Below are 144,179 nucleotides of genomic sequence, written 5' to 3'. Positions count from 1 at the left end.
GAAGAATGAATGATTTCAGATGAAATATGGAAAATCAGAAAGGAATGTGAAAAAAGAGTGAATGTGTGTGTGGTAGTTAGATTCAGCTGTCAACTTGGTCAGGTGAAAGTACCTAATTCTGTTGCTGTGGACAAGAGCCAACGGCATGTGAACCTCATCTGTTGCTGATTACACCTGCCGTCAGCCGGGAGGCGTGCCTGCTGTAATGAATGGTGCTTGATTTAATTGGCTGGTACTTGAATGAGAGAGCTCAACGTAGCACAGCCCAAGAAGCTCAGCATACCTCATTTCAGCACTCGCAGCTCAAAGCCCAGGCCTTAGGAGATGCAGAAAGAATTCACCCCAGGGAAAATTGTTGGAACCCAGAGGCCTGGAAAGGAGGCCAGCAAAGATCACCCCATGTCTTCCCACATAAGGAAGAACCTCAGTTGAAAGTTAACTGCCTTTCCTCTAAAGAACTAACGAAAAAAAATCCCCTTTTATTAAAAGCCAATCCATCTCTGGTGTGTTGCATTCTGGCAGCTAGCAAACTAGAACAGTGTGGATTAATGTGAGGGATATTACTTTAGAAAAACAATATTTGCAATATCGTGTAGGTTTAAAAACATATTTTAATTTTTTTTTTATTTTTTATTTTTGACGTGAGCAGGCTCCGAGAATCAAACCTGGGTCTCTGGCATGGCAGGTGAGAATTCTGCCACTGAGCCACTGTTGCCCACCCTAAAACACATTTTATAATTAAAATGTGTGACAAAAATAACATGGAAGGGGCGGTGCAACAGTGGCTCAGTGGCAGAATTCTCATCTGCCATGCCAGAGACCCAGGTTCAATTCCTGGAGTCTGCCCATGTAAATAAAATAAATAAATAAATAAATGAAATAAAATAACATGAAAGTATGAGAGGTAAATGAAATTAAAGTGCTCTAAGTGGTAGCATTATTGGTGAAGTAGTGAAAGTAATATATATCTATACTATACTAATTGAAGAATGCATGTCGTAATATATACTGTACCACCCATAGAAGAGTAAAATAGAAAACACTAAAAAGTTAATGGGGGGGAATAAAATAATAAATTTAATATAATATGTAAATAATAGGGAAAAAATAAATCAGATTGGTCAAATTGAAAACCAATATTAATGTGGCAATTACAAGCACAGATAAATAATATTATATATAAATGAAATAAATACTTATATTTAAATACATTATGTATAAATGGACTAAACTGATTAAAATAAGCAATCATAATTCATGCAAAAATGAAATAAAGTTGGAGTAGCTATATTCATATCAGACAAAATAGACTTTAAGATACTAAACAAACATTGTTAGAGATAAAGAGGTACACGTCACAATAAAAATCTCACAGAATGGTATCACAACCCTAAATCTGTGTGCACTCAACAATGCATCTTCCTGATGTATAAGCAAAAAAAACGTAATTAAGATTATAAATGAACAAATAAAAAATGATAGAGGTGAACTTTATTATACTTCTTTATAACTTATAGTAGACAAAAATCTTTAAGGATATAGAAAATCTGGGCAACATTTATGTTTGTTCTGATCGATTGATATGTAGAGAACACTGCACCCAATCACAGCATAATTCACATTATTTTCAAATGCATGTAAAGCATTTACCAAAGCCAGCATAAACTGGACCATGAAGAAGTATTAGCGAAACTCTTGATTTTACTTGTGATTAGACACAATACTCTGATATTAATATCTCTGCATTATGTATAATACTCACACAATTAGACGCAATACTCTGAATAACTCTGTATTGTGTGTAATACTCACAATACACCTGCCGTCAGCTAGTATTGTTTCTAATCACAACTAAAATCACGCTAGAAATAGATTATCAAAAATAGAAATAGATTATCAAAAACTAACTTTTCTAACCGATTAGATATTAAACAATGTACTTCTAAGTAACTCATGGTCAAAGAAGGAATTATAACTGAAATCTGAGAATAATTTGACTTGAATTCTAGCAAAGAGCCTACATTAAAAAAAAAAAAACTTGAGGGATGATATTAATCAATGAAATTCTCCTGATTAGTAGCAGAGTGGAGAAAAATCCATATGATCATTTTTCTAGGTGCAGAAAAATATTTGAAAATTTCAGCCCCTGTGTAGGATTGAATCATGTTTCTCACAAAAGGCATGATCAGGTCCCAATCCCTGGTCCTGGGGGTGTGAACTCATTTGTATATAGGACCTTGAAGATGTTATTAGTTAAGGTGTACCCAAATGGAATGAGAGTGGGTTTTAATCTTAAATGGCTTAAATTCTTATAAGCAAAGGAAATTTGGACATTGAAGTAGAAGCCACAAGGAGCAACCAAAACCTGAAAGTCAATGGGGATACCGGAAAAGAAAGTATAAGATGCCGTGATGTGCATTTCCATGTGATGGAAAAGCCAGGGAGCCCCAAAGACTGCTCGCCAACCAGAAGATACCGACCCTGGAAAGGAACCAGCTTTCTAGCCTCTGAAACCAGGAGCCAACAAATTCCTATTGCTAAGCCAACCCATTGTAGGATATTTGCTTTAACAGCTGGAAAACTGAGACAGCCCCCATTTGTGATTAAAAAATATAAACTTTCAGCAAACTGAAAATAGAAAAAGCACTTCCTTATTCGGATAAATATGAATGACTCTCTCATTATAGCAACCAAAACAAGCCAGAGAAAAGAATGCATAGAGTATAATTCTATTTGTATAAAATTCTAAAACAAGGGAAAAATAATCTTTGCTGTTAGAAGTCAAATTGGTGGTTAAAATTGTTTGGGAGAAAGTAGTGATGAACTGGGTGAAAGAGGGCTTCTGGAAAGCTGGTCAAGTTCTGTTTCTTGAACTGGTCCCTGATTGACAGGGATGTGATCACTTTGTAACATACATTAATTGTACGCTTAAAATTTGTATATTACCTAAAAACCAAAAAGAAATATTGCTAAAAAATTTTAAAAACCTCTATACAGTGTCCTTCTTATATATATTATGCCTTGATGGCCACTTGCTTCTTTCTAAGACTTAGGAAATGTGCTGGATAATCTATCTCAACTTTGATCATTTTTCCTGTTTCGAAAAGGAATTTCTCAAAAAAGTTATCCAACTGTCCAGATATGAAGCCCTATTTTTAACATGATTTATGAAAATTCAATATGTGATAAATCTACTACCAGGTTACATTTTTCAAAGATAGGAGTTTAGCAGGAACATAACTTCTAGGTGGACTTTGTGCAAAACATGCTGAATCATTTTGTCTCATGGTCTGAATCCCTACATGTTGCTCATGGTTATAGTGGAGAAAATGTCTCTGAGAGCCAGGCAAACTGGACTCTAGTTTTACCCTTCTCTAGTCCTGCATTCCCCTCTGGAAAATTGTAACTATTGCTTTTATTATCCTTTCAGGAGGAAAGCCATGGCCATAGTAAATTGTCCTTGATGAGTTTTCATGGACATATGAAAAGGAAATTGAGAAAAAACTCATTCTGGAGCTACTAACCAAGTGATATTTTAAACTGAATTCCCCATAGAAATCAAGGAACAAAGATACAAACTGGACCTATAATTCCTAGAGGCTCTGGCTATTTGCTGGTGGTATAGAAATTCGTCCTATTTTGCAGAGTCTAACTTATCTGGAAAAATGTTTTTGCAATCCCATTTTTTCAGCCTGTGTTTATAAGCTTTGCAACAAAGGCTGCTAAATATGTCTTCCTGCTTGGAATTAAAATATAATGCAACAAGAGAGGCAATTTTCTTTTTTCTTAGTGACTGTGCCCCATTAGTTTAAAATAACTCAGTCTATTAAACACTAATCAAATTTTCCAGATTGCCAAGTAAATATTTACTACAATATAAATCCTGCATAATTGTTCAGATTCCCATCATCTTTTGAGGAATGTAGGATAAAAGAAATCTTTAGTATCTGCAGTTGTTCATTACTTTAACTCTTGGATTGCCTATAAGGGTGCACTTTAGTTCATTCATATCTCTCAAACCATTTCCTTTCTCACCAGATGTACAGCTGCTGCCTCATCATTTCTCCCAGGTATAGGCAAAAACTTTCTGATTGGCCCTAATTTGCTTTCATTTGCCGTCCGCTTCCTCTGGTGCCCCCACCATCCAATCATTCATGTCTCCCCTCAATCTCTAGGTGGGTCTTTATAAAATGCAGATCTGATCATGCCACTCTTTCAGTTAAAGTTCTATATTTTCTCATTGCTTTCAAGGGAAAATTCAAACTTTGCTTTGGAACATAAGGTCCTTCATCACTTGGCCTTTACCAGTGCCCCTTAATTCAAAAACCTTGGCCAATCCACTTGTAGCCTTTGCACTTCAATTCCCTCCTTTGCAAAAATGGGATAATGAAGTTCCTACTTAGGGAACCCTCCTGTGGTTTACACGAGACAAGGCATTTAGCAGACTGAACTCAGTGCCTGGCTGGATGATTATTATTATTATTATTACTACTATTATCATCAGCATCTTCTCCTACCACTTTGCCCACACACTCTCTCGCCAGTGTTACTGAACTTTAAAGTTGCTCCCATCAAAAGGGCCTCTTTCTTTTTCCACACACATCTCCCGGTAGCTGATTTGCCTGTCTAACTCCTTTGAGGGGTAATCTGCTCCAGGAAATCTGCAAACTGTAGGTCTCCATGTTGTATCTATCATGTTGCTTCCTTTGTCTTTCTCTGCACCTTTCCTAAGGTGCCCGCCAAAGCATGTTAGTGAAATTGGGGGATAGAACCTTAGTTTAAATGTCTGTGGATCTCCTAAGTGGAACTCTGGCAATAATTGCATTATTTTTGTGTGTGTTTGATAAGTTGTATATTTTGCATTCCTTAGGAAAGTAGAAAATTAGTAAATGGTTTCTTCCCTTTACCTCCTGCAGCTTGTTACTGCCCTGGGGAGCAGACATTGACAAGTAAGCCCAAAGAGCATGAAGTCATCATTCTGTCTGTATACAAATAGTTCCATTAAGAGAAAGAGAGTGTTACTGGCTTTAGTTCTAATGGTTAGCATGGCTGTGAGCTGCACCTCAGTGCTGCAACTGAAGGGCACTTTCCTAGGGTTTGTAGAGGAAATTTTTAAATGGCCACAGTAGAGTTGAGACGCATCTGAAGTTGTCCCTGTATAACCCAACAGTGACAACAAGCATCTTCAATGAGGCCCAGCGTGCCTGGCATTTTTAAGTAATTGCTGCAAAGAAAGGTAAATTTAATTACTGCAGATGAAATAAATCACGAGGATCTCATCGAAAATGCAGGGACTCCAGACAGCCTTAACTGCAGTAGTCTCTGCCATCTGCCAATAAGGGCAATTCATTTTAGTTCTGAAGGAACAGACTGCACAGTCTAAAGGGAAATGACGGCTTAAAGATAGAGGCTCCAAATGCCTGCACTTTCTCTGTCTTCAAGAAAGCAATTCAGGAGATGCTGATGAGATTGTGAAGAAACTTGGTCAGTCCCAGTACCCAGGTGCCTATTCTGGCTGCCCTTATCTCCATCCACAGCCTATTTTCTAGTTCCGGAGAGCTTTTATCTACCCCGTCTCCCAAATATGCTCAATCCACCTTTGTACAAGCTATGTCCGACTCTATCCTCTACTGGAATGCCCTTCCCCAGTTTGTATGGCACCTCACCTCCGGAGACTCCTCTGAGCAGGATTAGCTGCTTCTACCTCTGCTATCTCTACATACATCTATATCCCTGCTAAACCGTAACCTCTTTCACACATTTATTTTCATTCTTGTATCTCTGCACTCAGCCTTATATTAATCTTTTTAAACTCTTCGCATCCCCACACTGAGTGAAGTGTCTGACACAAATGTACATGATGCATATTTAGAACTAATATTAACAAAAAGCAGCTCATATTTTTTGAATACTTCTTACCATCTTACATACATTTTCTCACTTAATCCTCCCAAAATCCAAATGAAGTAGCTATTTCCATCATTTGGAATTCTCTAAAAGAGGTAACTAATAATTCAAGAACTTAAGTGACTAGTGTAAGTCACAGTGCTCATAGGTAGCAGTGGCAATTGGGAAGCCGAAATATAAGGATTCCAGGGCCCTAGAGCCTAGCAGATGCACATTCTGCTTAATTGGCACTGACCTATGGTCATAAAAACATTAATATTTTTCATAGCAGTTATCCCACCCTGGAGATATGGCCTATAGGGATAGCTGTATGGAAGACAGAAGCCACAAAATGTGGGCTTATTTTTTTTGAATATTTTGAGAATATTCAAAAGGAAAACAGTTATGTAAGACTTGTGGGATCAAGATTTATATCTTTTAAAATGTGTCTTAATGTTGATGTTTGCACTGTAAACTTTTCTATATGCTTTGCCATATTTCTTTAAAAATGATGTTTTAATATATTTGAAGTATGTTACAAAACCAGATTATCTCTATTAGTCACTGTGCTGGTTTGGAACTGTATATACCCCAGAAAATCATGTTCTTAAAACTAATCCATTTCTGTGGATGCAAATCTATCACAAGTAGGATTTTTTGAATAAGTTACTTCAGTTAAGGCATGGCTCGGGGTGGGTCTTAATCATCTTACTGTAGTCCTTTATAAATCGGATGAACAAGAGAGAGAAAGACACAGAGGCAAGAAGCTGAAAGCAACAAAACCTGGAAGAGATGGGAGAGATCAGCAGATGTAGCCATGTGCCTTGCCAAGTGACAGAAGAGTGCAGGATCTCTGGCAGTTGGTCTTCGGAAAGAAAGCACGGTCTTGGTGATGCCTGATTTGGACATTTTCATGGCCTCAAAACTTTAAACTTGTAAGCTAATAAATACCCATTGTTAAAGCCAACACATTTCATGATATCTGCTTTGATCAGCTCAGCAAACTGAAAGAGTTACTTAGGAAATTTTCTTTCCTGAATGAAGCTAAATAATATCATAAACAATTTGAGATAGATTCCTTAGATTTTCAGCCAGAAAGCAATCATAATCCTGATAATAATAAAAATACCAAACATTTGGTAGGCTCTTATTACATACCATTTTAAGCTCTTTATGTGTGTTAAAACAATATCCAAGCAATCTACTATTATTTCCATCTTATAAGTAAGGGAACTGAGGCTCAGAAAGATTACTCAACTTGCTCAATTCTACACAGCTAGGAAATGGTAAGTTCAAACCCAAACTTCTGGCTCAGAGCTGCACCTTAACTTCTAGTTATCCCTATCCCTGGATTTTCCAAGGGTTACTGCACAGCTGGGCCAGGAGTTTTTGCTTATAGAAACATTGAGCATTCAGGTCCCTTTCTGAAAATAGAGTGGTAGACATGATATCCAGAATTAAAGCTTCTGCTCCAGATGTATCCCACACTTCCTTGGTAGCCTTCTTCAAACATAAGTCCATGTAATCCTCAACATTTACCAAACATCTATTGAAGATTTCCAATGTTCTCACCAACTGACTCGGCCTTAAACAAATAAAAATCTAATTGACCTCATATCTTCTCAGTGTGTTCCATACAAGCACATTTTGAAATAAGGAAGCATAATGTTTTAATACTCATATACATTTTGTCAGGTTGTAGAAATTGTTAGGAGATGAGTTATTTCATTTCCTGCCACTTTAACCTAAATATCATGGATATGAAACTTCTTGCTTACTTAAGGCTTATTAATGACATAAGAATCAATTTTTATAATGTTTTTGAAATGAGTAGAATTATCTACCCCTATATAAAATGGCCTTACATTACTGTACTCTTATATTTCTCATGTCTGTATTTTGCTTTACATTTCTGTCTCCCATTATTGTCAGGGTTTAGTCATCATTTCTCACTCCCATTATTGTCAGGGTTTAGTCATCATTTCTCACTGCTGTCCATAAGCTTTCTCTATCTAAATCCCATCACACTTTTCTAATTGAATGAATCAGGAGCTCTATCATTAAGATAGCTTGGTTAGGATATAAAATGAGAGCATGTAGGTTCTAAGTAAGATGCTATGATCCAGTACACACTTTGTGGCTGTTCAGAGGCCTCTTCCTACAGCAAGTTTTTACAACTATGTTGTAAAGAAATGAGATCATTGTATAAATGCCACTCAGTAAGTTAAGTTATTGAAGGAATCAATAGGCAAAAAACAGATTAATCAATAATTATTGCCTGGGCAGAATACTAGGAATTTGGACAAAATCAAGTTAGTTCCGCTTTTCCTCAATTTATACCAAAATAAGTCTAAGATTGATTAAAATGTGTTATAAAATTAATACTAAAATAGCAGCAAAAATTAAGTGAATATTGTAGTTTCTAAAGGACAGGAAAGATTTTCTGAGTGGCCCTATGACAAAATCTCCATAGAAAAATGATGATAGTCTTGACCACAAGGCAAAAAAGTTCTAATTTTAGCAGAGAATAATAATGACAATAAAACTGAAAATAAAACTGTCAACTCATAAACTGTACAAGTCATTTCCAAAGTAATTTTAGGGAAAGATTCAATATGCTTTGTATATGAAATCTCTTATAATAAATAAAAATGTGTACCCCAATAGTAGGATGAATGTGTTAATGTTTTATAAGCTTTTAGGGTAGTGTCTGCTACATATTATGCACTCCATTTTATTTTTTACAGGAATGAATACTGTTTGGAAGCTTTGAGTGGATAATTTAAGAAATTCAAATAGATAATTATTATATGAAAATGTTTAATCATTCAATTTACAGGAAAAAATATATTAAAACAGAAAGAACTCTCAGACCATTAATGATTAAAAGGATTAACAACATTTAATATAGTAATCTGACCATTGTTGTTAGGAGTACAAATTGGGAGCATGTTTTCACAGGGAAATTGCCAATATTTATCAATCATGTTAGGGCATTTGTACAAACATCATCATAGCACTGTTTATGAAAGCAAAACATTGAAAATAAAACTAAATGCCTATAACAAGGTATCAGTCAAATTATAGTACACAGTATGATTTCTAAATGTTGGGTTAATTTCTTTTTTTCCGTTAATTAATAAAAAAAAATTATAGTACACACATACAAATAAATATTATATTATGCAGTTATTTAAAATGGCATTGTGAAAATATATTTATGGCATGAAAAGTGACAAGGATTTATTGTTTGCTATAAAAATACTTTATTGAACAACATATATAATTTTTTTAGATAAAATGTGTGTGTAGCATATGCACAGAAAGTGATTCTAGATCCCTATATACCAAACTTTAATTGGTGGATATTTCTTTGTTTTCAGATCAACAATGATTTTCTCTTTATCATTATACATTATGCTTTTGCCTGAGAAAATTACAATAAACATATATTACTTTATAATCATACAAGTAACAGGGCTATTTTCATGTTAAAATAAACAAACCAAAAAGTGAGTTTGTGAGAGTTTTGGAAAACATTGAAAAAAGAGAGCATAAAGCTTTATGTATTTCTCTAATGGTCTTCTCCCTATTTTTACCACCTCCCTTCAAAATACCCTAATGACATTATCAAACAAAACATAATGAAGAAAAGTCTTACCAGTCCTTTAATCAGGGGTAGGTGTCATCCATAATCCAGAACAGCGATGATATATGCATTACGGAGTACAAAAAGGGACTGGGTTTAAAGGAAGACAGGGCTAACTTGCTTTTACAAGGAAGTGTGCGTAGAGGAGATCATGGCAGAATTTGCTAAGGCAGGCCCTAGACTTGAAAGTGAATACACTGCTAGGCTCTGTGTAACTAACACAAATCATCTTTGTCTTAAAGCAGGGCACTATGAAGCCATTGTGCTCATACTGTGTCTGCAAATGGAAAGACACAGAATGATAGAAGCTTTATCGTCATCCATCAAAAACATGTCTCCAATTTGGAGAATCAAGAGCTAGAGTTATCGGAAGGTTTGCAGAAGAATTGAACCATATCACTCCGATTCCATTTCACATCTACAAATCCAGAGCACGTGTTTTCTAGTACTTTGCTGCTCAAAGTGCAGGCCTTAGGCCAGCAGCAACAGCTTATTAGAAAACATGTTAGAAATGCAGAATTCAGGCTCCAGCCCACTCCCCCCAAATCAGAATCTACTTTTTAACAAGTTCACCTGTGATTCACAGACATATTACATTTCAAGAAGTACTTCATTGTGAGGTTCTGAATTAAAGAAAAAAGGAGCTAAGTAACATACAAGTAATCTGGAAGAACCAAGATCTCACCTTCTTTCTTATAAACAAACACATTGGACAGATATTTACTCATTTAATAAGCAGACAAGAACAAAACAAAACAAACGAAATCCCAAAATTGAATGATTTTTCAAGGCTTCTGTATCCTTTAAGAAAGAGTTATTTTTTAAAATGCTTAACCATAGAAAAGCAAATAGTATAAAATAAAACAAAACCATGTGTAATAAAAAAATTCTGAGTAAAATTGATGTAAATTTCTAAAAAAAAGAATAAAAAAAGAACAAAGGGAGCTAATTAAAAATTCAAATTTGCCTTATATTAAGCAAAACAAAAAATAATGACAAAAACCAAATCATTATGGAGAACATGGTGGACAAAAAATCTCACAATTAAAAGAAAAAACTTCAAATGATTGAAAAGTTTTCATGTAAAGACTGGAGATGCAATTTATGAATATGAAATAACTAATGGATATATATAGCCATTATATGGATATATATATATATACACACAACATAGAAAATACTGTTAAATTGAACAAAGTTCCAATTTTAAGATCAGAAAGTTATCTTGAATAAAAAAAACAAAAGTAAGCCTACATACTCAAAAAATTATCTCAAGAGTATATCTCAAGTACCTACCAAAAACACTAGTTCCTAGGCTCTGCCCCTGTAAAGTCTGATTCAGTAGTTTGGGAATGCAACCGAGGAATCTGGATTTGCAGGCAAAGTCCCGTATGAGTTCTATGATCAAAGTAGGTTTGGGAAACTCTATTTTAGTGACCAAAAGAACAAAAACAGACAAGCAAGAAACAGCTTCAAAAATGCAGTCAGTCATTTTTCCTGTGGTTCCACAGCGCAACCACTGTGGAAGTCAGTTTGGCGGTTCCTTAAAAAGCTGAATATAGAATTGCCATACGACCCAGCAATATCATTGTTAGGTATCTACTCAGAGTACTTAAGGGCAAAGACACAAACAGACATTTGCACACCAATGTTTATAGCAGCATTATTTACAATTGCAAAGAGATGGAAACAGCCAAAATGTTCATCAACAGACGAGTGGCTAAACAAACTGTGGTATATACATACGATGGAATATTATGCAGCTTTAAGACAGAATAAACTTATGAAGCATGTAATAACATGGATGGACCTAGAGAACATTATACTGAGTGAGACTAGCCAAAAACTAAAGGACAAATACTGAATGGTCCCACTGATGTGAACCGACATTAGAGAATAAACTTGGAATATGTCATTGGTAACAGAGACCATCAGGAGATAGAAATAGGGTAAGATAATGGGTAATTGGAGCTGAAGGGATACAGACTATGCAACAAGACTGGATACAAAAACTCAGAAATGGACAGCACAATACTACCTAATTGTAATGTAATTAGGTTAAAACACTGAATGAAGCTGCATCTGAGGTATAGTTATTTTTTCTTTTTTCTTTTTTATATTTTTTTCTCTCTATTATCGTTTTATTTTTTTTTCTGTTGTCTTACTATTTCTTTTTCTAAATCGATGCAAATGTACTAAGAAACAATGAATATGCATCTATGTGATGATATTAAGAATTACTGATTGTATATGTAGAATGGAATGATTTCTAAATGTTGTGTTAGTTAATTTTTTTAATTAATAAAAAAAGGATTCGAAAAAAAAAAAGACTTAAAGGTAGATGAATCCATGTTGCCATTAGAAAATTAAGCAATGTCTTCCATACAACAGTGTCAATAATTAACAAATAAAAGATCTGGGGACACAAATTCTATGACATCTATTGACTATTAATAAAATACAATGCTTTTAATAAAAAAATCAATTGTATTTAAACACAATAGTAACAATGTGAAAATAAAATGAAGAAAATAATGCTATTCACAAGAGCATCAAAAAGAATAAAACGTTTTGTAATAAATTTAACTTAATAAGCACAAGTCTTATACAATGAAAACTAAATGGCATTGTCAAGACAAATTAAAGAAAATCTAAATAAATGGAGACATGTATTGGAAAATTAATATTTTTATACAGCAACTTTCCCCAAACTCATTTATACAAAAAAAAAAATGCAGTCAGTCTAAAATCCAAGAAAATAGCACCAGAAGTAGAAAAGTAGGAGAAATAAAAAATAATTTACTCTCCTTTTACCTAGAAAGTAGTTAATATTTTTCTATTTCTGACATTGTCACAGAAATAAAATTCTTGTACAGTTTTAAAAGTTTTGACTAAACATAGGAGAAATGTAAATTAAATATAAATTATTCTCTGGAGAAAAGCAAATTAAATAAGAAACCTTAGCTCAAAGAGCAAAAGAGAGAAAAATGATAAAAAAAATGGAAAGAAGACAAATATGAGTTATGGTGAAATAGTCACTCGAGATGAATACCCCAATCATCCTTATAGACTCGATAACAAAAACAAAGAGGAACTGTATCGTCTAATACAGACTCTTCTAAAATAAGGTGAGATATAATTACTATTATCAGTAAAATGATGGGGAAAATAATTTAGATTGAGTAATTTAAAAAATACTAAAGCAAAGTACATAAAATAGTAAGTAAAGATCTACAATTGTAGTACAGAAATTTTAAATGGGAAAAGAAGGTGATTTGTGAAATTTTAAAAATAACAAACCCTCAGAAAATGAAGTCTGAAAATTGGTGCTTTGAACAGACTAATGAATCAAAGTAAAGCTTTATGATCTATTTTCAAAAGAGAAAGAGAGGAAAAACCCCACAATATTATGAAAGAAAAAAGAGTATATAACTAATGAAACAAAAGAAATTTTCAATAAATAAAATCATATGTAGGCCAGTGCAACAGTGGCTTAGTGGCAGAATTCTTGCCTGCCATGCCAGAGACTCGGGTTCAATTCCCAAATCCTGCCCATGCCAAAGAAATAAAAAAAATAAAAATAAAAATAATATGTAGGATTCTCTGCACATAATTTTATTAAATTCTTAAAGGAAGAATCCAGTTGGTTTAAGAACCCAATTGAATATAGGAATTGACCATAGAAATTGGCAGAAATATTTTTGCGTTTTTTTTGGCAAATAATTACATCTGAAATAGACGATTGGCCCAACTAGTAATTCCAGCTCTATTCTTATTTCTGGAATTCTAAGAATATTTAATGTTAATATAATTAACCATGTCTACTTAAAAGAAAAAAAGTATGAGAAGTATTCCAATTGATTTGACAAAAAGTCACATATTACTGAAAATAATACCTGGTAATGCTAGAAACTAAGAAGGGAAGGAGGAAAAGACAGAGAAAGGGAGGGAGCGAGAGATCTCATTTAAGAAAACGGGTACACAAAAAATCTAAACACAACACTATAAAACCTGGCTTTGCACTATTAAAATACCTTGACCAATAATTAAAAATGGCCATTACCAAGTTTAAAAATAATAATAAAAGAAAAAAAATAAAGAGAGAAAGAAAGAAGGGACAGAGACAGTGAGGGAAGATGGAGAGAGCAAGGGAAGAAAGGAAGGAGGGAAAGAAGGAAAAGACAGAAATAGGGAGGGAAATAACCACAAAATGATGTATGGCTTCCTAAGTAACCAAAGAATGCAGATTATAATTTTCTGCTATTATCACCATCATCATCACATGGTATGTGGTGAAGTAAGGAATATCATTCACTTAAAATATGAGCAAACTTCTCCATAAATTTTTCCAAATCTTGTAAAAAATATGTTGACAAATTCTAATTAAGAACTTTCTTTATAGGAAATCATCAGAGATACCCACGAAGACTTATTTACAAGAATATTTATTATCCTTATTTATGATAGCAAAATTGGATATTACTAAATATTCAACTGTTAAATGATGTTGAAATATATGACATTATATCCATGAGGGAATTTTGAGAGCATTTATAAGAGTTTGGTCAAATGATCTCGATACAAAATGAAAAGAAAAATATATAAACAGTATACAGTAACATACTAATATTTTAAAATACATAAATGTATATATAAGTATTGTGTACATGTGTATATAGATAGACATATAAGATACAGACAGACATGATTTGCATAGATGAATTTATCTATGTAATAGATAGATACTGATATATTATGCTAAGAATGTTTTTTTGGATCAGAGATTAAATATATTTTGACTTGCTTATACAGCTTTGCATTTTCCTCAGTACAAAGGTCAGCTCATGACTGGAAAGAAAAATGATACTTTAAGTGCACAATTTTGTCAAAATAAAAATTTGTAATATAAATTTGAGGCTGCCTGAATTTTGTAATTCTTTGGGGATCCAGAAATATCTAACTATAGGCTCGGTCTTAAAGAAGAATATGTTTCTATTGCTCTGTAACTGCCTGTGAATTGTGTTTCTTTTCTCTGACTAAAGCATTTCAAGTAACCTGCCCCCTAATTCAGAGGAGACTGATAGAGCGGCCCACTCTGTGATGAAGGCGCTGGGAGTGGAACGCTGGATACGTTCATTTTCAAAGAATTCAGCCTCCTTCCTCACCTAACTGTGTCTGGTTAGCTCAAAATTTACTGTCGCTTTTTTAACTGCTCCCGAAAAACCATTCGGTGTTAGCTAGTGTGTGTCTATGAATATTCATAGTCAGTCCGTTTCTGTGTTAGAAACCACACCCACATCTCTGCAGCGTCTGCCTGAATAAGAACGTCCTCTGGGTCTCATAGGGCAACGTGAAAACCTGACAGCAGGCTGCCTGTCTAATTCACACAAGGTCGGCTTCATTGTGTTGACTCTTATAGAAAAGCCTTTTTGATTTACTTCCTTGTATCATAGAAATATTTTTAATCTTCTTTGGTCTGTTTTGCTGATTTGCCTACCACCAACAAAACCCTCATAAAATTAAAACGATCACTTTCTTAAATCAGAGATTGACATGTATCAATAAAAAAGGTGCATCTACTGTTCCTGTATTGTTTTGAGGATGTACAGTGAAGCATCATTTTGCATATATACATTTTAATGAACGCAGAAAGCTAATTAAATATATAGAAAAATACCATAGTTCAGACTAAGTATCTTGATGAGGCTATCATTTAAATTGGAATTTGATATGAATAAAAGGCCAAATATTATTGAGTTGATATATGGGTAAATACTAGCGACTTCTAAGATCACACAAGTAGTGAGCTAAATTCACAATACATATTTTATTCATATATATCATTTATATACGTCTATATGTGCAGCATAAAAGTCGACTGCAAACTTTATACCTCTCTGGGAAGTAAGGGGTCCTCTGCACAGTTTTTTTTTTTTTCCGAGTCTTACAGGCTAGTTTCCATGGTCCCCTCTGTCTTATACCGTCCCTCCTAATTGCACTAAGTAGACAAAAGTAGAAATCAATAGTTCTTTGAGAACTAAGCCCTGGCCCATGCCAACAAATTCACAGTTCTCTGAAGACTTAACTGAAATTTTCATGGGGAGATGAATTTAAATCACAACCTAGAACTTGAAATCTCTTCTTGGCATGTTTCTTCTCTGAAGTTCCTGCCAGGGTCAATCTTTCTGATCTCCTGAAACATCTAGCCTTCTTCTATTCCCTTGTTTTTCTTGAGAGATCCTTAATTCTTCACCTTCTGGTTTGCAGAGTATTTCAGAAAATTTAAATATCCCCAAGTTCCTTACTGAATCGTATCAACATTCTCTTAAAACTACGTTTTTCTCCTCTGTCTGGTTTAGGAACAATTGAAGTTATATAATATAAAACATGCCCTTCTGTTAGACCTATAATGCTTTTCTTAAGCATCAGTACACCTCAAGTTTCCATGCTTTTATTGTCTTCTCACATGGTATTTGCCTTGCCTAATCTTTCCTTGCCTAGTGGCTCAAACAGCCATTTTCTTACAGTGATTTGCAAATTCCTTTTTCAACTCCTACCTCTTCCCATGCCACAAACCCACACAGACCTGCATACGGGACCTCTAGACTTGGATGTCCCTTAATATTTTAAATTCAATATATTTAAAGTAAATCTCTTTATATCCCACAAGCAACCTGTTTGCTGTTCATTTTTTTCTATATTCCTTCTATTTTTAATATCACCAACATCTTCACAAACACTCAACCCCGAAATTCAGAAGCTATTACTAAGTTTAGCCTCTTCTTTATATTTAATGGTGGACTGCTAATGAAGAGCTGTCTTTTCTAAAATCTGTCTTTTCTTTTCCAGTTCCATTAGTCCCCCATGAGAACCTCATTATTTTTTTCACCTGGACTCCAGAAACAACCAAATAAGGTTTTTTTTTTCGTTTGTTATTGAACCCTGCTCCAATCAACCCTCCCTTACTTGTGCCAACCAAATCTCTCTAAATTATAAATTTGACTTTCACTCCTTTACTCCCCTTGTAGAGTCATACCCAAAGACCTTAATTTAAGAGTACAGTGTGCCGTGCACCTGGTTGAGGGTGATTTCACCCACCTTATCATTCCCACTCCCCTCCAGGCACCAATGCTGGGTCTCGCCTCTTCACATATTTCTCAGTGATCTATTACATGTGCTATTTTGTGTTTCAATGCTTGTGTAAATGTTGTTTCTGCCTGGAAAGTCCACCCCCAAACTTTTTTTCTAACTGTTAACTAATATCTTCTGTCAAGACCTAAACCAAAAGAATCTTCCTCTGTGAAGCCTTTCCCTGACCCCTGTTCTTTTACCTTCTGGTTGACGTTAAGTCTCTCCACAAGCCCTATATTTCCAGCACGCTTTCTTCATTACTCTATTAAAGTTTGTACTGTACTGTGTTATAATTATTCATTTATACCTTGGTCTCCCTACTAGAGCAAGGGCTCTCAAAAGTCTAGATTGCTTCATATTCAAAATATATACTCTCCATATTTAGTACAGTGCCTAGGGCAAGGTTGGTGGATGCATATTGTTCAATTAAATAATGCTTGGTTCATATTCAATGAGCGATGTTTGGAGACAAGGACTTCAGATGCACTCTTGAGATGACCTTTTATGCACATCGTTCCCCATGAGGATGCTCCTTTCTGCATATAATGAGGTTCTCTGAGAGATGTGCCAATTTTTCCAGGTAATTTCTTTTCATTCTATGTATCCAAGATTAATTAAACATGTTCTTCCTAACCTATATGAGTAAATGTTTAACTTATGCCCAGAGATTAATTTACTAAATGTCAAATTTGTATATATTCAGGATAATAAATGATGTTTTCAGTATCTCATTAGCACATTTGCATTCACACAAACATATGAAAGACTTCTTTTATAAGAATATGTACATCTAATGATAACTGACCAAGATTCTCTAAATGAGATAGAAATGCTAAAGAAAGAAAATCATCCAGTGTCAGTAATTTAAAGCATTCCATCCATGCTAGTTATCTGTATTTCCTCATTCAACATAATGTCCTTAAGGACCTGCACACTTATTCCAATGATAAGTGGCATTGACTGAATGCCAAACATTTTTTCTGGGAACATATAAATTCTGGTATTTTTAGCATTAGTATTAATACCTTATAATCATACTTTGGCTTCCCTTAAATATTAAATATTTCATGTCTACGTCTAATCAAATATTGGTACTGTGCTAAATATTTTTTTAACACCTACTACTAGGTGCTGAGACTATATGGGAAATAATCAGACCAAGTCCTTGCCTTCACAGAGCTTATGTTGCTGTACAAGACAATGACAATGAACAAAGAAATATATAGTCTGGTGATAAGAGCTTTGGAGTAAAATACTGCAGTGGAGGGGAGAAAGGGCTTGTGGAGAGAGTATTTCATAGGGAGTGGTCTGAGAATATCTCTACAAAGGTGATAATTGTGGAGAAATCTGAAGAGAGAGTACGTAAGTTAGTGGAAGGTGGGGGGAATAGAAGGGGCAGCAGGAGGAGGGCAGGTACAGTCGTGGGGTTTCTAAATCATTGGGAGGCCTCTGGCTTTTGCTCTGAGATGGAAGTCACTGGAGAGTTTGGAACAGAGAAGCTGCATAGCTGACTTACTTTTTAAAAAATGTTTACTTTGGCTTCTATCTGCAGAATAAACTGCCTGGAGACAAAGGCATGAGCAGCAGGAATGGTTAGGAGGATTTTGTAATGATCCAGAGCAAATATGACTGCAGTTTGGACTGGAGTAGTGGCCGAAGAAGCAGGGGAAAGGGGCTGGGTTGTGAATATATTTTGAAGTTAGGCTTGCAGGATGTATTGATGGGTTCAAGGTCAGGTGGATAAAAAGAGAAGAAACAAGGATGACTCCAAAGTGATTTACCTGAACAACCTGAAAAGTGGGATTGTCATTGACTAAGTTAGGAGGGGTGGTGATTTTGGAGATGCAAGTGGGTAGTGAAGATATCAAGAGTTTTGCTATTAAATATGTTAAGATCTATAACTAGCACTCTTTCTTAGAAAAGGAATCTTTTGCATATCTTTTCTTGCCAAGACAGCAGCAGACTTAGAGCTGCAGATGTACCTATGCAGTGGGTAGCACACCTAGATGCTTAGATACAGCAATGTGAAGTGGACTACGTGTCGCAAAACCTAGTGGGCTTGAAGAGGGAAATTAAATATTCCAATGCTCCAGGAAGCCTATCTATATTTCATAAAGGTAATAGCATTATTGCAACTAGATAATTAAACCTCAAAGCCATTTGGATTGGGTAGAACACTGCTCAAAAAAGTCTGCTTCTTTTTCCCTAGCATTAAAGCACAGACTGCCTTTTCAGCTCCTAAGATTTTTTTTGACATATGGAAGTACCATCCCTAGCTAAGAGCTTTAGCTGCTTGCCTATAAAGGATGCCAGCATTGCTTCAAAAATAATAAGTCATCAATGTTGTTTTTCCTTAAGACTATAGGCAACCCTGGAATTTAGGCTAGATACTTACAGCTTTCCAGTTTGTTGCACATTCACTATTTAATTAGATATCTTTGCAAGCAAAAACTCTATGAAGTAGGGAGGACTGGAACAATTATAATCATCTTTAGCTAAGAAATTAAAATTCTCAATAAAAGAGACCAACCTAAATTCGAGATGTGCCATCATACAAGAAAGGGTGATTGCACCAGAGCTGGGATGAAGAATGAGGTGCCTTGACTTTTACTTCAGGATTCTTCCAACCTTACACAAATGTGATTAATGAACATTTAACTCTGTTTTTTTTTTTTTTAAATCTCTTATGCAAGTTTACTTTTGAAACCTGAAAAATCTAGTTTATATATGAGTGTTGAGAAATAATTTAGAGTGACTAGTGGCAAGTTGAGGAGGGACTTGCTTTTATTGAGTGATCATAAAATATTTTATATAAGCAATTGGAGGCTATCCAGTTCTTTCTGGTTCCAGAGAAAATTGTCCTCCAACTCCTGGAAACAGGAATTTTAGACTCAACCAATGAAACTCAAGCAAAAAAAGCATTACCTCATCAAAAGAGTTTTTCATTGGCTGTTCACTGTTAAGTAGCTTCTAGATAGTTTCTAATATTTTAACCCCTGTGTGTATAAATCCTACATAATAGGCAATGGTGGGTGCTAGCTCTTGATACAAAGACTATTCTATGTGCTATACATACAACATGTAGTTAGATTAAAGAAGCAAATATCACTTCTTTCCATCAACATATAGCAATTTAGTGGCCAATTTGATGAAAAAAGAAATCTTAATTTTTTTTTTTTTGCTAAACTGTAATACCTCTGTTTGCATGTTAGAAAAATACCAGGCCTTGGAAAAACAGAACAAAGGGAACCATATACTGATATATTGTTAAGTGTACGAAACCCTGTGGCTTCTGAAATATGCAATATTTTCCATGGATTATACCTCCTTACCTGTTTTTCTTTGGCAGGTTGGGGATAGTGTTGAATGTAGGTGCTGGAAAGGGTAGAAATCTATTTATGTGGAGAAAGATGTTGAATCCAGCTAAGGCACTGAAGTAGAGTTAGAGGGATCCAGGGATTAGAAGATTCCTATAGTTCCTTGCAAGCCAATAATTGCTCTGCTTTTTTATAAGAATGCCACCCCCCCCCACTTCCTCTCTTCTCAAACTGCCCTTCAGCTGAAATTGAAGGCTCATCTCTTATATGTAAAGCAGTTTATACTAGTCTAAATTATGCCTAGTAAATAAAGAATTCTCATTTTGACTCTTCACATTTTTTCTTTGTCCTATTTAATTGCTATTCTCTATTAGTATTTTGGCGTAATTATATTATTATATAACAATTTTTATCTGGTGATGCCAATTGAACTTAATCTCCATGAGGTCAAGATTTAGGAATTAAAATTGTTCATGTCTCTCTCAGAACCTAGTACAATAAATGTCTAATTATTAGTTAATATGGCTGATGATTGAGGCAGAACTTGGGAGTTAGTGCCTCAAAATAACCATGCTTCTCTATAGCTAGTAGGATGAGTACAATCCAATTTAGGAAAGAAATGCTGGGACTTCTGTCTTCTTTGGACTTCTGTCTCCTTTGAAGTTGGCAGACTTACTTTCTCAGATTCTTAAGGTTTCTGAAAGTATTATGAGCTTGGAAAACATCTAGGTTTGACTTCTAACTCTGTCAATTTCCATCTTGTAATTCTGCACAAGTTACTAATTTATTTAATTTCCATGAGCTTTCCTTGCTTGTAAAACTGGGGGAAATGAATGCTGGCTCACAGAGAGGTTGTCTTAGTTTTCAGGCTGCTAAGACAAATACCACACAATGGATTTACTTCACAACAGGAATTTACTGGTTTGTGGTTTCAGAGGCTTGAAGTCTTGCTTCCTCCCAGGTTTAATAGCAGGCCGGCTGACCAGGAATCCTTGAATTCTTTGGCTTTCCCATCACATGGCAATATCCTCTCATTTCTCTTCTGGATTCCTGCTGAATTCCTGCATCTGGCTCCTCCCCATGGTTTTATCTTTATAAGTCCTCCAGTAATAGGATTATAACCCATCTGATTCAGTTGGCCACACCTTAACTAAAGGTAGCATTTTTAAAAGGTCCTATTTGCAATGGGTTCATACCCACAGGAATGGGAATAAAATTGAGAACTTTTTTTTCCTGTTAAACAGAAAAATTATGCTTCTGTTGAACTTAATTCATCTTACCACAGCCCACTCTCTGGACCACAATATAAACTGTTCTTCCCATAATCAAAATACATTTATTCCATCACAAAATCCCAAAAGTCTTAAGCCATTTCAGAACAAATGTAAATGTAGTCTCATCAAAGTCAGTTATGGGACTTGGGTAGGGTTATGGTCTATTCTGGGTAAAAATTCCTTTCTTTGTGGACCTGTGAAAAATCTAGAAAACAATTATCAGATTCTAAAGTAAAATGGTGGGACAGATAAAAGATAGGCATTCCCATTACTGAAGGGAGAAATTGGAAAGAAAACAAGGCTAACAGATCTCAAACAAGTTCAAACCCCCAAAGGGCAAATTCCATTGGATTTAAAGGGTTGAGAGTCATCTCTAGATTAATATTTTAATTAGATCTGCTGTAGCAACAGTCTTAACCTTTCCAGGCACTTGTACAGCAGCTAGTCATTCCCTGAGGCCTTGACTCCACCCTCTCTGAGCATCAGAATGGCAGACTCACTCTGTCCATAAACTGGGGTGTAAGCCCCACCTACTCCAAACATTGGATTGTAGCTGAACTTTCTGAATCTTAGGGTGGAAGAGCCGCCCATTCCAAACACAAGGGTGTACCATCCTTTTCCACAAGTACGGGTGGGCCTTCTCTTTTTGTGAGAGCATATGAATACCCACAGGGCTACAGTCTTCAGCTTTACCTCTGAGGTATGGGCCTCTGTTTCAGCTGATTATGTTTTGTCTTCTTGCTCAACTCCTCAATTCCATAAGACATCAGCTGTATTTTACTTAAATAGGACATTGTTTCTGGCATCTACCATTCCTTAAGACAGAGCTATATAATCCTTTCAAATTATGAGGGACTTATGTTATGAACTATAGACTTGCTTCATTCTATGTTATCATCCACCAGGAGTAAATCTTTTTTTTTTTTTTTTTTTTTTTTACATGGGCAGGCACTGGGAATTGAACCCGGGTCCTCTGGCATCGCAGGCAAGCATTCCTGCCTGCTGAGCCACCAGTAAATCTTTTTTTGTTGAGCACTTTAGGCATTGCTTTGGATTGCTGGAAAGTCAATTAGCTCGCCCATCTCTCTAAATAAGTTTACTCATTCATTCCTTCTGCCATCCACATTTTCATTCACTTTCTGAGCATATACTTGACTTTAAAACTCAGCGAAAGCCCTGATATGAAGTTAAACATATTAGAGTTAGTTCCACTGGTCTTGGTCTGAACATATCTAAGCTTCAACTCTTACTGTACTGATTCCAGGATTATTCAAAGATGAGACTGCATCCTTAAACTCTACATTATACTATTTATATGAAAAGATATTCATATCAGAAATGAAGAAAACTTCATTAACAGATCTAAATGTATTGTGAATAATTTGGGTAGTTTCTAATGTCTTTAATTAAATTCTAAGCAAATAAACAAGTGATCTAAGAATTAATGACATTAAGAACAAAGAGATTAACAAGAAAAGAGAAACAGAAAAACATTTAGAAATATTGTTAAATTACATATACTTATCTAGTGAGAGGTAGAAAATGGGATAAAACAATTTTAATGCATGAGTCTGTCTTTGCTACACAAATGCTCTAGTTTTGAAGGACGACTGACTTGTTATAGTTCTAATAAACTTAATGGGAATCACCAAAGCCTTTCCAAATATTTCTTTCTTTGACTTTAAAAATCAATACTCCTCTTTCTACCAAATTACAATAAAAAGTAAAACCAATATGTAGACTTTACAGAATCTGCCAAAAGTGTCTATTTAAAATGTCCTGATGCAAGGACAAATGTCTTAGTGCAATTAGCCTTTGTGTCTTCCCAGTGTTTGAACCATTTATATTCGGACTTCTGTTCTCTGAAACAACCCTAATGAGATCAGGGGATATCAAAGGCATTATCTCCTCTCATGTTAGATTTAGATATCAAAGACATTACCTTCTCTCGTGTTAGATCTGAGATTAAGTTATATGCACCAGTCTGAAATTCAGCAGCCCCATGGAGACTCTTTTTCTGCCAGGTTAACCTTGACTCTTTGGTGTAAAAATGAGTCCATACCAAAGTCAGGATTTCAGATTGATCCATTGGATTCCGACCTGATTTAACTATCTCCCGAAGTGGGAACTTTCTTTTTTTTCATTTGTCCCATGTACCCATATGATTAAGGGCCCTGATGTTCCCCATAGCTTGTTAATTCATTAATTTCTGCAACAAATTTTATTAAACAACTACAATGTGCTGAATAGGTTCTGCATTAGCACAGGAATAAGCCTGAGATACCCTTATTTTCACATAATGTACAGTCTAGTGGAGTGATAGATATTAAACAAGAAGTTACTCTAAAGGGTGATAAGTGTAAATAGGGGATTTATGATTCCTATATCTTCCGGGGGTTAGTCCTTGAGTTCTGTTCAAGAAAAAATTTCCCAGAATCAAAACAATAGTTTATCTGATTGCCAAGAAAATTTCCCCATTTCCCATTCTTGGGTTTCCCAAAACATTTCTCCATATGATTCTATTCTCCAACACTGACCACTTGCAAACTCGTAGTTGAGGCTTATTTCACTGTGCCTTGAGCTGCTTGGTTATCCCTGTAACTCATCTTTTTTTTTTTTTTTTTTTTATCTATATAGAAAGATCAGTTACTTACTTCAGAATTATGGTATTTATGCCTCAAGCCAGCCACTGTTTCTTTATTTCCCCTCTCAGCTCCATGTAGCAGAGGTCTCAAGAAACTGTGCGAATCTATCTATAGAGCTGTCCTTACAAATAAACATTTATGCAAACTTTGACTTGGAATTGACTTTATAGCTAAATCACATTAGTGCCTTCTTAAGATACAAATCTGTGTTACTTTGAGTAATTTGCAACCTCTAAAGACAGTCAGATTCACTTTTTAAAGCCACTGCTATACTCTTTAACTTCCTTAATGAGGTATGATCTATTTCCTCATGTGCAAAATAGAGATAATGAGTGTTGATGTACAGATCAAAAAGTGATACTGCATGGGGAAAGATACCTAACAAAAGCACATACACATGTGAAGTATTTTTACATTTGGTTGCTGAACAATACCCTAGTAGAATGAAAGAACAGTGTAACTATCAAGATGAGCTTGTTTATGCTTGAGAGAATAAGATGTGTTTTCCTTTGGATTGCAGTTTACTCTTCTATTAAATGAAGGGGTTAGGCTGGATGATTTTTGAGTGTTAACTTTGACTTCATGATGCTATTGTAGTTTATTGATATTTAAATATTTTAATAAAACCGATAGACAAATCCACTAACAACACACATTTATTGCACACACACACACACAAAGACAAGTCAAAGAAGTATACTGAGTGCTGAGAACATACAACAGCTGAACATTATCAGCCAATCACTACTGCTGAGGGAATAAACTACTTTGGAAGAGAAGCTCCATGAGACAGCATATAGTTGTTAAATGAATGAGTCTAGGGGTAAAGAAGGGGAGGAAATTGTTACTGTGAGCCAATGCTTTTACATCATTTAATTTAATCCTCTTAAAAATGTGCACAATTTATATTGCTACCCTGATTTTACAAATGAAAGACATAAGACCAGATGACAAATAGTCAAGGTGAAACAGCTAGCAACTAGAATCAATCTATACTTAAGGCAATTTTAAAACAAATGCGTTTCCCCACTGTGCCAGTTTGAATCTCTTATGTACCCCAGAAAAGCCATGTTTTAATCCTGACCCAATCGTGTGGGGACAGCTGTTTCTTTTAATCCTGATTCAATACTGTAGGTTGGAAACTTTTTATTAGATTATCTCCATGGAGATGTGACACACCCAATTGTGGGTGTGAACTTTTGATTAGATGGAGATGTGACCCCACCCATTCTAGGTGGGTCTTGATTAGTTTATAGTGTCCTTTAAAAGAGGAAACATTTTGGAGAAAACAAGTCTGATATAGATGCTGTTACTTGGAAAACAGAGACACAAATGTTTGGAGATGCTTGGAGCCTAGCAGATGTCGCCATGAGATGGTAAGAAATCTAGAATCTGGAGAGAGCCAAGGGAAGCCAAGAGATGAAAGCCAGCCCTAGAGAATCAAAGTCAGGAACCCCCACACGGACAGAGGCTGAAAGCAACAGAGCCCAGGAGCAAGGGACCAGCAGATGCCAGCCATGTAAGTTACCAGCTGACAGAGGTGTTTCAGACCCATCGCCTTATCTTGAATGAAGGTAACCTCTTATCGGTGTCTTAATTTAGACATTGTCACTTTCTTTGAACTGTAAACTTGCAACTTATTAAATTCAGTTTTTAAAAGCCATTCCATTTCTCGTATATCACATTCTGGTAGCGCACTAACGAAAACACCCACTAAAACAAAGGCTTTGGTAGTTCAGAAAACTGAAGTTGTGTTTTTTTAAACCACACAATTTTCTATCCAAACTGGGACACTTTTGAGAGTGAGAAAGGATATTGTTAATAATTACTCTGGGACAATAAGGCATAAAACAGAAATGACCCAGGCAGAATGGGAGGTACGATCATTCAGCCTATCATTTGTTATCTAAACTATGTTACTGGAAAAATAAAAGAAGATGTTGGAAAGATTTAGAACAGTATATAAAATAAAGTTGAGAGTCCCAGACAACAATTTGTTGGAAAGAACTATCTTGCTGCTCTATCACGGTCTTCAGCCTTATTCCCAGAGCTTCTGTACTTGAATCTAATATCTTTAGCTGCCTAGTCTTAACATCTTACAATGCTTCTTCCTTTATAACTCAAGTACTGTATTAATGAGCTTGGGATTACTGGTTGGGTCCCCAAATGAACCTGTGAGCACTGATGGTCACAACTGTACCTTACTTCCAGCTGACTGCCTTATGTGGTTACATCGGTCCCAAGGGGTTTAGGAGTCACCAGATGGCCTAGGTTTGAATCTTCACTCTAACTCTTAAGTGTGTGATATTGAGCAAGTTGCTTAACTCATCTTTGTCTGAGTTTCCTCATTTGTAAAATGGGTAGAATAAGTCCTACATAATGGATCATTGCTTCCAAAAGAATTAGCTACTTTTAGTATTAGTATTTGATAATTAGAATTATTATTTAATTCTATCAAGCAGGAGAGTGGATAAGTAACTCTACTGACATTTGGCAAAAAGCATCTTTAGTAGTTGAAGAGAGTTGTGGATTTGGCGTTAAAAGTCTTAGGTTAAGGTCCCAGCTCTTCTACTGAATGCTCTTGGGCAAGGCATGTTTGAGACTCAGTTCTTCATCTGTATAAATTAGAGCAATACCTGTTCTGTCTACCTCATAGGGCCATTGTGAGCATTAAAATAAAATATTTCATATTCTGATAAGTGCTGCTTAAAAGTAAATGTCTCTAAGTTATAATACTAACATATTTTATTACAAATAATTTAAAAATTTGTTCGTATTAAAATTTGTATGGTGTTGACAACTTTCAAGGTGTACTTAAATAGTAATACACAGCTGTTGTATCACATGTAAAATAAGTTAATCATCATTGGCAGGGTTGGATTAAGATTGAAACAAATTACAACTGATGAAGTTAAACTGTTCAGGGTTTGCATGTGGGGCAAAAGAGTGCTCAGTATTGTAACTGGTTACAATTTTCTCTTCACTTCCAAGACTTTTAAATGACAAAATGAACCTTCCTAAATATTTGGTCCAAGTTCCAAAATGGAAATATATTATAAATTATGATATAATATATGTTATAATTATCCAGGAATGAAAATGTTACCAGGATTAAGGCTAGTTCTTCCTGGAAGAGACTTCTTTGGTGCATTGCAGAGAAAAACGAGCAGCTTCATTTACAGAAGTCAGCTTCATTTCCCACTTGCTGCCTGGGTCAAGCAACCAAAGAAACCATTAGCATTAAGTCATAGGCCAGAAGGGGCCCCAGGGGCAATTTTCCAGGGAAAGGTGATAAATCAGGAGAGAGAGAAAAAAAATCTCTGTACAGCTTTGAGTTGCTATAAAAAACAGATTAAATGTGGAGGTTTTCCAAGTGAAAATTCTTCTAAGGTAAACACGATCAATAAATCCAATTTTTATGGAAAAATCTGTTTTTTGAAAGGACATCCTGAGATTAATATCAACTCACTGCAGCTGAGTCATCTGCCCTTGACAAAGATAAGTGTTTCAATCAGCATTCACAGGGCATGTATGAATTCTGTGTACTTGATCCTATCATACCATTATCCTGCTCGTTATTCCCATCAGGCAGGACAGTCCCATTTTCCAGTTGGAGAAACTGATTGCGCTAACTGCCCTAAACTCACAAAATGGCCATTTCCAGGCTTGGTTCTTTATTACCAGTAAATCCCACCATCATTCAAGTATGTCAAGCAGAGAAATTTTATAAAAATGCACTTAAAACTTAAGTGGCAAAAAGAGCTCATGGTTGCTTAGCAACAGAGCTTCCAGAGGTAAGCAATATAACAGGCTTAGAGAAGTAAGGAAACCTCGATTCTAGCCGTGCTACATAAAGTGGGAATAGAATTTTTAGCATCAAATGACATGTTTGAGGTAAATATCACCACAGTTCCTTTAATGATGTTACCTGTGATGTGATGCACTACCAGGCCATTAGAGTCTTGACCTTAGAGACATGGCACCTAGATTTAAATCCCAATCTTAACACTGATTATAGAATCTTTGGTCATTTCCAAATTCCTCACTTACCTAATTCTCTTTGTAAGATAAAAACCTGTCAGTATATGGTTCTTTTGCATGATTTACGTAAAGAACAAAAATTTCTTGAGTAACCACAGTGTGCAAGTCAACTTGCTAAGGGAGCAAACAGAAGTAACTCACAAGCCTGCCTTCTAGGAGCTTGCAGCCATGCACAGAGCAGGAAAATGTAGGCAACTATCGTTAAAACATAGTGACTTTTTGAAAATGAAAGTGGCCTTACAGGTCACTTAGCAGAGTTTTTTATGTGGTTCCCAAGTCTCCCCAGCAATCTGGAAGCCTTTTATTTTTTGTTAAAGATCATATTGTGGTGAGGCCAGAAAAGTTTTATTCATGATAGGGCAGGTACTTTGAAACCTGCTATGAAGGACAGGTTTTGGAGTTTTGATTTAATTCAGCAGGTAACTGAGAGATATTAACATTTTTGAGCAAAAGAATGGCATCCTCACATTTCTGGATTTGAAGGAGTTATATTTACAATATAATCTATTTATACAATATATTTACATTGGTTTAGGAAGGCCAAGTAAGTGGTACTTCAACTGCCCAGTAAAAGGCATAAAAGTATGTAAAGCAGAATGAGAGTTGTCAGTGTGGAGAGGAGAGAATGGGCTCAGTGCTTTGCAAAGCAGAAAGAATGGCATTGTAGGATGAGACTCAGAGGAGAGGAAGGTCTCAAATTCATTATGTTGTATCAAGTCTTATATCAAGAGGGCAATAATGTCACAGCTATAAATGTAGATTTTGGTGTCATCTGTCCACAGGAGTATATTATTAGCAGTTGGATAACTCTAATAAAATGGCAAGGGAAAGATAATGTACTTTTTATAAATCCCAAACTAAGTTCTCAGGTCCTTAATGGCAGGGAAAGTATTTTTATGTTGTAAATAACTTTTTATTTAAAGTATGAAATACCTACAGAAAAGTACACAACAATGCAATTTTACAAAATGAATGAAATATAACATTATCTGCACCTTGACAACACTCACATATAACATCTCAGACTCTTGCTCCAATTCCCCTCGATGTAACCACTGTTCTAGCTTCATTTTGCTTGTTTTTGCAGTTTATATAAACACAATCATCAAGTATATCCTCATTTGTGAATGACTTCTTCCACTCGACATTATGCCTACAAGATTCATCTATAGTGTTGCAAGTATAAATCAATCACAATTTTCATTTACTGTTCTATTGTATGATTAAATCACAATTTATTTATCCATTCTGTTGTTAAGTGATTTACTATTAAAAATAGCTCTGTTATGACAGTCTTGCATGTGCCTTTAGATGCATGTATGCATGTATTTCTATCAGCTATAAACCTGGGAGTGTTATTTCAGGGTCATATATATATATATATCTCTTTAGCATACTGCCAAACAGTTTTCCCAAAGTGAATGCACCAGCTTACATTCCTACCAGCAGTGTATGAGAGTTCCAGTTACTTTATGTCCTTGTCAACATTTTGTTTCATCAGTCTTTTCATATTAGTCATTCTGGAGAGTGGGGTTTCAATTTGCATTTATCTCATAACTTACGAGGTTGAGCAACTTTACATATTAATCTTGTCATTTTGGTTATCCTTCTTTGTGAAAGCCCGTTTAAGACTCTTGCTTGTTTTAATGTGGGATGATCTTCCTTTTATTTATTGGATAGTAGGAGTTCTTTATAAAGTTACGATACAAACACTACTCGGATTTATGTTTTACAGGTATTTTCTTCCATTCTTGTATTTAGACTCATTTAATGGTGTTGTTTTAATGACCAGAAGTTGCTGATTTTTTCCCACATTTTCCTTATTTTAATGTTTCATTGTGTTCTCTGAAGTCATCTTTTCCTACCTCAATATCATGAAGAGATTCTTCTATAAATCTTCTAGGAACTTTATCATTTTAATTTTCAAAATTGGGTCTAAGATTCATCTGCCCTTGATTTTTATTTATGGAGAGAGACAGTGGTATAACATTCACCTTTTCCTAAATGGATATCCAAAGGACCTGGCCACATTTAATGAAAAGATTACAATTTTCCCACTGCTGTACATGTGCCAACATACGTGGCTCTTTTTCTGGGCTTTCCACTACCTTGTATTATTCTTCTTTCCTATTTTTGCATATTTTCATACTGTCTTAATTATTGTAACTTTATTAAAAGTCTCGATGTCTGGAGTACAAATCAGGAAACACAGTTAGAATCCCAGGTGGATTATCAGGGAACACACGGTAGAGATTAAGGCAAGACCACAGCTCAATAAACAAGCAGAGGCCTCCGGGTCACCCCAGATAGAACAGACATTGGACCTGGTGAAGCAAGACCTATTCTTGATCCCATCAAGGGTAGTGTCCAATCTTCTTACGACTCTTTTGGTTTAGTCCAAATTGGTTCACAACTGGTTCTTCCCATGATTGGCCTGGGTGTATAGTCAGAGACAGTTAAGGCAGGAATGGGCTCATACTCATGACATAAAGTGCTTCAACCACACGTATTCAAGGGGGGCTAGTTCTAAGTTTATTTCCTAAGTGTCTTAAAGCCGAAATTAGGAGTTTTATTGCTGTATTTCCTTGGAAACAACTTCCTTTTCTCAGCGAAATGTGAAGTTAAGATAAGTAAATAGCACCTACCCAGGTGTTGCAATAGGTGAATGTGGGGAAGAAGCCGTGGCAATTTAGTGGTCTCAAGAAAGAAATCTTAGAATGAAAGTCTTCTGTCCAAAGTATTCTGGTAAAATGATGCAAACTTCAAGAATGAATCAAACAAAGGACATAGACAGCACATCTGCCCTTTAATTCTCTAGCTCGGTTATGAGAAGATGACTATCATTTTCAAATTCTTGAGTTATTGAATGTGGCATTGTGCTTTATGAAAGAGCCTGCTTAAAATGCTTTGATTTAATTGTACTCCAGGACATGAAAGCAATTTGGGGGATCTAGAGATGTGTAAGGTGTTTATTCTTGCTCTTTGATTATTATTCTTTGCTTTCACATTTTTCCTTTCTTCAGTATTCATAAATATATTTAATAAAATATTGCCAGGAAAAGAATAAAAAATAGAGGATCACAGAGCTGATGAAGCTGTTTTTAACATAGTAATAATGGTACACTATGGACCAGGTTCTATACTAATTGCTTTACATTTATTAACTCATTTAATCATAACAACCTTATGAGGTAGGTACTATTATTACATTTTACATTTTACATTCGAGGAAAGAGAAGCATAGAGAAGTTAAAGAACTTGGCCAGGTTTGCATTCACATGAGTAAGTTGGGATCCAAGATTCAAATCCTTCTCGGCCAGCTTTATACACTTAACCACCATGCCTTTCAATGGTGTGTCAGAACTATACACAATAAAAAGACCAAATCCTAATTTCTTCGATAAATATTTTGTATCTTCTATAGTTAGGTACTGCTATGTTCTTGGTGTGATAAATATGAATAAGACACGATTACAGTAGGATAGAAAAATATATACCTCAAACTACAGATCTAGAAACAGGTACCTAGTTTCAAAATAAGTATCTAAGATTACTCAAAGAATCAGAAGAATCAGTGCAGACCTCTGATCTCATTCAGATTCTTCTGGCACCTGCCTTACACTTTAGTGATAGCCCAGTAGACTTCAGACACAATGTTTTATATAAGTGTTCTAGTTTGAAATCTGCTTGAATGTGATATACCAGAAATAGAATGGCTTTTCAAAAAAGGAACGTAATAAGTTGCAAGTTTATGGTTCTAAGGCTGTGAAAATGTCCAAATTAAGTCACCAAAAAGAGGTTGCTTTCACTCAAGAAAGGCCCATGAAGTTCAGGGTTTCTCCCTTCTAGGAGGGCACATGGTGACATTTGCTAGCATTCCCTCCTGGTTTCTTGATTCACGACTCTCCCGGGGATGTTTTCATTCTTCATCTTCAAAAGTCTCTGGCTGCTTGGGCTCTGTTGGTTCTGGTGGCTCTAAAGCTTTTTTCCAAAATGGTTCCCATTTAAAGGGCTCCAGCAAGCAACCCTACCTTGAATCAGTAGAGAAACATCTCCAAGGAAACCATATAATCAAAAGTTAGCACCCACAATTGGGTGGACCACATCTCCATGGAAAAAAATAAAAAGATTCCACCTAGCAATATTGAATGAGGAAAAAAGGACATGGCTTTTCTGTGGTACATAATAGCTTCAAACCAGCACAATAAGTGTAGTACATATTTAAATATGAAAGCCTAATTAAAGCATGCTAGGTAAGTATTAGTAAAGTTTGATGACTCATTGATTTTTGTTCTTAGATTTGTTCCTGCAACTTTTTCATACTTGCTAATAAAATTCCTTTATCATTTCTTGTTTTCATTCTGTTTACGATCTAAATAGGCTTCTACAGCCTATCTATTTCTGTAGCTGGAGGTAGATGAGAAGATTAACTGCTACATTTTAGATCAGTCTTGCCGCACTCAGATATTGTTTAAAGATGCAATCCCCAAATGTTCAATCTTGTGAAATAATAATTTGGAGTTTCTGGAGAGTTAATGTTGCTAACTAGAAGTCACTGCAATATAAGCCAGTCTAACATCTATGCTATATTTATGCAAATTCACACAGCATAATTAATAAAACCAAAGGAAATGAATATGACATCAATCATTCTGTTACAGCACAGTGACACTATCTCCTTCTCTTCCCACCTCCAGTAGATTTTTATTACATTATGTCATATTAGGTGGCTTAATGTTGAAGACTCATTAAGCATGGAAACATTGATATTTCAACAATGGTAATAAGATGTCTACAAGTCATAAACATTAGTTTCTAAGACTCCTAGCTCCATCTTTGTAATGTTTTTTATTTTTCTACTTAAATATGAGGACGGGTATTTCAGAAATAGTTTCCAATGACCCTGGCAATCCTATGCAAATTCTGGTCTTGCAATGGCAGGCTCCTTAATCAAAGCCATTGATCAAGCCTAGGGACCTTTAAAAAATCCTAATCCTTCCCTGCCTCAGAGGCTAATGACTGGCAGGGTTATCTCTGCTCAGTGCCTTAGGCTCTCCCCTACATCTTGCCGTTTTTCTTTTTATGACTATGACTTGGAAAATCATTTGTAAAGATTTTCCTCATTAAGTCTTAAGGAATAAACAATAAAAATGAACGCAAACATTTGGCATATACAAAATGTCATATAAATTTAAACATGTTCTATTGATTCCAAACACAGAACTGAACACATGTGAATATTCTGTCTGAAAATAAACTTTGCTTTTGCTTAATTTAGGGGCAGAGTTGGATGCCTTTGATGGGATACAGGTGAAATAAGATAAGCGTTTGCTGTCAGTTTTGCTGCTTATGACTCATGTGTGTGACCAAGGCAAAGTAGTTACCCTTCCAAAGCCTTTGTTTTCTAATTTACAAAATAAAGATAATCCTACAAGCAAACACTCCCACTCACATACACAAGTACCCCCTTCAGGAACTTGTGAGTGCTGAATGAGTAACATAGACTAAGTGCCCAGAAAGAGCTTTATCTTATAGTTTTCTTAAGATTTTAAAAGCTAAATTCAGAGACATGGTGCTTCCCATAGGCAATATTCAATGTAAGAACAGGCTATCAAATAGGCAGGCCATCTCAGAAAAAGTGCCACAAAGTAAGAGAAAATACTGCTGCTGTCATTCTTTCTCATCCTAACCTTTCTGCTTGGAATAAATATACATGTGGACCTGGAATGCTGCTGAAAGAATAAACTGAACTCTTCTTGAAACTTGCACCACAGTGGGCTGACGAATAGGGTGGAATCCAACGGGAGAAGGTATTGAGGAAATGTGACACAATGAAAGTGACACAGGAAAAGTGCCAGGTGATTCAGGATCCAGTTCTGTCTTTGCTGCTTGGTAGCAAGTCATCTGGCCTATATGTGTGTCAGTTTCTTCATTTGAAATCCAGCAAAAAAGTGACCTTCACATCCTTGAACACTCTTTGAATCTGTGAAATAAAATACCTTCATGAGAGAGATTTCTGAAGCTCAGTATATGGGCCAGCTGCTAAAGGAGGGCTATATGTTTTCAGAGGTGGCCAGAACAACTCTCTCTACCATTTCACAAATGGGAAGTTGTTTCTGGAGCACTGACTGTTGGCAAAACAAAGAAGAATTAAACATAAAGGCCTTATTCCAAATGGGAATGCTGCCTATTGATGCAGTAGCATTTTTCCAACAGTATTATTTATAGAGCTATTCAAGACCATGAGGGTTTCACAACAAAGCCAGATGTATTTAATAGGCATTTCATCTGAAATGTTTAATGCAATATCTACGCATTCTAATAAGTCTATTGGGTGTTAAGATGGCTCAATACTTTTAATACCCTGTAAATCCAAATGTGTTCACAAATGTATTGATTTGCATTTCAGCAGCCCCACAGTAATGACATCCTTTTAAGTCAGGGATTGTACATTGCTTTTCTCAGTGTGCCCAGCACATAGCATGGGTAATCGGTTGCTGCCAATTTGGTCAACATGGTAAAGAATGAATGCTCACAAAGATCCTATGAGGTTTTTGACTTGTGAATTAAATAAACAGACATCCAAGTTCAATCTACAAGAAACTTAAATTTAGAAAGCAGACTTATTCGGGCCCTATCAGGCCCAAATAAGTAATTTTCACCTCTTTGGGCTTGACCTTAATTCTTCTTAAATGAGGGGATGGAACTAGGTAATTTAAAAAGTATGTTCCACTTCTAAATTCCATTTTTACCCTACACATATATTGGAAATATAGATAATCTCACAATTAGTCGTAATTGGAAATTACATAGATTTAAGGCATACAGATGACTCTCCTGCTTAAAAATATAAAAAGATTCTCCTCTGCACAGATAATTTTCTAGCTCCTTGAATCTGCACTCAAAGTCCTTCATAACATATGGTTTATCACATTCAACATGACACATTTTTCCAGGTTGCTTTCAATATGTAATACTCAATATATATTATAAACTTTAGAGGATGAATTGTATTTCTTGTCACAATTTCCATTTCCTGACTTAATTTTAAAGTCATTGATTAAGGTATTATATTTTCTTTTTCTTTTATTTGTTATTAATGTTTTACACATAGGAGGTGCTAAAATACATGAAATATATGACAATATGAAAGAATGAATGACATCAAATCTTATATTCTTTCAAACACATACAAGGAAGGAACAAAGAAATATATGGAAATCCAGTGAAGGAGTAAGAAAAGGAAAATAAGGGGGAACTTCTTTAGCTTAAGACTTGGCTTGGATCAAAGATATATAGGATTCATTTCAAGCAAGCGGGGAGCTTTGCAGCACAACTGTTGAAAATTATTGGAGGAAAACTCAGATTTATTGGTTTGAGCACATATGAATTCAAGGAAACTATTTTTCTCAGTAATACCAGGTGAATAGAACATAAAAAGCATTGACTGTTGAAGACTGTCCTAATTTAAAACCCTTTGTCCTGTGATTCTGAGCAAACTACTTAACACCCCGGTTTAAGAAAGTTGTTAGTAAATGAGATGCAATAAAAAAACATAACACATTGTTCAGCCCTTTTTAAGTGTTAAAAAACATGTTACTGTTTCTTTAGTTTGTATTTCTTACCCTTCTCTATGTGATAGAAAGGAATTTAGATGACAGCAGACAATTTAGATGATCTGAAAGCACTTTATGGCCTAAGTGCTTTAGGCCAATAAATGTCCAATAGATGGACATCTATTGATGTCCATCTCAAATGCATTTGTGGCCCTTTCTGATTGGTTTCATCTCTGTGCCTTTTTTCTACATTGTTTTTCTGAGACTACAAATCAAACAATGTGCTATAATAGAAGTAGCATGGACCTAAAGATTTTGTTATTTACTCATTTTTTTAAGAAATGGAAATTAGTAGAACTCTCCTTTGTGGTACCACTCCTGAGTGAATTCTTACACACTTAAAAGACAGTTTTGCAAATCTGAAATGCAGAATTGTGTCCAAGGTCTATTGATCTGCCATCTCTCCTCTACTGAGTAGAACTTTAGCAAAATGACAAAATTCTTTGTAAAATTCCCTCAACTAAAGATAAGATTTCCAACATGTACCACTATGGAAGAATAGCCTTAGCCAACACTGGTTTCCATATCTTCCTGAAAGTCTAATATAGTTGTTCTGAAGATAGCTATATAATAGCTCCAAAATCCTACTAAATTAACCAAAATTGCTGGGACAGAATTCCTTCAAGTGACTTGTGATTCATCTCTTCAGGTTCAGTTTATAATTTCAATGCTTGACTACTGCCTACTTTCACTAATCAAAATGTTTCTTCTTAGCTTTTTTTAAATTATTTTTTATTGATATATATTATACATTCATATACCATGTGTATTAAGCTAGGGTTCTCTAGAGAGACAGAATCAGCAAGAGATCTTTGTAAATATAAAATTTATAAAAGTGTCTCATGTAACTGTGGGGATGAGCTGGCAGCTTCAGTGAAGGTCCTCAACGGACTCTCAGGAGAGGTTGGCTGGGCAACCATGAGGAACCTCTTGTGCTTTGTATGGGTTACAATGTCACAATTTTAGGTTTTTATTTTAGCTGCTCTAAGATACTGGAGACTAAAAGAAATATCAAAATAATGATTCAACAATCATACTCATTTGTTGAAACCTACCTTCTCTGTATAACTCCACCATCAACTTAGATCCTTCTCCCACTCTTTAGGGGTATTTGGCTATGTCCATTCCAACTGTGTCATGTTGGAAGGGGCTGTTGATAATATGGCATAGGGGGATGGAACTAGCTGATGTTCTGTAGAGGCTGGTCCCTCAGCATTTCAGGACTTATCTGGTCCATGGACCCATCTGGAGATTGTAGGTTTCTGGAAAGTTACTCTAGTGCGTGGAACCTTTGTTATATAATCTTATATAACCCCTAGGGGTTCTTTAGAATTGGCAGGAATGGTTTTGGTTGGGGTTGGCAAGTTATGGTAGTCTATTTGGCTTTTAAGCTCTTCCAAAGCATAGTTTCATCTACCTGTTCAATCTTTTCTTCCATCATACCCCTGTATTTGCTGTCCACAGTCTATCAATGCCTTACCTCATTATCTTTGCACAGTTGTTATCTTTTCCAGAAATATTCTCTAAGCTCCTCAATGTGTCCTAAGTCCTTTTCATCTATTATCAAGTCAGCACCCCCTTGTCCACAAAGCCTTTTCTGATCAGCTATCACTCTGAAATTATGAATACCTTATCTCATAATCAGAATTTTTTGTCTGGATGATCTAATTCCCTTTAAGCCAAAACTTCCATTCTCTTGCACCCATGTGTTTCTTTGAATCCATAGACAGGTAACAAACATTTTATTTTATGCCTGAGAGGGATACTGTAAACCAAAGCAGGGTCTATGAGAAAGATGAAGAGAATGGTTTGAATCTTTTTTTTTCTTTCTTCCCTAGTTGTGTAGAGAACTGAGCTTCACAAGTTTTGTCATGACTTTGACATAACTGGATATGCACTGATCTGCTTCAGGGCCCATATGATTGTGTGTGGAACAAATGGGGAAGGAGAATGAATATTTTCCCTAATTCTACTCTCTGCATGAAACTTGGCCAAGTTTTGGCATTGCAGCAGTTAGAGTTCAGGTGGGTCACATATGCCACACTCAGATGGGGATCATTAATAATAATTAACAAAGCAAACAAAAGGAGGATTTGCTATTTTGTAAAAAGACATGATTAGGGCTTCAGGAAACCCTAAAAGGATGGTGAAGCACTCCACAGCTTTCCACATCAGTTACCCCTGACAACCTTACCCCAAAGGGACAAACAGAGGGAACTGTTACTGGAACTAAGAGAGAGTGACAGAGAAGAGAGGAGGAAGTGGGGTGAAGGGAGAAGAGCGAATTAAAAGAGAGAGAATTATTGCCATAGGAAAGGATTGCAGGCAGGACACAACCACCTCTACTGTCCTGTGTGGAAAGAGTTGGGGGAATAAGTACCCCAACGATACTCTTCCATCTCTAAACTCTTGCCTGTTTTTTCTTGTCAGAAAAAAAAGGAAGCCAGAGGAAGAAAAAGCTCAGGGATGCAGTCCATAATAGCTAACATCCTTCGGGAGAAAAAAAATGGGGTGGAGAAGGGTGGTAAGGGAATCTGAAGGGGCACATGGAGAGTATCTAGCAAAGGAACTCTGATTATGGAAAGTTTTTTGAATGATCTGGATAAGGTACCCTTAGCATAACTAGTGCTATTAGAAGGAATGAGACAGCAGACATGAACAAATATGAACCTGAGTGGACAAAGAGTACAAACCCTTTACGAAGAGCACAGTCAACCTGTGATTTATTGGACATGTGAGAGTTATTGGACATGTGAGAAGTCCCTCTGAGGGCTCCAGAAATAACTGGAGGGCATTTAGAGGAAAAGATAATATCTGTGAGTCAAGGTCAGGATGATTCCTGGGAGCATGGGGAGGTCATATGATAGCTCAAGAACATAGCACTAGGATGTATGAGAGCTGTGGAGTTTAATTCGGTGGTTTTACTGAGGTGGCTGCAGTATCAGTGACTTACCTGTTTCTGTTTTAGAAATAACAGTATGGGAAAATTTAGAATAATTTGGCTTTATACTAGTTTGTATTTTATACCGTACAATCCAACTCTGAATACTCCTTTGTATTATTTATTGCTGCATCTTATTTTGAGAATATCAATAGAAACCACTGTTTGCTTTTACAGGTATCATGTATATTTGATAGTATTCTCAAGGGCTGAGCACAGAGTAGGTGCCAATGACATATTTGCTGATGGCTTAGCTGCCTTTGAAAGTTAGTTTTTATAAAATCAGTTATACATAGATAAAAAACACTGACTGGCAATAGCAGTCACCACATAAAACTTCTAGTGGGTGAAACAAAAAGATGGAAGCAAATATCATTGTTGTAAGCTGCTTTCTGTGTACCTGAATAGGTAAGAGTTCATACATTTAACATGGGGAAGAAAACTGTTATATTTCCTGTATTTGTGTTTATTCTCACTGATAAAGATGGTAGGATGTCACGAACAGTAAGTATTGAGAACTATCTTGGTATTTTAATATAAGATGCCTTAAAGAAGAATATTACCTTAAAACAAGAGCCAATGCTTTGCTATATATAAATCAGACCTAGTACAGTGTTTTATAAATGGCTGCTTGCTATATAGTTGGGTATTATTGAAGGGAAATGGACTATACCAAGTCAAAATTAAATGTGGAAAAATGGAAAATAAGCTAAAAATTCCACCCCATTTGAAAACAGACATCTCCCTACTAAAAGTCCTTGGTGTGCTCCCAAGTTTTTCTTCAAACTGGAATGTTTCTCTCTTGCTAAATATTCAGTGCATAAGCAACATTTAAGTAAACACCAGTCAGATGTTTTCACTCCTAGTGCTTCCCTTTCAGCAGCACACAAAGTTGTTTTGGGAACTCTAAGCAGTCTCATACTTAGGAGGGAGGTGGATGGTGAAGATGAAACTGCACTTAATGATCCCCCTTTTCTGTTAGCAGATAATTTGTTAGGAGATTATTTGTTCTGGTTCCAATTCTGTCTGAGGAACTCAGCCTAGCCATTTAATGCTCTGAGCGTGGGGATGGCAAATCAGGCATCACTCATTTTTTTTCCTATCTCTAAATACATAACTTATTTTTAAGTAACAAAAAATATTCCCCATTGATTTTTAACTAGTAAATTATGCATCTTTATGAAGAGAAGTTTAGCAATCTCCTTGCCTTCTTCATTTCACCCCTTAACCAATGTTAAGAACCTAAAGACAATTCAGACACACATACACACACTCGTGGAGGTAATTCTCTTTTCACTCCTATTCTATTGAAAGTGCACACCAATTAACAGGGCAATTTTCCTGGGCTTACTAGCATTTATTCACAAACATATCAAGGTTCCTTGAGAACAAGGATGACATAAAATATCATTTGTGTCTCCTGTCAAATAGAGTCCTAACTCCCCAGCCATTCCAAATCCTCTAGGTACCTATTGCTGGTCCTGCCTTAGCTCATCCAGCCATAATCTGGTGACCTATTAAAAATACTAAATTCCCTTGGCTAACGCTGCCTTTACAAAAAACAAAAACGCAAAACCTTACGTTTCTTCTATTTCTAATATCTTGCCATATGCAACTGCCCTACAGAATAACTTGGCACTTCTTTTAAATGGAAAAAAAAAAAACCAACTTAACATATGCACGCTTGCAAAATTTGGGTGTGAAAACAAAGATCTTAACTAAATGAATGCAAGTATTAAATCATCAGATTTTAGTGGGTTTTAACATTTTCTTTCAGATGTATTCTTCTTTCAAAAACCATTTTCAACTTGTCATATATATATATATATATACATATATATATATATATACATATATATATATATATTCTAAATTGAATAATATAACTATTGTCCTGTTGAGTAAAAGAAAATTGCACAGTCATCTCCCAAGCACTACAAAGTAATACAAAATATTCTAATTGTTGCATCTAATTAAAGTAGTAAATCCTTAAAAAAAAAAAGTGTTATTATTGAAGCCTTGATTCTATTAGTCCTATATCAGCAGTGCACTCAAAGCAAAGAGTTGCACCCTCTGCCCAGAAAAAGCAAATCATAGTCAATTTAGTCAAGTATCCAGTGCCTGCTGCTATCTCATTATTGCAGAAAAGGTACTAATCGCTTGCAGTCTCCTATTGTCAACTATTTCACTTGAGTGACCCATAGACGCCATGGACTGAATTTTGCAATATGGGAATAAATTTGTTCTTTGTGTGTGTGTGTATATACATACGTGTATATTTGTTCAATTCTTGAGTTTTCTTGTCATATGATATTCTGAAGTTCTTTCCTGCCCAGTTGTACTCAAATGGATGAACTCACTCATTCATGCAAACAAAGATAATCCCATCTCTGGAATTATACGAGACCATTTCCTTCCTATACCACTCATTCCAGCCTGTTCTTCCCAAATTGCCTAGATCTCTAATGACAGTTGATTTCAATTCCAGTGGACCTGTGGTACCCTCTATATGGCATTTATAAGGGCCCACCTTGAACATGCCTCTCTGGATCAACTTCCAAGTCGCATTTTTACAATTGCTTTTTAGCACCTCATGTTGATGATGAAGGGACAGTGATCACTACAATCAACTCCAGGGACTCACCCTGCTAAGTCTGTGCCTGAATTCTTTACTGAAGAAAACCACCTTGAAATAATGGAAGAAATTTAAAGTGCAGACAAAAAAAATTACACATCTTGGCATTTCAATAAGAAAAGAAAGATATGAAATTATCATCAAAATTGTCTAACTTCCTTATTCATTCACATGAAACTGAACTCTAATTTCTTAATAAGATTCCTGGGCCTCATGATGGACAGCTGCCTTACATCCTAAAAAAATACATATAGTTTAAAAGACCAAATAATATTCAACTTTTTATAATGAAAACAGGAGCCTCTGCCCGATATTTCCTCTGCCTGGGTCATATTCCCTACTATGTAAACTTGGAATACTTTCAGTTACTTCCTCTACCAACGACCTTTGGGTTTCTAAATAAATTGCTTTTATGGCCAGATACAGATTTGTTAATCTTAGGAATTACCTATATCTTCCAACTAAAAAAAAGATAAAGAGTTATCATTTTCTTACCTTCTTTCCCTCAGCGCTTACTATTCCTCATCTTTCCAAAACAGTTAGAATACAATCATTCTAAATACTTCTTATATTTGAATTAGTAGTATATGTGATTACATTTTCCCTTGTACATTTTGTCTTGAATTTAAAATAGTCTCATTTTTTTAATTTTCTCAAACTCTCCAGCATAGGTTTTATCCACCTTGACATTATTGACATTTGAGCCTATAATAGCTGTTTTATGGAGATTGGGAGGCTATCCTGTGCTATAGGATTTTTCTCAGCATGTATGGCCTTATCCCATTACGTGACCATAGCACCACCCCTCTCCAAGTACAACACATTAAAATGTCTCCAGATTTATCTTAATTTCACTCTACAGGTAAGAAAAAATTACAATTCAGCATGAGAGCACTTTACAAAAGTTTACCTACCCCAAGCATAATTAAACCAATTATCATCTGTGGGAATGTGTGCACACAGATGTGTGCAAACATATACATAAGAATATGTGCATACTAGTTCACACCAACAGCTCTTCAAAGGTACTGCTTGAAATGACTTACTCTCTTGTTTTGTAGCGGTATAACACAGCCACAAAAAGTTCCCTTTGTTAAATGTGACTTTTAACAGTCCTAAAGTTAGAAATTATTTCTAATTAGATCAAAATAAATGTGTAAGTTTTGTAACTTATTTTGAACATCATGGGTTTGTTCTCACTTTAAATTTTAAGAAGCAATGCCAATTATGTTGATTATAAGTGATTTTAAGAAGACAAAGTGACCTGCATTAAAATCACCTTGAAATTGTGTTTCTTCTGTCTATATTGGTGTTTTTTTCACAAAAGGTCTGTACAATATTTGTTAGTTTTTTAAAAAATTGTATCAAAAGCTTTGGAAAACTAGAAGCTTTTCGTTAACATGCATTGATTTTGACTTGAATTATTATTTTATAAAATTAAGAGCCCTATGTCTACTTGTAAATCTTTTCCACACAATTTGACATGTTTGGTTTGTACTATTATTATTATTGTTTACTTATAGCTTTGTTACTACTTAGTTTTCTTTTTTCTAACAAGGCTATCAATGCACACGCTTTTATGCTTTATTTAGAAAAAGGGTATGTTTGGATGACAGTTTCTCTGTCAAAAAAAAAAAAATATTTCCACATATCACTAAATGTCTACTAAGAGGGCAAAATCATTCCTTTTGAGAACCACTGATCACATCTCAGAATGGTACAGACGTATCTTACTTGACTAAGCCCTTTTCCTCGCTCTTGGACACATCTCTTCTGAAGCTTTTCATCCTCCTGCTGCAGTGTGCCTGAACCAGTGCTTCCTTTGACTGTCACCCTGGGGTTCCTTCACCCAAATCTGGGTAGGTCCTTTTACATTCGTACTACGTTGGTGACATGCCTCTCAAATCATTTGTCTCCTTCGTCCTTTTATTCTCTTATTTTTTGGAGTGCATCCTCTAGTATCTTCATGTAGGTGAAAACCATGTAAAATTTAGTCACATCTGACTGTTAAGTTTGGTTGAGGGTTGACTCCTAGTTTGAAAACCATTTTCCCCTCAACATTTGAAGACATTATACCGTTGGCTTCTAGCACCCTTCCTTTCCACATTGCATCTAGAAATATAATACCATTACAGACTATTAACACTTTATAACCTGTATTTTCTCTCTGGATGGTTTTGGGATCTGTTTTTTAAACGTGATGCTTTGAAATATCGATATAGGTTTCCTATCTGGCAACTCATATTCTATAGTTTCAACTTATTTTCTTCTATTCTTTCGTTATTCTCTCTTCTCTTTTTCTCGAACACCTAATAGTCAAAAGTTGTACTTCCTCAATAAATCCACGAATATTCTTATATTACTCTCTTGGTTTTCCATTTCCTTCTTCCTTCCTTATTTTCTTAAGTCTTTATTCAACCATGTCACTCAACTCTCTTTTTTTATTTTTTTATTTTTTGGTTTCAGTTATCATATTTGTAATTTCTAAGAGAGTTTTTTATGTGGTTGTTCCTTTGCATAGAATTCTCCTTTTTCTTAATGGGTACAATACCTTGTCTTATATCTCAGAATATCAACTTCAGTAATTTCTGCAGTTCTTTTTCTACTTTATATATTGACTCTATTTCCTTAGCTCTTATCCCTTCCAACTTTTGTTTCACTTGCTTGTTGTGAGTTTGTTTTTCATGCTGGAGCCCTTCCTCAGATGTGTAGAGATTTGTACTATCTACTTCTACTCTCAGGTAAGGTCTAAATGACTGAATGTAGGTCTATGTGCACATTTAGGACTTGCTGACAAGCTCTTAACTTTATAGGGAATTTATAGGGACCCATTTGTTTCATTGGCCCACCTCAACTGTTAATGTGTTTTTATTGTTCATGTCAGTTTCTCCTGAGTCGCGTTCTTGCTCACCAATCTCTCATCAGTAGAAATTAAAACCATCACTCTTCTTGGATCCGAGTTAGAAGAAACAGAAGACTTCACCAAGAGTGTGCAGATTTTTACTTAATTTTCCTGATTTCAGTTTGGCTATTCACCCCTGTCCCCTGCAATTTGCGATGTCTAGAGTCTGAAGTCTCTCAGATTCAACTTATCCTGGAGAATAAAATGTCCAGAGTTCTGCTAGTACAGGTTAGATAGCCACCTGGCTACCTGGGGTCAAAATACAGAAAGTCTAAAAGTTTTTATACCACTTTCAACTGTTCTCCAGTTTTCAGCCTCACTCTGCTAATTCAGGTGGAAATCATACACCTGCTTTACGGTTTCAAAAAAAAATTGTTGAATTTTTTTGTTTCCTATTTTCTCACTCCCCTTATTTTTTGTCAATGTTAATTTATATCATAAAAAGCAAGACAATCAAAAACAAGGCAAATCATACACCCAAAAATTGTTACTCTCATACACAATTTGTGATAATAAATCATACACACACACAAATTGTTACTCTCATGCCACTGAGGTTTAAGGAAGGAGTGAATTTTAACACATGCTAAATCAGCCCTTTATAAGAAGTCTGTCCCTACCATATTAATCAAATTAAGCTTCCTTAGGTTGTGGTATCACATGAAATTAAAATCTCAGTGTATTAAAACAGCACAGAACTATTTCTTGCTCACACAAAGACCACTTCAGATCTGGGGGACTCTCAATAGTACTTGGCTTCCAAGTAGTGACTCAGTGGTTTAAATTGCTTCAATTTCCAGGCCCCTTTATACCTATAGGGCCAGGAGAGGAGAATCCTGGAGAATCTTCCATGGTGATTAAGTGTTTGAGCCTAGAAATGACATGTCACCTCTGGTCATGGATTACTAGCCTGAAAGAGACATATAGCCCTGCTCAGTTTCAAGAAAGCGGGAAAATAAATCACTTTCTGTCCTTGGAAGGATGAGAAAACCTGATATGGGTGAACATGGTGACACATTCTTTAAGCATTTTATCATCAAAAACTTCTTTTTAATTGTTACTTTTGCTTATAAGTTTCCCCCCCAAATGTCAAATTTCTTACTTGTGGATTTTTGAAATTGTGCCCACAAATTTTTTCATTAATCATGCCAACACTTTCTCTCTACATCTACCAGAATACCATTGACTCAGATATCATATAACCTAGTGCAACTGATCATCCAATTCTAGATTGCAACTGGAGTTTCATTTCAAGGGCTCTTCCTGCTCTTTTATTGTTTCCATGAAAATGACAAAATGAACACAAAGCAGGGAGACATTGACACTTGTGACATAAATTTTAAAGGATGCCAACTCAGGCAGTCTACAGAATTTTCAAAATATTGAATGAAGGAAAGATCAAATTGAATGAGGACTCATCAACTAGCAGTTTATCACATGTAAAGGATATACATTCTAGGAAAGAAAGTGGAAGAGCTCCCCCCCAAATATATTCACTCACCTTCTCAAGTTTTGGAGTAGCAGAGGTTGGAGGTAATGCTAAACACCTGGGAGGAATATGACGTTAGATTGGGCATGTGGCTGAGAATTGATTTCTGAAGAGGAGATATTGAGTCTCATAGTGTCCCACTGGTGATATTTTCAGCAGAGCAACATGTTAAACTACCAAGGCAGTGATAACGAGATAGAATGAATTGATTTATTTCTCTTCTGAATTGCTTGGCAGTGTCTCAATCTTGAAGCATCATATTTGCTCAGTGTGTTGCTTAGAAGATTTTTTCCTTTCTTCCCTCAGCCCGGTCAAAGAATGTAGTAGATAATCATATCTTAATCTTTAGAAATGTCTTCATTCAAAAACAGCTCCAGAGGCATTTCAGAGAAGATCAAGTCAATCTCCAACTCCTTTCCCTGGTGGAACTGAAGAGGCATGTCCCCAGCCAGGACTTTTGGGGAGAGTAGAGCATAACCTGGAAGCACAGGGTATTATTCAAACCATTATTTCAAAGTCATTGGCTCCATGATAAAAGCTTTTATATCAAGGGGCTGATGCTGATAATGCAAGACAAAGGAATAGTTTAAACACAGGCTGAGAATGCTTTCAAATGCTAGAGGATTTGTCTGAAACCATTCACTTTTTTCATCCAATGATTTCTTTCTTGAGTCCTGTTAGAATGGCAGGATTTTATTTGAATTTAAATTTTCTTCATTAGTCATCATTACTTTGGGGAACCTGAAGAAGATACAAAAATAAAATTGACACCTTACTGCTTTATCTCCAAAACCTAGGTGGAGCTTTTCCTCAGAAACATAAATGGTGGAGGACCCACTCACTGTCTCTGCAGAACATTCCCTTTCTAGATAAACACTGCCTTTTTCAGGAATGAACTCTTAAGTCATTCAGTTGCCACCTGTGATACTATTATCAACCCTGTGTGCAGTGTGTGATGGTCAGCCTTAAAATTTTTGTGTGTCATGGTTTTGCTCTGAGGCCAGTTTTCAGATTCCTGCTTTGCCACTTAACAGCTATGCATTTGGGGACCTCATATTCCTCAGTTTCTGTGTCTGCTATAGGAATGCTCACCACAGAGGTTTGCAGAAGGATCGAATGAGTGATTTAAAAGGTTCTGGCAGGTACCTGGAGTCTGGAAGTTGTTGTGCAGATATTCTCCCATTTCCAGTATTAAAAGTGACTATTCATTTGGTGCATTCTTCAATAACTAGTAGCCTTTCCTTTCATTAGAGCAAGGATGATGGAGTCATCAGAGTACTACATCACTTTACTGACACCTGCCTTCCTTTGAATCTCAGGCTGCTGCTTAGTGGGAACAGTTCATTTATTTGGCTTCCCTTCCCTTCTCTGAAACAGCCTGCCCAGCCTCACTAAACTGAACAATGTTTCCTAGTGTAAAGGCCTCTTCTGTTGGGAAAGTGACTTCCAGACTCTGAAGGATTTTCTTTGTAAAACAAAAGATTCCAGGATCACAAAGCACCTCCGAGGGAGTGATCTAGGATTGCTGCAAAACATGTTAAAGTCTCAGATCCATACTAAAATAAAGCTCTGCCTTGGTCTGACTAAATTAAGAAGGGTTTGCTACCCGGCTTCCCTTTTCCTTCCTTGATGTGCAAACCATAAATCATTTGTCGATGTGGCTTCATGTCTCTTACAAATTCTGAGGTTTGGTGGCTGTGGAATGAGAATGTGAGTGAGATATGCTAATAATCCTTCCATAATCCTGAACTTGGAGGGACCCTGTGCTGTTTTTCCCTATTAAAATTATATTTACACTAGAACATAGGAGTGGTTAAAACATACTCTTAAGAGTTAGACTGCTTGGATTTCTACTCAGATTATGCTACCTAATCAGCCACATAAAAAAGTGAAGATAATAATAATAGTTACATAGAGCTGTTTTTGGTTATATATGAAGTACTTAGCAGAATGTCTGACAAATAGCATGCACTCAACAAAATGCTGTGTTTTATCTCGTAGTTGTTATTGGAGCAAATCCAGGAATCCTTGGGTAAGAACCTCTGACTTTTAAATTCACATAACTAAGATTCTCTAAGTTAGCATTGATACAGCCTCTTTCCAACAGGTGTCCTGTGATACTAAAGACCCTTCTCCTATAACATTTGTCCCTGGAAGCCCCTGAAGCTTAAGTTATATGAATCTTTTTTTTTTTTTTAACAATCAATATCCATTACATATAGTTCACAATTAAAGCTTTTCCTGGAGAAAGATGTTAATGGATTCTGCCAAGCCCACGAGAGAGCCACTATCCTATATAATGGCTCTTTGGTTTCCCGAAACCCTGACCTTCAGTTAGACAGTGATCAGGAAGCTTCTGATAAACTCAGGAAATCTAATCAATATTTCTCATTCCTTGATGACAGTTAGTAAAGGATCATTAATTGTCATCCATGATTCTGCCACAAAGTCAAATTAGTCACACAGGCCCCTGGTTTCTCCTGACCTTTATTATTCATTATACACCCCTGGGGGAAAGGGGACTTCTTCCGGTTTCCATAGCAGCTGTGGACCATGTTAATTTTCTGGTCTTCAGAAAAAATAAACAAACAGATATGATAACAGCAAAAACAAATTAAAAAAACAGCAAAAAATCTAGATACTCACCGTAGTGAGTAATTTAGGTCTTTTGACACATCAACTCCAAGAAGATTGGACTCCCGAGGTATGAGTAAGCATGATTTCTCTTTCCAATTCAAAATATCCATTTAAGGCTTTCAGGCTTTCAGCTCAGTTCCCTTTCGTGTTGGACTACAATCCCTGTTTGTCTAACACACAATCCTGGCAGAGGATGAAGTGTTGTCAAGGCAAATTCACCCTATTTCCATCTTTTAAAACAAAGAAATGAACCTAATAATTCTCTTAATAAGTTTGTTTAAAATCACGATTTTGAAGGCCTGGTGTTGTCTACAAAAGAGATGGAATCCTTGAGCAGTTTTCCGGCGAATGTGAGATTTAGTTTGCTATGTGGCCACCTAGTGGTCATTCTGTGAACTTACTTGATGGGTTAAATCAGGGCGCATACAGACCCCATTACACTGTGACAAGTTAACACTTTCTTTAGAGGATGAATTCCCTATTTTAGTACATCCGAGGTGGGGTTTGAATTCCATAATCATCTGGCAGGACAGGTGCCTTGAGAAAAAGGCAGAGTGGCTATGTGGAGATGGTTGAAATTTGAGAATAATTGATGCTATATTGGGAAAACGGGTGGTTAGATCATATGTCTGTGGGGGCTTTTGTTTTGCTTTGTTTTGGATTACCATCACTGCATTCTTGGCAGAACCTAATGTGAAAATATAGTCAAGACTCCTTGGCACGATAACGTTTAGATAATATATTGGAAGGAGTATGGATTATGATTTCTTTTTTCTGACTGTTTTTAAAAGTGGCTTGCCTGAATTAAACTGCAGAATGTATTGTCCCTTCCTCTTCCACTGGTGATCACCAATGTCTATGCTCAGGTTTTAATTCTTATTTTATTGTATTTATTTTCTGCACGGGCAGATACCGGGAATCAGAACCCAGGTCTCCGGCATGGTAAGCGAGGACTCTGCCTGCTGAGCCACCGTGGCCCGCCCTTATTTTTTATCTTTTATCCTGTGTTTCTGTGAGCTGCCCCTGGGTCTGCACTACTCATTGGTGAGTCAATATCTGGGCAGAGGTTTTGCTCAAACCCCACAAACCTGTGAAACTTCAGCCCTTTCCCAATCATTTGGGTGTAAATTGGAGAATGTATTTAAAAGCTCAGCCAGTTATCAATCCTCTCTTAGATTTTACTTTCTGCAGTGATTTCGCTGGTCACCCACCTCCATCAATGTCTTTAGTTCCCTAGTCTTCCAGAGATGTGTAGAGAGTGTATCTAAACCTTACATGGTTCTCTCATATCCAGGTCCTCCCCCACCTCCTACCCCATCAATTTCTGGTTGGCTCACTCCTTGCTCCAGCTGTGGCCACAATGTCAGTCTAACAAAGATGCATATTTTCCCTATTTGTTTCCTGCAGGCTTTAACACTTTTGGATTCTTTCTCCCTACCCCAAATAAACTCCACTGAAGGAAGTCCATTTGAAGGAAAATAATGTAAATACAAAATCAAAGGACGTGGAAGAAACAGTACCTGTGATGAGCCCTGGAGCTTAAACTGCTTTAATTCTTCATGAAGCCACATCTCTCTAGGGTGGGACCCAGAGGGGAAGTGACCCAGTGCAGAGGATAGCTCAGCACCCCATGACACAGCATCCCAAAGATATAACAAACTCAGTGTTGGTTTAATCAAGTACCAACAATAGGAAGGGTTATAAATCCCTGTAAATGGCAAAATAGTAAGTTCACAGCTGAGCGGGAAGGCCTAGGTACGTACACTGCAGGTTGGCCCATTCACAAGATTCCTGGAAGTGGCAAGAGTCAGAAAGCGTCAGAGCTGCAGCTAAGGAGCTGGCACTCAGGGCAGGCTCCATTCCTGGAGACCAAAGGCCTAAGTGGCTGGGGTGGGAAACTCTATTTTGGGACCATGAATTTAGTTGTATAAAATTTGGGATTAGAGACCGTTGAGGTGTTCGTGGAGGCTATGGCAATACCAAAGTCCCATCCCTGAAAGATTTGTCATGGGGTCTGGTTGAGCAGAATGATTTTAATACCCATTCTCCATACACTTTTATCCAGATAAAAGATAGAGTTAGGACTCCTGATGTATATTCCTATAAAATCAGATCTGGCTCAATAACCAGGGGCAGAACTGGACCTAAGGGGGCAACTTATAAGGGAGAAACAGTGAAGACTGCTTTGAAATCTGTAGACAGAATGGGGAGAAGAGGAGCTTTAAGAAATAAAGAAGATAGCAGCAGCATTCAAAAGGAAAGTAGGTAAAATCCCCAAGGCTTGGGATAAAGAGTATGGGAAAGCATGGAGAACATGGCTTAAAATAACAAGGTTTTGCTCTCAGGAGGCTCCTAGTGCTATATGAAGAAATGAGAGGCACATTAGAAAGCTAGAAAGATTATTTAGTCAGGAAGCAATGAGGCAGGAGGACTCAGGTGGCACCAGACATATTACTAATTAAAAAGAGAAGAGAATTTGAAAAAAGAAAATTACCAGAAATTAGTACTTCAGAGAATGTGCAGCCCTTGAGACAGGAAGTGGGATGGGGTGGGTTTAAGTTTTCAGGGAGATGTATGGGATCAATAACAAAAATAAAGAATTCAGGAGGGTGATCCTTTAATATGGGGAGTAAGATATCACCAGAATGTACATTGTTTATCACCATGTGCATTGTTCAGGAGAATGGGAAACTGGTCATGTGGTTTCCTCTTCAGTTTGGTTATTCATTTATCATTTGCTTTAATGGACACTAGTGCACATAAGAGATGTGCAGTTTTTCTTTTTCCCACACATTTACATAATATACTTGCACTGGTATTTTTGCTTAAAGTACACATTTATCTCTCTCTCTATTTTTTCCTTAAACTGAGGTTTCAATTATAACAACAGAGGCTTATTGAGAGATGACGAGGTATGAAATGCTGAGTCACAGCCATCCTTTGCTGATTTCTCTCTCCTCTAGAACACATAAACAAGTCAGCATAGCAACAAAAATCTCACCAAGGGCAATCGACATTCTTCTTTCATTGCAGCCTTTATTTAATTGAATCAGAAAATGTTTATGTAGCACTCATACACTATATTTCGGCAAATGAAAAAATAAATTGCATATAGCTTTAACAGTTAACAAAAGAACACATTGAGAACGGTCTGTATAAGAAAACAGCTGAAATCCTCCCCAGGAAAACCCCACATACCACAATAACATGACAGGGATTGGAGCAGAGAAGGAACAAAACTTGTGTGCTCAGTTAAGTGCTCAAATCCACAATTATAAGGATCTCGAAAGCCATGGAAATTGTATTATCTTTCAGCTGAAGTAAATTTTCTGAAATCCATGTAAATCCTCTGACTTCTCTGGCAGGTTCCTAAGGAACTCCAGAAAGGCAAACCTTGGATTTTAGAATTACCAGGAACATTTGTTGTCCTACTTTGTCACTATTATGAGTTTAAGGACCACTCTTGCAGTTGTGGTGACTCTCCTTAGAGTGCATGAAGACCTCATGTCCCCTCACAGATAAGGAGTGAGCAGGCACTGCCATCTACTTTTTAATTCACTCATGGGATCAGATCCCTTCCTGCACTAATTTCCATGGCATTTCTGCAGGAGAAATTTTAATTTACACCAGATTAGAAGTAAACATGTCATGCTCAAATTTAAAGTGCTATTATGCCCCCAAAGAAATCTTTTGTAGGTGATGTTTTGCTTCTTAGACACATGTTGCAATACACTGTCTTAAATGTTTTGACTCTTTAAAGTAACTAGATTAACATTTTGTAGGAAATACTACCACAAGAAGATTGTTTCCTTTTTATATTTAGCTAAAGAGCATTTGAAGGAAATTTTTGTAGCATATGTCTATGGAGGTTGTGAATTTTACAGTTAAGTACTATAGAAAGAAGTTACTTCTCTTAAACATGTTCTGTCGGGATAAAGATCATTGGAGAAGCTACCAGAAAGGCGTGTGGGATATATCTGTGGAAAGTTGTGAAGCTCTTCCATCCAGAATTCTCAACCTAGACTTGCACAGCCAGCTTTGATATCCAACTGTAAGTTCTAAATAGATACAGATAGTTAAAAATAAATTATTTTCTGTGAAATTTATAAATATATTGTATTTCCACTACACACATATCTAGTCATTAGAATAACCTTTCTGAGTTATGTTGTACTACATTTATTCACACTTTTCTGGACCCCCTTAGTTGTGGTGAAATTAAACAGTTACTGTAAAATGAACAGGCCTAGCATAAAACACAGAAAATCAGGTCGTTTCCCATATCCAGGATGCCGAATTGCTTACAGAAAGGTATGACTTCACTTTCCATTCTCCTCAGGGTGGGAAGGGTGTTTATCATTATGAAATGGGTGGACCATTATAAAACATTCTTCTTTGTCACTTCTCAATGGGGTGAAGTGTTTTTATGCTGGTAAAAACCCTTGTAGCAATATTTGGGAGGGGAAGGTTTATATTTATCAAGTTTCTGTCACATCATAGGAAATCAACAAAAATTAATGAATAGGTGAATGAATGAATCAAAACAAAAACTGAAAATGTAACCAAACAATGCTCTTTTGTTTCTCTGACAAAAATCACAATTATTTTCACAATTTTTTTTAAATACAGACATGACAATTCAAGTGTGAAATCAGTTCTCAGATATAATCACTTATTGATTTGATAAGCGAAAACTTTGGCAAAGTAATCATGAATGAAGATGTTCCATTATGAATTATACTTTTACTGTAATTATCGATTCTGTTACATCCTTTAAAATACTTAAAGCAGATCCATGGGTAAGTATACTTGAGTCAATAGAAGATTGAGAAAAAAGTTGTGATTTTGTTGTTATTTCTAAAATGAAACAAGGCTCCAACACTGTTGAATTCTAGCTTGTTATTTTGGGGCAGGTTTCTACTCTGCAGAAAATTTATCTGTTAGAAATTTTAGGATAATACTGAAAACAATTTCAACCATATATATATTCTTTTCATAATGAAAGAGAATGTCCCCAGTCTATCAATGAAAGGGTAAAGAACAAAAGAGGATTAAAGAAAAATAAAAGGATATTATCTGTTATGGGAACCTACCATGTTGGCACTTTGATTGGGATCTGTGATTCCTCTTGAATCTTTACTTGCAGGTTTCTATAATAAATAAATTATTTTGTATCAGGAACTCTGCTGCGTGATGCATACACAGTTGCGTGTGTGAGCATGTATGTACACACACATATCCTTTTTCTCACTCCATGGAAAATCTGAAACAGTTTTTAATTGCTATAGTATAATTTAGTATAATTGGGGGGTTAGGTCCTGTTATGGGCAGAAATCATTTTTCCTTGTAAACCTTCTTGCACATCTTTCCAATATAAGAAGTTTTAAAACATATTTTCTTTTAGGTATTAGAGATTTTATTCAAAAATATCTTTTTTTTTTAAATACCAATATACAAAATAGGTATTTCAATTGCCCTGCATTGGTTGAATGGGTAATTGGAAGATGTGTTCATTCAGTTCCACCCCTTATGGTAAAGCAGTTTCGGGTATCCTTTTGTGTAATACGAAGATTCTATGTGACCACAGACGGAAAGCTGCCAAAATTACTCCTTTTTATTCATTCATAAAGAAAGCTTAATGAAAACTGCTGATTTTAAAAATATTACAGTTGAGGATCTTGATGCTTTCAGGACCAGGACTCAGCTCTAAATAAGAAGTGCTGTCCTGTGTGCCCTGTGGGTGCAGAGATAGAGACCACAGCAGTGTGAGTGACCCTTACTGATCCTCTAATGTTTCCTTTTTCTTATTCAGTCTCTTATGAGCTCTACATACCGGTTTTTTTCTGTCTCATGAATTTTAAGATGAGAATAGACCACTTCAGTTAATTGGGGGTACTGTGGGTTCCAATCAATCCAAGGCCACACTGAAAGCCGTCATCGGATTTAAACCTTGAAGAGCAGGGTCGAGACTAGAGTACGGCAAATGAGACCCTTGCTTCTGGGCAAAATTTAAAGCCATGACAGAAAACTCAGCAATTAGGAGAAATACTCCACCTGCATAGCCCCCTTACTTGCCTCACCCTAATCCCGGTCAGCCCCGCAGAGAAGTAGGTCTCTCTGTGCCCTATATTTCTGCCTCAAATCACAAAACTGTGTTATATTATGAGATCTCTTCCAGGAACCAACAAATGGTTGAGAATGATTGATGTTGTTATTGAACAGGAAGGGGGCAGGGAACATACCAGTGTGATATGGTGTGGACTTGAAAACCCAGTTGGAAGGCTCTCAAAGGGTTCTGCAGATCTTTGCTAGTGAAAAGAAATACTATGAACCTGAAATTATTATTCAAACAATTATGAATATTTCCCAAGCCCACAAAATAAATTCTCTGGCCATCTCTGGAATATTTTCTTCAGAAAGTCAGAAACACTAAAACATGCAGAAACAATATTCTTCTTTGGTATGTTCTGATGGCTAACTCGATCAAGAATCTACCTATACAGCAAACATACCTATGAAACGGTGGGAGTTTCCTTACAGTTTGTGCTATGAGTAGCAACAAGCAGGTCTTTTAGTCTCCAAATCTCTAAGTACCTTAATGCCTGAAATTCTACAACCAGGTACATTCCTTTGGCCCTTGAAGGCCTTTGAGGACTTCCAGAACTTCCTATGAAAATACAGATATACCTGGCTGAGGCCACACTTTAAAAATCCTTTCTGTTAATGCTATAGCAGACATTACTGCCATTCAAACCACGGGATACAGGACCAGGTTCTGGGTGCAGGTAGCATTAATGAAATAGAGAGAGGAAACTAATGGAAGACTTTCCCCAAATCACAATTTTGCTAAGGATGGGCCTTTGATGGGTATCTAAAGTGTCAAACAAGCATTAGGTAAAATGTTTTTAATTATAAAATTTTGTGAGAAATAATACAAAGAGAGTAAACCTGATATTTGAGGGCCCAGACTTTTCTATAACCATCTGTGCTTATAATATATCATAGTGTATACACTATCAGTAATGAATTGAATTTATTCATGTGGTCAACAAATATTTAGTAAGCCCCTTCTCCAGGTTTTGAGGAGATACAATTTAACTAAAAAGATAAGAGATAAACTCCATAAAGAGTTTGTGTTTTAGAAATGCAACAAATATGCTCCTGGGTTTTATCTGAATTCTAGTTGACTCTTACGATTATTCATCATTGATCACACACTCAAATCTTTACCTGACTCTCTTCTCTGGGAATTAACTGGCTTTACATGTTAATTTAAGTAGAATGTAATCAGGAAAGTAACTGCAAAAGCACATGAGACATAATAGATGATTAACTTATTTTAAGTACTAAATATATACCAAATACTGCTAAGTACATTTACATACATTTTCTCATTTAAACTTCAGAGTTTAAATGTAATTTCATGCTAATTTAAATAATTATCCATACCTTATTTATTTCCTTTAAAGTGGATAAATGAATTGTTTTTACAAAATTGGAGTTCATCATTGCTATAATATAAAGTACAAATGCATCGAAACGATAACAAATGATCATAAAACTAGAGAAAGATTTATTAACTATCCATTCCAGTGATGTTCAGTAAAAGCATTTCTACTGTAGTCCTAGTAGCTGTGATGGGGAATGTTCTGTAATATGCAGTAAAAAAATGCAAGGCTTATGGGACATATACATTGAGGCAGAGCATTCCCAACCTATGGAATTGGGTAAAAATAGCACCATCTGCAATTAAAAAAAAATCCTAAATAAAAATACTAGTACCATTATATTTATACTGGCATATGCACCTAGCAAAAGTCAGCTGATACTTAGCCTTAAAACTTGAAGCTAATACTCTCTCCTTCCAGTCTTATGTCCTAGTGGGTAACTTCATCAAAATAATCATATCATGAGTATTGCTTTTTTCTTCAGGTAATTTTTTCTTAAGGAAGATGGCTCTGTAACTTCTTAATTTGCACTCATCATTTCGTCAGGGAGCTGAAAGTACTAGAAATCATAGCACTTCTTGAAGATATTAAACAAGCCACTACTTGCAGGGACTTCTACAAGATTTTCAGGATGTTTTTCTTCTGCTTCATATATTGCTAAGGCTGCTATTATAATGAAATTTTAATTTTAGTACAAAACATATGCAAAAAATGCACAACTATGAAGTGCTGAGATGGATGAATTTTCACACACACAAAAAATACATCTGAATAACCAATCACTACCTAGATCGAGAAATAAAACTATCAGTTCCCCAGAAGATTCTTCCTCCCTTAGAGAAGCTGCCACGATGACTTGTAATACTACAATTACCTTTGTTAATTTTTGATCTTGATATAAACAAAATCACACAGTTTGCTTTGGTTTTGGTTTCTTTAGCTTAATATTGTGTTTCTGAGATTTATCCATGCTATTGTAGATATTAGTAGTTCATTCATTATTATGTCTTTGTAGTGTTCCATTGCATGAATATAATACAATTTGTTTATCCTTTTACTGTTACTGGAGATTTGGGGTGTTTTCAGCTTTTGCAAATAGTGTTGCTTGAACATTATTGCAAATATTTTCTGATGTACACATGTACACCTTTCTTTTAGATGTAATTGTATGGCAGGAATTTCTGGGTGTTTTAGTATGCCAGGTGTTCTAGGACACATGCCATGCAATGGGTTGGCTTAAACAACAAGAATTTACTGGCTTGTAGTTTTGGAGGCCAGAAGTCCCAAATCAGGCATCAGCAAGGCCATGCTTTCTCCCCAAAGTCTGTAGTGCCCTGTTGCTGACGAGCTTCAGGTCTTGGGGTTGCTTGACTTACGTCTCTGCCTCCAGCACATGGTGTTCTCTCTCTCTCCTTAGACCTTTTTGCTCTTCCCATTTACACTGACTTCAGGCTTCTCCCTATATTTCCCTCTGATATCTGGCTTGCTTTAAAAAACCTCTAATAGCACAGATTAAGGTTGACCCTGATTCGATCGATTTGATCACATGTAAACAGGATTTTAGAAGGTCCTATTCAAAGAACAGTCTACATTTTCACCAATAATACAACTTCAAAGAGTCCTACTTATAGGTTCACACCTACAGGAAGTCAAAATAGGTTACAAACAAAGCTTTTGTTGGGGACATGATTCAGTCAATGACATGGGGTCACGGGTATCATGGTATTAGTGCATAATACTAACTTTTCTCATTAGTTTGTGTCATTTAAACTTTCATTAGTTGCATTTCATGGTCTTCATCCTCACCAGTATATGGGATTTTTTGTCTTTATTTTTAACTTTTTAATGGCAAAATAAAACAGATTAAAAACAACACAGAAAATAAATGCATGTCTTGATCAGCCTTTTAAGGAAAATATCCTTGTAACCACTGCCTTGGCCAAGAAATGGAACTTTGTTACTTTAATTATCTCATTCTGATCACAAACCCCATTATTCTCCCAATTTGACACTTTCCTGGCTATTCAAAAAATGACTTACTTGAATGTCTTTTTAGTTTTATTCCCAAATGTTTATCCCTAAGCACTAAGTTTAGTTCTGTACATGTTAAAAACATTTTTTTCAGGAAAAAGATACATAGAATTGTGTTTATGTTATAATTAGGGTTAATTTTGTAAAAGGCTTGAGGAATGGATCAAAGTTAATCTTCAACTAATGGCTATCCAGTTGTTCTAGCACCATTTGTTGAAAAGATCATCTTTCTCCAATGAATTACATTTGTACCTTTGTGAAAAATCAATTGATAATTCTAGGATGATCCAGGATGTCATTCTCCCACAGAATCTTTAAACAACAAGCAAAAACTGGCAGAGTCATTTTCCTCAGAACTCCTGAAAACAGTTATGGGGTTACAGTAACTGGACAAGTGCCAAGTAAAGAAAACGCAGTTTTGAAAAACTGGTAGGAGACACTCATAGCACACTTGCTGCTTCCCACCCCTTACCCTTTCATTAGCATAGTATGGAGATGCCCTGCACTCCCAGTGTGGGTCCCTGGTACTGTTCTGGAGGAACCAGAGCAACCCCTATCTATGAACTGAGGTGTCTGAATGCTAATGCTACTCTATCAGGTGACAGTATGTGAGACTGAGCCAGTACACTCCTCCCTGGCTCACCCTCCCAGAACTTGTCCTGCAGGCAGAAGCATCTTTTGGACAAGTAAAGCAGTGTAAGAAACATTAAGTCAAAGAAGTCTAGGGAAAAGGATTACCTGTTTTAACTCATACAAAGGCAAAAGAGAGGTAGAAAGTCTATTTCATAGTAAAAGAGGAGGCATTTGAAATATATAAGCGAGGGAATTCCTAAGGCCATGAGCAAACACAACCCAGGACAAGACACAGACTCAGAAAAGACTGAGAGAGTCCTGCATACACATTCGGCTGGGGTTGATCTTACTGTATAGGTAGCTAAACTCAGAAGGAGAGCACCAGTCAGTGCAGAATGTTTGCAAAGACTTATGAACAGTGTGTGTTTTGAATTGTTTTGTTTGTTAGTTCTTGACACTCAAGGAAATCTCTGTGATATCACTAGCTGGATAAAAACAAGGAACAGTATGATTAGCGACTAAATCCCATAGTGAACACTTGGCAATATTAACATACAGTGTACAACAAAAGATTACAAGACAAAGAACAGGAAACTATGGCACATCCAAAGGAATGAAATAAAAATCTAGAAACCATCAGTGACGGAGATCAGACTTTGAATATTCCAGATGTGCTGGTTGGAAACTGTTATACACCCTAGAAAAGCCATGTTCTTTTAACCCTAAATCCGATCTTGTGGGGGCAGCCATCTTCTTTTAATCCTGTTCCAATACTGTAGGGTGGGATCTTCTGATTAGGTTGTTTCCATGGAGATATGGCATGCCCAATTATGGGTGTCATCTTTTGATTAGATGAATATATGACTCCACCCATTCAAAGCGGGTCTTGATTAGTTTACTTGAGTCCTTTGAAAGGGGAGACATTTTGTAGAAAACTCAGACACAGCCATTTGGAGAGCCCAGTAGATGTTGCCGTGTGCCTTCCCATGAGATGGTAAGAAACAAGAGAAACTAAGTGAGGGCCCACAGATGCCTGCAGAGGAGGCTACTGGAATCAAATGCTGGAAGGAATGGAACCAGGAACAAGGACCGGCAGATGCCAGTCACGTGCCCCCCAGCTGACAGAGGAATCACAGACACCATTTGGCCTTTCTTCAGAGTCAAGGTATCTTTATCTGGATGCCTTAGTTTGGAAATTTTTATGACCTTAAACTGTAAACTTGTAACTTAATACCCATGTATATACTGTGGGAATCCTAGAGAGAAAAGAAAGAAAGAAAGGATGTAGAAGGAATTTTCAAAGAAATACTGAGAGAACACCTCCCAAATTTAAAGAAAGACATGAATATGCATATTTAAGAAGCCCAATGAACAACACACAGGACAAACTCAAAGAGAATCACACCCAGACACAGAGTAGCCAAACTGTCAAATGCCAAAAACAAGGGGAAAGTTTTGAAAGCTGCAAGAGAAAAACAACATTTTATGTACAGGAGAGTCCCAATAAGATTAAGTGCCTATTTCTCATCAGAAACCATGAAGGCAAGAAGGCAATGGGATGAAATATTTAGAGTATTGAATGAAAATAAATCCAATCAGAATTTTGTATCTAGTGAGGAGGTCTTTCAAAAATAAGGGAGGGATTTGATATTCCCAGCCTTAAAAAATATGGGGGAGTTCATCTCGACTAGATCTGCCCTCCAAGTAATGCTAAAGGATGTTCTTCAGGCTAAAAGCCAAGGACACTAGATAGTGGATCAAAGCAGCATAAAGAACTAAGGGTTCTCTGGTACAGTAACCACATGTGTAATTATAAATGTCAGTGCTATTTTATTTTCTCTTGGCATATAACTCCAATTTTTACATCTTAAAGTTTCTAAAATGCAAACATATAAAAAGTAATGATAAATCTATGATTTTGGACATACAGTGAATAAATATATCATTTGTATCATTGCGACAAAAAGGTGGGGACACTGAGAGGTAAAGGAACAGTGTATGTATATGCTGTTGAAGTTAAGCTGGTATCAAAAAAAAAAAAACATGATTGTTACAGATTCAGGATGTTAAATTTAAGCCGTTGGTAATCTCAAAGAAAATATATACAAAAGAAATGAGAAAGGACTGAAAATTGTGCAATAGAAAAATCAAATGTATATAGGAATTAAAAGATGAATTGATGGATAAAAATAGGATAAGACTTACAAAGACAAATAGCAAAACAGCAGAATATAGTCTTACATTATTACTAATTATTTTCATGTAAATATATTAAACTCTAGTCAAAAGGCAGAGATTGGCAGATTGAAGAAAAAAACATGATGGAACTATATGCTGTCTCAAGAGACTCACCTGAAATTCAAAGATACAAGTAGATTAAAAGTGAAACGATGGAACTATATATGTGATATTAATTGATTTTATACCATGCAAATAACACAAAAATAGAACTGAGGTAGCTCTACAGTTATTCTATAAAATAAGCTTTAAGTAAAAAACCATTAGGAGGGACAAAGGTCACTATATATTAGTGTCCCTATATTAGATAAAGGGACAGTTCAAGAAGAAGACATAACAACTAGAAATATATACGCACCTATTGACAAATTTAAGGGAGAAATAAATGGTTCTACATTAATAGTTGGAGATTTCAGTATGCCACTTATAATAATAGTAAAACATCTAGATAGATCAAAAAGGAAATAGAAGACTTGAAAGACAGTGTAAACTAACTAGACCTAACAGACATATATATAGAGCACCTCATCAACAGGAACAGAATATATATTATTCTCTAATATACAGAGAACATTTTCCAGGATAGACCATATGTTATGTCACCAAATAAACCTCAATAAATTTAAAAATATTGAAATCATACAATGCATCTTCTCCAACCACAATGTAATGAAGCTAGAAATAAGAGAGGGAGAAATGGAAAATTCAAACACATATGGAAATTAAGTAATGCACTCATAAACAGCCAATGGGTCAAAGAAAATATCATAAATTAAATTAGGAACTATCTTGAGGCAAATGAAAACAAGAACAAAGAATACCAAAACTTATGGGATACAGCAAAGGCAGTGCTAAGAGGGAAATTTATAGCTCTAAATGCTTACATTAACAAAGACGATCTCAAATCAGAGACAATCTCATAACAGTAGGACCTGAAAAAAAGAAAAGCAAACTAAACCCAGAGCAAGAAAAGGGAAGGAAAGATTAGAGTAGGCACAAATAAAATAGAAAATAAAAGAACAGGGAGAATAAACAAAACCAAAAAGTTGGTTCTTTGAAAAGGTCAATAAAATTGACAAATCCTTAGCTGGACTGACAAAAAATAAAAGAGAGAACTAAAATCAAGAGTGAAAGAGGGAAGGATGTTAACAACAATCCCACAGAAACAAAAAGGATTACAAGAGGATTGTACCCAGATATTTTACTAGAAACAGTTTAATGTCATATACCACATTAGTAGAATGAAGAAAACACACACTCATATTATCTCAACTGATGAAGAAAGGCATTTGAGAAAATTAGGCATCCCCCCCCTTGATAAAAACACTCAGAAAACTATGAATAGAAGGGAACATTTTTGACATGATAAAAGCCATTTATGGAAAATCTACAGCTAACATCATACTCAACAGTTAAAGGCTGAAACTTTCTCTTCAAATCAGGAGCAAGACAATAATATTCACTGTCACCCCAGCTATTCAACATATTACCCAGAGTTCTAGCCAGAGCAATTAAGCAAGAAAAAGAAAAAAAAGTATCCAAAGTGGAAAGGAAGAAGGAAAACTTCCCCAATTGCAGATGAATGATCCTATATAGAGAAAATCCTGAAAAATCCATAACAAACCTACCAGAGCTAATAAATGAATTCAGCAAAGTGATGGGGTACAAGACCAACATGCAGAAATCAGCAGTGTTTCTATACACTAGTAATGGACACCCTGAAAAGGATATAAAGAAAAATTCCACTTACAGTGTCAACTAAAGGAATCAAATATCTAGAAATAAGTTTAGCCAATGATGGAAAGGACTTGTACACAGAAAACTACAAGCCATCGCTAAAATAAATCTAAGAACTAAATAAACGGTAGGGCAGGATATAAATCAGGAGACTAAATATTATAAAGTTGACAATTCTACCCAAAGTGATGTATACATTCAAACCAGTCCCAACAAAAATTCCAACAACTTTCTTTGCAGAAATTTTAAAGCTAATTGTCAGATTTACATGGAAGAGAAAGGGGTCCTGAATAGCCAAAACTCTCTTGAAAGAGAAGAATGAAATTGGAGGACTCATATTTACAAATTTTACAATTCACTACAAAACCTACAGTAATCAAAACAGAATGGTACTGGCATAAGAAAAAACATATGAACTGATGGAATTAAATTGAGAGTTCAAAAATAAATCCTCACTTATGACCAATTGATTTTTGACAAGGTTGCCAAGTCCACTAATGGGGAAAGGATATTCTTTTTACCAAATGGTCCTGGGAAAACAGGATATCCATGTGCAGAAGAATGAAGGTGGACCACATCTACTATTTATTTAAAAATTAACTTAAAATATGTAAGAACCAAAACTATAAAATTCCTAGAAGAAAACTTATGCAAGCATATTCTGGACCTTGTGTTACTTTTTAAAGACTTTACAGGAAAAGCACCAGCAATTAAAGAAGAAAATGGATAAATGGGACCCCCTCAAAAATTAAAAACTTTTGTGCACCAAAGGACCTTATTATAAAAGTAAAAAAAAAAAAAAGTCTTACAGAATGTGAGAAAATATTTGGAAACCACATAACTGATAAGGATTTAATACCCAGAATATACAAAGGAATACTACCACTCAACAACAAAAAGAAAAACAACCCGATTTCTAAATGGGCGAATAAACATTTCTCCAAAGAAGGCAAACAAATGGCAAAAAAAAAAAAAAAACACACATGAAAAGATGTGCAACATCATTAGCAATCAGGGAAATGCAAATGAAGACCACAGTAAGATACCGTTTTACACCGATTAAATGGCTATTATTTAAATAAAAATTAAAAAAAGGAAAATGGCTAGTGTGGAAAGAGTGTGGAGAATGGAAACTTGTTCGTTGTTGGTGGAAGGTAAAATAGTGCAGCTACTGTGGAAAACAGTTTGGGGATTCCTCAGAGAGCTACGTGTAGAACTACTACGTGACCAGCAACCCCACAACTAGGTATATACCCACAAAATTGAAAGCAGAGACTCAAACAGATATTTTCAATTCTCATAGTGGCATTATTCACAGTTGTCAAAGATGAAAGCAACCCAATTGTCTTCCAACAGATAAATGGATAAGCAAATGTATATACAATGGAATATTTTTCAGTAGGAAAAAGGCTGGTTAAATAGTAAAAACATGCCGGTGGCATATTACCGTGAGGTTAGTTAACAGTGCTGAATTACGTTTGTGAACATGATTGAAAGGGGAAGTTTTTGGTCATTATATTACTAGAATGAAAGTTAGAAGATAAAACATTGAACTGTATAAAAAAAAGGAATGAAGTTCTGATCATGTGACAACATGGATGAGCCTTGGAAACATCATGTTTAGTAAAATTAGCCAGACACAAAAGGACAAATATTCTATGAGCTCACTGATATGAAATAATTCATATAAGCATATTCATAGAGTCAGAAACTATAATATGGTTACCAGGGACTTGGGCAGGGCTAAGGATTGGGAATTTAATTCTTAATTGGCACAGAGTTTGGGTTTGGGTGATGGAAAAGTTTTGCTACTGGATAGTGCTGATGGGAACATAACGATGTGAATGTAATTACCTCCAACTATCATATTTGAATGGGTTAAAAGAGGAAAATTTGGGGGGGTGGGGGACAGAGTCATAGGCCTTTAATTTATTTTAGCAACTGGGTTTGTGTGTACCGGTGTGTCCAGGCATCAGGGATGGGGTTTCTTTCAGTTCAAAAGTGTGAGATGTATGGAGATCCTATTTTTTTATACAGGCATTTCAATTAAATTTTTGGTATATAGTAAAAAAAAAAGAGGAAAATTTTAGGTTTTATAAATGTTACTAGGATAAAAATTTTTATAAAATAGGGCTGAACAACATACACAATGAACCCTAATGTAATCTGTGGACTACTGTTTTTAGTATAATAATATGATAATGTATTAAATTGTAGCAAAGATACTATACTAACACTAAGTGTTAATAATAGGGAAAGATGCACATGTGTATGTGTGTGAGGGGGGGTTACATGGGAACCCTGAATTTGCTGCATGATTTTTCTGTAAACCCACAACTTTTCTAATTAAAAAAAATAAATGACCATATGTATGTGGATCTATTTCTGAACTCTTATTCTGTTCCTTCCATCTATTTGCCTATATTCATGCCAATCCTAGCCTGTTTTGATTACTTTAACTACAATGAGTCTGGGATTAAAATAGTGTGCATGCTCATCTATCGTCTTCTTTTACAAAATTGCTTTGGCCATTCTGTGTATTTTATATTTCCATATGAATTTTATAGTCAACATGTCAATTTATATTAAAAAGTATGCTTAGCCTTTGATTGGTATTGCATTGAATCTGCAGACCAATTTTGAGAAAGTTGACATCTTAACATATGGAATTTTCTGACCCTTGTGCAAGGTATTTATCCCCATTTATTTAGATCTTTAATTTTCCTTGGCAGTGTTTCATCATTTTCCATGTACAAATCTTGCACATCTTTTGTCAGATTTATCACCAAATATTTCATTTTGGGGGCTATTTTTTATTATATATTTTTCACCTTGCTGCTAGTATATGGACATACAATTGATATTCGTATACTTATTTTATACTTTGTAGATTCATTTTATTAGTTCTACAATATATCCTGCTGGGATTTTGATTGGGATTGTTTTGATTGTATAGGTCAATCTGGGGATAATTGATAATCTAACAATAGGGGCCTTCAGATCCATGAACATATTTTACTCCATTTATTTTGGTCTTCTTTAATTTCTATCATTAATGTTTTACAGTTTCTTTGTATAGTTCTTGTACATTTTTGTTATATTTATCTGTAATATCTCATGTTTTAAATGTTATTGTAAATGGTATCGTTTTCATATTAAGAGTATTTACTGCTACTATATGGAAATACAATATGTTTTTGTTTACTGATCTTATAAGCTGAAATTTCACTGAGTTCATTTTCTATAAATTCCATGGGATTTTTCTATAGGTGATTGTGCTGTCTATGAATAAAAGCAGGTTTACTTTTTCCTTTTTAATTTGGATATCCTTTCTTGGATGTGCATGGAGGGCTAATCACAATGGTTACAACCTACAGCAAAATGCTGAATATAAGTGGTAGGAGTGGATAATTGCTTAGTTTCTGATATTAGAGGAAAGGCATTTACTCTTTTAGCATCAAGTATGGTGTCGGTAGTAAGTTTGTTTTTCATAGGTGCCCTTTATCTGGTTGGAAATTTCCCTAATATTACTTGTTTGCTGAATTTTATCAGTATAGAGTTATTGAAATTTATTGAAATGATTGAATGATTTTACTCTGTCCTTCTAATAATATGGTGAATTAATTTGATTGATTTTTGAATGTTAAATTACCTTGTTGTTCTAGGATAAACCCCACTTAGTGATGCATTAACCTTTTTATATATTCTTGGATTCAACTGGCTAAAATTGTATAATATTTTATGCAGCTATGCTCATTAGAAATATTGATCAATAGTTTTTCTTTCTTGTGTAGGTAATTATCAGAGAAATACCGGCCTCATTCAATGAAGTGGAAACTTTTATTCTCTTTCACTTTCTCAAAGAGTTTATGTAAAAGTGGTAATATTTCTTTATTCAATGTTTGGTAGAAGTCACCAATGAAACCATTGGGGCATAATGTTTATTTTGTAGGAAAGTTTTAAACTGCAGATCTAATTTCTTTCACAGATATAGGGTTATTTAGATTGCATATTTCTTCATGAATAAGGTCTTGCAACTTGTATCTTTCTAAAATTTTTCCATTTCTTCAACCTTGTTGCATGTATTGAATAATATTTTTCTTATTCTCTAATTAACAATTGAATATTTGTAGGATCTCTTGTGATGACACATTTTAGAATCTTGTTATTGACCATCTGTGTCAATGCTCTTAATTTTTTCTGACTTCCTAGTGTTTGCAAGTTTTATTGATCAGCTTTAAAAACCCAGCTTTTGTTTCCAACAATTTTCTCTATCGTTTTTGGTGGTTACAAATCTGATATTTACTTTTTCTTGTCCTCTGCTTATATTAGGTTTGATTTGCTTTGCTTTTCTAGTTTCTTAAAGTGAAAACTGACATTATTGATCTGATACCTTTTTCCTTATCCAGCACAAGCATTTAGTGCTATAAATTTCCCTCTAATTACTGCTTTAGCTATATCCCACAAACTTTAATATGTCATGTTTCATTTTCATTTCGTTAAAAATACTCTCCAGGTACACAGGTGGTTCAGTGGCAGAACGTTTGCCTTCCATGTGGGAGACCCGGGTGCAATACCCAGACCATGCACCAAAAAAAAAAAAAAAAAAAACCTCTTTAATTTTCCTATTCATTTTTTCTTTAATTCAGTTTCCTTAGAGTTGTTATGCAATTTCCTGTTGGGAACGTTCCTAATGTCTTTTTATTATTGATTTCTAATATAGTCATTATAGTTAGAGAACCTATTTTATATTGCTTGAATTCTTTAAATTTATTAAGATTTGTTTTATGGCCCAGAATATTGTCTAAGGTCATAAATTTTTCCAATAGTCCACAAAATGATATCTTAATCAGAATATTCTGTTCTGAATTAATCATGTCATGGTTATTGTTTCATATGTGTTTGAGTCCTGCCTTTTTCCCCACATTTAGATTGAAAGCTTTGTTTGGAGCAACATTAAATTATTCTGCACTTCTCACTCTCTTATCTTAGTGTTAATTCCAGATTACACACAGAAACAATTACTTTTTTATTCATTAATTAACTATAGAAAATCAAAGTTTCTTACTTGTAGGGGATGAATATCTGGTAATATTGGCTCATTTCTTGTCTGCTGTTCATTACCAAAGTATCCTTTATTCTCTATTCCCAGTGTGTCTTCATGTGAGCTGTCAAGAAGGAAACTGAACATTGACAAGAGCTATAGGGTAAGCCAATGGTTAACACTAAATCAAATAAAAGCTCACAAAAATATAATACCTTGGTTGAACTCTAAAACAATTAAATCACAGTGCCTATGGGTGGGAGCAACATCAGTACGTTTTTAAATATCACAGGTGATTTTAATGGGCAGCAACATTTGAGAACTTACCATGGGCTAAGCATATGGATGAGATCGAATTATTGTAAAAGTTTAAGTACAATCCTTGCCTGGTTTTCATTAAGAGGCTTATACTTTCCCCATCGCCTATACTCTATGTCCACAGAGCTTGATATATCTTTCATAATGGTTGCTTTCAATGCACTGCAAATATGGACTTACCTCTGAATTTGCTTCAACTTAATACATTTTTTGTGACGAATTAATAATGTGACAACTCCAACACCAACAAAAAAAAGCACGAACACCACAATCAGGGTGGCGATATCTGCAACATTAAAAGAAGAAACACAGCTTCAGCTAGGGCGTCAACTTTAGGATAGTGGAATATTGACATCACCCCATTTTAACTGAGTTGGTATAGTCCTGCTTTTCCTTTCTAAAAGAACTTTAATTTTCCCCAAGATACTTTTCTTATATAAAATAAAAAGACAAAACATTATACAAATTAGCATCTGTATTAGCAATTGACACCGAGATTAACTTGTGTCTAAAGGAATCACAGTAGGAAGTTTTGGTTGTCTATTATTAGCTGAATATAGAAAAGTCCTTGGTGTGTTGTGGGTTCTTAGAAGAACTAAGCCAAATGTGGCTAGAAAAGGATACATTAATTCTAAAAGACAATTGTAAAGTCTAATTTTGGCATCAAATATGCAAAATAATAAAAAGACCACACAGAGTTACAGAAACAGAATGAAGAAGTAACAAACTTAGAAAGTAAGAACGTAGCATTCTCACTGGCTAGGCGTGTGATATAAAAAATACACGTATAATGATCTAATTTTTATAATGATATCCCAGGATGCTTACTGGTTCCACTTAAGGTTACTTCCCAGACTAGAGCCTGTTCTTCCTCACACTGACATCCGAGGCCATGGTCTTCCACCTGGAAGAGCAGCCAACATCATTTTTTCAAATGACTGCCGTAACTTGCATTTTCACTTGACTTAGCTTAATGCTAGTTCTACATCAAACACACACACACACACATGCACACAAACCTGATTAATTAGCTAAACTGCATGAAAAAGTCAACATTGCACAACTGTCAGCAAATAAAATGCAAAAGCAGCCATCTTGGAAGAAGACCTTTGAGCACGGGAACGATTCTGAAAAATGCACGGATAGATTAACACAGCAGCATGATTTATCCAGAAAGCATCAATACCCTTACATGAATAGCCCCTGCTAGAGCTGGGTATATCATAGCCAAGGATTAGAACTTAACCGGCCTTAATAAAAAAGGGATCGTATTGCCATGGAAAAGTGGGACACAGTGTTCAGTTTACATAAAAGTTGCAATGGGTAAGGGTTAAAAGCACAGACTCTGGCGCAGGTTTTCCTGGATTTAAATTCCATCTTCTCCACTCATATCAGTGTTTTGTTTATTCATCTGTAAAAGTGGGGGATGGGAATATTACTAAAAACCTTTGTTTACTAATCTGTAAAAGTGGGGATAGGAATATTATTTAGCTCTTAAGGTTGTGATGAAGATATTTAGTTGTTATGTACGAAAGCACTTGAAAGAGCACCTAACACATATACAACTCTATATAAGTGTTTCTGATTAATCAGGCTTAAGAAAAGATGTTACCTACAAACTCAAACTACTAGTATTGAACAGTGTTAATTGAATAAGAAAAATATATGTTTTGTTGTTTGACTTGAAAGCTTTAAATTAATATTTATACTGCTGTAATTAAACTATAGGTGATGTTATGATAGAGCCAATCTTTAGATTTAAAACTCATATGTATATAAATTGCTGCGTTGTAGATTACCAGTCCAATTTTATAATAAAATATGTATTTGCAATACTGGCAATATCTATGCATAATACCACATATGGATATTTGGATCAATTTAATTAATGGCATGAATAAAATGCATCCTAAATGTATACTTGATTGATTAAAAAGCAAGCATGCATAAATATATACACGAATACAGATATACATATGCATACTAGGTAAATTAATAGTTGACAGGACAATATAAAAAGCAGTAAAATCTTACAGCATTTTCATCACATTGTGAGGAACAACTGGTTGGACTGTAGAACTTTTTGATATTCACACACTCTCCATTGCTGCATACCTAGAAGCAAAGCAAGCATATGAATTCATACGAATTAGAATTACTTACATGAACAAATCAGGTGGGTTTTTTTTCTATTGTGAAATTTTACATGGGTAGTCTTCCATGGAAGGCAAAATCCTCCATAAATATTCGTTGGTTATTTGATAAGAAGATACTGTACATTAAAAATCATTATATATAAACTTATTAATGATTAATTCTTAAAGTGTCAATTTATTAAAGTCCACAACTATAACCCCAACCGTCTCTTTTACTATTTCTATCAAGTTTTCCTTTTGATTTGATATAAGGATCCATCCTTATTATGTCACAGTTTCCAGGTGGATATTTTGTTAATATCAATTAATCTCTACTTATTTTTAAATATCTTTGTTTTACATTTTCTTTTTTTTTTGTAATTTTTATTGCCAAAATATTGTTTTTTCTGTTGATTTTGTTTTCTGTCTGGTTTATCTTGGCCCATTTATTTAATTTTTAACTGCTGTTTTATATTTAGCTATTTATTTTACAAAGAACATTCTACTTTGCCACTAATTCAAAGATTTCTTACATTTTAAATAGGAGACTGGAATCCACTCATATTTATTTGATAAATGATATGTTTAATCCAATTCCTGTCATCTTATTACATGACTTTTAATATTTCACATTTGAACTTACCAACTCTATTTATCTCACTTTATTATGCCATTACCTTTTCTGTTTTGAAAGCTGTATATTCTATTTTTTAAACATTGATTTAATTTGTATTAAAAATTTGAGCTTAAATAATTCTATCATTTTCAAGAACAACTCAGTCTAACTCTTCCCTGTGTAAGAGAAATTTGTTATGTTTTTATTTCTTTCCTCTTTCTTTTAGGTCAAGTTTTTGTTTGAGTAAGTTGAAACTTTTTTGTGATATTGTTATTCATTATCCAAATAACATTTTAACATTTGCATCATAAATATATTAACAACAAATACCTAGAATTTACTTGAAAGTTTTATGGATTTTATATGCCACCATTTCTTTAATATATCTCTTCATTATACGTTCTTAATTTAAATTTAATTTCTCAGGTGTCTGGAATACTTCCTTGACTATTCTCCTATCCAGAAAATATATCTAGTCTATATATTATCGTATATTTTCTTAAACTTTGGTATCTGAAAGTGTTATTCTATTGATTTTCTGTCTGACTAATAACTTGGCTGTATGTATGGTTTCAGAGTTCCAGTATTTCTGATGTGCAGAACTGTATGTATGGTGGGTGGGCCGTGGTGGCTCAGCAGGCAGAGTTCTCGCCTGCCATCCCAGAGACTCAGTTCGATTCCCGGTGCCTGCTCATGCAAAACAAGCAAACAAATAAACCTCTGTGACTACTGTTACATTACCTTCTGGCATTTCTTATTGCAGAGAGGTGTGATGGCATCCTGACAGGTTTTTCTTTAGAAAAATAATTACTTGTCTTCCTTTGTGCTTTTGACACATTTTCTTAATTCTTGACATCCAGGGCATAAGGGTGAATCTAAAGTTCTCATCTCTTTCTATGAATTTTTCCTGATACTTAGTTGGGTTTTTTTTCCCCTACATTTTTCACCTCAGGGATATTTACTATTATTATTTCTATAATTATTTTCTCCTTTTCCCTCTACTCTCTTTTATCAATTCTAATTAAATCTATATTGGGGGCCACGGTGGCTCAGCAGGCAAGAACACTTGCCTGCCATGCCAGAGGACCTGGGTTCAGTTAAAAAAAAAAAAAAAAAATCTATATTGGATTGTCCAAATGTCCAAACTGTTTTTTCTGCTTTCATATATTTTCTTCTTTTATCTTATTCTTCTGTTATGAAGCTTAACTTCTAATTTACTGATTATTTTGTAGTATCTAATCTATGACTTACTATCTAAATGATATATAAACCAGCAATCAGGATTTATTTTGTAATTAAAAGTCAGTGCTTCCTGATTTCAAATTATTTCATTTTTATAGTTTAATATCTTTCTAACATCCTTTTAAATTTCATTAAGAATATACATTTGACTTTTTGTAAAGGAATGTCCTTGTTTTAAATGTATACCTTTAATAGGTGGCTGCACTTTATGATTTTTCTAATCAGTCTCCTTTTGAATACTTGTCTGTTAGTGTTTTTCTTCTTTGCTTGTTTTTATAGAATGTTTTTTCTATATAAATGGTTTTAAAACCCATGTGGTACTCTCTTCATGTCTTACTCAGCTAAAGGGAATAATAGAGATGTGTTTTATTTTTCCATTTTTTCTATTTAGTAAAAGAGATAACTACAGATAGAGTTTTGCAGTATCTTTTCTGTGCTAGAGAACAAATGATCTATTTAAATTCCTCCCTCTCTCTCTTTCCCTGTATTCTCTTCTTGTCTTTTTCTCTCCTCATCTTACCTCCTCTCTCTTCCTCTCTTCTCTCCTCCTCTCTTTTCCCCACCCTTTCCATTTCCTTTCCTTCTTTTTCCTTTCCTTTTTCTTCTCTATGCCACCAGTATTGTAGTATACTAAGGAAAAGGGCACCTGGGGCAGTGGGATATGTTTGTGCTTTCTCTTTCAATACCAAATTAAAATTTACCTAGAAAAAATACAGAAACTAGAATGATTTTATGCATTTTAAGTTCAACAAGTCTGAAAAACAGCATCATTTTTCGCTGCAAAAAGAAAATGGAAAATATTTTAGCTAGTGTCTTTGTAATGCTCCCATAGCCTGGGACTCACTATGCATGAATGCCTTCCTTAGGAATCAGCGGCCTCCACTGGGATTAGTGTGCTTCTGTATGAAACCTTCCCTTGAAGGAGCAGAGCTTCCATATGCTGGTACTTGCTCACGATATACTTATGAGATCAGGATTTGTTCCTTAACATCTGTCCCTGCCATTCTCAGAGGAGCTTGATCAAGGGAGCACAACAGATTGCGTTTCCTTATTTGATGTAAATAGCAAATTGCTTGCCATTTCCTTTAACCCTATTCTCCATACTCTATCTTGTTCAAATACTTCAGCTTTCTATCTTGTGGTTGGTATACACATCTAAATTTTCATAAATGCATATTTCATACTAGTTTGATGTTCTCAATCATTTCTATTAGAAAACATAGTAAATATGGGTTGAAAATGTAGATCTTCCTTAAATCATTAAATTCTAATTCCTTTTCTCCATTCTAAAATGTTGTTTTCCAGTTCCTCTGTTTACCTCATTATAGGCATGCCCCTGTAATGTTTGTGGGTGGTGGTACAGGGAGAAAGGAAAAGGCATACCACAGAGAGAAACCATTCCATTTCAAATGGCTGATTTTTTTGTATAGTATTATATCCTGCCCATTTATTTTCATTTTTATAATCCTTGATGAGCTGCCTATTGTCTAGAGTACAAATTCTAAAGTTTTCATTTTGGCATTGTACATTTGCATATTATGAGGATGTTTCTTTCTAGAAAGTCTTTTCCTGTTTCCTGCATGTGGAAAACTGTCCATCAAGTCAAAGCTGAAATGCTACCCCTTTTATGATGCCATTCAATGTTCTATGAACAAAGCCAGCCACTTCATCCTCTGGACTCCAAAAGCACATTGGTCATGCTACTATGAAAACACCTTTGTTGAATTGCAATAATCTATTTTATCTAATCTATTAAATTCTCAAGATGACTCATTTTAGATCCCCTGTATCTAGCACGGTCACTGTCATCATAATACATCTCATTAAATATGGTTGAATAAATTTAAAAAATGAGTGTATGGTTTTGAGGAGTTATATTAATTAGAAAAAGCGTATGTCTATAATTTGATTAGATGTCTACAATGAGATGATAAGCACATTTATAATAATTATATAACATTTGGTATAACTAAGATTACGCTAAATGAATATTTATTATAGTGTTATTGCTACTCTGGTTCAACTGTAAAATGCTAATTTTTTTTCTGCTTTGTACCAGTAATAGGATTCAATGACTTTTGTAAGTGGCAGAACTAAGACATTTTAATAAAGCAAAGGTCTTACCATTCCATCTCCACATTTTGTTCCAGGAGCAACCAAGCCAACATCGTTGGAATTGTGGTACATATAAAAAGTTTTGCATTCAACAGTGGCATTCTGCTTTGGAACTTTCAGATAAGAGATCTTGTCTTCTCCAAAGGCAGAAGAGTGCTCTCCACCAGCACAGTATATCTTCCCACATTTGATATGTCTGAGGAAAAGTGAGAGTATTCTCAGACTTGGGACCCGAAACTGGACTTTAGAGTCTCAGCCTGCAGTGAAATCATCTGCCCAATTTTTCTAAACCCAGGCAGTTTGAAGAAGGGCTGGGAGAGGTGGGATAAATGGTTGGGCAAAGTGCTGATCCTGGGAACTGAGAAGAATAGGTAAGGATTGTAAAATGATATTTCTTTTTTATTTATCTGTGATTCTCACAAATCAACATTAGCCCAAGTTTGCAGAAAAATACTTATTATTTTGAGTTACCATGACTTTAATCACAACACTGAGACTTCCTTGCTCTTTCTGCCCAGCAGACACCAACAAATGTGTGAGGCTGCTATTACTATTCACCTATTTGATAGATTAGGCAGAAATTAAAAATAAAGGAAGTTAAGGAACTGCTCGCTTTCACAGAGCATATTTGGAAACAGAGTTAAATTTGAACACAATTTTTGTTTGTTTGTTTGTTGTTTTTTCTCCAAATCCTGTTTTATGGCATATAAGTCCCTGGAAGCTTGTCTCAACTCTTGCTTTTGCAATTCGGTTCTTAACCTCTTCTCCCTCTCTCTCTTCCAACTTCAGCTTCACTTCTCTCTTCCCCTCTTCCTTTTTCCTTTTTTCTGCTTATATTTCTGCTTTTTTCTTTTGCTCCCTTCTCTTCTTTGTAACACTTCTAACGCCATCTAACATGTCAAGAACGTGGGCTCACTCCATTCCTCCTCTCCTCTCCTCCCTTCCTAATCTTCCCTACAGGAGCCAATCTGATTTTGCAAAATGCTGTTTCAGGGCACTTACTTCTCTTCACAGGGAATGAATTTCTTTTCTATGTTTTTGCAATATCCAAATTTATTTGCTTTTTTATTCATCTTGTAGCAGAGATCATGACTCCCTTTTGCCTCTGGGATTCAAAAACATGATAAAAATAGAACAGTGAAAGCATGAATATCACGAGTCATAAAAGAACCTATTTTTCTAATGTGATTGAACTTTCAGTATCATATAGTGGTAAAGCAGAATGGAATAAATAAATAATTAAAGAATTACCCTGTTGCCTCAGGGGAATATTTTAGAAAGGAGTATAGTTATAAAAAAAGTAACAAACATCTTTATCTCACATTGTGAACTAGTCAATATCAGAAGTAAGATTAAGGTTACTAAACCTACATCTAGCGAGGTGCTCCGTGTTATCTTGGAAGAGTAACACAAATCCTTACGGATTGGGGGCAAGATGCATCACCTCCAATCTTGCCCCCTATCCCTAAAGACAATAACAGAGAAATGAAGGCTATTTTCTTTATCAGTCATTCACTATGATTGTTTCTCACCATCATCAAACAGTTCAGAGCACTGATCATCCCGGGTGGGACATTTCCCCATGAAACAGTAGCCTTCCGAATTCTTACAAGGAATTCCATTTACTTGGAATTTGTCCTTAGGACATCTAGGGGAGTGGCCAGTACATACTTCAGGAAAATCACATTCATCTTTTGCTGGTCTGCACATGGACCCTGCTTTTTTCATCTGTGGAACCAAAACAAAGATTGAACATGGAATACATTTAGGTAGGCAAAGTTCAGGTTGATCAATTTTGTTTATCTAGATAAGACTTTAAAGAAGGAACATAGCCTCCTCCAATCAACTTGTATTATCATTCTTTAGATGCCTTGGCTTGTATGTAATTTTAGGAATGGCAAGATGGTGTTTTTAAAAATTTGTATTAAAATAGCCTGAGGTTGAATTGGAATAGACATTTTAAAAAAATGGAGAAATGGGAAGATAGTCTCATTCATTTTGTCTGTTCTTCCTCCCTTGTTCCAGTACATTCTTTCCCTAACTGCTTCCCATAGAACTGGGAACCCCTACTATAATGTGGAGTTCCCAAGTGCAAGAAATCAGATTTCTCCATTGCATTGCAAAAAAATATCTTGGCTTTCATTGTTGCTGGGAAATGCTTGGAGAGATTTTCTCATTCAGCCATTCAATACACATTTTTTTTTTTTTTTATTAACGGAAAGAAAAAAAAAGAAATTAACACAACATTTAGAAATCATACCATTCTACATATGCACTCAGTAATTCTTAACATCATCACATAGATGCATGATCATCATTTCTTAGTACATTTGCATCGGTTTAGAGGAACTAGCAACACAACAGAAAAAGATATAAAATGTTAATATAGAGAAAAGAAATAAAAGTAGTAATAATAGTAAAAAAAACAAACAAACAACAACAACAAAAAAAACAAAAAAAACCCTATAGCTTAGATGCAGCTTCATTCAGTGTTTTAACATGATTAATTTGCAATTAGGTATTATTGTGCTGTCCATTTTTGAGTTTTTGTATCTAGTCCTGTTGCACAGTCTGTATCCCTTCAGCTTCAATTACCCATTGTCTTACCCTGTTTCTAACACCTGCTGGACTCTGTTACCAATGACATATTTCAAGTTTATTCTCGAATGTCCGTTCACATCAGTGGGACCATACAGTATTTGTCCTTTAGTTTTTGGCTGGACTCACTCAGCATAATGTTCTCTAGGTCCATCCATGTTATTACATGTTTCATAAGTTTATCTTGTCTTAAAGCTGCATAATATTCCATCGTACGTATATACCACAGTTTGTTTAGCCATTCTTCTGTTGATGGACATTTTGGCTGTTTCCATCTCTTTGCAATTGTAAATAACGCTGCTATAAACATTGGTGTGCAAATGTCCGTTTGTGTCTTTGCCCTTAAGTCCTTTGAGTAGATACCTAGCAATGGTATTGCTGGGTTGTATGGCAATTCTATATTCAGCTTTTTGAGGAACTGCCAAACTGCCTTCCACAGTGGTTGCACCCTTTGACATTCCCACCAACAGTGGATAAGTGTGCCTCTTTCTCCGCATCCTCTCCAGCACTTGTCATTTTCTGTTTTGTTGATAATGGCCATTCAGTGGGTGTGAGATGATATCTCATTGTGGTTTTGATTTGCATTTCTCTAATGGCCAGGGACATTGAGCATCTCTTCATGTGCCTCTTGGCCATCCGTATTTCCTCTTCTGGTAGATGTCTGTTCAAGTCTTTTTCCCATTTTGTAATTGGGTTGGCTGTCTTTTTGTTGTTGAGTTGAACAATCTCTTTATAAATTCTGGATACTAGACCTTTATCTGATATGTCATTTCCAAATATTGTCTCCCATTGTGTAGGCTGTCTTTCTACTTTCTTGATGAAGTTCTTCGATGCACAAAAATGTTTAATTTTGAGGAGCTCCCATTTATTTATTTCTTTCTTCAGTGCTCTTGCTTTAGGTTTAAGGTCCATAAAACTGCCTCCAGTTGTAAGATTCATAAGATATCTCCCTACATTTTCCTCTAACTGTTTTATGGTCTTAGACCTAATGTTTAGATCTTTGATCCATTTTGAGTTAACTTTCGTATAAGGTGTGAGATACGGGTCTTCTTTCATTCTTTTACATATGGATATCCAGTTCTCTAGGCACCATTTATTGAAGAGACTGTTCTGTCCCAGGTGAGTTGGCTTGACTGCCTTATCAAAGATCAAATGTCCATAGATGAGAGGGTCTATATCTGAGCACTCTATTCGATTCCATTGGTCGATATGTCTATCTTTATGCCAATACCATGCTGTTTTGACCACTGTGGCTTCATAATATGCCTTAAAGTCTGGCATCGCTAGACCTCCAGCTTCGTTTTTTTTCCTCAAGATGTTTTTAGCAATTCGGGGCACCCTGCCCTTCCAGATAAATTTGCTTATTGGTTTTTCTAATTCTGAAAAATAAGTTGTTGGGATTTTGATTGGTATTGCATTGAATCTGTAGATCAGTTTAGGTAGGATTGACATCTTAATTATATTTAGTCTTCCAATCCATGAACACGGTATGCCCTTCCATCTATTTAGGTCTTCTGTGATTTCTTTTAGCAGTTTTTTGTAGTTTTCTTTATATCGGTTTTTTGTCTCTTTGGTTAAATTTATTCCTAGGTATTTTATTCTTTTAGTTGCAATTGTAAATGGGATTCGTTTCTTGATTTCCCCCTCAGCTTGTTCATTACTAGTGTATAGAAAAGCTACAGATTTTTGAATGTTGATCTTGTAGCCTGCTACTTTGCTGTACTCATTTATTAGCTCTAGTAATTTTGTTGTGGATTTTTCTGGGTTTTCTACGTATAGTATCATATCGTCTGCAAACAGTGATAGTTTTACTTCTTCCTTTCCAATTTTGATGCCTTGTATTTCTTTTTCTTGTCTAATTGCTCTGGCTAGAACTTCCAACACAATGTTGAATAATAGTGGTGATAGTGGACATCCTTGTCTTGTTCCTGATCTTAGGGGGTAAGTTTTCAATTTTTCCCCATTGAGGATGATATTAGCTCTGGGTTTTTCATATATTCCCTCTATCATTTTAAGGAAGTTCCCTTGTATTCCTATCTTTTGAAGTGTTTTCAACAGGAAAGGATGTTGAATCTTGTCAAATGCCTTCTCTGCATCAACTGAGATGATCATGTGATTTTTCTGCTTTGATTTGTTGATGTGGTGTATTACATTAATTGATTTTCTTATGTTGAACCATCCTTGCATACCTGGGATGAATCCTACTTGGTCATGATGTATAATTCTTTTAATGTGTTATTGGATACGATTTGCTAGAATTTTATTGAGGATTTTTGCAAATTGTGCTTGGATTTGGTGAGTTATAAAGATGAATAAGGCATGCTTCTCTTCCTTTGTGAGTTCACAGTAGAGCAGGGTGAAAGAAGTGTCACTAAACCTTTGGATAGAGTCCTTTTGGTCATTTTTCCTAGGAATATTTCCCCCACCTACTAACCTCTATCACTTTGTAATCTCCAAATAATCCTTCTCTCTTCTAGCTTGCTGCTGTTGGGATACTAATTTTCCTCCCAGCTGGGGTTGCATAGGTTGGGAATGATTTACAAAGAAGCAGAATAGTGTTGACCAGGTAACTTCACACTTAAAAGTCCAAGCACTTCTCACCAGCTGCTCTACTTGCTAGAACACAGCACTTCACGTTCAATGCTCAAAACTTGGGAGCATCTTAGAAGACACTGTCTGGTGACAGCTAGTTTGACACAATTTGCAATCAGTGGTGTTAGGTCCAGTGGTCAGAGAACTCTTTGGTTCTGTATATACTTAATAAATTGTAAACGAAGAAACTGGTCACAGTAAAGGACCTTACCTGGCAAGATTCACAGCATTCTCCTTCTGCACAAGTAAATCCTGGCTTCAGCATACATTTGTCTGCATCACAGCAATAATTAGTGCATTCCTTGGCAATAATAAAAAATATATACAGATCTGAAATTAGCTTGTACTTTGACTTTTGTTTGAAGAGTTAATTAGCTGTGCTTCTAGGTAATCTAGCATTACTTGTCTCTAGAAGTTAAATATAAATGCGTGATCTTAGGTTATGCTGTATATATGAAGACTACTACTTAGAACTGGTGTCTGGAACTTTTTCTTGTGTTTCCTCCCCTTGAGGCTACAACTACTCTACAAAGAATTTTCTTTGGCCAGAATTAGAGAGTCCAAAGTTTATGACCTTCCATTCTCCTGATAACTTCCATTCCCTGGAAGGGTAGTGCTGTTTCCCTCTTTAAAGGTTTGATATGAGATAATACAATTTCTGAAGATCTAACTTTCAGTTTTAAGACCTCAAGTATTTGGGTCTGAACTTTCTTTTTTGTAATGCATCACTGACTAGTTACAGCAGTATTGTTACTTAGGTACATCTGCAGTAACAAAATTAAACCTGCAAAGAAAATTGGGTCTGATCAGGTAAGGTACATTATGTATGAGAATGAAATTGGAGAACAACACTAAAGAATGTGTAGGAGCAAAAGGTTCTGTTTCCAAAATTAAAAATCCCTTTGCATTTATTTAATCTGAGACCTTTGAAAACTAGATCTTACGAAACCCCTGAAAATGTTACTGCCTTTATATGAACCTTCTTTTGACCACAGGGATCCCGATCATGGAGTCTCTTAATCACCATTCTATTAGACCTCTTTAGGATTGTGCAGTGTCTAGAGGGTGGTTAATAAAACATGGTCCTTGGACCAGCAGCATGAGCATAACCTTGGTGTTTGGTAGGAATGCAGAATCTCACCCCCACTCAAGATCTGCTGGACGAGAATCCACAGTTTAACAACATCCTTGGGTGATTCATACATGCTTCATGATTTGGGAAGTTTGTAGTTTAATAAGCACACTATATGATGAGCTCTTGAAAGAAATATTAGCTTTCTTGTTGAAGAAAAACAGATAACAATTACTTTAAAATTTCCCTTACAGGCTTATTCTAAATGTTCCAGAATTCAAGACTGCAATGAATATGTGAAAACTTAGAAAGTTTCAGCTCTATTAGGAAAGAATTTGCAAATAACTTTAATTGTCCAGCTGTGATATAGACCAGCCTCATTAGGTCCTGAGAAAAACTTGAAAGGCTGACTCTGAGAGATTTTGTGTTACAAATTCCTACTGGGCACACAGATTAGACTTAATGAAACCCATGGGCTCGTCTCACCAGAAGAACCAATTAATATATAAGCCAGGCTAATGATGCTGTCGATCCTGAGCAAAATCATTATATATGACCTGTGACTTAGTAAATAGCCTTGCAATGAGGCTACACCAACAGCTTGTTTCTAAATGGAAAAAGAAATGTACAGTTTATAAAACTTTAAAAGAAAGAGCAAGATTGATTACTGACTACATCTCTGCCTATGTTCCAACTGAAAGCAATGTTTATAATTTAAAGACAACATCATTTGTAAATACCTGAGCAGGACCACAATCACACTCTTCTCCTTCATCCAACTTCTTATTTCCACAATATGGATAATCAGTTAACTTCTCAGAAAATGGAATATCAAACATGCACTTTGGCTTATAGTCCTTTAGGTATTCAGAGTATTGGATTTTGTTGCAGTTGCTGAATTTTAGTGCAGGAATGCTAAAGATAGGATGAGTTAAAAGCAAATAATAATATCAGTGCATAATGTAATTATGAAAGTTTAATGAATAACTGAGAAATAACAATTATAAATGATGAATTCTGAAAGTCCATTTACTTCTCTTATTGCACTTACTCTTATCTTTGCTGTTACCGATAGAGCAAAGCAGTACCTGGGGCTCCTTATTATAGAAAATGTCTTAGTGAAACACAGCCAACACATGCTATTTTAGTGAAAAATTAAGGCCACAAATCCTCCAGCAGACCTTTCTTACAAATTACAGTTTAGACTCATTGGCCATGTTTTCTGCTCCCATATTGCCTTTTATTGGAAATAACCTATATACTGTTTTTTTTTTTAATCATTCTGCAAGAGTATAGATTTCTCAAGGCAGGGACAGTATCATGTTCAAATTTTTTCAAGTCACTTCTAGTTACAACACAGCATGGCACAGAGTAGGTCTCTAAAATTTTTTTATGAAAACTAACTATTTATTTAATAGTATCTTACATATCACAGGAATATGATACACTTCTTTTCAAACTGAAATTCACAACCCTTACATCTTCCTTTAGTTCTGACTCTAGCCATCATTATTGGCACAATGATTGAATACATAATCTGGATTACATCAGATTGGGATAATGGAAACCATCAACTGAAATATAAAATTAGATACCAGTTTGAGTGCCTACTGTATGCCAGGCACTGTTGTAGATGCTTTAGCTATTTAACCTCATTTAATTGATATATGGTGTGATTGTTAGGTTCAAATGACAATTTGGCTATGTGATTGTACCCAGATGTTCTGCTGCTATGGACTTAAATCATCAGCATGTGAAATTCATCTATGGCTGATCACATCTGTGGTAGGCTAGAGGGAGTGCCTTCTGCAATGAGTGAAGTTTAAAAGGAGAAGTTAGAAGAGAGAGAAGGAGCTCAGCACAGCCCAGCATAATGTAGCTCAGAGCTCAGAGCTGACTCAGACCCAGATATTTGGAGCTACAGAGAGGAAACGCCCCTGGGAAAGCCATTTGAACACAGAAGCCAGAAGAGACGGCCAGCAGATGTTGCCATGTGCCTTCTCATACTAATAAAATTTGTAACTAAAGAAATCCCTTTTGTAAAAGCCAGTCCATCTCTGGTGTATTGCATTCCAGCAGACTTTGTGAATTAAAACATTGGAAACATGGATCATCATCAACGACATTTTGTTTTTGTAGACAATGCAGTATGGTAGACCCTCTGTGAAGGGGTACAAAGGTGTGTAAGACTTGGGATCTGATCATGATATACTTCACATATAATGGGGAAATTCTGGACATTCATTCATTCCACAACTCCTTGGAGTACCTAACACATGCCTGGGACTTTTTGAGACAAGCTATATAAATAAAACATATAATATTTTAGACAGTGATAAATGCAAAGGAAAAAAAGAAAAGATGATGTGGAGTCCCAGGATATATGTGTGCTGGCCATAATTATAAAGTTGGATCAAGTAACCAGGAAAGCCTTGCCATGAATATCATTGAGGTAAAGATATGAAGGGGGAAATTACAGTTTATAGGAACAATGGGAAAATGTGGTTCATGGAGTATAATCCTCTTCTAAGTGCCTTGGTATGGATATTACTAATTGATAATGGTGTACTTTCGCTATATGCCCAGCCAGAGTTTTAGAATTTCTCTCATCAAGTTAATAGAGAGATGTACTACCAACTGATAAGATTTAGTCCCCAATAGGGAACTCCTTGTCATGCCTAGTTTTATAATGGAACTTCTGTGGTATATTAAAAAAAAATCTACAGAATAACAATATATCCATAACATGAAATTTCATTTAAAGCCACTCCTCAAATATATTTAAAGATAGTTTCCATTTTGTTCAAGCATTACCTTCCATGGCTATCCATCACGCATCTTCCAAAGGTACAGGTGCATGGGAAATTGTCATGCTGCATCCCAAGGCTATGCCCCAACTCATGTGCTATTCTGTTTGCAATTATGTTTATGTCAGGGAAGAGATCCTATTACAAAAACATGTGCATTAGAAATTCCTAAAAAACTGTACAATTTAATATATAATGCTTTGAACTAGTGATTGAGAGATCCGGTTTCTAGTTTCTGGTTAACGAGTAGCTAGCTAAGAGAGCTTGAACTTAGCTCCTTCCTTTTCCTGCACCTCAGTAATGAAGTTGAACAAATGACCTTTTAAATGTCTGCACTCTAAATATTTTGAAATTCCTTTTTGTGGCTCACTTACAGCAGTTGTTAGCTTCATATAGACTCATTCTTAAAAATAGTTAAAATTATTAAGTAATATCCTACACGACAATATAAATATTATTGAGTTTTTTTTCTGTAATAAATATTCAAAGATATATGTCCAGCTCTTGTTTTCAAATTGTAATGTCACACTGTACAATAATGCTATGTAATAATGAAGAGGAAGTTTATATTATAGGGAAAATGTGAAAGTCAGAAAGGTAAAATCCATGACAGAGTTGCCTTGGTTGGTACTTCTTCTATTCCATAATTTAACCTTTATATTATAGAAACAATTTCAATTTCCAAAGATGGGTGGGATATAAAGTTACTGTAAAGCTAAGATAGATACTGGGTTATAATAAAGCTAAGATAGCAAGATGAAATGACCAAATTAAAGCTAATTGGTCATTTCATTTTATTTGTATGAAATTTAAAATGTGTCCTAACTGGTTATATTATACAATTAGAGTAGTAACAATCTATTTTAGATTAAACTGACTGCATTATGCTCCATTATGCTAAACTTAGGCCTGAAATAGCATAGGCAAAATCATAGGCATAAAAAGAACCACAGAATCAACCAGTCCTGCATTCATTTTATTAAGTACTAGCTTCTTAAGCTCAAAAACTAAGAGAGACTGAGCTGGGCATAGCAACAACTAGGCAGAGCCACGAAAGGAAACAAATTCAAGCCTTGATATTTTCAAGGTTCTTTCAAGATAGAGTTGTTTGGACAGCATTTCTAGAAGCTTAGTGATTTTGGAAAAGATCCCGTAAACAAGGGGTGTCAATAATTTGTGAGTAGGATGCTCTCTGAAAATGAATTGCAAGGTTGTCTTGATATGATATATTAAGTTGTTTATGCGCTTTCTTAACAGTAGAAGAATAATTACCCTCATTTGCTAAATCAGCCATCAAGTTTTACGTATATTACATTCCTGATAAATAACTACATTTAATGTACAAAAGAACTTTCTTCATCTTTATATATTAAACTGTATATGATGTTCTTTTAAACTCTAAACAACTCTGGTGTACCTTCATTACTCATCTGTGGCTGTTATAAAACATTTATTTTTCCCATGATATAAAGGTAACATAACAGTCTCTTTGTGGACATAACTTGGTAGCAAATATATGACAAAGTGCATACATGCCCCCTTTCAATAGGACACAGGAAATAACAGAATTTTAATTCAAACTATTTAATGAAGTTTTATAAAATTAATAAAACATATCCCACCTTAACAACACTGGAGGAATAACGCGGTAGGCACATACCCCTTGGATAAGAAGTTCCTTGGGCAGGCGTGTACAGCCACTTCCCACTATAAACAAGAAGCAAATACCATCCTTCAATCCGAGTTAGTAACTGAATTAACAGAAAGATGAGATTGCAGTGAATCACCACAATGCTAGTACTTGAATTGGGTGATGGTGAAAGTGCCTTTTTTTTCTTTAGTTGATGGTGGGCTCATTTATAAGGCTGCAGTACATTATTGGCAGTGAAAGGGCAATGTAATCTTAGGATGGAAGCAGAAAAAGCATTTCTAAAAAACAACAATAATAAAGTTAGAGTCTATCCTGAACTCAGCTCTGGATAAAACTTTCAAAAATGCAAATAAACATATACATACATACATGCACACATATATACATATCTAGAATTCAGAGGGATGAGGAAGCAACATAGTGAATGGACTCAACACCATGGTTAATTAGGTAGGGTGGAAAATTTCTGAATTTTTTATCAAGCATAGAAACTCATAGAAGATTTGACAGCTATAATCAAGCATGTAAAAGCTCTGTCAAGTGAAAACATGACTATTTCTAGATTACCTAAAAAGACAATGCCATGTGGGAGTCAAATTTGTTTGCTTTCAAGGAGAAGATTTAGAGTTGTTCCACTTTAAAGAGAGCTAATCATGGGCTTGTGGACCACAATTAGAAAGTTGTAAAGAGGTTAGATAATCCCTTTCAATCCTTAAATTTTTTTTGATCAGCAAAATAAGCTCTATTTCTTTCACTTCTATTAAAATGTTTCTGTCCCTACTTTTTATGTCTCAGTATTTGATTCTGCATTTTTGAGGAACTTAGAATCCTGGTCATTCTAAACTGTTAAGATTTTAGGAAAACACCATATATAGAGACAAAGAACAATGGCAAGTACGGTCTGTAGCCTGACTTCTCTCATGGTCACCAAAACCCCAAAGTAACACCATGATAATGGCCATACATAGCCTCACATTTCTTAATCTTTGTGAATATAGAAGAGAAGGTGCATAAGAATCCACCATAGAAGTTCCAAATATCATGCCAAGTAGACATTTTGGTAACATTCCCCCACCCTATTTTCAGGCATTCCATTTGCTTGAGAAACTCCTGTTCAGAAAAAACGGCATTCTCTAGAAATAAAAGGTTCCACACTTTCACCTATTTAAGTATTTCTGGACTTGTTTATTATTTTAACATACATGTACGATGAGTGGTTGGGGGCTATTCTTGTGCAGAGAAATGAAGATTAGGGTAATATTTCACTACTCTCCAAGTTAGTGCATGAATAAACAAGCCCAATCCAGGCACAACCACCTCTCTAAAGATATGTACTATGGACCAACCCAGACATGCAAATCAAAAATGGTATTACTTTGGAGGTCTGTTTCAGTTTCATCAATTGGCCAAAGTGCTAGACCTGACTTCTTAGTACAAACTTTGGAAGCTTCACCTGTTCTGAGTTTGGGCTGAATATTAACATCTAAACAAACAAAATCTTCAGACTGTGTTTCTTAAGAAACAGTGATATTATAGTTAAATGAAACAGGTAAATTGTGTGTGCTCTATTATAGTCCCTCTAGGGGCATCAGAAAAGGACTAAAAGACTGCATTGCTCCAAAGTAGTTCTTCCATAATTAAACATTCCTTGGGATAACAGGAGTATGGGTGAACATAAGGTTGTTGTCACTTCAGCTCCACAATTACTTCTCATTTCTCCATGGGTTAAGTACTGTGCTAGGTGTTTTGACCAACAAAATGATAAAAATGGCCCTTTCTTTTAAAAATTCATAATCTAGTAGTCTAGATAAATCAAAACTGTTAACATGAGAAAATCAAAGCTGTGTAAGGGTTTAATTTATCAGATTAGTTATCTGTCAACTTGGCTAGTCAAGAAGATGCTCTTGACTTGCTGGGCATTGAATAGGCACACTTGGAAGAGGGGAAATGTCCAGAGTGAGGTTATTTCCCAGAAAGACAGATTTTGGTGGAATATTGGAATTGAGATACTACAGCATCAGGGCCTGGAATGGTATTGCACGAAAAAGGTGATAGTTAGCACTGAATGCTGATATGTGAAGTACATAGATTCTAAAAGTACTCTGCTTACTTAACATTATTATCAATCCACAAATATGAATAAATCAGATTTTTGTTTTTGAGTATTAACCAATATTAGTAAGAAAAATGATTATATAGTTGGTTATAAATTTTCCATATAGTCAGACATAAAATTTTGCCTCTGTCAAAACCCCCAAACCACTGTATCTAAAAAGTTATTGTTTTCTAAGCTGTGCAGGAAAATAGAGTGGGCACATACCTGAGTAACAAAGCATGGTCAAATTTCTTCCCCTTTTTAAGGAGTGCTTCTTGCCAAGCTGAAAAATGCAATAATGTAGTTTCTATGTTTGAATCTATTTCTATTTTATCTCCATTTGTCCACAGTTCAAGGCCAACCAATGTCACGTGAATGTTCAAGGTTTTATAAATCTGTCCAAAGAAGAAATCATTTTTCACAAATTCTAATTGCTAGACGAGTCCTTCATCATTACTATGTTATTTTCCATTAAAAAATAAGCAAACAAGCATTTTAACTTGTGAGTTACATAAGCAAAAAGTGCAGGCCTCATTCTGCAAACAGTTTTATTGAAACAGAATACAGAGAACTCACCCAGAATACTGGGATTGCCATGGCCAACAAAGAAATTTGACAAACAGGTCTGATCCCCCTTGAGTCATTTTCAGCTGTACAGACACTGGGTTTAGGATGGGTCTAACAGACACAAATGGTTAAAGCTCTAAGAATACACCTAACCTGGAAATGTGAATTTACTAACAGCACACGGTAGACTAAATGGTCTTTATGAATTTCTCTACTTTAGGTCATGAGTTAGTTTAGTGGTATCTTAAAAAGGTGATATCGGTTTTCAAAAATGATGTAGCTGCTATAGTTGTTCAACAGCTATAGAACTAGAACTACTTTTGTTCAGGAAACTTAACTGAGGATTGTTCAAAGCATACAGAAATAGTTGTAGCTTACAAGCCTTGTCATCCCTGTTTCCATTTGCTTTTGTAAACGCTTAATTGATAATTCTTTGATAGCAGGACAAAAGAAAACAGAAGTTAGTGATCATTATGAGGACTCTGAGACAAAGGTCTATGTCATATCAATTTTATATTGCATAACTGTCAGTACAAAGTCAGTTGAAAGCGATCATGAGTGATAAACTACAAACCTCTAAATTGAGAACAGAAATGGAACGGCCACTCATACAATGTTAATAGAGAATATAACTGATTTTTAAGAAGTTTATCACTCACTCATTTCTATTATGATAACCCTCTATTAATTTCCCATGTTTCTTAACAGCGGAATATGAATATACTGAATCCCATGTGTCAACAGGCAACACAGAAAGATAATTTCTTGGCCATGAGAAGTAGGATTCTTCTAATCTCTCATTCAGTTAGATCAGATTTTTCATCAAATCATGATCTCAAAATCAAAATAGGGCCTATAATATCTGGCCTTTCTCCTATTGACAGTGATCTTCTCAAGGAATAAACTTACATATGAATTGGTTCTTGCAGAAAAAAAGATTACCTTGGGTTCCATGGACTCTGCACACTCACAAATAGTTTTCAGACCCAGAAAACTGGATGCAAGTGCAAATGGGAACAAAATTTGTTATCCTATGAATGCATTGTCTTCTAGTGAGAATATCTCTTATAAAAGGGATAACATTTCTGGTCTCTTAATGCTTAGATGGATTTGATTATACATATTTGGAACGTTGTAGAAAGCTGAATTGCTCTTCATATTAGAGAAAAATAAACCTTTAGAATTTCTGAGACAAAAGAGGTGAAGAGATAATGAAAGTTAAAATGAGAGGGGACCAAGTGAAATGATGTGGTTATGGGCTCTGTGCTAATGCGACACAAGAAGATCAAAAGCCCAAAGGTCTTTTAGACCATGTGACTTTAAATGGTTTGTGGTATGGTGTGCAATGTGACAGCAGTATGTAACAATTTGGTATTTATGCTTACTTTGATGTTGGAAAACCAAGGTAAAGGGATTAGTGCTCATATTTAGGTCAATGCTGGAGTAATGGTAGAGGTGCAATTGCAAGATATAAGAAATTAGAGAAAACAGAGGTAACTATGTGGTGTTTCTGTGCACCCCATGCTGTCCCTACTAATTAGAGATGTCATTGGGAGGATTTTGAATTTCCACAGACAGATTTGAAGAGTTTGGAAGAATTATTCTTCTGCTTAAGATGTGCAAAGTTGGAAGGAACATTTGCTTCTAACCCAACAAGAAAAAGCCAGAAAATCTACAAAATCATATTTTTTGGGAAAACCATGGGAGAGCTGAAAAAACAGGGTACCCAAGTGGCCAGAAATCTGAGGAAATACAGTCTCCTTCAAAGAAAGAAGGTACTAGAATACTGCTTTCCCTGTAGCAGAAGATGGGAAAAAGAATTTCTGAGCATTATACAAACAGACACGAGTAATTCAACAGATATTTTTAAGGAATTGCTAAGGGCCAAATGTGGGCTAGCATCAGAGTATAAGCCCCCCTGGAAGATACAGACACAAAGAATTTGGAACCCATGTACAGATCTTTCTGTACAGATCTCCTCCTGATGCTCGAAAGAATGACGGAAGGCAGAGTGAAAGAAAAGAGATATCATTACTTGGAGGTTCAAGGCTGAAGGCTGGGAGCAGCTGCTATTATGGAAAAGTCATAAAGCCTACTCAAACCTTTCTTTTCTGTGAAACAAATTCCATAAGCTACTGGGAAAAGACCGCAACATTTTATCCCTCTTGGATTCATAAGCGAAGACTTCTTGTGATTGAAGAAAGAGAAAAGAAACATCTACTATGGGAGGGGCAGAAAACTGTCCTAGAATCAGACATTAGAGGTCTCCTACCAATAGTGGAGGGACATAGCCATCAAGAAATACCCACTGGAAGTTCCATGAGCAAGGTCTGCCTAAGATTGGAGATAGAGAACCACTGCCCTCCCCACCCCCACCCCCTGCACACAACTAGGCTGGCAAGGCTGGAGTAACAAACGACAGAAGATTACTACTAAATAAGGGTCAAGTGGACCAGGAATGTTAAGAAAAGGCTCTGCCCTAAGCACACAGTAACACTAGAGGGATTGGAAACTTGTGGTACACTGAAGGTAGTGATAGCAATGGAAAAGCACCAAACCATCTCAATCTCTGACAAGATTGCTTCAATCTCACATACTAATGGTCTAGAAAAAGAAGTGTGTCCATTTCCAATGATAAAGACTATTATCTCAGCCTCCACAATCTTACACATAATGCCTAATATCAAAAGTGAAGGAACATATGAAAGAGCAAGAAAAACAACCACTTCTTAAGAGACAAGATTCAACAGAAATGGACTCAGAGATGATCCACATTTATTTAACATAATTGTTAATAATATGTTATAGGCTCTAGCAGCAAGATGGATTTGCAGTAGGCAGCATTCTAAAGTGGCTTCCAAGGACCCCTGCCTCCTGGTGGATGTACCCAGTAGAGTTCCCTCGCTTTCAATGTAGGTAGGGCTGTGCATATTATGGATTTCACTACCATAATTAGACTATACTATAAAGCAGGGGTGAACGAACTCGGCAGATGTATTTGAGGTCCCCAAATCAGTTGATATTATTTACATAGAAAGTGATATTATCTTGATGTGAGTGCCTCGATATCTTTAAAGGGATCAGAAATTTGAAGAAGCAGAGATTTTCCTGCTGGCTTTCAAGAAATAGACTGCCATATTATGAAAGGCCTATGAAAGACCACATGGTAAGGAATTATGTGGACCTCTAGGAATAAGGACAGTCTGAAGCGTCTAAATATAAGAACTAACATCTTTTAACTCATACGATGACATAGGAGTATATCTTCAATGATGATTCTTGACATCCAAAGTCCGAGAAACAAAGGAAAAACACAGATATTTGATTTCTTCAAAATTAAAAACTTGTGCACATCAAAGGAAATTATTAACAAAAGTGAAAAGACAACCTACAGAATGGGAGAAAATAGTTGCAAACCATATATCAGATGAGGACTTAATATCTAAAATATATAAATAAATTTTACAACATAACAACAAAACAACAGCATAATTAAAAATTGTGCAATGGTTTGAACAGTTTTCCAAAGGGATATACAAACAGCCTATAAACATATAAAAAGATGATCAACATCATTTGCAATTAGGGAAATGCATATCCAAACCACAATGAAATACCTGTTCATACGTACAAGGCTGGATATTATTTAAAAAAAAAAAAAACACAGAATATAACAAGTATTGGAGAAAATGTATAGAAACTGGAAATCTAGTGCATTGGTGGGAAGATAAAATGATGCAATCATGGTGGAATGCAATATGGTGGTTCTTAAAAAAGTTAGACAAAGAATTACCTTATTACCCAGCAATTTCACTCCTATATATAAAACCAAAGAAAGTGAAACAGAAACTTAATACACACTTGTATACTAATGTTCATAGCAGCATTATTCATCATAGCCAAAAGGGGAAACAATCTAAGTGCTCATCAACGAATGAGTAGATAAACAAAATGTGGTACAACATATACAATGTAATACTATTTAGTCATAAGAAGAAACGATGAAATTTTAAGGAGTGCAGCAACATGGATGAATATTGAAAACATTGTGCTGAATAAAATAAGTAAGGCACAAAATTCCAAAAATAGTAAATTTTATTTATTTTTATCAAGAAACAAAGTTGATTAGCAGTCACCAGAGGATGGGGCAGGGAAGAAGGTGGAGTTTTTGTTTGCTGGGTATAGAGTGTTTGTAAATTAAAAAAAAAAAAAAAAATTAAACAAGAGAGAAAGACAGGATCAAGGCCTGAAAGCTTCACCATTTTACCAGCTATCAATAATCTACCAAGAGTGGCTGGTCTGGAGGGGAAGGGGCAACTGTGGGCTCCTCTTCTAGTCTCCAAGGAATCTCAGCTAGAGATGACTTACTGATGGGCTTTCTGGAAAGGCTGGGTATAAATATATATATGTGTTGGCCTTATCAGTTGGTTTGACACAGTCAAGATAAGAATCAGTGAAACTCATGATGGATCAATAGAAAGTACCCAAACTGAAACATAAAGAATGTAAAGAATGAAACAACTAAAGCTAAAACCAAAGCTATTGGACAACATCAGGCTAACGTACAAGTAATTGGAATCTCAGAATGAGACAGAGTGATGATAATAAGACATGATTTTTATTTGAGAAGATCATGAAATTTTCAAAACTAGTAAAAAAAAAAAAATCAGAACACAAATCCAAGAAGCTCAGAGAATCCTAAGCAGTAAAAATGCCAAGCAGGCATTCACATAGTCTCCCTCCTCCCTCTCTCTCTCTCTCCCTTTGATGCATATGCATACTCACACTTTATAGAGGGGAATAAAAAGAATTACAGGATATTTCTCATCATAAAATATTCAAGTCAGAAGAAAATGATGTAACATCTTTAAAGCAGTGAAAGGAAAGCAAAACAAAACATCTGTCAATCCAGAATTTTATACCTAGAGAAAACCGCTTTTCAAAAACGAAGTAAATACCTCTTTAGATTAAAAAGTCTGAGAAAATCATATTTAGCTGATACGCACCAAAGAGATATTAATGGAATGTCATCAGACAGAAGGAATATGATACCAGAAGTAAACATAGAGCTACACAAAAATGAAGTTCTTTGAAAATGGATAAAATGAAGGTATAGAAAAAAAATTTTCCCCTATGGTTCAACTGTTCTTGAAGATCATTGACTGTCTAAAGCAAAAATGGTAGCAATGCATTGTGGATTTATAGGATGTATAAAAGTAAAATGTGTGACAAACTCTAGCAGCAGTGAGAACACCTAGCACCCAGATCTTGTTTTCTAACACCACCATTATCTTCTGAAAAAAGGATCCTTGGAGAAATAGATGATTCTGGACTGGGGCAGAAGAATACACAGGATGAGTTTGGAGCATATTGCTGTGCCAGAAAATAAAGTAGTGCTCAATAAAAAAAATCCATATTGATGGAGAGTTGCCAAAGGGACACATGAACCAACTAAGGAACACCCAATAATGGCCAAAATCGAAATAATCTAAGCAAAACAACAACAGAAAATAAAGTACAGAATTGTGATTGAAAATAGAAAATAAATACCCATGAGTCTACATTGATATAAATAGATGCTAGAATTAATAAATAAACATCAATTCACCAAGAAGACACATCAATCTTAAATGAGTTTCCATCTAACAACAGAGTTTCAAAATATAAGAAGCAGAAACCGATAGCACAGAAAGGAGAAACAGACAAACCCATGATCATAGTTGAATATTTCAAAATTCTTTTCTCAGTTATTGCTAGAACAAGTCAACAGAAAATCAACAAGGATATAGAATATCTGAAAAAAAAACTACCAATTTGCTATAATTTACAGTTATAGAACACTCCCCCTAATCTCAGCAGAATACTTTTTGTTAAGTATGCATGAACATTCACCATAATAGACCATATTCTGGGCCATAAAACAAATCTTATTAAATTTAAAATGCCTGAAATCAAAGGAGGCATATTCTTTAACTCAGGTGGAATTAAAATTAAAAGTTAGTAGCATAAAGACATGTGAGAAGTCCACAAATATTTGGAAATTAAATAATATGCATATATTAATCATGAATCAAAGAAGAAGTCAAGGGGCACAAGAAATATTTTCAAATGAATTAAATGAAAACTAAAATATATACAAAAACTTGAGAACCAGTTAAAGAAGCATATACTTGCATGTGAAACAGCATCCCCACTCCTTACGTATTTACACCAAATAAATGAAAATGTACGTTCAATCATAAAACTGTATTAAAATGTTTAAAGCAGGTTTAGTCATTATGTCAAAGACTAGACAACAGATCGAATATCTTTCAACTGATGAATGGATAACTATTAACATAGAAGAGCCACTCCAAATAGAGCCAGGTGTATCTTAGGAATCAGCACACGAAAGATATGTACAATTAACAGTACTGTTTTGAAAAGACTTACAGTTCTTTTGTTTCAGAAAAGTTATTCATTAGGGTGCATTTTACTGAAATATTTACCTTGAATTTTGTCTAAAGTGTAAGCAATAAAGTATAGATTTGAAAACTTTTGTTATGTATGGTCATAAAAGAGTAATTTAAAGCGATGGGATTTCATTTACACATGGTTGGTTTTCAAATTATTCGTACATTTAAAAAATAAGTTTTGTGATTAGAGGTAAATATTTGAGAGTTATTTCAATATTAAATGCAATTTACTTAGGGGAAAAACAGCATTATGTTTCATTTGTAGCTGTGAATATTGCCAATGGATTTTTGCTAATCTATCGGGTGAAATTTTGTTGTCTGGGCTGTCTCAATATTAGAGGTACCATACAGAAAAAACAATGGATCTGAGCCAAAATAAATCTCTCTTCCTTTGGTCTCATAGAGTAGGTGAAGTTCTAAAATACAGATAATGTCTTCCTTACTCCCGTATTCTTATTTACCTTAGTCCCTAACCAATTTGCTTAATTCTTATCTCTAGTTAAAGCCTGATCTCTTTTTCAATTTCTCTAACAGTTGTATGTAGCAAAACCATACTTGCCAACCCTAAAGAAATTCTAGGGCTTTATCTGAGATTCTACAAAAGTTCCATGCATTATGATTACTTTCTAGAAGCTCCCCAGCCTCCAGATGAGTTCCTAGACCAGGTAAGTCCTGAAACCCAGAGAGGCCAGCCTCTCCGGAACATCAACTAGTTCCATCCCCCTATCTCATATTATTGACAGCCCTTTCCAACATGAAAGAGTTAGAATCATCATAGACCAAGTACCTCTAAAGATTGGGTGAAAGATCAAAGGAGAAGGTGGAGTTACAAATGAGAAGACAGAATTTAACAAATGAGTATGACTATTGTATACTTTTTTGGGGGAGGGAGGGCATGGGAAGGCACCAGGAATCAAACCCTGGTCACCAGCATGGCAGGTGAAAACTCTGCCACTGAGCCACCATTGCCTGCCCTGATATTTTGTTTAGTCACTGATTGGTGTCTTGGAGCAGCTAGAAAGGAAAACTTAAAATTGTGGAACTCTGAAATTTGTTCTACAACTAATTGTTGCAGTATGCTTTGAAATTTATTGCTTTTTTGTGTACATGTCATTTTTCACAATAGGAAAGTGAATTTAATTAAATTTAAAAATCAAAGCAAATAAACATAGAGCAGTAATAAGACCAAGCATTGCCAAAGAGGTGGAACAACTGGGAGTCCTCAATATCAGATGTTGAATTAAAAAACAGATGCAAAAGTGTTCATAGTCACAAAGTAGATCAGAGATTACTTGGGGATGTGTTGGGGGAGGGGTGTTAGGAAAGGGGAGTTCTTGCTTGGAAGAGTGCTTAAAATGAGAACTTATACTATATGATTGCATTTTAAGTACAAACGCAGGCAAAGCTAAATTATAGTGTTTCAGAGCAGAGTGTATGCAAAAGGGCACAGAAGGGCTTCTGGGCTGCTGGTTACTTTCTGTTTCTCCATCTGTGCTGTGATTACCCAGATATGTTCACTGTAAAAGCTCGTCAAGCTGTAAATTTATGCTATGTGAGTTTTCTGAATGTAGACTTAAATTTTAAACAAAAGTTTATTTTAAAAGAATCTTGATTTTAAAAAAGTGTTAAAGAGGCCATGTTATTCCTCTGTTCAAGTCCTCCAACTTTCCATCTCACATGGAATAATATCCAAATTCTTACCATAGCATAATGAAGTTATATAGGATTTGGCCCATATCTTGTTTCTGACCTTATTTTCTATTGCTCCTCTTTGATCATCTTAGTCTTGAACCACACAAGCACACTCCTGCCACAGGGTCTTGGTTCTTGCTGTGGACTCTTCCTGGGGTGCTCTCGCCCTACCCAACTGCACATCAGACTTCCTCTCTTTCTTCAGGTCTTTGTTAAAATTTCGCCTCATAATAAAGATGTTCCCTGAAAACTTTATAAAATTGTCAACCCCTCAAACCTGCATTCTCCATCATCTTTACTTTATTTTTTCCCACAGTACTCATTGCCATCAGGCAAAGTATATATTAACATAATTGTATTGTTAGCATTTTTATTGTTTATTGTTAGTATTTCCCCTTTAGAATATAAGATATGGGAAGTAGGGATGCTATCTTATTCACTCTCTACCACCCAGTGTTTGCATGCATTAAGTAGTTAATAAATGCTTATTGAATGAAAAAATAAATTATAAACTATAAAGAAAAAACAATGGATCTAACCTAAAATATTCTCTCCGTCTGCATTTTAGCTTGATGCAAGCTATATCAAACTTACCATGTTGACAAAATTGACCATACCCCAAATTCGGTTCCTTAGTTTATGGTGAGGATGACTATTCCTGCGATACTGGAAATATGAACATCAGATAAAAATTCATTAACAAAAAGAATTTAATAAAAAATACTTAATCCATTATAGATCATTTCAATAAGAAAATTCATTGATACAATGAGAAAAGAGATGCTCTAGTCAGTTTAACATCTGGGAAACTTATGCAGAAATAAATTTTTGATATTAACTAACTAGAAGCAGCAGTTTCTAAAGACAAGCTTAGCACTACTTCACATTTTTTTTCCAACTTTGTTTTTTCCCTCTTTTATATTACATTACATTAATTTATTAAACCAACTGACATATACTTTAGAGTCTCTTTTTGCTACATCAATGAAACAAAACTTATCACCCTTCCACAGCAATCACAAGATTGCAAAGCACGTCAATTTTATCAGCCTTCTTGGATTCGTGATGGTCTCAAACTAAGGAACTATAATCAAGACATACCCTGAGCCAGAGATGTAGTTCTCCCTTCTCTACAGGAAAAAGCTAAGAAGGCTGCTCCAGCCTGTTCTGCCTTTTTTCTCTTCTCATTGCTAGACCTTCTTTGTACTAAAAGGACTTTGTTATCAGCATTATCACTTTATAACTGATAAAAGATAATTAATAGCATACAATTTTCTATAGAGATAAATGCTACTGGTCAGTTTTTCCCTCATCATAAAAATAAAACAAAGCAAAACAAACATGCCTTTTCTGAACCTTGCAAGCATCCGCTAGTTACTATTCTATCATTCCACTTAAATCTTTGAATACTACAAAAATAAAAATAAATAGAATCTTCCCACTTTTTCATCTCTCATCCACTTCTCAATCCACTGTGGTCTAGTTTGGGCTGTGTCACTGAAATTGTGCTTGTTGGGTCCACAGATATCCTTTTGATTATCAAAGGCCATTGAACAGTTTCTCCTCATCTACCTGGTCATGTTGCCCACATCAAATATTGACCATTTATCTTTCAAGAAATTCCTTATCACCTTGGTTTCTATTATCCTATACACTCTTGATGTATCCGATCCTCAGGAACTTTTTGGCCATTCCTTCTTGGCCTTATTGTACATGTCACTTTTCCCACCATCCTTTAAATTCCGGATGGCAAATATGTTTCTACACCAGGACTCTGTTGAACAATTGATTGTGATAGCCCAAAAGACATTGTTGAGAAAGAGTCAGATGCTATCTTAGGAACCATAATAAAGGTTACTTTATCAATGAGTGATTTTGAAAATGGAAGTCGGAGGAGAGGTGAGTAGGGGGTGTACAACACTCCTATCATCCATCCTTTTCTAAATTGTGGGTGTTTCCTAGGATTCACACAGAGAGCACTATTCTCTTCTTTCAACTTGCGACTTTTGAATGTACACATCCATATATCGACTCATCACACTGTCAACAAGATATGTAAACTTCTAGACATGTTTTAAAAGGTTGTCCAAAACTGCCTTTTTCCTTTCAGTTCTATCTGACCAAAATACCCTACCTTGTTCTTATTCTGTTGCAGTTTTTACTTGGTTAACTTTTTCTTTTTAATTATTCAGAACTTTTGTACATATTGGGTGCTCATTAACTATTTGGCACATGAAAATGAATGATTTACCTTAGGAATTTCTCAAAATAAGAGAAGCCCATAAAGATGTTAAGACAATGCTAAAGCAGCATGTATGAGGGTTATGCGTAGAAACCCAGTTTAAAGCAGCTAAAATCACAGAAGCAAACACTTACCTGGTATATGATATAAAATATTAAATTTAGTAAACTGTCTTTGTTCTATAATATATAATTATATTATCATATAATTATAATATAATTAAGAACAAAGCTTCTTTTATCATTCTTTTAAAAGTTTAGTTAACATGATCTCACATTCTAATGTAAACTTATCACTCTTGTGGTAGAACTTACAAATTTCTTTTAAAAAAATGTATAGGTTAATTGTAGATTCTGTTTTTTTTTTAACATGCAACAATATTGTACCTTTTTTTTTCAATTCACATAAATCTTATTCCTTTCTTTGATACTTATTACATGAGCTAGTAAAAATTCTGTGGACAATAAACATATGCATATTGTTCCCAATTTTTGAGGGAAAGCCTCCAAAATATGATCATTGTTTAGAGTTTATATAGGATAAAATTTTGGTATATAACCTTTATTTTCTTCCATTTCTTGTTCTAAGTGTTTTTATCATGTATGAGGGTTGAATTTCATTAAAATATATATACATGATGTTTGAGATGATCATTTGGCCTTTAAAAACCTATTAATGTTAAAGCAACATATTCACGTTATCGGAATAAACTTTCGTTGTGATGCAACATTTTGTTTAAATACATGCTGGTTTGGGGTGTCAAAAAATGTTTTTAGGGTATTTACAGCTGTCCTTTTTTTTTTTACACGGGCAGGCATCAGGAATCAAACCCAGGTCCTCTGGCATGGCAGGCAAGCATTCTTGCCTGCTGAGCCACTATGGCCCGCCCTACATCTGTCCTTTTAAGTGAAATTGGCTTATAATCTCACTTTCTCAAAATACTCTTCTGTGGATTTACCTGTGCTATCATAGATTGTTACAGTAATAGCCTTCCAATTAATCACTCCTGCAGGTTTACCTAAGCTTATGTAATTTCCTCTAGCTAGGCTTGGCCATATAACTTGTTTTGACAAATGAAATAATTAATAAATGGAGTACTAGAAGAGGCTGAAAAAAATGCTTCCTTCCTTTTGACACTTTTGACATCCAGCCAGGATTGAGGAAGCACAGGCCAGCTAGGTGGAGATACACGGCCAACCGAAACCCAGTGCCAACCGCCAAATGTTTGGCTGAGGTCGTCTTAGACCAGTCAGCCAGCCTAGTGGAGCCAACAGATTCCTGCAGCTTCAGGAGCGACCGCAGTAAGTGTTGAGTGGTTTGTTAAGCAGCAACAGGTAACCAATACAAAGGTTATGTGCTGGTCTGAAAGGATATATGCCCCCTAAGAAAGCCATGTTTTAATATAAATCCCATTTCATAAAGGTAGAATCATCCCTATTCAATACTGTATATTTGAAACTGTAATGAGATCATCTCCCTGGTTGATGTGGTTTAGTCAAGAATGGTTGTTAAACTCGATTAAGGGACGACATGTCTCCACCCATTTGGGTGGGTATTGATTGGTTTACTGGAGTCCTATAAAAGAGGAAACATTTTGGAGAATGAGAGACTCAGAGAGAGCAGAGAATGCTGCAGCACCACGATGCAGAGTCCACGAGCCAGCAACCTTTGGAGATGAAGAAGGAAAGTGCCTCCCGGGGAGCTTCATGAAATAGGAAGCCAGGAGAGAAAGCTAGCAGATGATGCTGTATTTGCCATGTGCCCTTCCAGCTGAGAGAGGAGCCCTGACCGTGTTCACCATGTGTCTTTCCAGATGAGAGAGAAACCCTGAACTTCATCGGCCTTCTTGAACCAAGGTATCTTTCCCTGGATGCCTTTGATTGGACATTACTATAGACTTGTTGTAATGGGGACATTTTCTCGGCCTTAGAACTGTAAACTAGCAACTCATTAAATCACCCCTTTTAAAAGCCATTCCGTTTCTGGTATATTGCATTCTGGCAGCTAGCAAACTAGAACAGGCTATAACTTCAAAAAATGTATGAAAAAATTTCCCTCTTTTCTTTTTTTCCAGATCAGTTTATAAAAGAGAAGATTTTCTGTAACATTAAATTTTGGTAAAATTTGTCTTTAAGATACTCTGAGCCAGGTGTCTTTATTGGTTTGTGCTATTTATTTAGTTTTCTAAATTTGATATAAATCTCTTGGGGGTTTTCTATTTGTGTGTGTGTTGGTTCATGAAATTGTTCCATATAGTTCTGCTTATAATATTTTTGGCATGAGGTTGTTCAGGTATTTTTTTAATGATGTGGAACCTCTATTGTATTATAGCTTTGTTTCCTTTCATTCCTTATTTACATGTGCTTCTATTTTTTTCTTACCTTTTCAAGGAATTCATATTTGGCTCTGCTGATCTAGTCAACTGTTTCTTGTTTGTTCATTTGCTTTGTTAATTTTTCTCATTGTTAAAATGCTCTTACTTCTATCTTCTTGGATTTAATCTGTGTTTCTTTTTCTAATCTCTCCAGTTGAACTCTTAATTCATTTATTTTCTCACTCTTTAAAATGTGTTTAAGGCTATAAATATCCTTCTTAATACTGCTATTGCACCTGCATCCAATGAAGTTTATCTGTACTTATCTTTTTCATTTTTTTCAGTTCAAAATATTTCATAATTTCATATTTGACCTCTTTAGCCATTTGATATCTGGAAATGTATTTTACTTTAGTTTCCAAATCAATGATCTTTTAGTTTAGCTTGACAATTTTTTGTTATGGCTTCGATTTTGGTTGTGGTAACATTTTAAAAATATATATAATCTTCATGACATTTATTCTTTATTTCTTTTATTTCTTTTCTGAATAAATATCAATACAATTTTTGCAAACGTTTTGTTTGTACTTAAAGTGCACAGTTTTCTACCAACTGATTAAACCAAACATATTTATTTGGTTCAAGTCTCCATTTTTGCTGAATTTTTTTTCTGCTTAACTTTAAACTGTCTGACAACAGTAAGTTTAGAAACCCCTACTTTCCCTGCTATTTCGTGATGTATATATTTTTAAACTAGGTTATAAGGCATATACGTTTTAAAATAATTTTCCAGTGGATTGCTCTTTTTTATAATTATTATTTACTCATAATTATTAATTCTTTCTAACAATTTTTAATCATAAATTCTATTTTGTATGCTGCTAAAGTTATGATATATGCTTTCTTGGGGGAAATAGCTTGCCTGCTATCTCAGTTTTCAGTCTATTTAGAGATTCAGGTTTATTTATTTTAATATTATATATCTTGATTTTATATTGTATCCAGTTTTAAATTTCTGTCTTCTAAAAGGTAGATGTAGTCATTATATTTACTCTGGTCACTGACTTATTTGGAATGATCTTATATATTTTTTCTATTTTTAATTTGCTATCTTTTTTTAAATTATTTTTTCTGGCTTTCCATTGGATTGATCTTTATTCCTTTATCTCCTTCTATTTTTTTGGGAGATGTTCATTTTAATTGCTACCTTTTTGGTGGTTACATTAAAATGTTAATCATACTGGATTAACAAGACTAAAATTGTGAATACCACTAGATTCCTATATGTCAAAAGCACTCTTAAAATATGATTTTTATCCTCCCAATTCCTCTTATATACTTATCTAATATTTTAGATTCCTAAGTTTTAAATTAAATTCTTGAATATATTATTCCGGAGACTTATGACATCTCTTATTGCTTACAAAAAGTATGCTCTCCGTTATAATTATGGTTCACTTATAGGTAAGCTATCGCTTCCTTGGAGTTGATGTTTAGCAAATTTTTCCTGTGTCTTTGCTATTCAGAAATGATCAGATTTGTTTTATCCTTCCCTTAATTCTGGAAAATTCTCCAGAATTGTCTCTCAAGTATTATCTCTCATCCAATCACCCATATTCTTTTCTTATGAACTTTTTGTTTTACATTTCATGTCTCTTATATAACTTTTCTTTTATAGTTTGTAATTCTATTTCTCACTATTCCATACATGATGCTTTCCCCAACTAAATATCTTTTCATGTATGTCTAATTTTCTAATTATTTCATGAGTAAATATTTATGTATAAATGTTTTATGCTACAAATGTTTGTATAAATTTTATGTATGCCTATCTTTTCTTCTCCAATCTCATCTATTTTATTGTGATATCTATTCCTCTTTATGTCTTTAATAATGTTAAACATATACTTTTATTTTCTAGAACAATCTGAAATATCATTGGATGATTTCTAGTACTTGAGTTTATTATCTTTTTCGTTATATTGGTTGACCATGCTTCATGTGATTCATTTTCTCTTGAATTATTAAAGTATCCTTATAGGGCATATTTTATTGGGACCCTAGAAATTTCCCAGGTCTCTAATCAGTTTTTATGTTCAAAGGTCTCCTTGGCATTTCTTCATCCCGAGAAAAATATAAGATTATGCCCTACATCTGTGCAAGACCCAAGCTTAGGATTTTTATTTTTCCTTAAGTACCATCTTCCCTGCCCGTGGCTACAGAGGGTCAGAAAATTGCCCCTTCTCTTTGCACATTTCAGTGGACTGACCTTCTCTAGCTCTCTTTTCAGTGACGGGGCAGCTCTTCATGGTTTCTGGCAGTATGCGGAGGACTTATTTCCAAATCTCAGTTTTATGGAGGCTTGAAGTCCCTTTTTTTGTTCCTTGGGAGGTTTAATCCCCCAACTCCCTGACAACCTTATTTGGATTCTATATACTGTAGGCCCACAAGCCTTTGGCTTTTATTTACTATTATGACAGAGATTTTCTTCTTCATCTTTAGCACTTGGAGATTTCCCCTGTTTTCTATTGAGCTTAGCAATGAAGTATAAATGTTTCCTTTTCTTTATACATTTTGTTCAGCATTTCTACCTATTTATGGGAGGATTCTAGCTTGGCTTGCTCTGCTATGCCACCAATGACTCAATAGTCTCTATAATAAATCTATTTTAGGAAGCTAAAAATAGATATCTAAGTCCAGAACTGAACTCTAATTAGAAACTGCTTTTCCTCTTAGTTATAATCACAAATATATTTAAATAAGGATGAATGCAGAGTAAAATCTTCATCTGAAAACTTACCACATTATCATCAGCAACAAGGAACAGTTCAATGTATTTTTCTCCATAAGTCCTCTGCAAATTTATGGAAAATTTAATGCAGTAGGGTTATAATTTCTCATCTTAACATTAAATTATTTTACTTTTTATTGTTTTCCAGAACAATCATGCACAAAATGCAGGATTCCCAGATACTGCCCTATTATTAACACCATGAATTGACGTGGTACATTTGTCACAACTGATGAAAACACATTTTTTATAATTATTCTATTAATCATAGTCCATGGTTTAATTTAAGGTTCACTGTTTGTGTACTGTAGCACCATGGATTTCTGAAAAAATTTTATTCTAATACCATATATACAACTGATACATGTGACAAGATGGATGAAACTTGAAGACATCACGTTGAGTGAAATAAGCCAGACAGAAAAGGACAAATACTGTTTGCTATCACTGTTATATGATAATTTGAATAAGCAAACTAATATAGTCAGAATCTAGAATATAGATACCAGGGAACAGAGTGAGGATTGGGAATAGGGAATTAAAGCTTAAAATGTACCAAGTTCCCTTTTGGAACGATGTAAATGTTTGGTAACAGATTGTGGTGATATTAGCACAACATAGTGAACATAATAAAATCCTGAAATATATCATCTTAGCCTTTTAAGTTGGAAAAAATATAATATTTTTAAGGTAAGAAAATTACTATGTTAGTATATCTAATTATTCTATGAATTTACCTAAATAACATTTACTATATTATTAAACAACTTGGGCATTTACAACAGATTTTAATAAAATTAAAACAACATTCCATATTTTATTAGTCTTTTTTTGCTTAGTTTTTCATGTCATAAGAGTTATAAATGATTATGAATCCAGTTTTCAGAATTTAGTTTTTTTGTTTACTAAGTAAACATGCCCGAGACCTGGGTTCGTTTCCCAGTGTCTGCTCGTGTTAAAAAAAATTGCTGCCATGTGTACTTGAAAGTTAAAACATAGGACTGATTAATAGGACTGACTATATTCCTTGTACTCCTCTCCTTTCCTCCCAACCTTATACTTTTCAACAGTCTCAATTCCAAGGTAATAAATAGAAAAGTTGTTATAGGGCTTTTATGTTTATAAAACAACACCACCAGGAAATTCTACTAGTTTTTACTTTTTAGTGTACATGCATTGAGGCAACTAATATTCTCTAAGTATAAACCAGAGATATACTCCACAAAGATGTGACTTAAGTCATAGGTCAGAGTTGTTTTTTTTACATGGGCAGGCACCGGGAATCGAACCCGGGTCCTCGGGCATGGCAGGCAAGCATTCTTACCTGCTGAGCCACCATGGAAAATCAGAGTTTTGATGACTAAGTAATTATTTTTCATTTTAGTTATTCATTCGACAAACCCGTTCACTGGACATCTAGTATGTTTTCAGGTACTGTCCTGTGGAGTGTATCACTTTGAAGAAGATGAACACTCACAAGACTTCGGGCTAAAAATCTAGAGAGATTTAAGGGGCTATGAAATAGCTGTATGTATTTTTTAAAAAACAATGCGCAAAAGGCTCTTATTCTGCCACCACCCAACAAGAAATTTAACTTGTCATTACCTTTAATTGTCCTTAACAATTTAGCCTAGTGAAAAGGGGAGAATGTGGTTTATCATTAACATCAACTCTTAGGAAAATGTTAGGAAAGGCAATATCTACTACATGTTTCAGAATATGTCAGATTACATTCTCTCCACCAATGCTAGCCCTAATAGAGCTGTATGTCTATCCGTAGGGTTGCTGACACAGTCCTTCCTTCAAACTGATGAAACCAACTGGGATTTGTTGTTGGGAATGAACACTTTGAATATAGATAGGAAAAACAGAATTTGACACTTCAGATTTCAGGCAATGAAGAGTCAGATTTGAAGTAGCAAGTTAGCTGGATTTATAATCTCTCTTCAGATCATCAAGGAAAGAAGAGTCATTTTCCTTGGGGAAAAATGATGTTAAAACAAAGCACTTACTTCCATTTTGGAGTCTTTTGTGGATTTTTTATTATCTCTGGGAACAACTGTCCAGGTAAAATTGAGCTCTGCACAGGAATAATTGGCACCATACAGCATATTTGGATTGTATCTGAACACCAGATGTTCTCCCTCATCTGAATATTTCACTGGTTCAATGAGGTACCTTTGGTCATATATTCTGAAGAATCCCCTGTGGAAATTTAGAACACAATGCTTTCAAGATCAAAAATTGTTCTTTCTTATTAAGTTAATATACACAGTAAAGGGAAAAGACCTCATGAGCATGTAGCCAGGCACACTGTCTAATACAGAAATGAGATGGTATGTGACCTGCAATTGAATGAAAAACTTTCTCCATGAATCATCTCATCTGGATTTCCTGAAGAAGTTTGACAGTCAATATCTCTACTTTGAAGCGGGGAAAGTAGCAATTCCCAGCCTGTGGGTATGTACCCTGGACAAGCCTCTGAGTTATTGCAAGAAATATCTGCATTTCTATGTCTATCATGCATTAATGGTACACTAGAGATATGAAAGTACACATACTATTATATGGTAATTTTGTCATTAATTGGGTTCTTATTCTTGAAAAGACAGAACTATTTGCATAAAGTTCTAAGAAAGGAAGAAAGAAGTTTCTTATTCTTCTACTCCTTATCTCCCTACAACTTATTCCTCATCCATGAGCCCAATGAGCCCAAGATCTATGGAGACCTGTAGGTTTGCCTTTGAGCTTTTAGTTTTCAGATACTGGACACATGCCTGGTTTGGTAAAAAACCTGTGAAGTGATGTAGCGCAGTGGAAATTCACAGGACTCAGAATTCAAGGGACCTGATTTTTAAATTCAGTTCTAATACAAGTAATTGTTCAGGAACAATTCTCTGATTTCAGTGACCAGATGTATAACATGAGAAGACTAGCTTGATGATGTCCAGAAGTCTTCCAACCTTGAATCCCATAACTATATACTGCAAAGTTTTCCTGGCTTAGAGCTCTGTGTTACACAGCTTTCCTTCAAACATGAACATAAATCAATGAGTGAAAGCTGAAACTCATTGTTGAAAATATGCAGTAGCTTTTTCCCATTGATTTTTCTAATTACCAGAGTTTCTAGAAAGAAGGAAGTAAGGCAGATAACTTTGAAAATTCACAGAAAAACTAAAAAAGAAAATAGAAAAATATTCTGTATCACCTCAGACCGTTACACGTGCTGATACTGGCAGCAGAATCAAGTTCATGTATGATGGATCCTTGGTAAAAACAGTGATCCTAAAATGGGCAAAGTGGTTATGAATACAAGTATAAATATTTATTATATAAATATTATCTCAATTGTAATATAAATATTAATATCTGAATATTTTCTGTACAGAGTATAGCAGTATTTCATTCTAACAAATTGCACTTATATTCATCCAAGCCTCTAGTTATTGTATTCATTCATTTAGAAATGTTTGAATCTGCTTTAGAATGCTTTTTGAAACATTTTATATTTATTGCCTGATTATTTTGTGTTCAGCAATACATGAATCCTTCCCTCAAAAATTTAACAGTCTAGTAGACTGGTGTCTGCCAGCCTCAGAAATGTGACACTTTTCCTTAGAATTATTATTACTCTAATCCATCCTAACATCTCTACCAAACTAACCTTCCTGTACTAATGTTACAATTTCTAATTGCCTGTGAAATCAAGTCCAAGTTCTTGATGATTTCTATAATTATGTCTCACTCGCCAACCATGCCCCCTCAGGCTTTTCTATTTTCTCTGTTGGGATGTTTATCATTCCCCATTTGGTGCTTTGCCGGTGGCGATCTCATTAGGTAATTACTCTTCCTATCATTTCCATCTGTTCAACCAGGCTATGGGTTACACCATCCATGTAAGAAAGGGACCTCAGACCTTCACAAGACAATCTTCACTCCATGCATAGGAGAGCATTACTCAGTTATCCTCCTGTCCTATTTTACAAAGATTGCATGATGATTTACATTTTTGGAAGTTGACAGCTGCAGGTTTAAAAATACAAATACACTTTAGGTAAGAGAGCAACATTGGTCTTTAGAGGGCTACAGAGGGCATGCTCTGGGAAGGCGAATGAGGGTATACAGAACTGTGCCTATGGAAATATTATTAATGATAAATGAACAATTTGGAGAACAAAGGTGAGACCTCAGTGTTTGGGGCACCAGAAAGACTAAGCCAAGGGGGTTGTGAATGAGATAAAGGCCAATTAGATGGAGGTTTTAAAACAAAAATTATTTCATATCTTTAGGTTTTGCCCATTAAGTTTGATTACAATTTCATATATTTCTTTGACATACTGCTTCCCCTTCGACCTGATTTAGCACCATACCCAGTGCATAAAAGTCAGTTTATTACTGAAAAAATATATATACAGTAGGCATCATCAAAGGGCTTATGAAGCAGTGATCAGTGGCCTTCAGTTGCATAGGGTTGTATTCTATCTGGAATCATTTAGTTAGGGCAGTCAGTGCTGGATTCATTTCTGATGTAGCACATTCTGCAGCCACTTGTAAAGCTAGAATGGGACTCTAAACATACAACAACAAATGCTATATTCAAGAAGAGACATAAGAAGGTTCCAAAAGATACCATGATCTGAGGGTGTCTGATGATTTCTTCTCCTTTTGCAGAGTAGTGTGTTTCACTGTAATTTGAGGACAGTAGCTCCCTAGAAAAGAAGGAGTGATAGTAAGATTTACTCACTCTAAAAACTTCACAGATAAAACCAATCATGTGAGAGCGGCATCTGTAGCCTGTTTTTGAATCTTAGCAAGGCTGTGTCTGCCAAAATACATATAATCAAAATCATGTCAACTCATATGAAAAGCATTTCTACCTAGATTTCATTGTCTGATTAAAACTATAGAAAAGATCAAAACAAATGCAGGAAGTTTTATCAAGACATCATCTTACAAAGAATGCAGAACAAATTGCATCTGGGTGAAAATCTTTTGCTTAAAGTGCCAAAATTTATGCAAAAATCTGTGATATATATATATTCACATATTTACATATACATACATATTAACAGTCATTTTTTTAGAATAAAAGCAATATGTATTAGTTATAGTGAATTTAGAAAATCCAAAAAAATGAAAAAAATCAAGAAATTGCTCTGATCCTACCATCAAGAGATAACCATTGCTAATTTTCATACAACTGCTACTATATTCATACAATTTTTATAGTTTTTCTCTGTACTAGTAAAGGAATGACATTCTGAGTTACCATTAGTTCTTCTACTTCCCTACTGTTTTAGTTTCTAGGCTGCTCCAGCAAATACCATGTTACAGATTGGCTTAAATTATAATTTATTAGTTTATAGTTTTGAGGCCAAGAAAATGTACAAAGCAAGGCAGCATCAAAGTGATACTGTCTTCCCCAAAACCAGCTGCCTGAGATTCTTGACTCCTCTGCCACATGCAAGACACATGGTGGCATCTGTTGGTCTCTCCCATCCCTTCCGGGTTTTGCTGCTTTCAGCTTCTTGCTTCCATAAAGCTTTCTTTCTTTGTTTTGCTTCCATTTATAAAGGACTCCCCTAATAAGATTAAGACCCATCCTGAATGAGGTGGGACATAACTGAAGTAGCCTCATATATCTTAAATGCTTTAGGACATGGATATTGCAGCAAAACTGAAGAAAAAGACAGTAAATTATTGGTTTTATTTTCACCTCAAAAATAGACTTTTGAGACTCATGACTAGTAATGAGTAATACTAGTCTTTGAAGTCAAAGCTTTTGAAAGGTAAGAACTATGCTTTGTAAATTTCCAATGTTTAACACTGAAGAGTGAAGGACAGTCTTCTGTGAATATTAGACCCACAAAAGTAAAAACAAAGCCAGTTCAGACCATCACCAACATAGAGAATCTATCCCAGTGGTAAAGAAGTCTGGGAGAATGGAATAGATAGCAGACATATGATAAAGGTAGGAGATTCATGGTACCTGGAGTGAAAGTACCTACATATGGAGCTATCACGTAGACAACAATTAGATCAACATGAAGAGATTGCCTAATCTATCCGAGCAAGCACTGTCTGGCACCTGGAAATAGATGAGGACAGAGACATTTCCTCCCAGACTCAAAATTCATTCATATTATAAGTTGCTGGTGAAAAGAAGCTTAGTCATTATTTTTCATTCATGCTGCCTAGTGAAGTCTCTGATGACATTCAACAGATTATCTATTCCTTGTCCAGCAAGTGACACTATTCTGTGCTCTGACATTTTACTTAACTCTAGCTGAACTATGTCACTTGGATAAACTCCATTTTAAAATTCCCAAGTCCCAAGAAGAAAGGTGTGGCCTTGGATATATTAGAGATGCATTTAAGATAGAATGGATAAAGAACCTGGAATGGACTGAAGAAGTTCAAAATCCCCCATGAGGAGTGGAAATATATTGTATTATGTGAATCTGAAGATACGCCCATTTACAAATTTGTAAACACATATACACACAATCATTTTTGAATTGAGAGCACCCTCTCTATATAATCATATATCCAACATTTTCTCTTACTATTATAAGCAGTCCTCAAGAAATAGATTTTATTTAAAAAATAGGATTATATATATTCACCAGACATGCATGTGACCATTTTTTTCTGACACTAAATCATTGTGGGTATCACATCCCCAATCCCCTAGTTATGTTGTATTTTTTTTATTAAAAAAATCCTGCATTTTTCAATTTATGAATTCAAATTACTAGTATCTCCTTTTTTTTTTTTTTTACTTTTTATTTTGAAATGAGTATGATCCAAAGGGAGTTGCAAATATAGTACAGTGGAGTCCTGTGCACCCTTCACTCAGCTTTCTTGATGGTTACAACTTATATAATTATGGTACAATATCAAAACCAGGAATTTGACTCTGGTGAAATTTGTGTATTGTCTGCGTCATTTTATTACATGGTTAGAATTGTGTAAGCCCCACCACAATCAAGATATTGAAATATTCCATCAACACAAAGATCTCCCTAGTACTACTTCTTTATAGACACACCCACCTGTTTTCCCCATAACATCCCTAAATCTTAGCAGTACTTGCCTATTGATTTTCCAGCTCTATAATTTTGTCATTTTGAGAATTTTATATAAAAGGAACCATACAGTGTGCGATCTTCTGAGGTTGGCTTTTCTTTTTTTTTTTTTTTTTTGCCTTGGCATAATGCCCTCAAAATCCATCCGAGTTGTATCAGTAGTTCGCTCTTTTTTTAATGCATGGGCAGGCATCTGGAATCGAACCCAGGTCTCCAGCATGGCTGACGAGAATTCTACTGCTGAGCCACTGTGGCTTGCCCTAGTTTGCTCTTTTTAAATTGCTGAGCAGTATTCCATACTGTGGATTTACCGCAGTTCAACTATTCACCCATTAAAGGACATTTGGGTTGTTTCTGGTGTTGGGTTATGAATAAAAAGCTATAAACATTTGTGTACAGCTTCTGCGTGAATGTATTTTCATTTTTCTGCTATCAATATTCAGGTTGCAATTTCTAGACCATATGGTGGTTGCATGTTTAGTTTCTAAATAAATGATCAAATTGTGTTTCAGAGTACTATATCATTTTGCATTCCCATCAACAATGTATGAGTGGCCAGTTTCTCTGCATCCTACATCAACATTCTATACTGTTACTGTTTTTCACTTTAGCCATCCTGATAGGTGTATTCTCATTGTGGTTTTAATCTGCATTTCCCTAATGGTCAGTGATAGTGAACATCTTTTCCTGTACTTATTTGCCATCTGTATGTCATTTTTGGTGAAATATTTATTTATGTCTTTGCCCATTTTCTAATTGGGCTGTTTGTTTATTTTTCATTGCTGACTTTTGTGAATTTCTTAAATATTTCAGATACTAGTACTTTGTTGGATATATGGTTTGCAAGTGTTTCCTCCCAGTTTGTATTTTGCTGTCATCCTCATAACCTGATCTTTTATGGAGCAAGAGTTGTTAATTTAAATGAGCTCCAATTTGTTTATTTTCTCTTTTATGCATTATGCTTTTGGTATCAAGTCTAAGAATTTCCAGCTGTCTTGGATCCCAAACATTACTCCTATATATTTTCTCAAACTTTTATACTTTTATATTTTACGTTTAAGTCTGTGAAATACATTTTGAATTTATATTTGGGTAAGATGTGAGACTTAGGCTCAAGTTAATTTTCTTTCTCTCTCTCTTTCTCCCTTTCCCTCCTTCCCTCCCTCCCTCTTTCTTTCTTTCTTTTTTTGTGGCCTATGAATATACGGTTGTTCTACACCATTTGTTAAATGGGCTTATCCTTACAACATTAAATTACTTTTAAAACTTTGTCAAAAAATCAGTTGTCTCTACTTGTGTGGACTGATTTGTTTTTAAAAATATATTCATGGATAGATGTGCTGTATTCCAAAGACTGCATAAATATGAGCTGATGTAGAACACTAACAAGTTTCTTTAAAGGGTTAAGTTTTGTTTATTCAACAACGGAACTTGGTCCTGCCCTTCAGTTTGTCTCTGGATTCAGTTGGCTAACACATCAGTACTAGTAGTAGGAGCCCCTTTCATTCGTCATTTTTTACCATGCACAAAATCTAAAATCTTTGGGTGGCACTTCTCATTTCTCTAGAAGTCTTTTAAACTCCTTCTGTCGCAAAAAGGCAAGGTTTTTATCTGCTCTTATTCAATTCATTGGAGGCACAAAAATCCCTCAATTCCCTTGTTTAAACTTACAAACATATAATATACAAATACAGGACTTAATGTTAACACACACACAAAAGTATAATCTCTGTACTCTGTATGCTCTAATAATCTCGATTTTAAGTTTTTTTATTAAAGAATCATTTCTATTATTTCTCCTTAAAGAGTAATAAAAATATCTGTAAAAAAAAATGAAAAAAGCACTTTAATATCCTAAGATGAGAAATTCAAAAGTATAGATTTGTAAACCTCTTGATTTACAAATAAATATAAAATGTTAAATTCTATGGTTTAGAATTTCTGAATGACACTGACAGGAATTTACTGGAAGAAACTAGAGCAGCAAGCCTTAATTATTTCCTATTTAAGCTTTTGAAAAGCTATACACATGTTGGCAAGCACAGTCCACTCAGTGACATGATGTCGCCACTAGAGGAGAGGTCAGTGTGGTTGGTGGACGCAGATTTGCACGCTAGACGTGCCGGTCGTTGGCTGCAACTGATCGAAGTGGTCATCTCTTAACTGTTTCTCCTTTTATGGGACCAACAGTGCTTGGGCTTGCCGATTGAAGTCCATATCGCGAGAGAATTTAACATCTATTAATCTTACCAGATGGCTGAGAGACAGCTTCTTTATCAGTAAATCTGTGGTCTTCTGAAGCTTTCGGATCTCCTTCAGAATCTGATGTCTTAGTGGACCACAATGACCGAAGGAAGTGTTTTGAGGAGGTGTCCTTGCCACAAGGTGCCAGGGGCCGCACTTGTGGCTCCCGCCGTGCTGGCCCGTGGCTGGACACGGAGGGCCAACCGGGCCGGGCTTGCTTTCGGACTTAGGGGGCGAAAGGAGGCATCTGCCGGAGGCCCGAAAAGCACCCTGGCCACGTGCCCCAGAAGACTTGGTTCTCAGGGGCAGTCAGCGCAGGGTCCAGGTTCCAGCGTCCGCCAGGTGATTCTGAGTTCTCTTTTCGGTTGCATTGATCTAAGTGGCTATTCCTTTGACAAAACAACACTGTAATTATGTAACAGTTGTTGAACTCAGGTAGCATGATTCCTACCACTTCAAACTTTTTAATTTTCATATTTATTTTAGCTACTCTAATTCCTTTGCTTTTTCCTATACATTTTAGAATATTCTTGTCTATAGCAATTAAAAAATCTTGCAGGGATTTTGATAGGAATTGTTAAACCTGTATATCAACTGGAGAAGAACTATTAAGTTCAGTCTTACAATCCATGAACATGGAATAATTGCAATCCATTTATTTCGATCTTCTTTGATGTATTTTATCAGCAATTTGTAGTTGTCAGCACACCAGTCATACACACACACACACTTAAGTATTTTATTTCATTGTTTGAGTTATTACAATACTGTTTTTTTTATTCTAATTTTCAGATGTTCGTTGCTGCTTATAGAAATACAATTGCTTTTTCTATGATTTTGCTGAGTTTGCTTATTGGCCTATAAGTTTTTCTTTCTTTGTTTGTTTGGTAGATTCCTTGGGATTTTTCTGTGTAGATCACATCATCTGCAAATACGGATAGTTTTTATTTCTTCCTTTCCGGGCTCTGCATGCCTTTCATTTCCTTGTCTTACCTTATCGCACAGGCTAGTACTTCAAGTAGTATGTTAAAGAGTAGTGTGAGAGTGGATGTTAAGTATGAAGTTAGCTGTGGGGTTTTGTAAATGTTCTTTATCAAGTTGAGGAGCTTCTCTTGCGAGATTTCTGAGAATTTTAAATCATGAATGAGTGTTGAATTTTGTTAAATGTTTTCTTTTTCTTTATCTACTGATACATCCATGTTATTTTTCTTCTTTATCCTATTAATGTGATGGATTACATTGATTGAGTTTAGGATATTGGACCAGTCTTGCATCCCTAGAATAAGCTCCAGTTGGTCTTGGTGTACAATTCTGTTTATACATTGTTGAATCCTACTTGCTAATATTTTGTTAAGATTTTTTACACCTATATTCATGATGGATATTTGTCTGTAGTTTTCTTAAATTTTTACTGACTGGGTTTGGTATCAGGTAAAACTTCCTTCATAGGATGAGAAGAAAACTGCTTCCTCATGTTTGTTTTGGCAAAGATTGTAAAGAAGTGGTATTAATTCTATTTTAAGTGTTTTGTAGAGTTCTCCAGTGATTCAGTCACCTGGTCTCAAGATTTCTTGTTTGGTAAGTATAAATTATAAATTAAATTTTTCAATAGAGTGTTTCTCAAATTATTCATCTCATATTGGGTGAGTGTGAGTTTTCACTTTTAAAGAAATTGGTTCATTTAATTCAAGTTGTAAAATTTACAAATGTAGGGTTATTTGTACTATTCTTTTCTTATCCTTTTGAGGTATGCAAGATTTGTCATAACTCAGGTTTAATTCCTAATGATATTAATTTATTTATTTTTACTTTTTTTAGTGGTAAGGTTTGATATATTTGTCAAATTTATTGACCTATTCTAAGAGCCAGACCTTAGTTCACTGATTGTCTCTATTTTTAAAAATTCTGTTTTGATTTACTTATCATGTTTTTTAGTGTATTTACTTGTTTACCTTGTGTATTGGTTGCTTCAGGTATTATATAGACAAGTTTATATAGTCCACTAGATTCTAGATTTTACCCGTTTGAATAAAGTACAAGAACCATAACTCCCTCCATATTCCTTTATTGTCCCCAATCTGTAGTATAATTTCCTAATATTTCCTCTACATACACTGAGAACCACAGTAGACAATCATTAATTTTACTTCAATTATCAAAAATGATTTTGAATACTGAAAAGAATAAGGAAAGTCTATTGTATTTACCCACCCATACTTTTGCTCTTCTTCTCTTTCTTCCTTCCTCATGTTCCAAGTTTCTTTCTTACAACATTTCTTTAATTTTTAGAGAATTTCCTTTAGCTGCTCTTTTACTATAGATCTGCTGGCAATACATTCTCTTAGCTTTCCTTCATGTAAGACAGTCTTTAGTCTTCCTTTTTTCCTAAAAGATATTTTTTTTATATACAGAATCCTTGGTTGACAATTCTTTTCTTTCAGCACATGAAAAATGCTGTGTCATTTCCTTTCAGCCATCATGGTTTCAGATGAGAAAACCACTTATTTTAATGCCATTCTTTTTCCATTGCTTTCAAGATTTTTTTTCTTTGACTCTGGTTTGCAAAAGTTTAACTCTGTCTTTTGACATGAATTTTTTAGATTTATCCTATTTTGAATTTTTTCTTCTTGAAACTGCAATTTTATGGGTATTTTTAAGTCAAATTTGAGAATTTTCAAGCATTATTTCTTTGAAATGCTTTTGTAGCCATACCATTTTTCCTCTGCCTCACCTGGAGGCTTGATGATGTAAATTTTACACAGTTTATCATAGTCCCTATGATAAACTGTTCATTATTTTTCCAGTTTATTTTTTCTCTCAGATTATGTAATTTCTACTTTTCTATCTTAAAGTTCACTTATTCTTTCTTCTATCCTCTCCTTTCTGATATTGAGCCTATTAATTAATGTTTTGTGTGTTATTTTTCTCAGAATTTTCTTTTCCAGTTCAAAGATTTCCATTTGGTTTTTCTGTATATTTTCTGTTCTTTGCTGAGATACTCTCTTCCTTTTCTTCTATTTTCCATTTTCTCATGTGTTTCAATCATGTTTGTTATTGTTCATAGAGGCATGTTTATGAGGCTGCTTTAAAATCCTTATCCGATAATTCTGACTTCCCTTTCATTCTGGGGTTTGCATCTATTGATTGCCTTTTCTTATTCATATTGAGATCTTCCTGATTCTTGGTAGGATAAGTGATTTTCACTTGAAACTCTGGGTATTTTTGGTATTGTTTTATAAGACTCTAGATCTTTCTTATATCTTGTGTTTTAAACGAACCCTTCTAGCACAGTTCCAGGGGATGAAAACTGGGGCAGATGGGGGTAGGGGGGCACCTCATTACTGTCAGGTGGGAATGGAAGTCCAGGTCTCCACTCAGCCTACGTAGGCCCCTCCTTACTACTTCTTGGATGGGAAATTCACATCACTAGGCTCTTGTTAATGACACCTTGGCAGGGAAGAGACAGGATACCTTCTCACTGATAGAAACTACCTGTGGCAACTCTTCCACATGTGACTTCCATTGACACCATTGGAGATGATCTTATTATTGCAGAAGGGTGGTGAAAATGCTTGCCTTTTACTAGGCCCTACCTGATACCATTCCAGGGGAGAGTGGGAGAGGAGCCTTATTGCCGCTGGGTGGTGGAAGTATGGGTCCCTCACATGGCCTTCCCTAACGCCAAGAGAGGAAGAGTTGCCATAGGTAGTTTCAATTGTGAATTCTATCAATCATTTTTAAAAGAAATGACATCAATTTTATGCAAAAATAATTTGAGTAAAAGTGGTGAGAGTTAGAAATCTTACAGAATATTTAAGATGAAGGAACATTTTCAAACTCATTTTATGAGGCCAATATAATCCTAATATCAAAACCCAAAAGACATTACAAAACTCTAAAAATATATTATTACTATATATTATAAAAATCTTCAATAAAATATTAGTAAACTGAAAGTAATGAATAATGAACAAATAGGGTTTATTCTAGGGAGGCAAGGATAGTTTATCATCACAAATCAATTGGTGTTCTTCATCATACATCATTTCAATGAATGTAGAGAAAGAGCACTCTCAGCAAAATTCTCAGGTTACTTTCTTAATCTGATAAAGTATATCATTGCCAAACATATAGATAAAGTCGTGTTAAACCCTTAATATTGAACACTTTCCCCTAAGATCAGAAACAATGTAAGAAAACCAACTCTCACCACTTCTACTCAAATTATTCTGGGGTCTAGGCATTGCCATAAAGTAAGGAAAAGAAATAAAAGGAATAACAATCAGAAAGGAGGAAGTAAAACTGTCAATATTTACAGATAACATGAGTAATTATGTAAAACAACTCTAAATAATCTATAATTCAACCAATAATTTATTAAAGTCCCACAATCCAAGGACAAAATTTAAAAGCCTACTGTATTTTAGTATAGTATCTGTGAACAGTATAAAAATGAAATAAAGAACAACTTCATTTACAAGATCACCACAAACATTAAGAGTTTACAAATAAATTTAACAAAGGGCATGGATGAGATTTATACTAAAAGCTACAAAGCAGATACTGATAGAAATTAAGTATATCCAAATAAATGTAGAAATAAAACATGGAGACTCAATATTGTTGAGATATCAGCGCTTTCCAAATGATCTATAAAGTCAGTGAAATCCCAAATAAAATTCCAGTGGACAGTTTTGCAGATTTAACAAGCTGATTTTAAAGTTCATAAGGAAATGCAAAGGATAGATATATATTAGCAATCCTAAAAAAGGCAAACGTCTTTCAAGAAGTTATACAACCTGACTTTAAAACTTATGGTAAAGCTGCAGTAATGAAGCCACTGTGCTACTGGCCTCAGGATTGAAAAAACAAACAAACAAAAAATAGATGAATAAAACAGAATAGAGAGTCAGAAATAGATCCAAGGTTAAATTGCAACTTGATTTTGGTCAAAGGTGCTAAAACCATCCAATAGCAAAAGAACAACATTTCAACAAAATGTGCAGCAATAGCTGACTAAACATAGGAACAACATGAACTTTGACCTCTCCATGAAAACATATACACATACATTTGTGCATAATTTATGGTGATAGTAGATAAAAATTAAAAGCTAAGCCAATCAAGATGGCAGAGAGAGAAGCTTCAGTGCTCCATTCCTCCGCAGAAGCTTTGAAGACCTAGCAAGAACTGACAGAAACATTTTTCTCAGAGCTCCAGAAAACAGTAAAAGGACTGCAGTAATCTGGTGTTTCAGTTTTCTAATGCCAAATATACAATGCAATATACAAAAAATGTATTGGCTTTTACAAAGGGGAATTATTAGGCTATCAATTTACAGTTCTAAGGCCATGAAAATGTTCAAATTATGGCATTAGCAAGAGGATAATTTCACTCAAGAAAGGCCAATCAAGACTTCAGCTGGAGATATGAGTGAAGCTGAACTGGATAGGACAAAGGTCAATCAGAATACAAGGTGAAGGATGACATTGTCCATATATTTAGCCTTCAAATTCTGTGAGATGAGACCAAAGGGAGACATGATCGTTTGGTGCAACATTCATATTTTGGGTATCATATTATATAATTTAACTTGTATGGTCAGTTTAGTTGAACACCATAAGTACATGGGATCTTGAACAGAGTGTGAGATCTTGTTAATTTGTACAGGTTAGTGTGATGCCCCAATATATCCTAGAGTAATTTGGGTAGTGAATAAAATTATTTGCAAAGTTCCCTTGGGAAACTGGGGAGAAAGGAAGAAATATTTAACTTCCTTATTTGGGGAATTCCTGATATTTTTGCATGCAGTGGGGACAACCAAATTGACAGGTTCAGCCCTCAATTTTGGGGTTCACCTCTATGAAACTTATTCCTGCAAAAGAGAAGCTAAACCTATTTATAATTATGCCTAAGAGTGACCCCCAGAAGTGTGACCCTAGAGGACAGGTACTCACTGCCCTCCCACCTATGTGGGACATGACTCCCAGGGGTGTAGATCTCCTTGGCAATGTGGGGCATGATTTCCAGGATGAGCTAGGACCTGGAATCATGGAATTGAGAAAACCTTCTTGACCAAAAGGGGGAAGAGATAAATGAGACAAATAAAGTTTCAATGGCGGAGAGATTTCAAACAGAGTTGAGAGGTTATCCTGGAGGTTATTGTTATGCATTATATAGATATCCCTTTTTAGTTTATGAGGTAGTGGGTAGGCTGGAGGGAAGTACCTGAAACTGTTGAACTGTGTCCCAGTAGCCTTGTTTCTTGAGGACGATTGTGTAAAGACATAACTTTTACAATGTGATTGTGTGATTGTGAAAACCTTGTGTCTGATGCTCCTTTTAACCAGAGTACAGACAGAGAAGTTTAAAATAAGCCTAAGAAAATAAATAATAGGGGCAATAAAGGGTAAAAAATTGGATGGATTGAAAAGGTGGTCAGTGAGGGGGAGGAGGAAGGAGCATGAGATGTATGAGTTTTTTCTTTTTTATTTATTTTTCTGGAGTAATACAAGTGTTCTAAAAATGAGTATGGTGATGAATACACAACTATGTGATGATATTGTGAGCCATTTATTGTACACATGTATGGAATGTATGTATGTGAAGATTTCTCAATAAATATATAAATATATATGTATATATATATTTATAAAAATAAATATATTACAGTATACATACACACATATATATAAGATTACATGATGTCTTTACTTTAAAAAAAATAGTAAAAAGAAAGGCTAATCATATCCAGGGTTTCTCTGTCACATGGGAAGCATATGGTGACATCTGCTGTCTTCTCCAGGCTCTGTTTTCAAAAGGTTATTTCAGCTCCTGTGAGTCTTTCTGGCTTCCCTGGAGGTATCTTCCTTTTAATTTTCAAAGGTCTGTATCTAGGCATCTGCTCTCTGTATTGGCTCTGAGCTCTTTCTCTCTCTGTGAACTCTTTTAAGGACTATAGTAAACTAATTAAGACCCACCTGGAATGGGCAGGGTTACATCTCCATCTAATCAAAAGATCCCACACACAATTGGGAGGATTATATCTCCATGGAAGTAACCTAATCAAAAGGTACCACCCAAACAATAGTTCTTCCCCACAAGATTGTATCTGGGTTAAAAGAACAGGGCTTTTCTGAGGTACATAATAGTTTCAGACCAGCACACATGGTGACTGATGAATCAAAACAAAAGACAACTTAAAAGCCCTACGAGCTTGTAGCACCCTGCTGGTCCCTCTTCTGTCTCCTCCCAGCTCAGCACAGAGATGGTCCATGCTCCCGTATGAATCCCTGATCCTGATTCTGAAAGGAACAGAATAACCATCGTGCAAATAAGGGAGCATATTTGTCTAGCCCGTCTCTGTTGTGGAAGCCTAAGCAACTGAACCAGGACTCTTGTTACAGGCTTGCTGTCACAGAACTTTCTGTGCATTTAGAAGGTTGGCCACAGAACTTCCCTATAGATACTGTGGGAGAGCATCCCACAGTGTGGGAAACCAGTCCAGGGAGATGTGCCTGGGGCAAGAGACTGCTGTGCCTGTTGCTGTGAGGAAATTGTTTCCTAGGGAAGACAGGACATTTGTAACCATGTAATAGGAGAAATTCCTAGGGCCATACTCACATGCCCAAGATACAATCTTGGCACAAAAAGGATCAGGAAGGGCCTTTGGGCTTGATTTAGTCTCTAAACTCATATATGGATATTCCAGTTTGCTAAGGCTGCCAGAATGCAAAAAGCCATTAATGGAATGGCTTTTATAAAGGGAATTTATTTAGCTACAAATTTACTAATTTGGAAAAGCACATGGTAACATCTGCTGGGTTTCACTCCTGGCTTTTGGATTCACACTGCTTTCCCCAGGGTGGTTCCTTTCTGCATCTCTAAACATCTAGGTCTGAGTTGGCTCTGAGCTCTGCTTTTCTGACTCCTCCTTTTAAGCCTCACTCATTGCAGAAGGCACTCCCCTTAGCTGATCACAGATGTAATAAGCCATAGATGAACTTCACATACTGATGATTTAAGTCCACAGCAATAGAACAATTTGGCACCCCCCAGACCAAGTTGACACCTGAACCCACCTACTATAATGGATAAGCTCGAAAGGAGCACACCCCCACATGTCAATCCACAAAGACTAGAAACAGTGCTTTCTTTATTTCCTTTCTCTCTCTCTCTCTCTCTCTCTCTCTCTCTCTCTCTCTCTCTCTCTCTCTCTCTCTCTCTCTCTTTCTGTCTAACTCCTTGGCTCCTGCCATTCAAGGAGCCAGGAATATACTGCCAATATGCAAGATTAGAGAACAGAATCTCAGACTTTAAATTCCACTGAGAACACTTTAAAATATCAAAATATGCATGTTTCAACAAAAGATTACAAAACAAACAGATAAGAAGCACTGACCCAGTCTAGGAAGCATAACACAGCATTTGAAACCATCAGTGAGGAGGATTGTGCCTGGAATATGCCAAACAAAGATTTTTAAAAATGATCCTATATACTCAAAGAGCTAAAGGATAATATTGACAAATAGCAAAGGAAATAAGAAAATGATATATGAATACAAAGAAAATATCAATAGAAAGGTTGAAATTATGGACAAGAACCAAACATAGCTGAGAACCACAGTAATAGAATTTTAAAATTCATGATAACTGCAAAGAAAATATAAGAAAAAATGCAAGCTCACAGAGACAGAAAATAGAGTACAGATTGCCAGTGGCAAGGGACTGGGTGAATGGAGAGCCAATGCATAATGGATGTAGGGGTTCTGTTCGAGGAGATGGACTAGTGTTAGTAATGGAAGGTGATCAGGGTACTGAAATATTGTGAATGTAATTAATCCCCCTGAATGATATACTTGGGAATGGCTGAGATGTCAAAGATTATATTATATTGAATATATGTTCCCATTGTTAAGAAAGAGAGAAACTAAAGAGACAATGACATTTAAATGTAAGGCATAATCCTGAACAGGAACAAACAAAAGAGGAGCAGAGGGTTAAAAGGATATTATTGGGGCATGTGATAAAAAAATGGAACATGGACTGTAAGATGTACAATCAGTGCTAAATTATTTGAAATTGATAACTCCACTTAAAGTGGTTATGCAAGTTAATATCCTCATTCTTGGGAAATGGTCAGGGCAGTATTAAATGTTCAAAGAGTATGATTTATACAACCTATACTCATGTTCAGACAATGAATACATAGATAAATTGATAGACAGATGCAGATGGTTGGATTGATAAATGAATGGATGTATAAAATCACATGGCATAGGTGAAAAATGTTAAAATTGGTTAATCTGGGTATCGGGGTATTTGAGGGATAGGGATATGTTTCAGTTCTCTATATGAGATTTGTTTTAGTTTTGTAACTATTCTATAAGTTTGAATGTATTTCAAAATAAGAAGTCAAAGGAAAAATTATAAGCCTTAAAATCATTATGACTTTAGAAGAAAACAGGAGAATATCTTTGTGACTTTCAGATAGGAAAAAGGTTCTTTTTCAGGTCACACACAAATAAGATCATTAAGAAACACTTCAGTAAGTTAAATTTTCTTCAGGATTAAAAACTTGTACTCTTTAAAGGTCACAATTAAGGAAATGAATGAAAAATTCGCAGGCTGAAAAACTATTAACAAAAAATATATTTAGAGGGTTTCTACTTGATAAAAATGGCAACGTAAAATAATCCAGGGTGCCATTCATCAACAGACTCTTTGAACAACTAGTGAAAAAATGGAACAGCCATCTTTCTCAAAACTCTAGAAAACAGCTAAAAAGTTGCAAAATGGGCGAGTACTGAATGAAGAAAGGAACATTATAAGCAGTAGAAGCTCATGGCCCATTTGCAGACCCCTCCTCAACCCCCTGTCAAGTGAAGTGTAGAGCCAGTCCGCACACAACTGTGCCAGTGGGAACAGAGAAACTTCCACGCATGTGCATACTGGGCTGCTAATTGATGAGATGGCAGCCTGAAAGACTGAACTGGGAAATTAATCTCAGGCTCATACTTCCAGAACTTGCCTGCAGGCTGAAGCAGTTTGCAGGCAGCTAAAACAGTATAAGAAACAATTATATCCAAGCAGACTGAATAAAGGATTACCTAACTTAAGAAATACAATATAGCACACTGGTGGTGGAGGGGGGGTTGATGGGGCATTCAAACTACTGTAAATGGAGGGAGGGTTCAAAAGACATGAGCAAGCGCAAGCCCAGGATAAGGCGCACAAAAGAAAAAGGACCCTGCACTTCACATTCACCCCAGTCTATCTTCTTGATAAGAGGGCAAAACTCTGAAGTAGGGAAGTGCAGAGCCAACTTGCAAAGATTATGGAAAGTGTTTTGGCATGGGTTTATTTTGTTAGCTCCTGGCAGTCACAGAAACTTTCTGTCATATTATTAGCTGGACACAAACTTAAGAAACAATCAGCTTAAGAATTAAATTCCAGAGTTAACACATTAAAATATTAAAGTATATCATGTGCACCAAAGGAAAAGAAGACAAAGAAAGAAGCAGGAAATAATGGCCCGTCCAAGACAATAAGATAAAAATCCAGAAACCATCAATAGAGAACACTAGATTTTGGAAATATCAAAGAATGATCTTTTTTTTAAAATGATCCTCAATATATTCAAGGAGATAAAGTAAAATATAGAGAAAGAAATAAAGGCTATCAGGAAAATGATGAATGAACTACATGAGAATATTAATAAAGAGACAAAATTTTAAAAAGATCTACACAAAAGTACCCAAGTTGGAGGCCACAATAAATGAAATGAAAAATACCCTGGAGGAGTTTAACAACAGATTGGACTGGTAAAGGAAAATACCATGAATTCAAAGGCAAGACAATTCAAATGATATGGTCAGAGAAGCAGAAAGGGACAAAGACTGAGACAAGTGAACTGAGCGTAAGAGACTTGTAAGACACCATTAAGTATGCAGTACAGGCATTATGAGTTTCCTGGAAGGATACAAAAGGGGGAAAAGGTTGAAGAAATAATCAAATAAATAATGGTGGAAAACTTCCCAAATTCAACAAAAGACATGAATATACACAATCAAGAAGCTCAACTAAAGACCAAATAGGATAAACTCAATGGAACCACACCCAAACACGGGGTAGTCAAACTGTTGAATGCCAAAGCCAAGGAAAGAATCCTCAAAGTTGAAAGAGAAAACTGTCATGTATACTGGAGCCGCAATAAAGTTAAGTGTCGATTTCTTGTCAGTAACCATGGAGGCAAGGAGGTAGTGGAATGAAATATTTAGTGTTGAAAGAAAATAATTTTATACCTGGTGAGAATGCATTTCAAGAATGAGGAAAAGATTAAGACATTCCCAGATAAACAAAAGTTGAAGGAGTTCATCACCACTAGACCTGGCCTATAAGCAATACTAAAGGGAGTTCTTCAGACCGAAAGGAAAGGACATCAGGCAATGGATCGAAGCAGTATAAAGAAATAAAGACTTGGTAAAATAACTGTTTGGGTAATTATAAATGCCACTACTAATGGATTGTATTTTTTTTTGGGGGGGGGCGGGTCTATAAGCCATTCTTTTTTTAACTTCTTACAGACTATAAAACTCAAAAGCATAAAAAATAATGATAAATCTATGGTTTTGGATACATTATGCATAAGGATATGAGTGATAGCAAGTATGCCTTAAAATAAAGGGATAGAGAATTATAGAAATGGTGTAAATGTATGATATTGAAGTTAAGTTGGTTTCAAATCAAATATGACTGTTATAAATTTATGGTGTTAAATTTAAGCTCCATGATAACTACAAATAAAATACATTTTCTCATATATTATGAGAAATATACACAGAAGGATATGAGGGACTCAAAATGGTGCACTAACTAAAATCAAATAAATAAGAAAGAAGGTATTAAGAGAAGAATTGAGGCACAACAAGGGTATAAGACTTACAAAGACCAAATAACAAAATGGCAGAAGAATGTCCCATGTTATCAGTGGTTATTTTAATTTTATGTGGATAAAACTTTCCAGTCAAAAAGCAGGCATTGGCTGAATGATAAAGATAAAAAAGTATGACTCAAGTATATGATGTTTACAATGACACACTCAAATTAGAAGACATAGGTAGGTTGAAAGTGAAAGGATGGAAAAATATATACCATGCAGGTAGTAGCCAAAAGAGACCTGGGGTAGCTATACTAAAATCAGATAAGATAGAGTACATTAAAAACTGTTTAAGTGTGCATGGGTGGTTCAGTGGTAGAATGCTCGTCTCTCATGCGGGAGACCTGGGTTTGATTCCCAGACCAGGCACCCCCCCCAAAAGAAAAACTGTTTAAGGGACCAAAAAAAGGTACATGGAAAAAAAGGGTCAATTCAACAAGAAGGCATAGCAATTATAAATATATGCATCTAAAGGCAGAAAACAAAAATATATGACATAAATATTCACAGATTTTTAGGGCAAAACAGATGGTTCTACATAATAGGTAGAAGGCTTCAATGTATCACTTTTTAGAATGAATGGAAATGTATACAGGGGATCAATAAAGATTCTTGAATGATACTACAAACTACCTAGACCTAAGGAACACACACAGAATACTTCACCTAACAGCAGTAGAATACACATTCTTCTCTAGTGCACATGGTTCATTGTTCAAGACAGACCATATATTAGGTCCCAGTAAATTTTAATATATTAAAATCATGCAGTGTACCTTCTCTGACCACAATCAAATTGTGGTAGTTAGATTCAGTTGTCAACTTGGCCAGGTGAAAGCACCTCGTTCTGTTGCTGTGGACATGAGCCAATGGTAGGTAAATCTCATCTGTTGCTAATTACATCTGTAGTCGGCTAGGAGGCGTGTCTGCTGCAATGAGTGACGTTTAACTTAATTGGCTTGTGCTTAAATGAGAGAACGCAATGTAGCACAGTCTAGCAGCTTGGCATTTCTCATCTCAGCACTTGCAGCTCAGCCCGGGCCCTTGGAGATGGAGAAAGAAATCACCCCGGGGAAAGTTGTTGGAACCCAGGGGCCTGGAGAGAAGACCAGCAGAGACCATCCTGTGCCTTCCACGTAAGAAAGAACCTCAGTGGAAAGTTAGCTGCCTTTCCTCTGAAGAACCAACAAAATAAATCCCCTTTTATTAAAAGCCAATCCGTCTCTGGTGTGTTGCATTCCGGCAGCTAGCAAACTAGAACACAAATGAAACTAGAAATCAATAACAAAGGGAGAAGTGGGAAATTCACAAATATGTGAAATTAAACAGCACACTTTAAAACAACGAGTGGGTCATGAAAGCGCAAAGGAAATTAGGAACTACCTAGAGGTAAATGAAAATGAAAATACAACATACAAAACTTATGGAATGCAATAAGAGTAGTGCTGAGAGGAAATTTTAGCTCAAAATGATTATATTAAAAAAAGAAAAAAACGACCTCAGAGGGATCTAGGAAAAGACCAAACTAGCCCAAGTGAGCAGAAGAAAGAGAGAAAAAAGATTATAGAGATCTCAATGAAATACAAAATTAGATAAACATTAGAGAGAATCAATAGAACCCTAAGTTGGTTCTCTGAAAAGATCAGTAAAATCAACAAACCTTTAGCTAGACTGACACACAAAAAGAGAGATGCAAATAGTTAAAATCAGAAATTAATTGGGGAACATAACTACTGTACTCACAGAAATAAAAAAGATTATAAGAACACACTGTGAGTAAATGTACCCCAACAAATTAAATAACCTAAATGTAATGGGCACATTCCTATAAACAGAAACTACCTACAGTGACTTAAAAAAAAATAGATTTCAACAAACAAAAAAAATAAAGTGATGAATCAGTAATCAGTAACCTCCCAATTAAGAAAAGTCCAGGACCAGATGGCACCACTGGTGAATTTTATCAAACATTCCAAGGAGAATTAACCACAATCCTGCTCAAACTCTTCTGAAAAATTGAAAGGGAGGGAACACTTCCTGTCTTATTCCATCAGGCCAGCATCACCCTAGGACCAAAGTCAGATGAAGATACAAATGCAAAAGAAAATTATGGACCAAAATCCCTTATGAATATAAATGTGAAAATCCGCAAGAAAATTCTGGCAAACTGAATCCAGCAGCACATTAAAAAATTATATACCATGATCAAATGAGATGTATCACAGGTATCCTAAGGTAGTCCAACATAAAAAAAAATCAATTAGTTTCATTCATCCTTAGCAATAGAGTGAGGAAAGAAACCGCATGTATTCTCAATTGATGAAGAAAAGGCATTTTAAAAAACCCAGCACCCCTTCTTGATAAAAACACTCAGAAAACTAGGAACAGAAGGGAACTTTATCAACATGATACAGGCCATTTATGAAAAAACCCATGGTTAACATCATAATCAATGGTGAAAAACAAAAAACTTTCCCTCTAACTTTTGGACCAGACAAGGATGTCCACCATTACACTGTTATTCAGTATTTTACTGGAAGTTCTTGCCAGAGCAATTAGTCAATAAAGATAAAAGTCATTCCAGTTGGAGGAGAACAAGTAAAACTTTTCCTTATTTGCAGTTGATATGATCCTATATGTAGAAAATCCTGAAATATAAACAACAAAGCTACTACAGCTTATGAACAAATTCAGCAAAATGGCAGGGTACAAGATTAACAACAAAAATCAATAGCATACCTATACACTATTAATGATCCATCTGAAGAGAAAATCAAGAAAAATTGATTTGCAATAATAAGTAAAAAAACAAAAAAATCTACAAATAAAGTTAAGCAATATTTTGAAGGATTTATACACAAAAAAAACTGTATACATTGCTGAAAGAAGCCAAAGCAGACAAAAATAAGTGGAAAGACCCTCCATGTTCATGGATTTTAAAACTAAATATTGTTAAGACATTAATCTACGAAAGCATTTTACAGATTCAAATCAATAAACATATGAAGATCCCTCTTTGCAGAACTGGAAAAGTCAGTCATTAAATTTATTGGGATGTTGTGGTCCTGAATAGCCAAAATTAACCTTAAAAGGTATAACAAATTTGGAGGACTCACACTTCCTGAATTTAAAACTTATGGCAAAGCTACAGTCACCAAAACGGTATGATACTGGCACAAGGACAGACATATAAGCCAATGGAGCAGAATTGAGAATTCCAAAATCAACCTTCACATTTGTGGCCACATGATTTATGAGACGGTTGCCAAGTCCACTCAATGAAGAAAGAATAGACTTCAACAAATGGTGTTTGTAAAGCTGGATAGCCATGGGCAAAAGAATGATGGTGGACCCTTACCTCATATCATATAAAAATCAACTCAAAAATGAATCTAAGTCTTTAATATAAGGATCAAAATTGTAAAATTTATAGAGTAAAACATTGGCATGCAACTTCAAGACCTTGTGTTAGGTAATGTCTTCTTAGATTTTGTATCAAAAGTATAAGCAGCAAAAGAAAAATAGATAAATGGGACCTCATCAAAATTAAAAATCTTTTATTTATCAAAGAGAACTTCATCATGAAAATTAAAAATACAAACTGCAAAATGGGAGAATATATTAGGAAACTCACATATATGATAAGGGTGTAGTAGTCAGAATAATAAAGAAATACTATAATTCAGCAACAGAAACACAAGCAACCTACTTAAAAGTGGACAAAAGACTTGAATAGAATAGCTCTACATCATTAACCATTAAAGAAATGCAAATCAAAACTACAATGAGATAACATTTCACACCCTCTAGAATGGCTGCTATTTAAAAAAATGGAAAGTAACAAGTGTTGGAGAGGATGCAGAGAAATAGGAACACTCAGTCATTGCTGGTGGCAAAGTGTAACGGTGCAGTCTGGTGGATCCTTAGAAAGTTAAGTATAGAACTACCATATGATCTGGCCATCCCACTACTCGATATATATCAAAAAAAATTGAAAGCAGGGTCTCGAATGGATATTTGTACATTGATGTTCATAGTGGCACTATTCACGATTGCTAAAAGTTGGAAGCAACCCAAGTGTCCATGAATTGATGAACGGATAAATAAAATGTGGTAGAGACACACAATAGCATATTATTCAGTCATAAAAATGATTGAAGTCTTAATATATGGGACAACACGGATGAATCTTGAAAACAACATGTTGAACAAAATAAGCCAGACACAAAAGGATGAATATATTATATCACTATATGAAATAATTAAAATAATTAGAATAAGCAAATTCAGTCATAATTAGAATACAGTTTATTGGGGCCAAGGTGGGGTAGCAAATGGGGAGTTAATGCTTAATTGGTACAAAGTTTCTATCTGGGGTGATAGGAAATTTTTGTAATGGATGTTGGGATGATAACACAATGTGAATATAGTTAACGCCACAGTAGAAAGTGGCTAAAAAGTGGGAATTTTAAGTTGCATGTACATTATAAGAATATAATTTTTTTTTAATTTGCAAAAAGCTTGTATCTAAGTTGATTACAGTTCTTCAACTCAATAATAAAAGACAAATAACTCAATTAGAAATGGTAAAGATTTAAATTGGCAATTTATATAACAAGATTTAACAATGGTCATCAACCATATGAAAAATTTCTGTAAGGGAAATGAAATTAAATCACAATGAAATACTAACACAAAACTGCCAGTATAGATACATTTTTTTTAACTGACAAACCTAAATGATGAAGAGAACATGGAGCAACTAAAATTCTCATGTATTATAAGCAGTAATGTAAAACTGTGCAACCACTTTGGAAAAGGTTCTAACAGTTTCTGATAAAGCTATATATATATATATATATATATATATACACACCCCCTATGACCCAGGAAATTCCACTCCTTGGCAGTCACTGAAGAGAAATGAAAATACAGGTTATAAAGAAGACTTGTGTTGAGACTTGCTTATCACCCTGGAATGGTGTATTATAGAATTGTGTACCTTTAAAACTTTATTCATCTATACTCTTAAAAACTTTATTCATGATAATCAAACACTGGAAACAGCCCAGGTGCCCAGCAATAGTGAACTGGGATAAACAAATTGTAATTATAGAATGGAATATCACTCAGAAAATAAAATAACCAAATATCGGACACTGGAAATATCATGGATGAATATAAATAATATTATGCTGACTTAAAGCCTTATCCAAACAATTACATACATTGTGATTGTATTCATTATAATTTTCAGAACAGGCAAAATAATTTATGGTGAGAAAAAAAAGCACAGACATGATTTCTTCTGTGGGCATAGTTTGAGGGGAGTTGACTAGGAAGCAACACGAGGACAATTTTTGGAGTGATAGCTCTATATTTTTACAGAAATTTAGCTAACACAGATATATGCACTTGTCAAAATTCGATGAATGTCCACTTGTGATTTTACTTTTCATCGTATGGAAATTTTCCAGCAAAAGGGAAAAACTATAATCAAATCTTAAACTCTACTGGATGCTTGTTGAAATATTTAGCAGGAAGAACAATGGTGACTGCAATATTATTTGAAATACATAAAATTTAAGATGAACGAATGGATGGATGGATGGATAGATGGTGGGAGGAATGGACAAACTTATCATAAAATAAGTACGGTAAAATGTTAATGACCATATGTATATATGTATATCTTAATGGATCAATGGGTCTAGGTGTGTGTTAATGGACATAATAATATCTACTATAAAATTCTTTCTACTTTGATATATGTGTAAAAATTTATAATAAATTATTGAAAAAAGTGAATCCCATGCATCATGTAAGCAAAGTAGAAGATAATCATTTTTAGGCTATTTTGAGATAGTGTATATAAAACTTGATAAAGTACATTGCTCTGTAATAGATTCTAAATGAATATCTCTGCTGCTTTATACATATAACAAGTGTAACTTTTCACTTCTTACTGGATTTAATTGTTTGTAGGTACACAATTCTATAATATACCATTCCAGGGTGATAAGCAGCATTTAACAGTTGTCAGTGTAATAAGATTTGCTATTTGAGACACAGGCAATATAAAATAATTTTGAAAGCTGGCAGACCTGTTCGTTTGTCAGCAGCATCACCTGCTTATGACTCTAGGTAAGTTATTATTTCAGTGAACCTATGATTTTTTCCTCAGTAAATAGAAATTAAAGAACACTTGCTTAATAGGAATTGAGATAACTTCAATGAAAACATGCAGAAACTGCTTAATAAATGTCAGCTTCCTTTCATCCTTAGTTTGTCAGGATATGCAGTCTGTGGAAATGAACAATATGGTTATGTCAATAGTTTTATTGTATTTCTATACGTTTGTTGGGTAGGAGACTCAATCAAGGGTAGTTTTTTGCTTTTTATTGCTTGTTTTGTTTGTTTTTAGCTAATAGACCAGAGTGTTGATTCTCCAATACATTTTGCGTCCTACTGCACATTTGACAACTCTTCATGATTTTAATGTTTGAGATTCTGAGGCCGAGTTCTTTTGGGTAGGAATGAGCCAAAAAAAACAGTGAAAATTAAATTAAGAAAAAAAGTCATGAGAGGGCTAATGAAGAAAGTTAACGGCATTAGAATAATCTAGTTTATGTAAAATAACTTGATGAAGCAAGTTCTTCCCAGTTTACTCTCCAATAAAACTTGGTTTGATATGCACTTGAACTTTGAGAAGTCACTTAAAAATCATGTTTTTTAACTTTTGCTGCTTAAAGAAGCAATAACTCGGTCTTTTTCTTGGAGTGATTACATGAGGTAAGTCTCCTAAAACTAGCTAGAAGAGTAAGAATTCAAATAAAGTAGAGGTCACAATACTTGAAGAATTCACTTCACTGGTGGCTTTAGGAAAACAGATATTACAAATTATGAAATCTTTTATACAATAAATCACAATAGAACTTACTCTGTTCTTAAAAGATGAAGTATGAAGGTTTTTCTACTTAGCTTTATTTCATACAATAATTCTTCTTCATAAGGTCCCTGCAAAACAATATTCGTGACATTGTAACTGAGAAATCAGGATTTAGGGAATGATTTTGATTACTGAATCATTATCTAGATATTCCTTTTTGCTTTCTGTATATTGGAGTACACACAGGGAAATTCCTGAAATCTCTAAATTGTAATCCAGCTGCCTGGATCTCTGATAATGATTGTATAGCCATTGTATTCTGCCCCTGTGATTGTAAAAACCTTGTGACTAACATTCATTTGTACCCAGTTATATAGTTTTTCAACCTTAGAGTCCTGTAATCACTAAAGACAGCCCCTAATTTTTATTTATGAAGGATCTTGGTCAGCCCAGACCTAACCCACCCCAAGTCCAAGATTTCTTCATAACTGAGACTGGATCTAACCAAAGTGAGCCCACCTGACATTTGCAGTAGCTTAGACTTTAACCTACAAGTCACCTAGACCTCATTCCACCATTTTCTTACATATGTTCTGTGACTAGCCATGTAATCAATCTGTGCATGCCCAAATAATTAGATTGCCTATAATTATATCAGCTGGAGCCACTGTGCCCATTGTCTTAAACCCTGCCCATCTTTTCTGAAAAGTAATTGGCAGAATTACTGCAGTTCAGAGAGACAGATTTTGGGCTGCTAGGATCTGCTCTCCTACTACACACCTAGCAATGAACTCTTTCTCTCTTGGAAACCCCAGTGTCTCAGGAATTGGTTATTGAGTATGTCAGACAAAAGAATCCACAGACTTTGTTCAGTAACAATGTGACTTAAATTTGTTGAGGGTGGTAAGAGGGTAGAGGGGGAAGGTACAGATCTCCTGCAGCCTACCCAGCTGTCCTTTCATGCAAAATGATAAATGCTAATAAAATTGCATTTATAACAGAGCCAATATTATAAGGAAGATTTTACTTTCAATTTTTTTTTTAACTTTTTTTATTGTATAGTATAACATATATGCAAAGCACAGAAATAAAAAGGCAATAGTTTCAAAGCACTCTTCAACAAGTGGTTACAAGATAGATCCCAAGAATTTGTCATGGGCTACCATACAATCCTGTCATATTTTTCCTTCAAGCTGCTCCAGAATATAGGAGGCTAGAGGGCTTAAATACCATTTTATCATCACAAGCACCTTTTTTTTCCTTCTTTTTTTTTGAAAAATAACACATATACAAAACAGCTATAAATTTCAAAGTAGAGCACTACAATTACTTGCAGAACATATTTCAGACTTTGACATGGGTTACAATTTCACAATTTTAGGTTTTTACTTCCAGCTGCTCTAAAGTACTGGAGACTAAAAGAGATATCCATCTAATGATTCAGCATTCATATTCATTTGTTAAGTCGTATCTTCTATGTATAATTCCACCATCACCTTTGATCTTTCCATATCTTTCTTTAGGGATTTTTGGGCTATGGCAATCCTAAATTTTTGATATTGGAAGGGTCTGCACTAAAATGGGGTAGGGAAATGGAACTATCTTATGTTCTGGAGAGGCTGGGCTAGGTTTCAGGACTTATCTGGACCAGGGACCCATCTGGAGGCTGTAGGTTTCTGAAATGTTACTCTAGTGCCTGGAATCCAGGTGGAATCTTAGATACTGCTCTAGGTATTCTTTAGGATTGGCTGGAATGGTCCTGGTTGGGGGTTGGCAGGTTACGATAGGTAGCAAAGTCTACCTGAAGCTTGCATAAGAGCAGCCTCCAGAGTAGCCTCTTGACTCTATTTGAACTCTCTTTGCCGCTCATACTTTATTAATTACACTTCTTTTCCCCTTTTTAGTGGGATAGGATTGTTGATCTCACGGTGCCAGGTCTGGATTCATCCCTGGGAGTCATCTCTCACATTGCCAGGGAGACTTTCACCCCTGGATGTCATGTCCCAAAAGGAGGAGGACAGTGATTTCACTTGTAGATTTGGGCTTAGAGAGACTGAAGCCACATCTGAGCAACAATAGAGGTCCTCCAGAAGTAACTCTTAGGCATGCCTATAGGTAGTCTAAGATTCTCCACTACCTACATAGGCTTCACAAGAGTAAGCCTCATGATTGAGGGCATGACCTATTGATTTAGGTATCCCTAAAGTTTGACACAGTATCAGGGAATTCACTGATATCAAGGTTTAATAGTTCCATGTTCTTTCTCCCCTCCCTCAGGGGACTTTGCTAATACTTTTTGATTATCTGCTTCCTACTCTAGGATGTTTCCAGGCATTACAATAATCTTTACAGGATTAAAGGACTCTTTCTTATTATGTGCTCCCTGTGTTTCAATTGTTCAAATAAGCTACACAGATAGGTTGAATTACATTATGTACTATAGAAAATTTCAGTTCCAGATCAAATAAACCTTTCTTCCATATGGTCTCAAAGAGTGGTTCTAAAATACAGACACTGTCTTCCTTAGCCCTATGTTCTGAATTACTTTAACTCTAACCTGTTCAGCTTCATTCTTATCTCTAAATATCAGGTTATATATATAAAACAGCCTCTCAACATCCAGAAATAATAATCACTACTCTGGACTCAAATTGTTTTTTAACTAAAAATTTTGAAAGGCCTGTCCCCCTAGTTATAAAAGAGAAAAAAGGAGAACTGCATATTCTTCCCTCATCTAGAGATGTATCATGTACTCTTTGTCTTTGCAGTTTTCTCATGTATTCTGTTTATGTTTTTTGACAATTTTGTTTACATTGCTTTATACTTTACTCTTTGAATTAGCAATAAATCATGACCATTTTCCTATTCCAATAAATGTATTTTTATATCTTATGCTTTATGGTTTTGCAAAGCCTTGTACAATGTGAACAAAACTTCATTTACTTAATCTATATCTATTGTCTGAAATTGAATCTGAGGTGTTAACTTTAGTTAGACAGAATTGCATTGTCAACAGCATGGAAAAAATGTGAAGCTTTTGATAAATATTTCCAGATAACCATACAGAAGGATGTACAAATTTTGAACCACACCAGCAATTTATAGTGGCTCCTATTTCCTTGCATTCTTACTAGTAATAGGTATTACCATTAATGAAACATCTTTCAAATAATTAAAAATTATTTGTGATGAATTGTTTTCCTTGATGATCATGGAGATTGCTAATTGTTTTTCTTTTATTTAGTTAGTTATTGGTAGTTCTTATATGATTTTCTAAGCCATGCCTTCCCTTTTGCTATTGTCTTTTGTGGTATTTACTTCTTTATAACTCATAAGAATTATTTATAATGTAAGGCTATAATTGTTGGTCACATATGCTACACACATTCCTTCAGCTTATTGTTCATTCATTTATTCATTAGCTATTGCTTCAGACACAGTGATAATATGGAAAATATAATGATCACAAAATAGAGGTCACTGACTTCCATGGAGACCATAGCTTGGCAAAAAATTCCATATAAGCAAGCAAATGTAACTCAGTGTGCAAAACATTGTAATAGAGGAAATTGAAGTTCTGTGTTAGGGCTATTGAAAGAACAACCAGAGTTATGGAACAGTACATGCAAAGTTGCTTCTTTGGGGAAAGGTCTGCACTCCCAGAAGTTGTTGGAACGAAGCACCAACCATTATTCTCCAAGACCAAATTAAAGACCTAAGGGCTTAAAATGCAAATGCAAATGAAAAATATCTAAGGGCATTCATCTCTTTCTTTTATAATAGTGGGAAATTGAAAACCACCTAATGCTGAAGCTTGTTCCCCCTCATCTGCATTATCTATTTTCTACAATAACCATTTATTAATTTTAAAAATAATATTTTAAATATTGTTAATGGTTACATTGAATAAACACCCGTCTAAGGACAAGCCAAGCAGGCCCTATTGTTCCTCTGAAAGTTGACCAACTTTAATGATGAATCTGTCAAGCAAACAAACCTACAAATCAGATCACTGGGAAAGCAGAACGCTCAGGGATTTAATTCTGAGGGCACCAGCTCAGAATAAATGAAGTTACCTTAAATCAACCTGAAAGATGGTCCAAGTTGGTGGTGAAACTCCTGTTGTAAATTGGAAAATTTAAAATGTCATCCCCTAAGATCTGAACTTTATTCCTTTTCATTTCCTAATTGATTGAAGAGTTGCTCTCTGTAATTCCCCCCTCACACCATGCACCTGCCATAAACTGAGAGAATCTTTATGTTTGTTTCTGATTTGGAGTCAGAAGTAACTGTCTTGTGGCCTTGTGAAAGCAATAAATCGTATTTACTAAACCAAAAGCTGTCCTGGTTTGCTTTTCAGTAACCATTAGTTATTAAAGGATTTACCCAAAAAAATCAGGTAATCTTTACTGAAAATAAAAGGCAATTAAAAATAAAGACAAATTTTCACCAAAAATTAAAAAATAGTAAATAAAAAGTCTGTACCGGTATGTCAGGATCACGGGTGTTCTCAGCATGTCTCTTCTGTATCAGAGGAAGCCTTTTAGGATAAACCAGTTCTTCTTGGCCCTCTACTCCAAGGATTACCTTTTCTAAAGGAAAAAAAATAAGGGATGAATACATCTCTCTTTAATAATTATCCACAGTGAATGAAAACAGGAATTATTCTCATAGAGTTCACTGGCTCCCAATTATACTATGAAATGTTAACAACAACAATATGAAATATTACCTTCACTTTACAGTGTAGGAAATTGAGACTACTATTCATAGATTAAGAAAATGTAAGCAAAATTGGAAAGTAGACAAAGAAATAGCAGTATTCCTGAGCTTCTTAAGAAATTGTACCTTATTCTGCAATGATCATCTTGATCTTATTCTCTTTCTTATGCTTGCTATTGGAATGGACCATTTCAATGTAAATTACTGAATTTTTATCTCTCAGAGATATTTGCACTTAAATTCTTATCTCCTATAATTATGCAAAAGGTATTCACAAATCAACAGAATTTTAGTTACTCTTGAGTCAGTCAGTGTTAAACATAATATCCTTCTCAACTCCTATCAAATTAGTAGATGAAGCTTGCTTAATTACCATGTGGCAGTTAAGAATGGTTTAGGAGACATGGGGTTTGGGAGTCTCTTCTGAGGTTGCATCAAGATTTTACCAATTTATTAGCAACACATCTAATCTCTCTGATGTGTAAGCATTAGTCTCAGTATTCTCATCTGTAAAGTGGGGACTTTAAACAAGTCTAACAAAGTGATGCCTGCTACATTTTAGGGACTCAGGAAACGAACCCACCTTCTTCCTTCTCACTGTGGGTCAGAGTGTTTAAAAGTGGTATGACATTTCATACACTCACAGAATGTCAAGATTAGCAGTAATCTAGTCCAAATTCCATGCTGTTTTTAATGCCTTCAGCGACAGCCTTGACAATGGCCCTCAATCACACTCACAAGCAAGTATCACATTTTATTTCTGAATTTTTTTGTGCTGGAGATTGTTCCACAATCTTAGTAAATTCAGCTGAAGACTCTCTCCATGTCTCTTTGCCTCACCAATACTTGGGTCTTTAGTCTACATTTGGAGCTACAAAGAATAAGTCTAATCTTCTTCTGTACAATAGTTTTCATATATTTGGGGGATAGCTCTTGTCCACATCTGTGTCAAATCATGACCTTCCAAACTGCTTCAACTGCCCACAGCAGCTCTTTGAATTGTGAAATCTGATCTTTGGTGATACATGAAAAATATAACCCCCTCCTTTGAAGATAAATGATAAGTAATCACTGAGTTTTAGATTAATAGGCTTCTGGAAAAGGTATTGAGATTCTCTCTATAATCTAGCTTCTTAATGTTGATGAAGAACTGAGACTTAAATATATATCACATGCTTTGGTGAGAATTACTTAGTAGCAGAATCAGTGCAGAGATGGCCTTTTATATTGGGGATGCTTTTCAGACATCACGCTGCTGTAAGGAAAATCACTTTGCATTTTTAGTTATCAAACAACTGTCAGTTTAGTTTTTTTTTTTTTTTAACAAGAAGTCAATGAAATGAGTAGCATTTTATTTATAGGCTACTAGTTCTTGGGTATCTCATGTAGGTGCAACAATTACAGCTTATTCTCCCCTTCCCTAAAACTGAAATATGGATCAAAAAGTCAGGCGGGCAGCCTAAGAATAAGCCAAATTACAACCAGTTTGATCCTGGCAGTTTTAAGACCAGTCCTCCTAAAAAGTAAAGTTGGATTTGTTTTATAATATGTTTATACCTTATAAATATGTTTTGTTATGATTCTTGGCATAAAAGAAAATTCATAGTGATTAGAGAAAAAGACAGAAAATGCAGGCAAGAGGAAAAACCACCCTGCGCATTTCTATGTATAAACTGTATTTCTTGAAAACTGTATTATGATATATTGATCATACATTTGACAAAATGGTCACTAAAATCTCTTCCAATTCTAATTTTTATTGTTTAAACCACTCTAGTACTCAGAATACATTTTAATTAATTAGCACCATATCTATTAGAATGTAATTCTTTCAGTTCTGATTTCTGAGCTTCCAAATTTAAAAAGAAGAAGAAATCTCTTCCTGGACAAATTTTTAGAGTAATTTTATAAAAGGGAGGTATTTTTACATGATTTTTTGTCAGATTGGGGGCATAAATTTCAAATAACTAAATTTTCAAAGTGAGGAAAGTACTATCTCTAGTCTTTGTACCATATCAGATTTATAGAAGTGTAATTCAAATGTCTATTCTTAGCATTCCCTGACTACATACAGCTTGGCTGTAAGACAGTTGGAATTTAGATGCTGCAGATAATGTGCGTGTGTGTGTGTGTGTGTGTGTGTGTGTGTGTATAGTCTTTGCATATACTAGGATATTTTTTATTGAAATACAGTAAAATTTGATTAACCAGAGCCCTTAGCTAAAAGATTCATACTGTGTTTTTAGAGAGGAAAAGCAAGTCATGAACAAACAAGCTGATCACGTATATTTGTTCCAAAGGAAGTAACTTCAAAATTTACTGGGTTTCCATAGTTTAATCCAATCAGGTACATCTACAGCTCTTAAAATAATAAATAATACATGTTGCATTGTAGTTATTAATCCTTTCTTATAGTTGCCTTCCAGTTGAGTTGGAAGACACAAATTTTCTTCTACATCTCCCACGCCATTAAAACTTAAATCAGTGTGCCCTCTTTAAATAAAATTTGAAAGGAATAGTCTCTATGTCTCTGCAGCTATGTTATTGTATCAGTTATCAATTCAGCCTAGCATTTATATGGAATTAATTACTGATGAAGATGAAAGTTTTATTCCCTCCACTGTCTGTATTTCTCTTTTTTTTAATGTTTCACATTATACTCATTACACTTAAATTTAGTCAACTACCAAGACCCCCACCACAGCAATTAAGAGTGAACATAACCAAGGTTACCCTCACCAGGATGTTCTCAGCAAAAACATTAGTGAATATTTAAGGTCTTATCATTTACAAGTTTAAACTTTGTGACACATAACATCATAAAAAGAAAAAAACCCTGATAAAAAGATTAACGATACCTTTAAACTGAGAAATTAGTAAAATCATCAAAAATATACATCCAGGAAACATTCTGAATGATTCTGGTAGAAGAGAGGCACATGTGCTTGAGAAAAGATGTATGCAGTTCTTCGACCTTGCTTCCACTGCAGGGATGAAGAGATTAACCAACAAATGGGCATTTTTAATCAAGCACAAGGAAGTGCTCCTTGATCACATTGCACAATTTGGGTGCTTGAGGCTAAAACCTGGAGGGTGAACATCCTGTACTAATTAAGTTAAACCACTGAGGTTGTGGTGGTAGAGGTGGGTTGGGAATATATTCCTACATCATGCCTAACATAAATATGATTTCTTGATGTGTTAAAAATTCAAAATTGTGTTGTGTGTCTTTTTGTTATTGATAGTTCTTTATATGTTCTGGTAGTAGACCCTTCTCAGATATATGGCTAGCAAATATTTTCTCCCATTGTGTAGGTTGTCTTTTCACTTTCTTGATAATGTCCTTTAATGCATAAATGTTGTTAATTTCAATGAAGTCTATTTTTTTCATTTCTTGCTCATGCTTTTGGTACAATATCTAACAAACCAGTGCCAAATCCAAAGTCATGAAGCTATGCCCTAATGTTTTCTTCTAAGAGATTTATGATCTTAGCTCTTATATTTAGTTTTTGTATTTGTTGTAAACTAAAATTCTATAAGACTTTCATTGAATGAATGTATTTATACACTGAAGAACTAAGGGCCGGGAATTAAACCTAGGCATTTTAGTTACAAATGTACATTCTTATAGTACTGTATCACCTCTTTATAATTAAAGGCTTAAAGTATCATAGTTTGCTTTTATTGGATGTTTATTATACACCAGTCACTTTTCTTAGTTCCTTCCCTCCATCCCACCCTTCCACCCTCCCTCCCTCCTTCCCCTTCTTTCCTCCTTTTTGTTTCTCTCTTTCTATCTAGACCCTCTGGCTTTCTCTCATTATCCCAACACACCATGCTTTCCTCACCAAAGGGCTTTTGATGTTTCCCTACCTTTCCTCTCCAATTTGTGACAAATTGAATTTCTTATTCCTCAATTATCAGTTCAAGCATCACTCTTTCAGAAAAACCTTTCCTAAGTCATGAGTAGAGGTCAAGTTTATTTGGGGAACAGAGTTCTGCTCCTTTTGAAAGCTTCTACCTATAAGTCTAATTGTTTGGATATCTGTCTCCTCTCTAGACTGTGTTTGCTTTTGCATACTGTACTACCATAAACCTAACAGTGTCTTGCATACAGACACTGCATTCAATATAAATTTGTTGAATGTATGACTCAACTAATTTGCGGGAAGATTATTGTCTAATTACACCCTCAAATGTTTCCCCTCTTAGAAATTTTGAAAGTCTAATTGAAACAGCTTTAATCTAAATGACAACCTCTTCCAGTGAAATTTCTGACACTCTTTCAGATAAATATAAGAGGTGGCTAAAGCCTGATGGGTCTATTCAGTGTATTTGATCCTTCGCCAAATGAATACTGCTGCACTTATCAAGGGGAAATTACCAGCTTCCTTCACAGCTACAGTTGAAAAGAGCAGTTAATCTCATTGATGGGAACTTCATTGAGTTTGCCTTTGCTCCAGTTCAGATTCTGGTAAACAAAATAAACCAAATTTAAAAATGCCAATCCTGGAATCCCAATGATATTTTAGTGCCATATTAAATGATAAAGTTTTAAGGCATTTGTCTGATGTCTTGGACAAGTTATGGTTAGGCTAACTTTCTGAGTTATATGAATTATTAGAAATCATCATGATCTATGGTTAAACTAGGTGAAACAACTGAGATCTTTTGAAAAGGAAATCCACAACAATGTTTATGTAGCTTACTCAAAGCACATAATCAATAAGGGGATATCTGAGATCAAAAGAATATCTCTATTTAATTTTTTAAAAAAAGAATATTTCTGCCTGGCTCTGTGTTCCTTTTATTGTTGACTTGTGACTCTCTTTATTTTTTTTAAGTTTAATTTTCATTCATTTATTTTATTCCAGAGAATAGTTTTCCTTCAGCCTTTAAGGACTCAGCCCCTTACATGGGCTTCTGTGGAGGTTGTGGGGCAGCACATCAGTTCTAAATCTGGATGGGGTGTCTGCTTCTTTCCGAATTCACCGAATGGTTTCTGCCTGCCTTTGCTATGAATGGTACAGCTCAGTAATGCAGTTTCACATGCAATTTAGGAAGCATGTAAGCTTCGACGACACTTTCTTTGGAGATATCCCTAATGGCTGCAGCCTCCACTATGTTTCTAGTGATAAACTACTGGAATGGCCTTGTACTTGAGCATGCAGATGTCACAGCTGTGCAAGGAATAGGCTGCATGTAGCCACTGCCCTGTTTGGCATGACCGCTGTTCCTTCTTTTCTTTGTCATCTTGGAAGGAACACCCTGTGTCTCTCCTTTATGAGGGCAATAAAAACATGTTATTCTTTCTCCCAATCATCCTGTAATCAATCTTTTGAACAGAGACAGACCATTATTCCTAAATTCTAAACTCTATCAGATTGCCAGTGTAGGTTAGTGAAAAAAAATGAAGATTTTATAAATAATCTATAATTTGTTCTCTCTGCCAGGTCAAAACCCTCTGTATTCAACTTAATATGAGCACTAAAAGATGCAAAACTATTTCATTTAAAACAACCACAAAAACAATGAACCCTGAAACAGATTTCAAAAGCAAAGGGGTTTGGTATAATCCACATATCAAAACAAAAGTAGATTTTAGAGAATGTTTAGACCAGTTTGAGATTTCTCCCTTCTTCTCTTTTTTTCTCTACTGCAAAGATCAGTGAAGCAACCTCTCATAGAAGGTTCTCTAATCAATAACTAAGCTTCCACAGGGAGTTCTGAGGTTGTAATTTCTTGCCTGCATTCCTTATGGCTGCTGCAATTGGCTTTTTATGAAGTGATCAATGAAGAGTATTTATCTTGAAGGCCTTTGTAGCCTGGTGCAGAGAGGCTTCATCCTCCTCTTGATCTCCCTTTGGAAACAAATCCTTCTCCAGTCTCTTTCATCTAAGATTCCTCTGTCTCTCTCTCTGCCTCTCTTTCCTTCACTTCCTTTCCCATTCTCCTTCTAGCTAGTAACTTGGAGTGCCAGTCTTCAAACCTACTTGTCCGGTGGAGGCCCAGTAGGGTAACAGATGATAAAGAACATATTCTGAGTCAGAAGCAAAAGTGGCATATTCTGCAGACCAGCAAAGCTTACCCTTTATCACTTTTATAAAGAGAAACATGAAGAGTATATGCAATAATCAATCCAGAGTGAGTGAAGAAAAATAGCTTACTCAAATTATAACAGTAATGGTGAAAACTTCAGCTAGAAATACTGAGATAAATTAATATTTTCTGTCTGACTTGCAAAGAGATATCATTTTTAAGTACTGCAAGCACACATTGATCAGAAGAACTTGTAATTCTCTTTGTAAATTCAGAGGCTAATTTCAGTCAATTAATTATGTTTTATGAGCACTGAAAAGAACACCACGTTTGAAATCAAGAGCTCTGTGTTCCCCTGTGACTAAGTCAGCTACATTTCACAAGTCACTTGTTTCTCTGGATCCAATGTTATGTTTTTAAACTGGGACTGTTAGACTGTTTGATCTCTAAGATCCTTCTAAAATCAGGATGCTCTGCTCCTGTGAGTTTTCTGAATTAGTTTTTCCTAATCTTGGGCCTTTACCATGGCAAGTAGAAATTTCAACTTGCCAGAATAATGAAAACTTCGAGATCTAAAAAATCAGTATCATATTTTTCTTTTTCAACCACAAATTTGTTAATTAATATACATAGTAAATGTTAAGTCATATAAGCAACAAGACCATAAAAAATTAATTCATTTATTTATTGCCTTCAATTTAACTTTGTTTTACTGCAACTTTATGAAATACACTAAATTCAGTAAGGTCAAAGTGGTTTTAGCAACACAGACTTAAAGCCAAATGGTGACAATGTATGAAGTGCAATATAATTAGATTTCCCCCTGTTGGGTAAGTAGGTCCAAGGTGATAGCATTCGCGGCTCCATTTATAAGTTCCATACTCTTGAAAAATATTTCACTCCTTGTCCTCACTCCTCAAGCCTCCAACACTTCCTCCCCACTTCCCAATTTCATTGATTATCTTGCTTGCTATTCACTGAAACAATAGGTTCAGAAAACAATCAGAAAAGAGCTCTTACAACCTCTCACCGCATCTACCCACCAACCTTATAAGTGTCCATATTGGATCACTATTTTCCTTTTGGTATATATGAATGATCATGTACCATCAAATGCAAACACCTTCACCTGTGCATTAGACATCCCCCCCCCCCCCCAGCTCTTCTATTCTCCCCTATTGAAGCACATCACACTGCAGTAATTGGTTCTTTCTCCTGCATCTTCCCTTTCCCCTATGATCTGGAGCATTTCCATGAGCCTTTAAGCAAGCTGTGATTTCCTCCATTTTTCAATAACCAATAATAATTTTGTTGATCTCATATCTCCTTCCATCAACCCTTACTTTCTTCTAATTCCTTTATATATTTCCTCAAAGAGTTATCTACAGTCATAGCCCTAGGTCTTGACTTCATTCTCTTTCATTAAGTCACTCCAATGAGGCTTTTGTCCCCATTATTCTACTAAAACTGTTCATCAAAGTCACTGATGATCCACATACACTGAATTCAATGATCAATTCTCAGTAGTGATTGCATTTGACCTATTGGTAGTGCTTGACTTGTTATTTGATGCTCTGTTTTTGATAAACTTTCTTGACTTCTGGCCCTGATTTTTCTCCTCCTTCACTAGCTGCTTCTTCACTCATTTTTGAAAGCCCCAAAACTCACTACTTGTACTTCTTTTTATTTTTCATTTACATTTTTTTCTTTGGGGTATCTTCATGTGGTAGACTGCCAAATTCACCCAACCCAAATGTATTTCCTCGACTTCTCCACTTTGATGACCAGTAGGCATCTCAAATTTAACATCTATAAAAAACAACCTTCTTCTTTTCATCCCTAAACCCATTCCTCCAAATTTCTTCCCCATTTCAGGAAATGGCAAAGTTGTCAATATAACTACTCAAGACAACCTCAACTAGTCTTTCATACCTCTCTTTCAGATCCCATGCACAATAGGTCAGGAATTTCTGTTGGCTCATCCTTCGGTATACTCAGAATTTGATTCGTTCTCATCTCCTCCACTTCTACCCCACTGAGAAAATCTTTAATCATCTTTCATCTAGATTATTGTAACAATCTATTAATTCATCTCACTGTTTCCGTCTTGCTTCTCCGTATAGTCTATTCTCCAAAAGTAGCCAGTCATCTTTTAAAAATGGAAGCAATATGTTGTTATCCTCTTTAACATTCTGAAATCACTCCTCATCTAACTCTGAGTAGAAGCTAAATTCCTTAGAACAATGTACAAGGCTCTACATCCTGTGGCACCTGTTACTCTTAGACTACATGGCTTACTCTTTTTTCCCCTCAGCTCAGTTCTCTTCAGCTACTGTGCCCTTTTTGTACCCAGAACAAACATGCCAACATGCTGTTACTTTGGAGTCCTTCCCTATGACTCCATTTCTCATCTTTTAGTTCTTTGCTCAACTGTCATCTTTCCAGCCAAGCTTTTCCTGCCACTCTATTTTAGATTGCACTCTTTTCCATACACGTAAATCTCTGCATTCCTTATCCCCATCCCTACATAGATTTTTATCATAGCATTTCTTAGCATCTGACAAATGAAAACCTTTATTTATATATTTGTTTTAAATTTGCATTGAAACATAACATGTATAGATTTTTGTTTGTTACTCAGGACTATATCCCCAATGTCTAGAACAGTACCTTGTGAATCTCAATATTTTAAACATAAATTAACCATTTCTTCAAGGATAGCT

The 144,179-nt window shown here is 35.3% G+C and overlaps 1 protein-coding gene and 1 non-coding gene across 2 annotated transcripts; one reads left to right on the top strand and one right to left on the bottom strand.

Moving 5' to 3' along the window:
- Positions 1-54,071: 54,071 nt before the first annotated feature.
- Positions 54,072-138,327, bottom strand: ADAM7 (ADAM metallopeptidase domain 7). Its single transcript, XM_077151703.1, has 21 exons — positions 138,276-138,327; positions 135,181-135,287; positions 130,747-130,823; positions 107,167-107,245; positions 105,745-105,821; positions 104,549-104,741; positions 102,546-102,599; positions 95,784-95,855; positions 86,701-86,870; positions 84,352-84,436; positions 82,737-82,867; positions 80,663-80,837; positions 79,062-79,151; positions 75,193-75,388; positions 74,663-74,765; positions 73,670-73,856; positions 69,587-69,667; positions 68,381-68,456; positions 67,733-67,838; positions 67,259-67,358; positions 54,072-54,161 (listed from the first exon to the last, which is right to left on the bottom strand). The coding sequence occupies exons 1-21, from the start codon at positions 138,325-138,327 to the stop codon at positions 54,072-54,074; spliced, it is 2,301 nt and encodes a 766-aa protein (XP_077007818.1).
- Positions 124,105-124,175, top strand: TRNAE-CUC (transfer RNA glutamic acid (anticodon CUC)). The gene has a single exon. It is a non-coding gene; the product is annotated as a tRNA-Glu (tRNA).
- Positions 138,328-144,179: the final 5,852 nt, after the last annotated feature.

Source organism: Tamandua tetradactyla, chromosome 3 (genome assembly GCF_023851605.1).
Source record: "Tamandua tetradactyla isolate mTamTet1 chromosome 3, mTamTet1.pri, whole genome shotgun sequence".
In the NCBI taxonomy this organism is placed as follows: domain Eukaryota; kingdom Metazoa; phylum Chordata; class Mammalia; order Pilosa; family Myrmecophagidae; genus Tamandua; species Tamandua tetradactyla.
This window is presented reverse-complemented; position numbering and strand designations above follow the sequence as displayed.

Excerpts from the sequence above, each read along its gene's own strand:
- ADAM7 (XM_077151703.1), bottom strand. The coding sequence starts at position 138,327 with ATGTTTCCTGGATGTATATTTTTGATGATTTTACTAATTTCTCAGTTT. Across the intron at positions 130,824-135,180 it reads CCCGTGATCCTGACATACCG|GGACCTTATGAAGAAGAATT; the intron begins GTACAGACTTTT and ends ATTGTTTTGCAG. Across the intron at positions 104,742-105,744 it reads AGCACGTGTAACGGTCTGAG|GGGATTCTTCAGAATATATG; the intron begins GTGATACAGAAT and ends AAATTTCCACAG.